Below are 114,465 nucleotides of genomic sequence, written 5' to 3' on the forward strand. Positions count from 1 at the left end.
TTGGAAGCAGCTGCTGTTCTCAAAGATCTAGAGGGTGAGGAGAGGCTTTTGAAAGCTTAGGTATGACAAAACACATATGTTAATTTTGAGCAGCCTTGTATTAGGTGCTGTTGCTGGACTTTGCTTCCAGAGACAGGCAGCACACACAGCACTCCCAAGAAGAATCAATGAAGGCACTGGGACAAAGTGTGCTGCTGCTCAGCACTGGGGTTCCTTTCTGAAAATCCGGATTCCGTAGCAGCACTGCACAACAGCCTCAAATGACAGATCCTAGCTGGACTCCTGGCTGCTCTTCCTCAGCCCTGATTCCCAGCCAGCAGCAGCCTCCTGGACAGAGCAGCTTCCTTTCCCCTGCAGGTGTCTAAGGCACTGTGTACAGCACCCCCCAACAGCTTTAACTGAACTGTATAACCAGGTGATACAGAGTGAAGCTAAAGAGGGTGCTGGCACAAGAATTTACACACAGATATTCAAAAGAAAGTCATGGTGAAAAGTCAATGAGACTCAACTAAAGAGAGACCTAAAAAACAAGTTATCCAGAAGTGCATCTGTGGAGGTAGAAGGGAATAACACACTTTTGCAGAAGCAAATAACAGGAGCCATGAGAGCCACTAACACCCCAGTGGCATTGGAGAACAGGCAGTGAACACAGGGCCAGTGAACAGAGGAGGAAACCTCCAGGTTGTCTTTCACCCTGTACCAGTGCTTCAGAAGAGCAACTCCCATCTCACTGCTGCTCAGAGCCTTCTTGCCAGCTGAGGACCAAGTAGTGAGCCTTAAACACAGAAGACTCCCCAGAGTGGATAAGGAAATTAACTTTATTCCTTTGCTCACCCACCTCCACTTAGCACTGCACATACCCTACACTAAGAATCGTACCAGCCTCCCACACATAGCTTTGCACCAAAAGGCACAGTGTCTGCAGGGGACTCTCTGCAATTCCCACAGGATACACACCCAGAGCTCCCTGCCACTTTGGAATGGTTCAGTCACCCAGCAAAGGGCAGCAGAGGCTTAACTCTCACAGCCCTTTCAGCATCCCCACAGTCATCCGAGCTCTCTAAGCAATTATTTCTGTTTCCCTTACTGGGGCAAAGGAAAGTTCCAGTAGCAAACAGGTGGTGTTTAGGTCTTGGCTTACATGCACACAGTTAAGACCAGTGCCAGAGCACCCTGCCTGGTGCACTGAGGTGTGGTTTATATTACTCCTTTAACTGCCCAGTTAAATAACATTACAGACTGCTACTAAAGACTCGTCATGAGGCACATTATGAGCTGACACTCAGCTTTCCCAGACAGAGCTCCACCTGTACCAAGGTCATTTAGTTTCCAGAAGCCTGTTCCAAAGTAAGAGGCTGTTTGACCTGTCTTCAGATGACGTTTTTTTCCTGCCCGTGATCTCCTTCTCCCTCCCACCATACAACTCGGAACAGTCTTTTCATCTGGTTAGATTTTGAAAGCACACAAGATGAAGATTACTGGTTATCCTGACAGTAGGAGGGAAAAGCATTTCTACCAGAAAAATAAAAACATAAGATTACTCCTGAACTTTCTTGGAATAGGAAAGGAAGTAGAACACAGATCCCACCACTCATTAACATGCTCCAATCACACAGGATCAACAGAAACTAATTAAAAAGAACAACACCTACTGCCTCAAGCAAGTTACTGATCAGTTCTTTTCTTCCATGTATAAGTGCTAATCCTCCCTTTTAAAGGCCCCAAAGCAATACAATTAAGGCTTCTCTCCTGCCCTTAACAGGAAGAATTTCTAATTAAGCCTTAGAGGAAAAAAGGGAAAAGTATTTTTCCTTCCCCTCAAGGACTACCCCATCAGCTATAAGCAGATCTCAGTGTAAGTGCAAGCACCAGAGCTGCCCCAGGCTGGGCAGGAAGGAGGAGGTGGAGCCCCGTTTCCCCTCTACTGCCTGGAGAGCTCTGCTGTACTGTTTTCAGCCAGGACTTCAGAAAGCCAAGAGGGATGCTGCCCAGCTGCTGGGACTGACAACACCACACTGAACCACCCCTGATGTTCAAAAAGGCAAGGCTTTTTTCTCATGTAAAAGAAACAAGTTAAAAATTAAGAAAAGCTGTTGTATGCTAACAGCAATGTCAAATTAGCCTTGATCCAAGACCTTTGAAGACTCCTAATTGCCTGTTGTCACATTAAAGCTTAAGAGTAGCTCTAAGTTAGATATTTTCCCCCTGAATTTCAGACCACCTAGGCCCCCTTTTTTTTTTTTTCCAGTTGATAGGAAGTTTCCATGTTCTCATTCACCAGAAAAATGCCACCCACCTACCCTTTTCTGTTTCTAGGGCAATAAAGGCAAGTTCATGCACAGCATCATTAGCAAGGCCCATTTGTGTAGTGCTTTGGCATCCTTGCATTCCAGTCCTGCCACACCAGCACAGCTGTACCTTACCTAGTGACTTAGGGACAAGTGGGCAAGTCCCAGCTCCTCAGCAGAGTCAAAATAACTGCTCTGCATCTCCAGAGAAGCAGCTGCAGGATCTGCATTGAGTGAGCTTTGGTGTACTTCTGCTCAGTGTTGGAATGGAGCCTAGGTCACTACTTTTGAAAGCAGTGGCTTTCAAAAGTTTCTGTTTCATTAACAGAAATGTCAGCACCACCCAGCAGCAATCCTGCCTCAGTCTGCAGCCCAGGCCTTGACAAGGTCTCCAGTTTGTCTATGGCAGACAAGTAACACCAAACACAGAAGAATTCCAGAGTGAGATGAATTCAGAGCATTTGGAAAGCTTGCACAGCCACTGGGGTAGTTTTTGCCTTGCAAATAAATTCTTACAGCTAGGGTCTCCAGGGGAAGGGGTCCACCAAACAAATTGGTTTGACAGTCACTTTATTGCAATCTATTGATTTCATGCATGGCTGACACCTTCCTTTGCCACAGCACAGAAACCACAAGCACCACACACAGAGCTGTCCCAGTTGCCACAGCAGCAAATCCCAGAGCCCAGGGGGCTGCAGCATGCACAGCTGCTCCTGTGGGGAGAGACACCCCAATGAATGCTCCCAGTGAGCATAGGGATGCCCGAGGGGCTCAGCCTTTCTGCAGAAAAGCCTTAGACCAGGCCCCTTCCCCTGCCCTGCTGCCACACTTACCAAGGCCATCCTTGGCTGCATCCTGTCTTAGCTCATGCTGGAGGAAAATCACAGGGCCTTTGCTGGAGACATGGGAAGGACCTTCCTGAAAAGGAGGCTCTGCACTCCTTTTACCCCCTACAGAGCAATATGAAGGTTGTAGGTAAGAAGAGGTAGAGCCCTGAAGGTCAGCTTCCCAACACACGGAAAGTGCTGAAGCCACAGTTTCCATGTGAGCCCACATAGAGCTAAGAGCCCATGAAGACCTCTGTCTTTTTGGCATAAGAAGAGCCCTTAGTCAGTGGAAAGGAGCAGGAAATGCTTTCTCAAGCTGTCCATGCCTTAAGGGAATTCCTCCATGGGCTACATGACTCCTCCTCCCCAGCTTGGAGACTAGGCTCTTGCTGCCCCTTGGCAAGGGAGCAGAAGGCCAGGACACTTACTGACTCTGGAAGGACAAGAGGGGATGCAGGACTCCTTTACAGACTGGTGGCACACGTAAGCACTGCAGTGCAGGTACACCTAGAGAGAAATGGAACACAGCCTGAAATCCCTCAGGCACTGTCTGGGGCCTGGTGATATCCTAGTGCGCTGCACTGACCCCAGCCAGCAGCTAAGCACCCACACAGCTGCGTACTCACTCCCCATACTCTGCCCCAGCAGGGCAGAAAAAGAATAGGAAGAGCAAAAGCAAGAAAACCTGTAGCTGGAGAGAAAAGACAGTTAAAGAAGTGAAGGAGAGGAGGAGAGGGAAGAAAAGACCTAAAGCACAAGTGATGTAAAAGCAAGTCACCTGCTCTCCTCCTACAGGCAGGTCAGTGCCCAGGCAGTTGGGGCATCAGCTGTCCTGGAAAATGAAATACCCCAGAGTTTACACCGCTGAGCATAAAATCATGCAGCATGGAATAATCCTTTGGCCACTTTGAGTCAGCTCTGCTGCCTCCCAGGTTCTAGCCTGTCCCATGCCTACTCACTTGGGCTTGAGAGACGGCAGAATGAAGAGAAAGTCTTGGTGTTCTGCAAGTGCCATTCAGCAGTCAGCAAGAACATCTGCTTTCAACACTGTTTTAGGGACAAATTCAAAGCCACAGCACCATATGGGCTGCTAAGAGGAGAGGTAGCTCCATACCATGGGCCCGGTCCTTACCGGGGAAAGCAGGAAGGTCTGTTCGGCTTGTTTCACACCCAGCCTGTAGCCGTGGAGCCCTCTGCTGTCCGCTCCGAGGCAGCTTTGAAAGCTTTACACCGCACACTTTCAAGCTCGGGCCAATCTGGCCTTACAGTGCTTCTCCCTGACACCTGGAGGGGCTCAACGAGATTCAGAGCCCAGATGCTTAAAAATGTACTCAAAGTTTATTTCCAAGTAATTTTGGGCAAGAAATGTAGTTTGGAGAATATTGATTAGTGTAGCTAGAGCACACACCCTAAGCTAATTCACCAGACAACACTTGCTTAGGTACACTACTATCCTTCTAGTAGTCACATTTTCTGTCACACTCCAAAAGTGATGTCTCTTACCTCTATCACATTCACTTCAGGGAATGAGGTTTTTGGCATTAACCTCTCCCCTTCTATTTCAGCAGGGGATCTTCCTAGTCTTTGCCCCATTCCCCCAAGGAGACCAAGAGACTCATTGTCATGAAGTGGTTCTTATGTTCACACATTTTACTTCAGTATGAAACTAGGCAGGCAGGACAGGATCTTACCAGTCCAGAGAGTTTCTCATGGGAAGTAGAGTACATAAAGGTGAATGTGTAGAGAGTGAAACGCTGATAATGAGAGGGCAAAAGTAGTCCTGAGGTGAAACTTGGAGGCATCAGCTGTGTCTGATAGTTGTCACCTGCATAAGGGCATCTGAGGAGGAAAGGTAAGCAGTGAAAAAGAGCAAGATTTCCCTCGATCCAAAGTTTTTACAAGTCACTTACCCATCCACCAAAATTGGCCACTGCTGCTGTTGCTGGGGGTTGGTGCTTGGTGTGGCCCAGCAGTGGTGCAGAACTAAAATCAGGTCTGGGTCTGTCCTCTGAAGGATCTTGACCTCTGCATAAACAGGATCTCTCAGAGTCTTCACAACAGGATAGTCACTGTCAATATAGTAGGAAGTATAGCTTCCATCTGGGACAGAAGAAACCCAAGAGCCATTTAAGAGCAGCAAGAAGCAGGAATAGGCATCCTTTAGAGCCATATCAGTAAATTCCCACCATGGCAGGGAAGCAGGGCTGGGTTAACCCATCAATACTCCACTGTTACACATCAGAGACCAGAGCCCTGCTCCGAGAGCCTTGAGCAGGTCCTGCAAACCTGTCCTACCTGAGGCAACATGCAGCTCCAAAGACAGAGGACCTGGCCGAGACACAGCCACAATGTGAAGACCTGAGCACTCAAGGGAATGGAGCTCCCACTGATGAAATAAGTACATCGGACATATAGCCTGGTGGGAAAGGAAAGCTCCAAATCAGGCAAATAAGAAAAGCCACTCTGATATCCCCTTTCTCCAATATAGCAACCTATCATCTACTTTAATTACTTATATCCCCTTTCTTCTGTCACTTCCTTTTAACAAATACTTGAAATTCTCTTTAGTGTTTAGATTTGAGAATCTGCAGATTGTCACTGATCAATTCCAGCTTTATTCCTAATAATTAGAGATACACTGGTCTTTAACCTACTCCAGGGCCCTCATGTGAAATCAGAGGTTGTGACAAGCAGGAATTTCTCTAGCGACATTTAACCCAGGGACACCCAGCAACATCAGCCCCAGGGTAATACCTGAAAATGCTATCCCTAGTGACAGAGCCAAGGCTCCCAGTCTTCACATCCCTGCTTGCCCACCAACTCATTCTCATATATGGCCTGGTCTGCATTCATCAGGAATGACAGACAGGCACCATCACTGTGGTAAAGTCAGGCTGGATCAGCATGAGGCTGGAGAACAGCATTTGGCCTGTGGAAGTCTGTAGAATGACCATTGAGCAGCCAAAGCCATGGCAGGCTGTTCCAGGTCTTCCAGCCTAGCAACAGCTGCAGCTCTTACCTGAAAAGTAGTGCCACAGGCAGAAAGTGGAAACTGGTACACAACAAAGGCATTGTTTGTTAGGACAGGGACACAGCCAGTACTGTGTCCACTGGCCAGTTGCACTGAGCCCAGGGCAACAGGTGGCAGGGTGACATCCTGAGAAACAGCAATGGAAAACTGGCCATCTGGTGTGCAATGAGCTGTCACTCAGAGAAAAAGATAGAATCATTCTTGAGCTCAAAGATAAGAGAGATGGGAAGGACGCCCTAACATCACAACCAAGACAAGACCAGCAAGTCCTGCATGATGTCCTGCCTTTAACCCACAAAACAAGTGCTAAGTATGGCAAGACAAGTGCAGCCAGTTCCAACAACACCACCGATGCTGGGCATAAAACCAGGTGTGTTGCAATAGAGTGGAAAATGCTGGACACTTGACTGGGACATGATATTCTTGGCAGCCAAAAACATAGCCCTGAGCCACCTGCAGGAGTGGTACACACCAAGTGCTGGCTTGCCCTGCCAGTAAAATGAGAAATCCTGTTTTGCGGCAGCTCAGGAGGGAGGGAGAACAGGTGCTCAGGCTTACCTGTGTTACCAAAGTAGCAAGGCTTCATCCTGTCTCTGGGGTCATAGCAGCAGCCTCGTGCTTCACAGTCTCCCTGGCTGATAGGCAGGGAGGCACACAGCAGCCAGTCCTGGCTGGGAACAGCCAGACAGACACTGCTGCTTGGAGCATCCAGGGCTGGAAAAAACAGCAGGTCTTTGCAGATAAAGCACAAGAGCAGGGGGACAAAGACATGAAGGACACTGGTTGAAGGAGTCCTGGTGATTCTGCATACAAATCAAGGGAAGTGAGAGCTAGGTGAGGGTCAGACACATGGCCTGGATCTGGCATGGAAGCCTGCTCAGGAGGGACCTGCATTTCCATGGAGCAGAGACTCCCCGAGGCCATGTACAGGAAACTGGACCTACATTGGATCTGTCAAGATAAAGCTTTCTAGATGGACTCGTGGTAATTAAGGAAATCATTGTACCTAGTCTCTAGTTAATTCATTGACCTTGCTGAACTCATGTAGCCAGAACATGGCTGGGAGAATGATGTACATATTCACCTGCTGACCCTGCAGAGAGGCAAGAGTCCACAGCAAGTTTGTGGCTCCTATGTCCAAACCTTTTTTCATGGAGATTTCTGCACAGCAGTAAGTCCCCTTTCCTAGCCCCCAAATTGACTAGGAGCCATCTGAAAGGAATGGTACTGATTCTGACAGGTGCTTGTATCTTATCAGGAAGGTCCATAGGGCACCTGAGCAGAGTCTCTTCATGAAGAACCTTTTGCCCAGCAGCATCTATTCCTTCAAGCCCAACCAGTATGAGGTAATTGTGATCCTAGGGAAAAGCCATACCAGCCAGGACAGCCAGAGAAGCAGTAGTTACAGTCCCAGGAGAATCCCTAAGGCCACTCACCCACTCAAAGACATAACAGCCTGCATAAGAGACCGATATTTTCCTGGAGCCTTCTGGAGTCCCAGATACCAAGAGCCCACAGCCAGAGTCATTCTGTAGAGCATGTGCCTTCCCTTCAGTATCTAGGGAAAGGGGACACAGCAGCAGGGGCTTCAGAGTCCCACATTGCAGATTAGACCCACTACAAGCCTACCTTTCTGTAGGAAACAGGGACCTAGAAAATATTAGGGTCTGGAACAGCAGTGAGAGAATCCAGCAGCCAAGACATCTAGATCCAGGCACAGCACTTCACCAAGTCCTTGACAGCTGTGTGATATAAACAGCCCCCAGATTATGCAAGATGCACAGAACTTCAGTGAAGTTCAACAGCACTGCACATCAAAACCTGTTCCTTTCCTCTCCTTCCATGCACCTCTGCATTTGGGCAAAGATATGGCTAAAAATGCCTCTTGATATTGCCTCACCCAATGTAGTCAGTACAAATGAAGCATTCCCTTCCCAGCCTGGTGGTAAGGTGAGCTGTAAACTTTTCTGGCCACAAGTCAGCAGGGTAGGATCAGAAAAAACACTGATAGCAGCCCCCAGAACCAAAGCCAGGGGGCCAAGAAACACCCAGAAGAGCATAACTCCTGATGCAGCCCAAGACCACCCTTCAACAACCATCCTGCTCTCTTGCTAGGCTCTTAGCCTAGTCCTTTTAAATTGTGAAGCCAGCTGAGACCAGAAATCCCTGAAGTGCCCAGGTGGACCCAGCCAGCAGTTTAACACCTTCCATTGCCCTCACCTGAACTCAGCAGAGTCTGCTGGTGCTCTTTGAAGAAAACCAAAGGGCAAGAATTGAACTAAGGTCAAGAGACAGGTCTGTATTCATACTGTAGAGCCCCAGGAGGGTCTTCAAAGCTTCTTTCCTACCCTGAGTTCTTCCCACAGCTGAGACACACAGGAAATCTGGTTGCTTCTCCCCATGCACCCTATTGCTGCTCTAATTGCTCAATACATGGCATGAGTGCAAGAAACAGTGACAATGCTCTTTTATTCTTTTAAAGATCATACGGGTTCAAATGCCAGACATAGGGTGCTGACACAAACGCACAGAAAGAGCCCTCCACTTAAAATCTGTGAGAAATCATGGAGCTCAGAAGGCCTTGCACACTTAAACAGTGGTGATTCCCCATAAGCACTCTTGGCTGTGGACTTACAGCCCTGTTTGCAGTGTGTTTGTGTGGGGATAGTTGCAGGACTGGTTCAGACCTGGTTGGTAAGTGGCAGGATGCTCTCTGGGATCCCTACCCCCAAAAAGTGGCAGGTGGCCCCTGAGATGGGCTTGAAACACAGGCAAGGGGAGCTTTTGTTATCCCAGAGAAAACTGCCTGCCAGCAGCCATTGCCTGCCTGTAAGTGCAAGGTGTCATGGAGAGTCTCCTCCCCAGCCACACATCAGGCAGCCACACTAAGCAAATGCCTCATAGTCCATCTTTCCATGCATGTTTCTGCATTCATACCATGAAACTGTAAATGTCTTTACACTTCTGCCTTTTAGCAGATTCTCCAGCTCCTGGATGTCTGCACAGCACCGTACAGCCTCAGTACCCTGGCCCCAGCCAGCCCTCACCACAGGCAAGGTGGGTGGGCAACAGCTGAGTCTGAGGGAGGCATTTCCTTTGCCCTTCCACCTCAGCCCACAGCCCATCTTTGCTGCACAGCTGTGCAAGATGCCATGATCCCAGCTGGTCAAGAAGGTCACTGTGCCTACCTCTGCCAGGATGGCTGCTCCACAAAGTGTAAGACCTTGCCAGCAGCTGTGCACAACAGGAGATGGAGGCAATGGGTCTTGGCATCTTGCCTGCATAGCTGAGGCTTGAGCAGCCCTCATGAACCAACTGTGCTCCCTACAGTGCCTGCCAGGGCACCAGGCAGCAACTGAGGAGAGACACCAGGGAAAACATTTGGACTTTGGCAAGGAGGGAGGCTTCATCTCTTTAGAAGCCTGTATGAACTGTGTATGCCCCAACCACATCATCACTGAATGACAGCCAAGTGCTTCTTTTGGCTGCATTACCTGCTGATAACTGGGTAAAAATCAGTAAAGTACTGGAGCTATAGGGAAGTACTTTTATTATACATTAACCCATCAATACTTTACTTCTGATAATAAAAAAAAAAATGTCTACATGGACTTGAAGAATAATTCTACATGAAAGAACCCCAGAAGTGCTGTAGATCTGCCAAGGAGTACCTATGCTGAGAACAGTTTCAGGCAACTGCCCTTTCCTAGTTCCTACACAGACACCAAATAGCTGTGTTTGATCTTGTAGAGATGGAAGGCTCTTCAGAGGAGCCTGAACTTCAGGGAAATTAAATGCTTTGTTTGAAAGAAGTTGTTATGGAAAATGGAAAGTGGAAACCAGCCTAGCTGAAATGAAACAAGCAGGTCTCTCTTCCTCAGAAATCTTTTCCTCACCCATTTGATCATGCTCATGCATTCCAGTGACCCAGTTTTAAGCACCAGGTTAGACAGCAGCCAAGACCACCACAGACAGGAAGGACATGCAGAGGATGAAGGTAGGTGAAGAAAACCTCTCTGTGGACCACTAGTCTGATCAATGAGTGCCATGGGAAACAGGGAACTTTGTAGACAAGGTGGTACGGTCATGAACGCTGCTAGCTGGCAGCTACCTCATGTCAAAGTGCAAACTCTCATGAACTTTACATTCATTAGATGAAAGTCCATGAACCTACATGAACTTCCATAAACTGCCCTGTCAGCATCTGAGCTGATGCAGGAATTCTGCCCAGCAACTAGCCAAAAGTTGTTGGCACTTTGGTTTTTCCACCAAAGCTCTCGAAGAAGTAAAATAAGATTTAAAATGAACAACTAGAAAATTGTTGCACCCATCCAAGAGAACAAGGATGACTTAGAACTCCCTTCTGTAGAGAAGGTACAAAAACTTTTGCAAGGGATAGAGATCTTCACTAGCTCCTCTGAGTGGAAGGGAAACTCACCTTAACACACTGCTGTGCAGTAAACACAGTATGCCTCAACGAAGCACTCAGCTCAGCCACGCCTCTTGCTAATTCCCACCAAGTCCCACATCTCCTATCCTTGCAACACCTTTTAATCAGTTTTGCCTGCAAATGTGTCACAGTTCAGGAGAGACAGAGGGTTAAGGACAGACTGAACAACATGAGCACAGCCCTGAGGGTTTTCTACCAGCCCCTGCCATTGCTCTTGGGACCCCCCTGGTACGCAGGCCATGGGCAATCTTGGGCAGGAAGCCTCCAGCTCTTTTTTAAGCCCTTGCAACACAGTCGACATGCTCTGCTGTCTCCCAGAGCACCTAGGGAACTTCCAGAGCACTAGTTCCTCATAGTGGAGTTAGACATCAAAAAAACAAGAACCTGTGCATGCCAGCTTCCAGCTGTAGGTTGGGTGAGCTGCTTTGGTAAGTGCAAGGACAAGTTGCCAGGTTGCAATGGCCTATACCCAGCCTCAGACAAGTACATCTCTGTCCCAGTTTTGGAAGCCATTTCCCAGAGACTCTCTCAAGTTCTGGGTTTCTCTCTTCTCTCTACTTTTCTCTTTTTTTCCTCTAGGAGCCCTTGAGGAGGTCAGAGTCTCAAGGTTTTGTCCCCTTTTCTTACATGTTCATTTAATCTCACCCAGCAAGTCCTTTCTTGTCTGTTGTCATGTCTGGAGACCTTTCTAGCCTTGCTGGATAGATATTTTATACTCTCCTCTCTTGTGAGGCCAGACTCACATGAGTCATGGAGAGAGACTGGGGCTATTGCTGAGCAATTGCTGAGGAAAACACAGTGGCTTGTCCTTTAGCAAATAACATACAGTATGAAGTTTACTAATAACATCAGGAAGATTTCAGGAACAATGAAGGATGGCTCACAGCACTGACGGCTTGCACAATCAATACGGAAGAACAGAAGACCCAAATGTCACTGAACTACTCGGAAGATGTTCTTGTGACAGTGAATATCTGTGAGTGCCTCAGAAGGACATTGTCCCCCTACCATGATTTCTTTAACAATTAAGTCTAGATAAAAGAAAACAAGTTTTGTGAGCACATTACAGATTTCCTAATCTCTGTTGGCTTCTGCAGTTGTTTGAGATAAGGTGTGACTTAAAAGAATAATTAATACCAATAAAAGTCTTAGTTTCATAACACAGGGCAATCTGACAAATGATTGACTAGTAAACATTGACTGACTCAATCATGTGACCCAAAACCTGCTCTTGAACTAACATAGACCTTTGGGATATAAACTCAGATTCTGACAGCCAGAGTCACTCCCTCCTGAGCCACAGACGAAAATGGAGCTCCTGGGAGGAGCCACTGTTGTCATCCTGGTTTGCATTGCCTGCCTGCTCTCCTTTGCAGCATGGAAAGGGAGGTCTGGGAAGGGGAAGATGCCTCCAGGACCAGCTCCCCTTCCCATTCTAGGCAACCTGCTGCAGGTGAAACCAAGTAACTTGGCCAAAACCCTGCAGAAGGTAAGGCCACTTCTTTTTCTGTCATTCTGCTTTGGGTGAGAAATCTGTGGGACTTGTGTGTGGGGTCAGCCTGTGGCTATGGCTCAATGACTTGCAATTCCAGAGGAGCAGAAAAGTCATGGGGATTGCAGCTGCTTTCCCTCATTGCTGTTGCCATGTTGTTTAGGGCCTGATAGGTGGGACCCATCTGCATAGCCACATTTATCATGAGAGACCCAAATCTTGATGTTACCAATGTGTGAGGCTAACTGCCTGCTGTGGGAGGAAGCAGCAAGGAGATTTCCCCACTCTTCCTCACTATTTGCTCCATGGCCATGTTCTCTCTTGCATTTTTACAGCTCAGTGAAGAGTATGGACCCGTGTTCACAGTGCACCTGGGCTCTGACCCAGTGGTGGTGCTGCATGGATACGATGTGGTGAAAGAAGCCTTGGTCGATCGCGCAGACGAGTTTGCTTCCAGGGGACACATGCCAATTGGAGACAGGGCTAACAATGGATTAGGTATGTTTGCTGGCTGAGCTTCTGAAGGAGAAGGGAAGGGCTGAGCATGTGATCAGCAGATTAGAGCTGGAGTGTACCTTGCACGAGGGAAAACTGCATGGGGTGGGTGCAATCCACCTGGAGAGGGGAAGCCAGAGAAGGCTACTGCCACTCAGAGGGTGGGAGGTGGCAGAGAAGGGGAGCCAGATTGCTCTCAAAGATGGGCAGGGAAATGGCAAGGGGCAGCAGCCTGCAGCTGCAGCAAGGGAAATTGTGTATGGGTGAGTATGAATTATTCACGAGGATGTTGGGCATGTAGTGGAGAAGACCAAAAGCAGGCAGTTGGACTACAGAACCTCTAAACCATAGTATGCTGTGACGCTGCCATGTCAGTGCTCTCCAGGGACAGGATTCACTGTCACCATGAGCCACTGTTCATCTCACAGCCAGCATGCCCAAGACATGTCTTTCCTCTTCTTTCTTCTTCTGCAGGGATTATTTTTAGCAACAATGAGCTATGGTTACAAGTCCGGCGGTTTTCTCTCACCACTCTGCGGAACTTTGGAATGGGGAAGAGGAGCATTGAAGAGAGGATACAGGAGGAATCTGACTACTTGCTTGAAGAGATCAACAAAACAAAGGGTACAATCCATTTTTAATATATCTTATGTTTGAAAAAATAGGCTCTATTAAGGGAGCTCACTTCTTTAGCATGGAATGAAGTTCCTATGGATTTGGTCCATGCACCAGCTACTCCTCTTTATGAAGCTGAAATAATTTTGTGATCATGTCCTGTTCTGTTTGGAGGACCCTTCTGTGTCACTCAGAGACTGATCTGATATTTCCACTAACAACCAGAGTTCAGATTACACACAGTAGCCATAAGTAGACAAACAACATTTCATGGGGTTTTTTTTAATAGTCTGTAATGTTTCTGAAATCACAGGAAGAGCTTTTGACCCAACCTTCATGCTGAGCTGTTCTGTCTCCAATGTCATATGCTCCATTGTCTTTGGGAAACGATATGATTATAAAGACAAGAAGTTCCTGGCTCTGATGGACAACATGAACAACATCTTTGAGATGATGAACTCCCGCTGGGGACAGGTACGTTCAGTAGGCATTTCACAGTGGCAACATTCTCCTAGGGGAGCAGGAGGCCTCCTTCCCAATGAAGTTCCATTTCAGTCTTCTAAGTAGGACCCCATCAATGAGAGCATTGATGGGGTCCTACTTCAGTGCAGAGGCTGCACTGAAGGCATTTCATTCAAGAGCAAGAAACTCCCTCACCAAAGCTGGAATTGGCTTTGCCAGCTACGTGCAATAGTTCCTAATAGCCCTGGACAACTTTCTTCTCCACTTCTAAGGTTACTACTACTACTACTACTATGCAAGTCCTGCCAGACTGCTCAGCCTCATAGTCCTTCTGCTTGGCTCAGTTGACAGGGTTGTGGCTTTTCTGGGCATTTGGTTAGTATCAAAGGATGGGGCAAATGTCATACAAGGGATCTTCCTGTTTCTTTCCTTCCAGCTCTACCAGATGTTCTCAAATATCATGGATTACCTGCCTGGCCCACACAACAATATATTTGGAGAATTTGATGCTCTAAAAGCCTTTGTAGCAGAGGAGGTAAAGCTGCACCAAGCCTCCCTAGATCCCAACTCCCCTCAGGATTTCATCGATTGTTTCCTCAGCAAAATGCAGGAGGTAAGGAGAAGATGGTGCCAGCTTGTCCCCAAACCTCAAACATACCTATGCTGAGTCCTTCCCTCTCATAAGTAACACAGACATGGGGATGACCCCTTCCAACTCAGCTGTGAAATAGGAAAACAGCAACAATACCCCACATACTGCCTCTGTTAGAGCTTATAGTTCTGGGTCTGCGTGCTCACCAGCCACCACTACTGTTTGGAGAGGGAGAGCTTCCTCTGCTTTCACCAAAACACAGGGACTTTTTCAGTCTGGTCTTGCAATTCTTTCACTGGAAAGCATTAGACACAGCAAACAAGCAGTAGAGTGCCATTCAGTGCACAGCTTAAAAGGAGGCTAGTATTGAGTTTACTGCTAAAGGCTGCATTGCAATGCCCCAGATGGCTGCTGCCCCTTAGCAGAGACATGCCACAGCTCTAGGAGAAAAGGAAGGTCTGGGATGACATGTGAAAGGGCCACTTTCTCTCATCTCAGCCAGAGGAAAAACAAAGCCTTTTCCTTAGGAGAAAGATCGTCCCAATTCCAGTTTCCACATGAAGAACCTGATAACAAGTGCTTTCGACTTGTTCATTGCTGGAACTGAGACAACAAGCACCACTGTACGATATGGGCTTCTGCTTCTTCTCAAATATCCAAAGATACAAGGTACCAGTTTGTGACCTCTTCCTCTCTAGCTGTTCCCCTGGGCTGGGCACATGACTAACACCACATCCTCCTCCCAGATTTTCCCTTCATATCTCTCTCTCTCTTTTTCTCTCTGGGACCTGACTGGGTCCACATTTTTATTTAGCCAAATCAATACAAGTTTCTTTGCATGGGCAGAAGTGTTAGCTGTGTTCCAGTCAACATCAAAATCAACTTAATGCTCCTGCCATCTGAGATTTGTTACTAGTTTACAGCAACCTATTTAGATGGGTTTGGTTTTATTTACCCATTTGATGATTTGTGCTTCTCATGACAGAGAAAATTCAAGAAGAGATTGACCAGGTAGTAGGACGATCAAGAAAACCCTGTGTGGCTGACCGGTCCCAGATGCCCTACACAGATGCCGTGGTCCATGAAATCCAGCGCTTCATCTCTCTTATCCCCCTGGCTCTCCCTCACACTGTGACCAAAGATACCAGCTTCAGAGACTACGTCATTCCTAAGGTGAGCTCCCTCCAGTTCAGCAGTTCTTAGGCTGTCAGTTACAAGCCACAAGTTAGAACTGTTGTGGCATGATTTTGTTTTCACCCAGTCCATTGTGAGTGTTTTATCCTCAGGCAGCTGGAGCTGACTTGCACTCCCTTCTTGATGCTCTGTGGGCCAACACTAAAACAGTAGCTCTGACCAACACTTTTGTTCCCTTGCTCTGAAGCTTTACATATTTGCAGAAGCGCATTAGGTTCACAAACTAGAGCGGTGATTCTGCACACAAAAGACTCCTCACACAAAGTTGAGGAGCAGCTCACCACCATCCAGGACAGCTTGGGCACATGCTTGGGAGCAAAGTCAGTTGCTGGTTATTGAGCACAGAAAGATTTTGAGCCACAAAATACTGTAGGTGATATTTGCATTGAATGGAACAAGCCAAACCTGTTGGTTCTGTTCTAGCACACTTCCTGAGGCAGTCTCTGCTGGCCACTGCCAGAGGCAGGCTGGTGGGCCAGAGAAGCCCGTGGCTTGGCCTGGCTCACTGCAGCAGTGCTTGTTGCTCTTCTGGGTGACTGTGGGCAGCTGGGAAACAACAGTACATGGGCTGCTGGTGGAGTGATTTCCAGCTCTCTGTGCAAAATCATCAGGCAGGACCCAGAGAACTGCTTAGCCATCAGCAGAGAACTCTTGTGTCATCGCTGCTGAATACTCCAGCCCCTGTCAACGGCTGGCCAGGAAGTGGGAAGTAGAGGATTGTGGCAGGAGAAATTTGTGAGGACGGGGGAATTCCACAGGAACTTCTTTTCCACAACCTTGTGTGCTTTTGATATTTTGGACTCGTAGAATAGAAAGGTCATGGTGCATCTACAAAGTCATTATTGTGAAACACCATGAAAGAGAAGAATTAGGTAGGGTGTCCCCTGATGACCAGCACAAGGTCAGAATGAATACCCTGGAGAATTCAGGGAGAATTCAGGAAGAGCAGCCAACAACTGCTGTGACATTCAGCAGGGTCTCCCTAAATCTGTCTCCTCTAAAGAAGGGTCTCTAAAGAGAAACCAAAGGCACATGTAGGGTTATACAGGAATGCACAGTCTCAACTTGGCAGGCTGTCAGATTAAGTAACCTCATTTGCCAGCCTTTCATGTTCTGCTCCTCTTGTGTTACTCCAGGGCACTACAATTTTTCCAGTTCTCACTTCTGTCCTCCATGACAGTAAAGCGTTTCCAAACCCACATGAGTTCAATCCTGAACATTTCTTGAATAAGAATGGCAGCTTTAAGAAGAGTGAATTCTTCATGCCCTTCTCAGCAGGTAAGGCACAGGTTTGCTCTTTTCCTCTCTCTGTCAGCCTCCTTCTCTGGTGATAACCCTGTCTTTCCCTGCTGTTCTTCCTTCACACACCCATCCAAACTGTCAGGGGTCTTTTGCCAACAAATTCTTCTCTTGAAAATGTCCACGGTAACTTTGACAGCTGTCTCACTGCTATGACTGTGTGTAGTAAACAAAGCTGTGCAACACAGCTGCTAAGCACAAACTCTGGTCTACTCAGAAACTCCCATTGAGTTCTATTTGCTGCTTTCACTTTCAGGAAAACGAATATGCCCAGGAGAGGGCCTGGCACGAATGGAGATATTCTTACTCATAGCCACCATCTTGCAGAACTTTACTTTGAAGTCTGTTGTCAACCCCCAGGAGCTCAACATTACCCCGACTCTGAGTGGGACAGGCAATGTACCTCCTGCCTACCAGCTCTGTGCTGTCCCCCGCTGAAAAGCACTGAACCACTCTCCAGTGTCCTAAAACTGGCTATTCCTTTACATGTTCTTTACTAAAATCAACAGCAGGAGCACTGGCCTACCTTTCCCAAGCCTTCAGGAAGGCAGTCCAAACACAAGGCACAGAGCAGAGACCTCTGAAGCCTCCCAGAACTCCACCACGCAGGAGGCCCTGGGTGACATTGCAGCCTCTTGCACAGATGCCCTGTCACAGGATCACTGAGTGCAGTGGCTGCATCAAACAGCCACTGTTGGTTTTCTCACCAGCACAGCTCCCCTGGCTCTCCCACAGCATGTGTCCCTCCAAGACCTGGCTTTGCAGATGGATAGTGCTGCATGTGTGTACGTTCATGATCCAATAAACAAACATCTGTTTATGACGATTTGAGCTGTTATTTAATTTGGGTTGGGGCAGTGCCCACATCGGCTGCTGCACTGCAGAGTAGGTCTGCAGAGCCTGTGGGCAGCACCCTGTGGGAAGGGCTGTCCCTCCTGGGCAAGGATCCTGCCTTTGTCACCCACTGTGCTCACTGCTGCTGCCTGCAGGGAGCTCCAGAGCAGCCACAGCACACCACAAGTCAGGAAGGCTCACGGTGCTGGAGGGGAAGGGTGTCCTGCAGCCTGTCTGCCTAATGAAAAGAACGCATTCATGCTTTTTGCAGCCTGTTGCAAGGAGGTCACTTACCTGAGCATTGGAGACTGTAACCAACTCTCTGGCACTTGTTTTCTACCATCAGTATCACTGCAGGGATTTAGATGCTCTTTATTAAAATGAATTCATTTAGGAAAAGGGTAGTGTCTCTTATTTCTGCCTCCAGCTACAATTTGGTGCCATTCTTTCAGTAAGAGGCCAGATGGTTTTAATAAAAATATTCCACCACAGATTACTTTCTCCTGGGCTTCTTTGTTCCTGTGGCCTTTGGTTGTGTCTGGATGTTCAGTTTGTTGTGTTTGTCTTGATCTTCATTTACATAGATACTTCTTGTCCCCTGCATCATGGTCATACAAAAGTCATAGTGGCAAAATATAATTTCTGTGCTTGGTTCTCACAAGGCACTCAGAGACCATGTGAATACTGCAGAGAAAACAGTGTGCAAGAATTCCCACTGTGGCAGAAGCTCTCTGGCCCCATTCCCACCTCCTTTTGGAAATGTTTAGAATTACTTTGATAGAGATATCACATTTGCCCTTAGCTCAGGTCCATCCCTCCTTGTCCCTCAAGTTTTTCCCATGAGGATGCAGCTCTATTGCTTGTCTACTCTAAAACAACGGCAAACCATTGCTGACTGCTCATCTGGGATTGCATCTAATGGACAGGTGTGCAAGCAGAAACAGCAGTCACGTATGAGACCCAGGCACGTGGGGAGGAGATTACCTTGAGGTTTCCATTAGTCTAAGGCTGCCTGCTTAACTTGTTTGGTCAGAACAAGTTAAAAACAGCTTACATCTGGAGATCTTGGAGGGGATGATTCATATTCATGTCCTTCCTGCCCACTGGTATGCTAATTCATCTGAGGCAACGAACAAAACTATGACAAACAACATCTTTCAACAATTCACCAACAACTGCATAAGAAGCACAGGGCAGTGAGAAAATGTTCTCTTCCTAAAGAGCTCCAGAACACAGAACGTGCTCAGGGGATAACCAATCACACAGAGGATAATATTTGGGATAATATTCAACATATCCTAAGCTGGATGCAATAGTGCTGTGTCATTTGGAACAATGACAGCATCCTCTTGACACCTGCTCACGAGAATGACCTTGCAGAGGTCTGCTTCATAATCTAGGGCACCAACCTCCTCTTTGCTCCAACTTCCCTAAGACCCAACAATAGCTCCAGGACAGAAAGGCTGAGGGCAGATGCTAAAATCCAAGCAGGTATTTGAAACCATCTCTTGCACGGTAAGGAAAGGCAGAGCTAATGAAGCAGTGAATTTGATTGCTGTGGTTGGGGCAGAGAACGGGAGGTTAAACACTCCCATGGAGCTTTCCAACCAATAGATAGGTGGTCCAGTGCCTCACCTCTCCTCCTTTCTGACCTCTCCCTGTTACTCCCATCCAAAGACCCAACTTCCACTCACCATTTCATACTTCTCCATGGAAAATCCCTGCATGCAGTAACAGCAGACTGCCCAATGTCAGGGTTAGTGCTCCTTTTAGGATAAACTTCTTTTCCTGCTAACACATGCAGGACCTGCAAAGTGGAAAAGATGGCATTTTTCTTGGGCTGATTCAGACAAACTGGCTAGGTCCAGAACATCCAGGCTCTGGCACACACCTGGGAAGCTGGGCTTCAGGGGACTGGAGCCTCCATATCTTCTCTACCAGCAAGCATGGCAAATCAGGTAGCTTCTTGCTCTAAGACTGCACTTACAAGGCACAGAGAGGAATCCTGCTTTTGCTTTCTAAGGCTACTACCTCCTCTGCCAGAGCATTTGCTGGAAATGCCAGGACAAAGTGGAAGATTTCTCCTGGCTTGATGCTGGGACCAATGAGCCTGTCTGGACTGAGGTATGATTCTTTGTTTGAAGTAAGTTGTGCCCCTGGGCCATGCTGTGCCATGGTACTTGGCTGCAGAAGGCTACATGGGGATCCTTATTCCTTACTTCATCTCCTGCTTTGCCTTTGGGAACAGCTGAGAGGAAATTCAGATACCATGAAGGTTTGAGTAGCTGTGACACACCACAGCACTGTTCTGGGTAGTGGAACATTAATCAGTTAGGTGTGTGCTGGGGAAAGAACTCAGACATGGTCCTTAGCAAGCAGGGTAGACATCAAGCAGTGGACAGAAAGAGGAAGAAAAGCATTTTAGGTGCTGCCTTAGCAGCATTTTGCTGCCACTGATTGTGGACTAAAACTTTGCAGTAAGGAATATCTACCTCACCCTCTGGTCCTGCACACAGGAATTTCAAGTCTCTGGGTCTTTGGCACCTGCTGCTGAAGGCCATGGATTGTAGTGTAGCGAATGAGCTGATCCTTTAAAAAACGCTTTCAGACTAATTCTCTGATCCCTGATATTTATCACTGCAGACCGGCATCTAGGCCCCCTAAAGTGTGAGCAACACATGGGACAATGTAGCCCTTTGGCTGGCCAACTTGTTTCTCTGCCCCACTTTCTAAATGCTCCCTTGATTGCAATAGCCAATACAAACCTAAAGGACCACAGCCAAGTTCCTTCCGGGTATTACCTGCAGACCCAAACAACAGCTGGCAAAACAAGGAATGCAGTAAGAGAGTTCCTCCCCTTGAGGAAGTGGAAAATGTATGCATACAACAGAATGCACAACTGAATCCACAGTCTTTAATGAATGCAGAGATTTGTTCCGGACACAGGTACTTTTGTGATTGACCCCACACCCTCTTCTTCTCCCCCTCTAAAAATTATTCTAGTTAGTGAAATGTAAAACCACACAAAGACCAGAATACATATTCACACATCAGAGGATTTGATATTGTTTTTCTTAAGAAAATTTCACTCATTTAGTATTATTGACTGTAAAGTCCAGTCAGTACAGCAGAAATATTCTACATAGATCATTGGTTGGAATGCACAGTACAGTATTTGTGAACACACTGTCACAAAAGACATCTGGATGAACACTAACAAGTGTCGTAGATCTGTCAAACCACATTGCAAGCATCTGCATCAAACCAGTCTGGGTTGTATGGGAAATTACCAGAACATGGAAAAAAAGATGTTAAAGTACATGGGAACCTGCTACAGTCACTTTCCTCTAGAGTCACTGCTGCCACTAAAAGGTCAGGAAACTTGAACTGCTGCTTGTCACCTGAAACTTTGCTTCTGTTTCACAGGGATTGATGTCACACCTTTATTTCCAGACCTGAGTTATTGTAATTTTGCTTGAACTGGAGCAAAGAAGAGAAGGACAAACGCACACCCCATCTAGCAGAGCTTACTTCTCCAGACCTGCATGGTCAAACAGCTTGAGATCAGAGGTCTTGCCTGTAAAAAGGCCACGAAATTTGAAAAAATAAACAAAGCAGAGCTGAAATAAAGCAAACGAAAAAAACCAAAACAGAGATAACATGATTTTATACAGCCTGCAATAAAGCTATAGTCCATGGTACAGTTTTGTTCACATTACACTTATTAAGGCTTTGACTACTGGTCTTCTACATGCACATTTTATATACAAATAATCCTCTGTGTGTAGGCATAAATTACTTTACTTTTCTTGATCTAAGCAAGAAAATATTTTCATGCATTTGCTTCTCCTAGTATTCACAATACTTGGCCCATATTCTATTCAAGGATTTCTGAAGAGGGCTGGCTCTATTTATTATCCATCTGAAAATGCCCTTATCTCCAGGAATGTTGTTTGTGCCAGACAGTGGCACTGGTCCCACACTTCTCCACAGTCATACACCAGAGAGGAGGTGCCACTCCAAAGCCTGACAGCACAATGGTTATGTAAACATAGCAATTCTTGGATTATAAATACTTTATTAAAGCTAACATACCTCAGCTTTTAGCTCATAATTGCCCGTGAGTGCCTTAATGAAACATTCAGAATGAAGTATTTTTTTTCCTCCCATGTCAACTGCTCAGTTACAGTGGTTCCCCCAAAACATACTTTTCCTTTTTTTTTTTTTCTGAAAGAAGCACCAAGCTACCTGTTAATTCTTCAAGCCTGTGGCTGCGTAGTTCTCATAGGCAAACAAGAACATGTCTGAGCCTTATAACTCTTAAGTGCTCTAAGTCAAAGTCACCATCTCACTTGCACCCTTGCCGTGAAGTTAAGAGACTGGGCCAGCACCAGTGACAAATGGGGAGGAAGCAGAAACCAGAAGAACTCTTCCATTTCTAGCCCCATGCCTGCAGCTTGCAAGTTTGACAGGTTCCCAGAGATCACCAAAGCTGACCTTAGCATGGCCTGTGTCCCTCTGCCTCAGGGACACCATGACTTCCCCTGCCCCAGTGTTTTCTTCAGCAAGATGTTCTGGCCAGCTGAAGTTGCAGAGCACCTCTAGGTTGTGGGAGGGAGCCCTGGGGAGAGCAGCTCCACTATGAAAAGGAAGGGCTCACAGGGAAGTGGTGCTACAGAAAGGAAGCAGTGTAAAGAAGGCTGAGAAAGCAGGCATGGGTGGAGTGAGAAGGAGAGATTCCTTATAAAGACAGGGCCTGGACTGCTGCCACAGCCCTCTGAGCTGCCATGCATGGTGATATAACTGGGGCAGGCTGTCAACACTGAGCTTTGCCACCATCATACAGCTTTACCTTGCATCTCACCACATTTCCCTGTCAGCCACCCCGCCCTTGCCTTGAACACTGCATTGAAGTATTTCCATTCAACATATACCATGACAATTACTACAAACCAAATACTGTGTCCTCCTCATTCCCTGGAATCCAAGTAGCTAGAAGAGACTGTCCCTGTCCCCTGCCTTGCTCTCCACTCAACAATAAGCAAGACAATAATAGAGAGGACAGAAAGAGTGATGCAGGCACAGCCATCTGGTTGGTCTCTTATTGCACAGAGTAGTTGGGGCAGGAAGGGTGTGGCTCACAAAGTCCTTTGAAAAAATCCTACTGCATGTCTGTCCAAAACACTTGCTCCAGAAAACATGTTCAGACAGCTCATGTGGATGCTTGGGAAATGTCACCTAGAAACAAGATATGCAAGAGATGAAGGCTATTCTCAATTCAAGTTCAGTCTTCATTCAGCCCCATGGCAAGTTGTGCAAAATACAATGTTTATGCCCTGGCAGGTATGATTAAAACACAATTTTTTGGTCCTGGGTAGGTTAACAAGAAAGGGTCATGCTAATAATTGCAGAGGAAAACCTTTGAGGCTGGATTTAGTTTTAGTTACAGAAAATAATGTACACTGCTTTTGGCCAAGTGCACAGAAGCTTTAAAAATAAAAGACAAAGATCACAGTTAAATGTCTCAATCTTCAGATGGGGTATATCTGTGAGGAGCAGTCAAACTATTTTTTCATGTGCAATGCATCCTGAAATTTGGTACTTATGTATCGGGCATGAAATCCTTTCTTGTTGATGGTGTCATCTGTATGGAATCGAATCATAATGGAATCCCCTGCAGAATAGATTTCTTCCAGAGGCTGCAGAAAAGGAAAGAAGACAGTACACAGTAGTCAAATATGGAGACTAAATAACTGTCTGCACCATGACACTAGAGTTTAAGCCCACAGTGAAGACAGATTGGCCAGTAAACATGGAGACTTGAATGCTCAGTACCTCCTGCCCTTATCTGCCTTCCTAAGCACATTCCTTTGTTCTTAATGTTTGAAGACTGATGTCAGTCCACTCTACAACCCCAGTCCTTCCAGCTGCTTTTTTCACAGACCTCCCTGAATATTCTCATTCCAGTCTTCAGGTTTACTCAAATTTGTCATTGTCTTTTCAGGAGAAAACTGGAAACTGTTTTGCAGCTGAGGCTCTCCTGGGGTTCAGATAACTCAGGTACTTATCTTACATGACCTTTCTGGTTATGTCCCACACTATTGTGACCTGCTGCAATCTCCTTGTGCTTCCCTTTCCCAGCCATCTTCATTCCACACACCTGGTCCCTGACTGTCTCTCTTTAAATTCAATAAGAGACATCTCCATTTCATTGCTGAAGGCCTAGACAAATCAAACACAGACCCTCTGATTTCAAAAACCACACACCATTACTCATGTTAGAATCACTTCTAGTAATGGGGATGCAGGTGACAGTTCAGGGGACAGCATGCCATCCTAAAGGCAGCAAGCATCACACAGCTCTAAGTCTCTCCACCGTTCACCCTTGCACGGCCACAAGACAACTTGGCTTGAGCCAGAAAACAACACAGGATGAAACTGGCCTTTGGAAGCCATTTCCCACATTTACACAAGACTGATGGCAGGTCTGGGGCACAGCAACATGGCAGTCTCATCCTGCTGTACATGGCCCTGGGCTACAAAGGACAGTCAGGAAGAATTTTCCAGCCGACACTGTGTAACAGAAAATGGTCGTGATCTCCTGAGGAAGGGAAAGAAGCAAAACCCAGCCACAAAGCATTCTCAGTACGAGTTATGACAGCTGCCCCTCCCCAAAAACAGTATGAGGGTACTTCCTTGGCCCCCTCAGTGACCCCTCTGAAATCCCTGCTCTCATGGCTTACCCCCGAGCCACAGAAGCGTCCCAGACGGGGTGCAGTGCTGTCGTAACCATCGTAAATCTCCATGTAGTCGTACCCACAGTCAGCCTCCTCCTCTATCTCAAACATCTGGAATATTAGCTCCACCCCATAACCATCTTCTGCTACAATCACCCATTCACAGTTGGCTTGACCTGGGTAGTTGTTGTCCCCATACTGAGCATGGGAATACAGATCCTTAGCTTGTACTTCAGCCTTTAAGATCCCACCACACTCTGAAGGGAGAAAAGGACACAAAACAGTCTTTCAATGTTCTTAGTCACAACAAAGACTCATCCCACTTTTGGGTCAGTCATAAGCAGAGAAGACTTCCAGCTTGAAGTGCAATAGGAAAGGTACTTAAACACTGCACCAAACTACAATAAACCAGTGAATTCTACAGACACCCATGAATCCAAAGACCCACAGAGCTTAGAGGAACTTTGTTTTTTTGGTACAGAACACACATGGAAAGAGGTAATCAGTTTAGACTGTAGGACAGGGTTTTTTTGACACATACTCTGGGAAATTTTATTGTATTAGAAAAAAATCACTTTGGCTCTTTGCATTTGTCCTGTAGATGAAATTCTGACCCCAAGTATTTTGTCAGCAGGAAGCAGAAGCACATCAGAAAACTGGTGACCAAAACAATCCTTTTCTGTCCACACAATGCACAAAAGTAGCCCTTTGTTTGTGTAGAACGTGTGTGCTTTAGCAGAGCTTTCCTGCAGCCAATGAGGAAGACACTTCTTCACCAGTGTCACGTGCACGGCTACTTCGAGCATGTTTCATCTATTTACAGTGGCAGGGATTTCAAAGAAATGAATGTTGGCACAACACACCCACCTCTGGGCTGCACAGATAGGAGAATCAAGCTGTGTCTGTCCACAGCACAGCTCTGCTTCTACTACAATCAATCTAATGTGGGCCTGTTCTGAGGGTGGGCCAGTACATGGGCTAAATTGCATCACCTCCTTATCCAATGGTTGATGTGGAACAAAAGGGATTATTGCTCAACCAAATACCTCAAATTTAACAAAAGAGCCTGAACAGGAATGTCCAATACCAAGAGAATTTGGAGCTGTTATGGGTGCTGGTATTTATGGTATGACACTGGCAGCAGTCTGGGAACTGAATGTACACCACTTAAAACCTAGCTTATTTAGGAGCAAGGTATGTCTGTTTTTACCTAGTAAAAAATGTAGTGAGACTTGATGACATCTTTGGCACTGGGGTATTGGCAGGCAACCAGCTTACCTGTGCTGTGCTTTGCCTGGAAACCTCTCCTTTGCACAGAAGCATCAGAGTAAAACCTGAGGAACATCTTGTTGGTAGAAGCCACTACAGGGTCTGGTTTCTTGCTGCCACAGAAGCGCCCAAGGACAGGTGACTTGCTGTTGGGCCCATCATACACTTCTAAGTGGTCATAGGCACATTCTTGGTGCTGCTCAATCTCAAACTCATTGAAGGTCTAGAGCAAGAATATGGAGAATTAAGACAGTTAATATGGAGAATTAAGACAGTAAATCTGACTATTTAGCATACAGTGAAATGCCAAGTGAGAAACAGATCAAATGGTACATGTGTCCCACTCTCCCCATACACTAAAACAGAATAATTTGCTTTCAGAGAAGAGTGATTTCAAGGTGGCAAAGATCAGAATTCCATATCAGTGTGCTGTGTTGCCTCAGCCTTGCTGCCTCACATGGGTGCATGACAACAGTTATCAACTCCAAGCCTTATAACACTTATTTTTCTGGCTGGAAATTCTGCCCAGCACACCAGAAGGGCAGTTCTGTAACATCACTTCCACTCAGCACAGGGATTATTTCCCCCAACATATGGGCCATCTGCACAGCTTTGGGCATGTCCTACCATTTGCATCAGGGCATGATGTAAAATGGGCCTGACACCTCTCCCTCAGAGGGGCTGGGGGCTGGCTCAGCCACCACCTTATATAGAAATGGCCCCAAGAGAGTGGCTCACAAGGAGGGGTAGGGGTGGGAGGGCATTTATGCCATCTGTTCATGGAGGGAAATCCTCTACAGCTGTCATCTGCTGGAGCCTCCTCCAAGCTGCCTCTCCTCTGCCTTGTGTCCCTCTGAGATCTGCCCTTCTGCAAGCCAGGGCAGCCTCCCAGAAAACTCTCCTCCAAGAGCCTCAAACAGGACCTGAGGGCATCAGCCTCCCACTCACACAGTGGTGGTGGGGAGTCACTTCAGCTGCTCACAACCCAGTCTGCTTCTTGCCTCACACGCCCGCTCTCTGGCTACTCACTACTTTCACTCGGTGGCCAGGTGTTGCAGAGATGTCCCAGGTGCACTCTTTCCGGCTGGGATACTTGTCAGGCCAGTTGGGACTGCTCATCATTCCCTCTGCACCACTCAGCTTGTGCTCACAACCAGCTTGGGAGAGAGAAATTGCATTGGGGCAAGTCTCACATGGCAACCCTGCAGTGTCCCACATGGTCCTCTCTGCCCACTGAGACCCTCTGCAGGGCAGAGATATGGAAGACTTCAGTCACCAAACAAGACCTTTTACTATTACTCCATAGTTCTGGTGGGGTTGTCCTGTACTTATTCCCTGGTGATGGGGAAAGGGACCATCTCACTCTCCTGGGCCTCATTAACCTAACCTATGTCCTCACACCCTAATCTACTCTCCTGCTCCTTCACCTCATCTGCCCTGTTGCCAGGGCCATAATGTCAACCCCTCCACAGTGCTGGCTCCGGTGCTATCTAGCCTTGCCTTGTTTTGCCAATTTGGAGAGCTTTATCAGCTCATGGAGAGGTCAGACAAGGACCCTAAACCATATACAGGAAAGCCATGGGAGCACACAGCAGGGACAGTGGTGCAGGAAGAAAGGTAGTTTTGGCACCAGCAAGTGGTTAGATCAGCCCATCCTTTCTCTTTTGACTCAAACACAATAATTAAATGAAGCAGCAGTGACCAGTCTAATGATGATGTCCCACAACTGCTCCTTTCACAAGTCAAATTTCTCTCTCCACCCTGTCTGTTCCCTGTGGGCATATAGAGAGCAAGACTGGGGAATGGGAATGGTCCTATTTCTAGACAGTTTTGCAGCTAGCTAGGGCTTTTTCACTGCCCTTGCCTGGTAAGCTGTACAAACTTCCTTTCAGCACAGGTAAACCAAACAGTGTTTGGAGTACCTTGGCATTCCTGAGGGCGGGAGTGGGGACTTTACCTTCTTTACAGTCATGGCCGTTTTCATGCAGCACGAAGCCATTTCTGCACTGGCACATATAGCTCCCAAAGGTGTTGATACATTCGTGCTGGCAACCACCATTGTCTTTGGAGCATTCATCCTTGTCTGGGCAGGATCAAACCAACAAATACTGAGTTAACAGTGACACAACCTACCACAGTCACCAGCTGAGAGCCCCATACCCAGGCTGGTAGATAGCAATGCAAACCTCCAACTATACTGCTGGATTAGTCCAGTCAGCTTTTCAGCCCAGATCCTATTCTCTTCAACTGCCTCACATTCCATAAGATGTATCACAAATGTGTTCTATTCTATAATATAAGTTATTGGTAAAACACTCCTGTCTAAAAGAAACCTAGAGCAGCATCTCATTCCTTAACAACAGAGCCCAGGAAAATCATCAAACAAATTCACTAGCTGAGATAAAAATCTACTTCATATTTTCACATTCTTATGTGCTCTAGTGAGCCACCATTTCTAAATAGCTCTGTCTGAGCACAAACAGCCAGCTGATGAAGAAGATCTAAAGTATGAGCTGCTCCCTAAAGCTGAAATATGTCCCAGTGGATCTTGACTCCTGTGTGTTCAGGACTATGCTTTCCTCAGTCTCACTTTCTGAGCATAGGATCTGCTCATGGTTTCCAGTCCACTTTAATGCATGAGAAGTTTATCTCTACTTTTTCTTGGGATAATGCTCTCCCTAGATCTCATTAAATTAATCTGTCTCCTCACTCCCAAACGTATTTCTAGATGAATCATACCCACCTCATCCTTCCTCCTGTACAATTTATTAAGTCAAACCCTTAGTCCTGATTCTACTCTGCACCTGTCCTAATTCAAGGCTGTTTTTTCTGATCATTCTCCTCAAAAGCATTAATACTCCTAGGCCTCTGCTGGAGAGACGCAACGAAATTGAATTTCTGCTTCCAAATGACATACAGGTAACCTCCAGAACTGCCTGCCAACAAGGTACATCACTGACAAAGGACTGAGAACAGGATGAAAAACTTCCACTAGTACATGCTGCTTTCACGGGAATGATTGCTATATAGAACACAACTGGAAATTTTCGAAATCTTCTAGTTTCAGAGGAAAAAGCTTTCCTCTAATCTTCTAGGGACAGAAACAATTTCCAGGGTTAGGTTCCACATTGCTTCCTGCTGTTGAAGGACTGGAGGCATTGATGGAACTCATCCATCTTGCTGAAACCACACTACGAAACTGGACCATACACTGCACTGAGAACCCAAGATGAAGGTAACACAGAACAGAGCAACCACACTTTTAGATTTAATGAACCAGGTCAGGCTCTGACAGGATGTCGAAGAAAATTCACCAAAACCATGAGGTTCAGTCAGAGGAGACAGGTAAGCAAATGAAAGAATACAGCCACATACCAGAGAAGTAGTGAACTTTAAAGCCTTTCTTGGAGACCGTGTTGTCAGATTTGAACTCCAGTCTCATGTTGTTGCCATATGATGTGATTACTTCAGGCTTCTCTGAGCCACAGAATTTGCCATGTAGCTTGGAATCAGAAGCCAGCTCACTACGAACCTCAACATAGTCATATTTACAGACCTGCCAAGAGAGGAAGAGATTTCTTAGATCTGTGGCCTTGGAACAGAGCATTTCAGAGGAAGGGGACAGAGAAGGAACAGAAACAGCCTTGTACTCAAATACATTCCTAACTTGCCAAAAATCTCCTCTGTCAGTTTTCTCACCCCTTCACTTGCTGCCCTGAACTTAAATGATGGGTGCCTTTTTCAAAAGAGGAAAGGTTCAGTGAATTTAGCAAAAGTAATTATTTCCACTTTATCCAAGAACCTGACAGAGTTGAATGAACTTTAGCAGCCTCTTGAATTATGGAAGTGCCCCATTTACAGCAGGGAAATGCAGACCTGAGTGCTTTGCTCAAACTTTACCGTGCATGGCAGAGAACACACTCTTTTGCTGTTACTTCCTTTAGCATTGAAGAACTCATTGTTTATTTCCAACTATTTTCCTGCAAAAGCAGCAAAGGAGAGGTGGGAGGCGGGATACCTATTAGGGATGGAAAATACCTACAATTATGCAAAACTAGTAGAGAAAATAAGCCCATTGTGCTGGTTTTGGCCGGGCTAGATTAAATTTTCTTCACGGTGACTGGCACTGGGCTGTGTTTTGGATTTGTGCTGAGAAGAGGCTTGATAATATCAAGACATTTTGTTACTGCTGAGCAGGAGTTGCATGGAGTCAAGACCTTTTTTTGCTTCTTGTACTGCTCCACCAGTGAGGAGGCTGGGGGTGCTCAGGGAGCTGGGAGGGGACATGGCCAGGACAGCTGATCCTCACTGAACAAATGGATATTGCATACCACAAGAGATCATACCTAGTATATAAAGTGGGGGTGAGTAGAGAGAAGAAGCAGGAAGGGGAGACATTTGGAGTGACATTGTCTGTATTCCCCAGTAACTACTATGTGTGATGGAGCCTGGATCTCCTGAAGATGGCTGAACACCTGCCTGCCCATGGGAAGTAGTGAACTAATTCCTCATTTTTCTTTGCTTGCATGAGTGGCTTTTGCTTTATCTATTAAACTCAACTCATGAGTTTCTCTCACTTTTACCTTTCTGATTCTCTCCCCCATTCCTCTCCATGGAGGAAAGAGAGTGAGCAGTTGTGTGGTGCTTAGTTGCCAGATTGGGTTAAACCATTGCACCCACTTATAATAGAACAGCTTTAATCCTTCCACTCCATAGAGAAAGCAAATCCAGACTTCAAGGAGAAGAGTCACTGTTATTGTTATATTTACATTGAGGGTGGGAAAACAACCAGGAGCTCCACCAGTAAGACAGAGCCTCCTCCTCCTTGTACCCCAAGGGTTTATCCAGTTCTGATTTAGCCAGTAGTCCCACCTCTGAGATGCAGGGACTGGTTACGTACATCATTGCCTTCCAGCTCAAACACTTCGAACTGCAGAGAGATCCGGTACTGGGCTGGAGCTACCACCTGCCAGACGCAGTTTTTGTTAGTAGGATATTCCTTGGGCCATCCAGGGCTAGTAATGGTCCCATTGAGCTTGGTGATGAAGCCCCCACAGGCAGCTGGAGAGGCAATAAATGAACACAAGTTTTACTTGGTTCTGTTCACACACACAGATTGGGCCACAGTGCTAACTAGCAAATGAACCAGATCCTGGCGGGTGGCACATTTCAAACCCCAGCCTCCAGAACAGGCTTAAAATGCTGGGAAGTGTGAAGAAGACAGAAACTTCACCTGCAGTAAATCACCTCCCAGTGAGGCTATGGCCCTGAGAGCCAACAGGTAAGACTTAATTTCCTTTTTAATCTCCCTCCTTGGGTTTTCTGTGAATCAGTTGACTTGACATGCACAACATGGCTGTAAAGCCCAGCTTGGTAAATTCACCCACACTCAGTGCTACAAACCTTACTATTTTAAGCTTATTAGTAATGGAACAATTACAAGATAATGGAATCATAGGGAAGACATTTCTGTCAACTCTTCAGTGGTTTATTATATTTGGATTGCATCTTCTCTAGGGAAAGTTGAAGGCAAAGTCAAGACTTAGCTGTATTATCCCACAGCCTTTAAAAATTTAAGACATCTCAACTTCATCCTCTTGTGGGAGGGCAGGACTATTACCTCAAAGGAGTAAATCTCAATTTGCTGCAAAATTCTATTTGCAACAAAGCATTTTTTTACCTTGCTGTTTCTTGAGAATAATGAGATATAGCCACATCATCAAAACCCACAGGGATAAAAGCTTTCTGTGTCTTGTTCCCAGCATCATTTTGCATTAAGAGGACTAACCCTAACCCAAGGGAGCAGCTTCAATACTAATAGAGTAGCAAGCAAGTGGTTTTGGAGAAAAAAAAAGCAATTTACTCTGATGTATATTGCTACGATTTCAAAGACTATCCCTTCTGTTTTGCCCACAAATGAAGTTTAAAATAGGAGGTTAAGAATGAAGTTCAGAAAAAACCCTCCCAAGTTATAGCAATTTAGCAACTGGCTTGCTAAAATTGTGAGGGATTATGGAGAAAAAAAAAAGCTTTCAGAAGCCTTTTGCACACACCTGACTGCCCTCACCAAGTCAACAGCACTCTTACCCAAACAGTTTGACCAAAGCAGAAGGCAGGGCAAACCAGGTGATGTTGAGAGCACACTGATAGCATGTGGAGCTCCCCAAATGTCCCTACAGACAGAGTTTTGAGACAAGAACAGTGGATGGATTTTCAGCACACCAACAACTATATTGTTGGTAGAAGCAACACTTGTTGCATGAGATTAACTCTCTAGAAAGCTGACACAAACACCTTCTATTATAGACATGGAGGTTTTTTCTTCATAAAAGAGGAAGGGAGGAAAATTCTCTTCAGTGTGGAAAAGCATGATTTGCATGCAGACACAACATTGATATTTTATTATATGAAGTAAATTCCTTTATGAAAAACAAATAAATTCAGTGTTTGATTTAAACACTTTTGGGCCACTCAATGGTAAGGTTGTAATGCCTGCCTCCATCATGTTGCACTGTGGGAGATCTCGTCTGAACAGCAATCTCTGGCCATGAAGGTCAACTGGCTTTAGGGATGATTAGCAGTATAAATCAAAGCATTTTCAGGGTTTTTTGAACCCTGAACAAAACTTGTTTCTTAATGTAAGATTTTAACAAAACCAAAAATATCTATTGGGGCAAAATAAAGTGAAACAAAGAGGATGGAGGGGTAAGGAAAATCACACCAACACTGTTAAATTCCATTTATAGCTGTAGTACTTCTCCTAGAGTCAGGTGGCTCAATCTGTGGGTTACTTACCTTCACAGCTCTTTTTATCAGCTGTCAACTCATAGCCAGGCTCACAGGTGCATTTGTAACTGCCCAGTGTGTTCTCACAGTGCTGCTCACACCCACCATTGTCCGGCAGAGAACACTCATCCATCTCTGTCAGGAGAAAACCAGAGCAAGTAGCACTTTCCTGACCACCCAAACACCCTGATATTCCTCATGCAACCCTTCTGGACAGAAGGAACAGAGTCCTGACTGCTGAGCCAAGGCTGTGGAGCAGGCACTGCAGCAGAGCTCACAAGTGCTGAAATACTTCTAACACCAGAACCATTAAGGACTGCCATTACTGCTACTTGCCAACAGTGCTTTTGCTAGACACAAGCAGGAAAACACTGTAAAGACTTCACTGCCTTTTGTTCTCATATGCCATTTTTTGGCTTTGAATTGTTTGTTTTCAATTCCTCACCCTCTTGAGTAACTTGAGCTACCAGGAAGCAACCCACTATGGCCCACACAGTAATGGAGCTGAGGGAGGTGATACCCCACGGAACAGGGTGCTGCAAAGGAGCTGGCAGGACATGCCAGTATTTGTCTTTTCACAGGCACATGAATCTTGCTGTCCTAGACTCTGAAGTCAGGTTCTTCAATCACATCTCAACAACCTGAACTGACATTTTAATACAAAGATAGGCCCTGGCTTCTCACCCTGACCCCTGATTCCACATGCATCCCTTAATAGACGGTTTTATTAACATAGCTGTGGTGGGTTAACCTCAGCTAGCAGCCAAACTCCCATCTTGCTGTTGGATCATTCCCTGGCCTGCCACTCCCATGGAATGAGGAAGAAAACAGGAAGAATAAGAGCAAAAAAGTTCTGGGTCCACCAATTACTGTTCTGTTCAAACAGACTCAATTCTGGGGAATTTAACATAATTTACTGCCAATTAATATAAATATTTGAGTGCTGATTTAGGTATGAGGAAACCAAAACTGAAAACAAATATGTTAAAACACTTAGAGAAAACATCTTTCTGCTTCCCTTTGTTGGCTCAGCTTCACTCCAAGCCCTTCTCCCCCTGCCTTGTACCCCTACAAGTTACACTCAGCCCCTTCAGCAAAGCCATGGGTATGCAAAGGCAGGAGGGGATGGGGAGCCAAAGCAGTACATGACCCTGCTGCTTCTTCTCATTCTTCTCCCCTGCTCCAGGTAGATGAACTAACACTTCAACCATATAAAAATAGGCTTCAATGATACAAACAATTTGTTGCCTAAATGACGACAACTAACAAGAATAACCCTGAAGGTATCCAGGATTACCTGACTGGGTGGGCACGAGCTAATTGCTGTCCATATCTTCCTGGCAATGCATCTTGGGTGTGACCAATGGCTTACCCTCTGATTGCAGCTTTATTTTCTCTGAAAACTTAGACATTACCATTGCATGGTCTCACAAAGCATAGCATTCAATTCCATCCTTAACTCTGATTTTTTAGGCTAAGTTATTTTCTTTCAGTGTTGTAAGACATTTAATTGAAGCTCTATTCCTTTCCTTATTCATTAAGGCAAAGCTTACCCATTGCTCAATCAGTTGTGAGAAGCAGTCTGAAGAGTGCCTGCAGAGCCATCTAATTTGGTCTCTTTGCTCACAGAGTGTCTCTCAATCCCCCTGGATATGGAGGTAGAGACTGCAGACTTCAGATTCCAGCTTGAAGCTCCACATGCAGCCTGTACATGTGTCTACACAGCTTTTGCACACAGATATCAGCTCTGCCCACGATACAAGCTGGCTAGAAATTGTGCAGCTATGACTACCGTGATGGTTGGTTCAGGCAAAACCACTTTGCTCCTCAGCTGAATTTACTGGCATGGACTTAAAAATGCTCTAATCAAAAATGCTGTAACCACAAGCTACATGGTTTCTGATTCAAATATGAACAATTCAAGCAGACACTGAAAAATCTAGTCCGCCAGCAAAAACTCCACAGAAAATACCTGTGTCTCCAATTGCATAAATGTACAAGTTCACACATTTTTACATTAAAAAAAAAAAAAAAGAAACTAATTTATTTCTGCCTATCTGCATTGCAGAGAAAGCACTTCAGGTTCAGGTGTTTAACTTTCTTCCCCTACAAAATTGTAGGTGAAACTCAGATTTTAGAGAAGGATGTGCTGTGTCTCCATGTAGTGCTACTCTTGAAAGACATCTCTGCCACACTCAGCCTGCACTGTTCACTCCAGAAAGGGCCAAAATATCTTTAGAAAGAAATATTCTCTGAGCCTTTATGCAACCTGAGAAACTTAAACAAGGAAATCTAGGTACTGTGAGACCTGTCCAGGGACTGAGATCAAGTGTGACAGTATTTGCCAGTGATCTTGCAATCACTCTTTGTCACAGTCCATTAAGACCTCTCAAATTTACGGGTGAATATAATCTGTGAATTAAACTTTATTTACCTTTTTTTTTTTCACTTAAGTGCATGGTTTAAGAATTATGGGTTACAAATGATGACATTTTATGCCTTGAATGGTGAATAAGTGAATTCATAGGACGGACTAGTCTGAGCCAAGGGGATTGAGCCCTGACATGTTTGTTTGTTTTAAGTCTTAAGTTCATGAAATAAAGTTTTACAGAGTTTCACAGAGTATATTCTCTGAAAATTTGAGAAACCTAAATGGACCATGATACTCTTAATACAAGACAAAAGTTAAGGTAGAAATAAATAAAGAACTTATGCAATCCAAATATTGGCATTGCAACTATTATTTCTGTACAAGTGCTACTGAACCTAAGACAAACATGACCGTCTGATCCCCAGCAGCTCCACAGGTATTTTCTCAAGCAGTTAGATATTTCTTGCCTCTATTAAGCATCCTGGTAAAGGACCATTTCTAGGGTCTAGCTCTTAAAAAAAACTTAAAGTCTTAGTCTTACATCTTCCTGAAGAGAATCTCAGTTTGGAAATACATTCATCTCCTAATCTCCTAAAGGTCTCAGTATTCTTTTACAAGGACTCTACTTGCACTTACATTCGTCTTCTCTCCAGAGGCTTCTTTTGGAATAGAACTTAAGCAGAGACTGTTTTTAACACGTCTTGTGCAGTATTAGTACTTGTTTGAAAATGTCAGTGTCCTCTGCTATGGCTAAATGGAGGTGACATTCCATCCAGCTGTGCAACATTTATGCTGACACCAGCCCAGCAGAGTTTATTTCTGACCTAATCAGGGACGAGGTGTTTCTGCCTAAGCATCAACCCCCTCTACAGTCTCAAAGCAATTTGTACATAAATTCAATATTTGCAAACAAATTGTTCAAAAAAATACTAAGTACAAGTGGATGGAATGATAACGTATGAACTGATAGATGGAATGAATTGATTTGTGGATGGCAGTAGCTTAAGGGATTAATTATCCCCAGCTTTGACTGTGAGAGTCATTAGATCACATACCTTTAAAGAAATTTGCTGCAAAGCCTGCTTTATTGATGGTTGCATCAGATGCAAACTTCATCCATACTTTGTTTGAGCTGGATTTGATGTCTTCTGGCTTCTCGTAGCCACAGAAGTGGCCAAGGAGGGGGCTCTGCTCAGTGAGGCCGTCTCGGATCTCCAGGTAGTCGTAGGAGCAGGCATCGTGCCACTCAACCTGCAGTGGGAAAAGTGTCTGTCTGTACCTCACAGTGAGATTTCCTCAGCCAGGCTACTGACACAGTTAGACTTTGCCCACAGACCAGCTCCCCAAACAACTGGCTACAGTCAAGTACTTGCTGTGGCTGCCACGGAGCTCTTCTGCAGCTCAAATTGCGTTTGAACCTAGGCACATCTCAGTTCTGCCACTGCTTCATGGCTACCCTGCAGTGAAACCCAGTCCCTGACCATCTACAAACTGCTTCTGCAAGAGAAGCTGTAAGAAACAGAGCAGAACAACTGCAAACCAAAAGGCTCAAGGAATAGCCATGGTGAGGCTGTAGTGTCAGCCCTTTACAGGACAAGCATGGTGAGTGTACACAAGCCACAGCAGCCTGTGGGATGGATGACATTTAGGCACCAACCAAGGTCCTGCTCACTCCTGTCTGTGACTTAACATCAGCAATCAGAGACTGATCACCGGCATGTAGCTAAGAGTGTAAGATATCCTATAACCAGCAGAAGAAAACTTTGTGTGACTTCTTCAAAGTCTGTCTGCCATCTGGGAACACAATGTTCCTTTGGGGAGTCACATCCTGCAATCTGACAATTCCCAGTGACACCAACTAGAGGTTTTTTTGATTGTGACCATTTGACCAGAGTGAAAATTTAAGGACTCATGAGTCCCTAATATCATCAACACTTTTGAGTTCCTTCTAATTCCTTCTGTCTAGAGTAACATTTTTTGAAAACTCAGCATATTTTAAACTTCAAAAATCAAAATCTCTGAGCAAATGTCTGGTAAGGTAGACGGTACTCTGAAGTAGTCAAACAATTTTTTTATTATTGCTATTATTATTGTTGTTATTATTACTTTCTTCTTCATTTTAAAGGGTTTGTAGAGGCAAAATAATACCTGTAATATAATATGCAATGATATTTCTCACCTCAAAGGCTTGGAATGTGATTCCTATGTGAAAACCCTCAGAAACTGTGATCTTCCAGATACACTCTTTGGAAGGTCTGTAGTCATCTGGGTAATTGGGAGATTGGATCTGGCCAGCATCTTTGTGTATTTCTCCACCGCAAATAGCTTCATAAAAAACAAACAGCAAACCCATGAGATTGCAAGTTTGTCTCCAGGTAAAGCCCACTCCATACACACCTTTCTCATCAAATCTGTTTCAGTATTGCTTGCTATACAAAGGCATCACACAAGTCATAGATGTTTTCAATATTTTGTCTCATAACAGTGTCTCCTACTTTGCTGTCCTAATGTCCTCAGAAGGCGAGCTCACTGGGACAGAGAATTTTTATACATTTGTGTTATTCATACTCCTGCTCACCTTCAAATCTCCTTAAAACCTGCTACCAGCACTAAGAACCAAGAAAAGCTGGGGGTGAGGGTGTGGGAGAGGAGAGAAATTGCAAATCTAATCCAGCCACACGATGGCAATATTAACAAGCACAACTTGAGCTGTTCACCGCCAGACCATCAGGCTGACTGCTGTGCATGAAAAATAAAGTTTTACTGCCAAATATAAGATTAAGTTTAAATAACAAAATAGAAAATTTAATGGAAATCTAGTTTAATAGAAAACTAGTGAATATCTTGAAGACAGCAGCTCAGCAAAATTGTCTGCAAGACTATGTAAGAAATGAAAGCAAGATCAAGATCACAGGCTAAAACCTGTGTTACCCATGATGCACAACACACATCTACAAAACACATGAATGTTTTGGCTGTGCCTAAAGTCAAGGAAACAAAAAGCACCAGCAGAAAGTACAAGAGAGATGCTACTGCAATCACACCTGCCAGATGTCAACCATCCTCACCTCTGGCTTCTCCCCACAAGGCACTGCATTGCAACTCAGATATGGGTCTCCACGCAGTGTCCTGCATTGGGTAACACTGTCTTGGTCTTGCACTGTAAGCTGCTAATGTAACCCAGTTAAAAGCAGTGTTTCATTAGTGCAGCTAACCTCCGTCTTACAGAATCAGTACTGAAGCACCACCAAAAAGTTGCACCCAAAAATCCAGCTGCAGAGCACAATTGAGAGTTCAATTTGAGCTCATCTATTCATTGCTACCAGCGGTGCTTGAGAAAACCTCTGAAGGACCCTTTAAATAACTCTCCCCCACCCAACAGAAAGAGGCCGTCAAGAGCAGAGGACTTTTTTTTCTAAGAGCCATGAAATTGACAGCCAACAAATAATATTTTCTCTATCCACTGCTGAAGTTCACACTGACATACAGCTGAGTGTCAACTATACTTGGAAGAGCCTTACTGCAGAATGGAAAGAAAGAACATCCATGGAGAAGATGGTAATGATGGCACATTCAGGGCTGTCAGCAGTGCTGCAGGGCAAATCCACGAACATCTTCCCTTCTTAAATCTCATGAAAGAAAGGGAACAGACTGAACTAAGAGGACACTTTCACTACATAAACTGTCATTTAGGATCAAGTAACTCTACCGTCATGTGGCTGCATGCTTCTGCCTCTTTCCTCCCATCCTCTGAAAACTTTAGGGCCAAGACTTGGAGGAATCCAAGCCCAAAAGTCCGTCCTCACCCACAGTTTCCAGAAAAGTTAGATGCATGAGCATTCATATACACTGTCACTAAAGCAGGAGATAGAGAAGTAGTGCTAAATTTGAGGGAGGAGGTCAAAAGAAAAAGAAGAACTTACAGCATCAGAGAAAGATTTTCGACAAAAATTGATAGAAAATTAAACAATTATATGCTATCCCCCCTGGAAATAAAAGCTATATTTATTGCCTAAGCACAGAAGTCACAAAACACCTGAGCAAGCCACTTTGCAAAGGGCAAAAGAAACCAGACATTATCAGAACTTGCCTAAGAGGGAAATAGGGATTAAAGAAGACTTTTGGAAAATCTCCTATTTCAGCAAATAAATTATGGAGAGACATGTAGATAATCTCTCTACCTGCTGTTCTGACAAGAGGAGGCTGAGATATCCAGTGCGTAAGCATTCCCTTCATCATCCAGAGATAAGAATGAACCTGTGCAATGAGCCATCACTGTGTCTGCAGTACAAGCTGGTTTACCCCAGTCATACTCTGTGCTTGCTCTCAGGCAAAGCCATGGATTTGGCAGCCTTACAATGGGAAATTTCTTGCAGGAAAGGGTTATGTAAAAAGCCATTCCTGAAGAGGCAGGAAAACATGAACTTGGAGTTTGTTTGACCACTAGATGCACATTCTACCTTCAGTTGCTCTATTCAAAAATCAAGTGAAGTAAGCTCATATTTACTGAATCTTTAGGGAACACTTATTAATCAACAGGAAATATGGGAAATTGTGAAGGGAAAACAAAGTCACTTTGCAAAGTGATTTTGGAATGCAGCCAATGTAAATTTTTTTTCTTCCAATACCATTTAGCAATATGAAGGATGATGCCATACACATTAATTTGATCACTTCCGATTCCAACAAACTACCATAAAAGGGGTGTTACAAACCACATGCTCCAGGCAACAGCTGCTTTTCAGGAGAGATGTTTAAAAAAACCCAACATCAGGCAAGCTACTTCTGTCTCTGGGGCAACAATTCCTGCAGAAACCAGATATTTCTCCTGTGAAACAGATTGTTAGCCCCAAACTGCTGTGAAATCCTCATATGCTTTATTTGCACTTCCCCAACAGTCCCATGTTTGTTTCACTTCCCTCTGTTAGCATCATTATTCATGAGTTTATGGGACACTTGGGCACTGGGCTTCCAGCACTATGCTTGTTCCTGTGGCTGAAGAAAGATGATGCAATGTTGGTATCAATACAGTCAACCTCAACACTGTTGACAACACTGGTATTTCTAAAAAAAATGCCTGCTGCCCAGAAAACAATGAGAGCTTTTAAAACATTTTAGAATCATTACTGCAAAAAAAACCCAAGCATATATGGAAAAGGGTAGTTATTGATTTTTAATGACTGTGGTAGTATTGTTCCTCCACTGAAGTGGTTTCATCATCTCAGTGCTATGCAAGTTTCTAAAATACCTGACCTGTAGAAGATCTGAAATGCTAATTTCCAATTTTCCAGAAGTAAAACATACAAAGGAGAAACAAAAGACTAATCTTTGAATTTGAGAAAAAAAATCACAACCAAACAAACAAAACCACCCCAAGACAATCTATATTAAGTGATATAAAATGTATGATCCCAAACAGAACTTTGCCTGTTAAAATACTGAAATAAACTCTTGCTCCATACACTGCTGCTTGCAGGGGCTGGTTAGATCAAACAGAACCTAGCCTAAATATGGAAGCTATTGCTTTGTGTTTCTATCTTGTTGTGCACCTCAAAATGTGATAATACAGTTGGAAAATTCATGCCTTGTCTACTGAAACAAGCCACAAAATCTGGCAATTCCCATGAAAACAAAGGCATAGCTGTATCTAACCACACATTGCAGCAGAACTTCTGCTGATCCCATAAAGCCCTGCATCATGTTCCATCTGCTCCCTACGATGCAGACTTGTGTCTAAGGGTTGCACCTTCATAGAGCACAAAGAAGCCTTTGCCCAGGATGTTACTGCTGCTCCGGAACTCGATCCACAGCCTGCTGTCCGTGGAGATTACTGGTTCAGGAATCTTGTCACCACAAAATCTACCTAGAAGGCAAGAAAGTGACAATAAAGATCTCTACAATCTCCTGAGGGACAGCACAGCATAATGGGCACCTGTGACCCTGGCAAGCAAAGAGTCTTTGGTAAAGGAGTGTGCTTGTGTAAATACCTTTCACTCCCATTAGCTGTGCTATTGAAAAAGTTTCTGTGTCCCCCCTTCATTAATTCATATTCTTTTTCATTATTAAGTGAAATAAAGTTCTCTTCAGCTGGAAGCAGAATCCAGTTACGGATGAAGTCTCTATTGCCCTGGTAAATTCAAATTGTCTTGATCACGTAATTGAGCACTACCATGGTGGGGAAGCATCCCCCTGTCCTTCTAGAGATGTGGCATTAGGGAATGTCCTTTCCACCTGCTAAGTCTTGAAAACTCCTTCAGCACTTTGCACCCAGGAGCAAGTACTCCAAGTCAAACCAAGGGCAGGACATGGCCATGCTGATGAGAATAATCACTTATTTCATTCTCTGTTCAACAAATCCCAGTTAAGCTTCAGCAGTCATTTAATTTCTTTCAAGAGAAAGACACCAGGAGCCATTTTGCTCCATGACTGCCCTAGCTTTGAGCTTTCTGGCATGTACCAGCTCTGGTAAACTCCCAAATTTTGCCAGTAGGAATGAATCCTGAAACAGAACAACTGCAGATGGCATCTGCAGCCTGGACAACCTCAACAACCCAAATTTGGTGCTCCTATTTTGAAGCCAGAAGTTCCTCACAGAAACAGAACAAGCACCAAGTTTGCACTGATAGGCAGGGACGTGCACTTGGGTCAGGGGCTTGCACAGAGCAAACATGGTTTTTCACTTCAGCTCACACCAGCAGGGCTATACACTGAATTCAACATGGTCTTGGCGCCCTGTCTAACTGAATTCCAGTCGGAATCTGACAGAGGCAAAGAGCAATTCTTCAGGTTGAATTCAGTCAGGACAGCAGTGATAGGGATCCTGGCCTCCCAACACCAAGCAAAGGCATGTTTGAGCAACTTCCTGTGGGTACAAACCTGGTTAGTGCCTCACCTTCAAGACAGCATCATATTTCCCATTAACTGGCTGGGAATAGCAGTTTCACCACCAGTTTTTTTTCCTTGCAGAGTCACCCATCCAAATATTATCTTGGACCCAGCTTCACTCAGCTATAATTGTGCCCCAAACCTGCCCAGTGCTGTTGGAGCAGTGTGACAGCCCTGAAGCATATCAACAGCATCCCCCAGCTCCACTCCCAAAGGGGATGCTAAAAACAGCATCAGCACTGCAAAGCTTCTTCCTCTAGGGTCACTGAGCAACTTCCTCCTGGATTTAGGCTTCGAGTTTAACAAGGGTGTCAAGAAGAGGAAACACAGATGAGGAACGAGAATGAGCAAGCTCCTCAGAGTGTGATAAAGGGCCCATTCATAAAAAGTTATACACCATTTAAAGGCTGGGTTTTCACACACTTCCCTGGGAAAATATGCAGCACACATGTATTTTTTCTCTCCACAAGAAGCCTGTGCTTTCACAATTCACAGTAATCCCCCTCCTCACCCCCTGCTGAATTGCCGTCTGTCTGCCTCTCTGACCTAATTTCATGGGCTCAGCCCCATGCGGGAACCACGGCCACTCACGCAGCGTCTCCTTCCAGATGGAAACACTCCCAAGTCCACCTGCACTAGGGGGACAGGGAGGTGCTCGGCTTCTGAAGTACATTTAAATTACTCAGCAGAAAAAAAACAACAAATGAGGAGCTAAGTTGCAGCTGCTGGAGCAATGTTACCTGACACATATGCAGCAGAGAACAGCAGTATGTGCTGCCAACCCCAAAATAGGCAGTAAAGAGTAAAACCAGCTGCCAACTGCCCTGAAAGGGAGGCCCACTGAAACCTGGGAAGCAGCATGGCTTCAGCCTCAGCACCTCACCTGGTACAAGAACTAGGATGTCCAGTAGGGCCAAGAAGAGCACCCAAAACTCCCTAAAGCCTCTGACCCAATGCTCACTAGCCCAGTCGTGTGCTGCAGCACCTCTAACAGAGCAGGGGATGATGCCCAACTTGATTGCTTCTTTCCCTTTAGGCAGAAAGGGCTGTCATAGTGCCATGTTTCATGTTTGGGACACTGAGCTTAGAGGATGAGGTCAGGATCAGAGGCAGTGGCAAACCAGGTGGGACTCTTGAACCAATCAGGGTGACAGCAGACTTGCAGTTATGACAGCAGGAGGCAGAGAAACAGGGAGGACACAGAAGAGCTGCACTTCGTAGAGATCTCTGGGAGCAAAAGCAGAGCGGAGTCCTTGCACAACTTGGCATGGCATGGTCTAGCAAGTTCCCTGCTAGGACTACAGAGGCTCAAAGTACAAATACTGTGTATTTGTAAACACAGATTCATGAGAAATAATGGCAGGAGCGTGGGTCAGGAGCTGTGCAGCTGCTTCATTCTCACTGCCTGACAGTTCTTCCCTGGACTTAAGAAAGAGCAATAACAAAACTCCAGAGACTACATTTTTAGTCCCAGCCAGGGCCCTGGCTCACTTCCCTCCCTGCCTCATTTCTCAAGCTGGAAAAGGAAGGAATAAAGTCTTTGTGACCACAGGGCTTGGAGCATGGATCACTGGGAGTGAATACAGCACACCGACATCTCTGGATGGAGACACTGTGGGATGGCCAGCGCACAAGCAGGACCTAGGATCCTTCCAAGTAAAGGAAAGTTTGTTTCTGTTTGTTTTCCCCACCCACTCTCCAAAGCATCAAGCAGAATACACAAAATGCAATTAAAATGAGACAGCTACTCACCCAGTAACGGAGCCTTCCTCCAGTAGCCATCGCGCACCTCCACATAATCATACCAGCAAAGGCGACTTTTAAATAAGTCCATCGATGTGAAATTTAACATGATCTGAAAGGAGAGAGTGCACATTTTCCTTTGGGGAGGGAGTTACTTTAAAGAGAAGACTCTACAGGTTGCTTTATGTTTCATTTTCACTACAGCGCTGCCTAAGTGAGTATGCACGGCAAGACAACTGGGCTGTTTGCAGGATTTGTACACCACCTTTTCTCAAAGAAAGGCTTCTCAAGGTGTTTCAATGAAATCATGACAGTATACGACAGCAGAGAGCCCCTTACTATCAATTCTGTAATTCAAATTCAATACTTTTCAGTTACTAAAATGTTACTTTAAAAAAAGCCCAGTTCAGATTTTTAAAATTAAACCTTTTGGTTTTGAGTAATGTGAAAATCATAGAGAAAGACATTGTCACAAACCACACATATTTGGGGTCTATACCTGAATATAAATGATATGTGTAAGAAGTATCAAATTTTGCTAATTAGGTTCCACATTCTGACCATCAAACTCACATCATCACTGTGATGCAATCACATTCAGTGGCTTTAACAAACAGAACTTGGCATTAAAATGTTATTTTAATTTCCTTCCTCTCTAAGATGGATCACTGGTCCTGGTCTGGGAGGTCACCATTAGCATGTACTTGTCTTTTTTTTCTGGCGAGATTTGACCCATGTAATTAATTTACATCCAGAATCTGAACATAGTCACAGAAATGTCTTTACGTTAAAATGGATGTTCTCCTCCAAAGCACTGGTTGGGTGTGCAGAGTGCAGTTGTAATGATGTCACTCACTTTTTTTTCAGAGTTTTGCATTATTCTGACTTTAGACAGCAAAAGGAGATTAATCTCTTTCTATGCAGATGAATGCTATAAGCCCAGTATCTGTTCTGAGCTAACACCTAAGTGCAATAATTTGCACCAACCACTGCATTGAATTGAACAGGTAAATTGAAGCATTTAATCTGAAATCAATTCTTTATTTCCTTTTTCAACACTAGTGGTTCAGCATTAATTAGACGCTGGGTCCTTCCTGACACAACTCTGAAGAGGCTGAGAAGCAAAGGGAGCGTTTACAGTAGATTGACACCAGGAAACTCTCAGTGCTACGGTTGTCAAACCTGGACAGCTCTTGGCCCTCCTGCCCCAGCGATGCTCTCCCTGCAGCTGGTGGCAGGAGCTCAGCATGGCATGGGACTGGGCTTGCAGGTGACAGAAACAGGTCCTGGAGCCCGGCAGCTGCTGCAAAACAAACGAGCTCTGCGCGTCTCGGTCCGAGCGTGAGCCTTAAGCGTGTCTGCAGGGTGATCCTCAGCAAAGTCACTCTGCCAAGGAGGGGGCTGCTCATTCCTGCAGCCTGCCATGGCGTGACAGGCCTGAAGGGCTGGTGTTGCTGGATTAAGGAAAGATTTCATTTCTACAGCAAGATCAATAAAACAAAAGGAGCTGGGAGGAAGGTGGACAGGGTGGGTGATTGATGTGCAGCGGGGCTTGGCATTTCCAGGCGGGAAGTGGGAGTGCCCTGACAGGGACATTATGCCTGCATGACAGGGGCAGGCCACGGATGTCACTCACGGCTCCTCAGCTCCCTTCAGGACCCCAGATTGCAGCACATTTTATCTAACTCATCTGACTGGCTTTGGAATGTGTGCTTGCCAAATCTAACAGGTGGCAGGAAATGTCCATGCAGGGTTTAGTCTCAAACTGAGAGGGAGGATCAGAGATCAACACACAGCCCAGATATGTGAGGGGCTCTGCTCCAGCATCACCACTTCTCAAAATCACATATTCCTGACTCCAGCTCTCTCCTGAGTGGTGCTCAGGAGCCTTTCCAGGCTCCATTCCTGCACACCAGACATGCAGAGATCTGGCAGGTTCTAACACTGTCATCACAGGCAAAATCTCACAAGAGGGAAGTGCAGAGTATACCTTGCGCTGCTGTGGCACCTACCTTCTCTCCTGGGGTCACCGAGATCCTCCAGACACAGTGGGAATAGGAGGGGTAGCCATTTGGAAAGCCAGGGGCTGAGAAATTACCTGTTGAATCTTGCAAGGTCTCTCCACAAGCTGCAGGAGAGGGGAAAAAATCCTATCAAAAAGGAGTGACTCTGAAAGACATCAGGGTCTACCAAACTGACTGCTCATGGCTGCTGCGTGCAGGCTGGTGGCTGGCACTCCAACAGGGCTCATTCATGGTACTGGCCAGAGGTCACTGACCACCTGAAGCCTTGCCAAAGGGTGGTGTGAAATTTGTCAGAATTTCTGGGATAGAAGGTGATCAGTGCCAGGACATATGAAACAGCTACTAAAGAAGAACCCTTCTTCCTTCATCACCCTTCCACATGCCAGCACTTTCACGTTTCAGTTGAGGAATATCTCATTCACTAATCAAATGCAAAGTATTAACCCCATCCCACTTCACAACCCCATACTGCTGCTAGCAAATCTGTTTTCACTTCATTACAAGCTGCTCAATGAAATTCTCCTTAGTTACCATTGTAAATTTTCTTTTTTGGGCTTAAAACATCCAACACAAAAGCAGGACAAGTCCCATCACCTTCATGTTTCAGCTGCCCAGCACCTTCCTGACCACCACACTGCACAGAACAAAATATGAGCACAGCAGTCCACTGCTCTTCAACTTCCTGTTCTGTGGCCTGCTGCAGTTGATGAAATGTAGATCCCAGAGTGACTTTTGGGAAGCAAAGAATATGCACATGCATATGATCCTTTAGGGAACTGCAGCTTCCAACATCTGGAAAAGCTGTGACTACTGTAGTTCTGCTCTCTGAGACAGGATGGCTGAGCTGGAACAAGGACCATCCACACCTGCAGAGCACCTGGCTGGCTGGGTGGGAGGACCACAAATATCAAGGCTCCCATTCCCTTGACAGTGCCCACCAGACACATCCAAATGCCAATTGCAAGGAGCAGGGACCGTGGCTTGTCTGCTTCCCAGTTGTTTTTCCAGTTTCACAACCTAAAGCTCCACTGGACCTGGAACTCTGTTTCCTCAGAGATGGCAAGGCAGCCCCCAAAAATCCCTGACTGAGCAGCAGTGCTTTGAAAGATCCACAAGGCCTTCCCTTTCTCATGGAAATGCCAGGGGTTGTTCCTCTGCTTGATGCTATCACAGGGTAATTTTGCAGCCATGATTACATTTAGATGGGCGGGGTGCGCAGTTGGAGGTGAAAAGAGACAGGTTCCATTGAAAAAAGTGTAATATGTTCAAGCAGGGGAGAAGGAGTTACCTAATCTGCAATTTCTTAATTTCCCTAAGGAAGTTTGGTCCACAGCTTAGCAGATCAGACTAGATGAAGGAATGTGGGGACACAGAAAGGAGCTTTTTATTTTTTTTTAAATAAATAGGAGATTCCAATCCACAACTCACCAGGATAAATAAATGTTCTTTTTTTCTGCTCAAAAATCTATTTAAACAAATATGAAACTATAAAGGTAGCTCAAAATCAGAGGAAACGTGCACAACATGAGCATAGTGATAGGAGATTATTACCCTCAGATGAGCCAAAGTGAAGGTTCCCAACAGGCCAGATTTTATTCTCCCAGAGTGTAATTACACAATGACTGGCAAGACCCTATAATTATGAACAGGTACTATTGTGTCTACTTGCAAAGACTATATTGCTGAAATATGAAAGCATACCTATCTAACTCTCTGCCTCCCCAGCCCCTGTGCCAGGCTGGCCTTGCAGCATGGAGTAAAGTGCAGAGCAGGGGAAGCACACCAGTGAGCAATGCATCTTTGTGGAGAGACCACAACCTCTTGCAGAGCACCCTAAAAAGCAATATAACTGTACTCCACTTAGTAGCAAAGAAGACAAGAAGTCCAAGAAAGAACTGTTCAGCACTTCTGGGATCTGAGAAACTGAGCAGGTAGAAAGGAACAGAGGTGAAAAGCAAAGCAGTAAGGTGAATGCTTCAGAACTCATTTGTAAATGAAGCAGTTGGGTGACAGGCACTTACAGCTCATCAGCTGGCTACTGGTACACTGTATCCTTTTGAAAATGCCCAGAGAACTGGAGAAAATTATATAATGCAAGACCATTCTCAATTTACTGTTTAACCATTCCTGCACAATTAGCACAGCTACACAAGCCTCCTTTAGCACAGCATTAGACAGCAGGATGAGCTGTTTTAAAGCTTTTGTAGTCACTGTAGTCATCAAATCCTCAACTGTGCAGCCATAGCAAATCTAGCATTAACTACTCTGTAGCAGACTGAGATTGCCTTCCAGAAATTCCTTCAGTGAATTTCATTTCATTTCACCTAGCTTGGCACCAACTTTAACCCAGCAGGTATAAGCTTTGAGGAATTAAGAGCAATTTAGACCAGCAGGGTTTTAGAATGGACAAGCTAAGCAAGCCCTAAGTGCAGCAGGCACATGAGCTCCAGTCTAATGAGCTGGAGAGCCCAGTTTCTCACAACAGACACAGCAGTTGTTCTGGCTGATTCCAGTGCATGCCTGTAACTCATCCTCCACCATACTAGCACTTTTTTTGGGAGATATTATTAGGTATTCTCAGACGGAGACTCTCTTTGTAAAAGGGAAGCCATCTGCCACTCAACTTCTGAATTATGTTGCTGCATTTTACCCTAAAATCCTCAGCTTGCCTGCTGAACAAAGTGTCTTCATCCTCAAGTCTCATTCAGACCCTGCTGGAACACACAGATGAAGTCCTTTGGTTTTGAACCCCTTTGCTTTGTATTTTGCAGAGGAAGAAAACTTTCCAAAACTTTACAGATTCAAACAGCAGAAGAAGATGTCACAGTCATTAAATATATTGCACCTCTTCTCCTAAGATGCAACTTGTGTAAAAATCTTAAGGAAAAAGAAAAAGCAGAACAACAGGTATTTGAAAAAAAAAAGTTTAGTAGGCTTAAATCTCTAATTAGTTTCCTGCCTAATATGTTCTGAACTGCAATAACCTCTGGTAAAGCTTTGTGAAAAAAAAAAAAAAAAAAGTAGGAAAAGTTCTACTTCACAAATTGAAAACTTGAGACTCACAGAAGAGTCCTCATTTTAAAGAAAGTTGCTTTGTAGCTTTTAGTTAGTACCTCAGGCCAAAGTGGCTTTTCAGCTTGCCTTGAGAAATCTAAATCTGTAATTGATTCTTCTAGCTATGGGAATGAAAAGCCTGGTTGGATTAAGTTTGACTCCAACAAAAAAACATAGTGCAAAACAAATGAACCCCTAGAGTAATCCATGAGATAATTTTGCAAGAACAACATTTTATTCAACCAAAATCAATTTAGAGATAATGATGAGTGTAAAAAGAAAAATGTAATTATGAGGTAAAAAGAAAAAAAATTAATTAGAACTAACAGACCTACAAGTTATACCACCCATTATAAGATAAAAGCAGTAATCTTCAAACATATAGACCCCGAAGCCCTCAGAATTCATTCTAGACCCTTACGGACTCATACTTTCTGACCTCTAGTTGGATACAGAAAAACCGTGGATTTGCACACCAACTATCCGCCACTTTCCAGGGCCTCAGTCTACCAGACATCTTTCCACCATTTTGCTAACTTCTAGTCTCCACTCTGTCCATAGCCTTGTACATCAGTTCAATTTTCTACAAATAGAGTCTACACTGGAGCAATCTGAAGCCCTAAACCCAACAAGAATCCTGGCAAAGTACCAACAGGAGACACATCTTAGGCATGTTCTCTTCTCCCCCACGGCTCCAGCCCAAAGCATTTGATAGCCTGTGTTTCCCAAGTCTCTTTCCTCAAAGGCTGGGCTCTTGAACTCCAATGCTCTGCACATAAGCCGTGTGTCTGTGGTGAAGCAGGCTCCACCTGCCAGGCCATATTTACCTGGGCACTTGTACAGCTTCCTTGCCTGGGCGATGTCCCCCTGGCTCAGGCGCACACGCTGACCGATGGTAGGCCGCACCCCGTTGTCGTCTCGACGGGGAAGGATGGTGTCGAGGAAAACCCCTCTGAAGGGAAGAGCAGATACACACAGAGCAGCGAAGGAGGGAAAGTGACACAGTGAACAGAAAGCAGAGCTGGCAGGCCTCCCACACCCATCCCCCATACCATATATCCCGTGCTAACAAGCAGTAGTGGTTCAGCTTCTAATAACTGCTAACTATCTCAAGACAGCCTGCTCACTATAGCAGACAGCTTCCAAATGTACAAGCAAGTCTGCCAAGCCAAATTCCTCTTGGATATCTCAAAATTGCTGCTGCCTCTGTTTGAGGTAGCACATTCCTTGCCATAAATCACAAAAAGCAATGAAATATTGCTGCAGACAGTTCATGGCACATCTGGCTCAGCTGGAGTACAGATCTGGCGTTTAAGCCAAAGAAGCAGAGGAAGGGGAGTTTTCCCAGTAGTAGATGGGGTTGGGCTGGCAGTGTCTGTGGCTGCCACAGACAAGAGGAAAAGATCATGTGCTCTACCTTTGTTCTGTATGAGTTTCCAAGCTAGTAACTCCACTTGTCTCTACCTCTTTTCACTTGCTACTATTTCTTCCATGTGCTTCACACTCAGGAGCTCTTCACTGCACTTCTGATCTCAGTCCAGTGAAGGATTTAAGCTCAGGCCTCACTTCTATCAAAATGCAGTCCATGTAGCCAAGCAAGAGCTTGCACACAAAAAGAGACCCCAAGGGAGCATTAGGACTGTAGGGAAGGAGGGAGGGAATCAGAAACCTCAGCTCCAGGTTGGCAAAATCCAAGCTCTTGCAGCCAGGCCGTCCAGTCCACAGGAACCTTTCACTGCACCCCTGAATGCCAAACAGGCTTGGGAATGCCAAGGCTAACACTGAGCTTTACCTTCAGCATCAGCTCAGTGAGGCAGACTGCTCTTTCTGAAGGACAGGATACAACTGTCCAGAGAGCCCAATGGGAAATCAGGGCAGAAGCAATAATTTTAGTGCTGCCCAGGTCAGAGGTGGGGAGGGAAGGGGGAAATTGTTTTGTAAATATTCAAACTGAAGAAAGAAATAGAGGGAAAGGAATTTAATCTGTTTTGAAAACTGGAATCAGCTGTTGCATGGGAGACGTTGGCATTTTTTCAGCAGTAGAAAAATTCCTGATCAGCACCAAAACCAATACTTACAAGATCTGAGGTGAGTCCCGCAAATTTCAATTTATAAAGTCAGTTTGTTATTCTAAATGCCAATTGCATGCCTTGGGCTGAATTTATTTAAGTTTATGTATTGAAAATAAATTCTCCAATTCCAGAAACACCACAAGCATAGAAACAGATCAATTTGCTCACAGTAAATTTTCAAGCCTCCTCAGGAGTTCATAGAAGAACCCAGCATTTGGCAGGGACATACTTCTGTGGCCTCTGAAATGCTTTCTGCAGATCTCCAAGCTCAACCAGGGAAGAATGACAGAGTTTAATAGAAAAACCACCACTTGCACATGCAAAGTTTTGATTCTTTTTCCCATTCCAGCCCTCGCAACTGTGCACTCACAGCCCTCAGCTTTCTGCACGTAGTATGTACCTCAGGCACTGCTCAGACAACACAAACAACCCACACAACTTCAAATTACCCTTGCTACCTGCCAAACACATTTTCTTCTAGAAGGCTGTACTCTGTGCTGAGGCAGTAAGATTTTTGGTTTTGCTTTTTCCTCCAATTGAATTTTTTCTCCTTTCATGTGAATTGCTGAACATGACTCTCAACTACAGAGCAGTAAGTACAGTTTCTCTCATTTTACCATCAAAGGAAGCAAGAATAGGAGAATCTGTCTGGCCCAAGCCACACAAGTCCCAGAAGTCTCATACTGTCCACTTAAACCTCATCTGCTTAGAAACATTTGGTACGTAAAGTTGCACATTTGGTGAGTGTCTCTAAAAGTGCAAATACTTAGACTCAAAAGTTAATAAACAACAGACATCATTAAACAGAGCAGCTCAGGAAGTATAACACCAGAATAAATGCTTGAATAAATGCTTGAATAAAACATCTAAACTCCCCTCCCAGAGGTAGGAGAAGAACCCATGAATCCTGGATGCCCCATTCTCTTGCTGTCCAGGCACAGGCAGAACACGCATTAGTTGCCCAATGCAGCGTAAGCCAAGCAAACACCCCACCATTCCTACCAGCTAAGAACAACAGAGTCTGACAGGAGACTCACACAAGTCAGTAGCATCTGCACAGCACCCTGACCATGCAAAGTGCCAGGCCAATGCTATGAAATTATCAACTGACCTCAACAGATGCTAAACATTCATGTCCCAGGAGACAGGGTAATAAATAGAGGTGCCTAAGCAGCACTCAAGGAAGGAGATATTCAAGGCAGGTTAAGGAGCCAGCTGCAGGCGCCCACCTTATATCTCCACGTGCAGAAGAGAGACAGCATGACTCTTCATGCAGTAAAACCTGTGGAGGATCCATGTATATCTTGTGCAGGATTAGGACAGTGCATTGCAAACACAAGATGTGCCTCCTGGGCATGGAGGCAGTGCTACCTACACCCTCATTTAAACAGGAGCTTCGCAGAGGTCATGTTTTGTAACTCCAGACTCTGCTGTCATGTCTACTAGCAAGCCACTCACTGAATTAAGGTAACCAGCTACTTGCTTAGGGCTTTGTAAAGGTTTAGACTTTCTTCTTGTTAAGTTGCCTTTTTTACATCTTGACAGCTGTAAAAGAAATTGTTTCATGATACAGCAACATTTAGTTTAGATTGCTGCTATGTGTTGTAAGGAATGCACCAGGAAATAAAAGCCTGCAGCCACACTCTGCACAACAGGCAAATTTCTGACCTAGATGAGAACAAAAGTTCCAATGGTAAAAACTTGGTCCTGATGTCATTACAGCCTCTTGTGCCATACTCCTATTTCTATTAGCCACAGACAAAAATGAGAGGCATTGCTACGAAATGGAAACTCTACACCAATCCTCAAAAGTATCACTGGAAACTGCTAGGACTCATCAAATATCAGAAAGGCTATAGCTTTCTGTCCCAGGTAAAAAGTTTAGAATAAAAAGGGCCCAGCATCTATAGCAGCATTTGACCATGGCAAGCACCATATGATTTACTATCATCAATATTGACTGTTAAAAGTTAAAAATAATATTGACTGTTAAAAGTTAAAAACAAGGTTATACTAAGTGCCAAGTAAGAATTGCTACAAGAGAGCAAGTCACAGACATGGCTGTGTGTCTTTCCCCTGCTCACTCACACATCCCATCTCCACTGGTCAGGTGCTCACACCATCTTACATTGACTTTTGGTGTCTGCTACTGCATTAACATACTCAATGCAGCCCTTCCCTTGCAGGCCCAAGCAGGAACTCTCACCCTTTCCTAGCCACTGATCTTAATGAAACCTGCTGGAACTTAAAACCTCCATCGACTCTGTGCTTGTGTCAGTTTGGGTTGCAATTGGCCAGCAAACCTCAGTGAGGTGGGAAGGTCAGGTGCATGCACCCACCAGTCTCTCTGGCTGGTCAGCGCATTGCTTCCTTAGGGGAGCAGATGTCAAGACAGGTCTTGGCAAAGTAAAAGCCAATTCCAGCCCTGCTTATTTGTGCTAAGAGCACAATCAGCCTACCAGGGCACTCAGTGCTCAGTTCAATTACTGCACAAAGTCCGCAGCTGGGGTAAGGGTGGGTCACAGAGACAAAGAGCTTAAAGAAAACAGACTTAAAAATCCTATCAAGCACCAATTTAAATCTAGCAGGACTCTTGCCATTTTTACCCATTTTGGCCCAGCAGTGCTCTGAAGGACCCTAGTTTTCAAGAGACACAGACTCAAAGGCATCCACAATATAAATGGCGGTAATAACTTAATCCTGCTTTTGTGCAAGACAATTCAAACCATTAAGAGTTTAGCAAATGCTAGGAGGGTCCAGCAGATGCTTCAAGGGAAGAAAAATTGTTTGCTTTGGATATCTAATGCAAAGAAATCTGCAAAGTCTGCAAAACACCCTTGCTCAGGCACCATCTCCTCCTGCCACAACAAGCAGCATTTCAGCAATTTTCCACTGGTTAGTGTGAAGTTGTCAAAAGAAAAGCACAAACCAACAGGCTTGGCCCTTCAATACAACAGGGAAGTAGGAAAATGTAAAAAGTCACAAAGACATTTTGATTTTTGCAACAAAATTTTTCCAAGAGTGTGAATACTTCCACTGTACCTTCCAACCCCTTTACTAACAGTATGTAATGACAGAAAGCTCTTGGGAAAGAGCAATAGTAGGATTCATGGAAGAAAACTTCTAACAATGCAGCAAAATGAATCTGGTCATCCAGTAACACTCATTCCAAACACAGGACATAACTGTGTTTATGTCACCTCTCCATCCAGTGGAGCAGTCTGATCAGAAAATGGGCTCCATCTGGAGGTATGAGATGGGAGACAAGGACAAACAGCCTGTGCAGAAACTGGCATTAGTTGGGGAAGGACTGATAACTCCTCCATGAAAAAACCCAGTCACACAGAACTACACAGCTGCAGAGGCCATGAGTGAAAGCTCATGCATAAATGGGTAAAAAAACCACCCAAGCAATTAAAGATCATGATCTAGAGTTCAACTCTCCCTCAACACAACCACTAGAGACTCTGATGGCTGTATTGTGACTCCAAAGTATAAGCTGGGCAACCAAGAGATTCAAAGCTTCTTCTAGTATTACCCAAGGTGCCCATGGGCAGATATGCACACAGATACATGTGTGCTGCCTGGGAAGGCTGCAAAGAATGTCAGCAAGGCTTTGGAAGCTCTGAGATTACCAGGACTATTACTGAGTAAATGCAGTGGAAAGGGGAAAACAGGAGTCCACCATACTACACCCACCTTGTCTCTTCAAACATTTTTCAAGCCTTGCAATGCAGCAATAGATCAGAGGTCTCCTTCTAGGCTCTACATATCCCACAGAGTCAACCACAACTACCAAAAATGGTCCTAAGGACATGTAATCTTGAATTATCACCTGGAGAACGTGTTCCTAGCATAGTGCATGATGCTGTCAAAGTCATAGGTCTCTCCAAGTGAGTTCACTTCCCCAGCTTCCATCTTTAAAAAGTTGTACTCCTGACCTGTGATGACAAACAAAAAGGAAAAGAAACAAACCATTCTTAGAGAATAAAAACAAAAAACAACTTTTACCTGTGGGAGCCTAGAATGAAATGGATATGCTCCTCTGTTTCAACAGCTCCAGCCGGACATCCAAAATTTCTATTCATACAGCTATTTTGACCCTTACCCCTCAGCAATATTTCTTCTTCTCTATCCCAACCTTCAGACCATCAGCATTTTCCACAAGTGTAGCAAGAAAGGTTTCTACCCAGCCAAAAGCCAGGTGGAATAACCTGAAGCATGATTTTACCTTGCTGTATGTTCTCTCTGATGATAGTGACATGCTGGTCCCTGTCAGGCCGCGTGTGCTCATGCCAGAAACCCACCACATGACCCAGCTCATGAGCCACGATACCAAACTTGTCACAGTTCTTTCCAATGGAGATTGCCTGAGGGCCCCCGCCTCGGCGACCCACGTAGGAGCAACACCTGGAAAAGAAAACCCACAAACCCATCAGCACATCAGTGACTTGAGGAACTCTAAAACACAGGAACAGAGCATGGCATATGGCAGGGTTCAGGAGAGGCCAGCAGTTGCATACACTATATGTACTTACATGTAAGTACAAAGAAAACATAAAGAAAAAAGTGTGTACCTATAAACAAGCACATGTACACTGAAGTGTTATCTCAGGAAAAAAGAATCCAGAAAGGCTTAGCACCTTCTGAGCAAATACTAAACGATCCTAGCAATCCTCACTGAAAGTGACCAGCTGCATCTCTGTGACAGATAGATTTCCAAGCTAGCCATTGGTGTTTTTTGGGCCAGACTTACAAAGCCAGGTGAAAGTGCTGTTTGCAATAGAGAGCTGCAGGGAATGTGTGCATCACTTACCCACACGTTCTGTACGTGAACACAATGAAGCTCTCTTCATCAGTCCTCTCCACAAAGGTCACACAAGTGTGCTTCTCCCAGTGCCTCATTGCTTGCTTAAAGATAGCTCTCTGAGTTCCTGGAAAGGAAACCAAGAGGAGCAAACAGTGAAGGCCAGGCTTTCAGGAAAATCTCTAATGGATTTCATCTGGATATGGGAGCAGTCAACCTTTCAAACAGCCAACCTTATACTGTAGACATCTCTTGGACCCTGGGGCCAACTTCCAGCTATAGCATTACCTTCCTGTATCTTCTTTTCTCTCCTTATATCTGATGAATTTACTGCTCTAATTAAATAGGTAGAAAACTTTACAGATTAAGTACATCAATATTTGTGAATATAAAACATGTCACCTTTCTAGGTACAGGCCATTCTGGCAGAGCTGCCAAGTGGTCTGATCTGAACACCACACACAAGTGATGTGCCAAATTTGCTCTCATGACATGAATTAATGATCATGCCCATCTTTCAAGACCCAGGAATCTCACGAGTGTTACAGATGCTCTTCAAAACTAAGGCAAAGTTATTGCCAGGACCCCAGAGTACTTCTGCTCCTGCTCTTCCAACAGCAGAGAGAATGCTCTTCTGGAAAAACAGGGGGCAAGCACAGCTCACCAATGGCTAGCTCACAGGTCTGGCCTCTAAAGAAAAGTGACTCAGTCACTCAAGTATTTCTTGGACTCCAAGAGAAGAACCATCTCAGGGCACACCTCAGCTTCAGGCTTCCACAGTGCACAACTCCTCGTGCAATCATTCCCACCCTACCTCAGCAGACAGATTCCCAAGGACCTGAGCCTGTGGGATAACTCTGCTCCAGAGATTTCCTGCACAGTTTGACACACAGACCCATGGCAAAGAGAAAGCAGTGCTTTCACCACTGACCGGTGAAATTTCCTCCGATGACATAGGGGATGACGCCCCCAGGCCAGATCCTCTCGGCCCGGGCCGTGGTGGCCCTGCGCACTCTGGCAGAGGGGTGTGCATCCATCCCGGGCTCATCCGTGCGCTCCTTCCTCCTGGGGCTCCCTGCAAGCGTCCTGTTCTGCCTGCCATCTGCAACACAGAGTGGCAACACTGTTTAAATCCTCTTTAGCTCCACCTGCAGCCCTCAGGCAATACCCCGGAGCTTCAGAAAAAGACCAAAAGAAAAAAGCAAGGTGTTAAACCAAAACAGAAGTCATAACCTGATTTGCCAGTGATTTTTTTGGGACTTTGAGACGGCTAATCTATAGAAAACTGTCCCTTCTTGTTTTGGAGCCTCCATATGCACCATGCCAAAGCTGCTCTCCCATTAGGGTGTCAAAGCACATCCTTCCCTGTCTCTAGCCACTCCTTCTCTGCAACAGCAACTTCACAGATGGGGACACAGTACTCAAGGGGAACAGAAGGTAGAAATCAAGCTTAGATGTCACTGTATATTCTCAACTTGCCCTATCTATCCACTCATCTGCAGAGAATGGTTTGTTCTATTATGAACAGCTTCACAGCAACAACTACTCATTTGAGCTTGCTTGGAAGAAGGTGACAGACTCTTAACTCTGAAATCTGTACTGAAAAGTATTACTTTGGTTTCACATACCAGGTCTTGGGTGGTTTGGAAATCTATAAAGATGGGACAGTCTCTGTTGGAGGAGGATGCTCAGGATGGGAAAAACAGAAGTGCAGATCTCCATCCATGCTGAATCTCTTCATTTTAATGAAAAGGAGCAAAAATACAAAAGGGAAAGCACAACACATTTCTTGTTACAAAGGGTACAGCAGCCCTGCCTGTGTGGTGTTCAGCACTGACCTTGAAATCTGCAAGCAGATTCACACAGGCTTCTAGGCAGACCCTGTCCCTTGCCCTGCATTTGTGCTGCTGCTCACTCTCTGCTCAGATACTGGTTATGCCTACACGAGTTGCACTTTTAATGTGCTGGTATCTTTACTCAAATAATCCTTTACTCAAAGCTTCCTGATTGTTCACCCCCCTAATTGAGGTGCCATGGGCAACTCAAACCCTCAAAGCAGACACAGTCCAGCTGAGCTTTACAGGCCTCTGTGCGCAGACACCACTGCTTAGATAAGCTCCCTGTGCTGCTCAGCCAACTCATCGGCTGGACTAGGGCAAAGGAATAACAGAGTACAGGGGTTGCTATGCCTTCAGCGAGTGCTGGCCTCAAGGGTCACTCCAAGGTGAACATCTTTGTCACTCTGAGGAGCAGCACCACTGACAGTGGCTCACAGCACACTGCCGTGCAGCCCAAGGATGGCAATTTGTATGTAAATCAGCAAGACTGGCCACAGCTTTGCTTTCCAAGTCAGAGACATGGGCTGCTGGGTTATTAAAAAGCAGAGGTCCTGCTAAGACCTTCCTCTAGTGACCAGGGGGGCTGCTGAGAGCCTCTTCCCCTATTCATCCCTCCAGCTGAAGCACCAGTAAGCAAACCACTACTGTCAAGGCTGAGGGGATCGATACAATGGGAAGGAAATCCAGGCAGTGTAAGGGAATGAAAAGAATGAACTTTAAACCCTCCCTCCTGCTTCACCAGGTCAAGCCCTTCCTGCTGAAGACCTTGCTCTGAGCTGCAGGACAAAAACGGGAATTTGCCTTTTGTTCCTCTTACTCCTAAGCACCTTCCTGCCATTTCAGAAGCTGCCCCATCCCCAGGCCAGCTGCTGGATCCTGGAAGGCAGATGCTCTGAGGTTCGGGGTTCTCCCAAAAAAGGAAGAACCACCCTCCTGCCTACACCTGGTACTGCTGGTACCAGGCACCAGCACAAACATCGGCATTGAAATGGCCACAGCTAGAAGAAGTGATAGGGTCTCAGGATAGAAGTAGTCTTGTCTTCTATCCACAAACTGCTCCTGTGCCTGCTCAAAATCTCTGTGGATTTGCACATGGGCAGCTCCTGACAGCAACCCAAGTGAGGAGGTGTCTGCCCTGGGCTCTCCTGTGCCTGGTGCAGCAGCAGCTCTGCACAGGGGACTCTGGGTCCTCACTTCTGTGCGTCAACGCTTCCATTCCTTGCCAGTAACACACACTCTTGGGCAAGTTCTCCTCACCAACAGCTCTTGACTGCTCCTTAGTAGGTACTTTTCTGCCTTTAACAACTGAAATTTATTAAATTCTCCTCCCTGGAGAGGCCTGACGCATTCTTCTAGCAGGGCCTGCTTGTGGGTAAGAGTGAGCTGTTGCCTCTGTATCACTTTGGTTATTTTTCCCCTTTCATTCACTTATTAAATTATCTTTATCTCGACCAATGGGTTTTCTCACTCTTGCTTTCTCACCTCTCCTGCTAGAGGACGGGGAATAGTGACTTCGCTTGGCTTCTGGCTGGGGTCAACCCATCACATTATACAAGGCAAACCCACCCCTTCAGAGAGTTCACCAACAGCAAAGAACGTATGGGCAGGGCTGATCTCCCAGGCATGGAGGCACACACATGTACAAAACAGTACAAAATATCTTTTTACAGAGGGTAAAAAAAGTAAATAAAAGATACCCAAAGGTCTGGGTGGGGTAACACATTACCCTTTTTAACTGCTTTGTCACTGTTGTCGGTTGAAGTGGCATTTTCACTCGACACCTCTTCTCCCAGGCCTCCTGCAAAAGAAAAAAGAGCAGAGACTCATCTCTGGTGAGCTGGCTGGCAGAGCTCTGATGTGGAAAGGACAGCAGCTATCAGTAATGCCAGCTGGGGGTCTGCTGGCCACAGAAACTGTCTGCTTTCCCTGTTCAGGGAGCAGGGACTAAACCCTTGATAGAGCTAGGCACTTTTCCTAGATTTATTCCTAGCTTACAGTGACACTTTGCAACTCATTACTATACCATGCCTAAGTTTCTCCATATGCTGAACAAGCAGAAAGTCTCTTCTAGGGAAGGCTAATTTCATGGAGATTTAATGAGAGCAGGAGTTGAATGAGCTGATCTCTGTAGAGGTATTGCAAGAGCAAATTTCTGTAGTCTTGGTGGCAAGATAAAGCATGAAGAGCATGGTGAACCACCACATGCAGAAAAGAATACACTGTTGGTCATACAGCGCTGCTGGATGCAGTGTGGACACTTCCAAGACAGCTGGACATCTTCCAGTCACTGAAACAGTCCTGCTTTGCCAGCTGGAAAACTCTCCTTTGCTCTGGAGCTGGCTTCTAGCAAATCCTTCTCCAGCCTGTCCAACAGGGCAAGGACAGGGGAAAAGGGATATCTCTGGCAGCTTGGAGAAGGACTAAGAGGATGGTAACAAATCTCCAACATTATATACTATAAACGATATGAGTATCAGGAAAATGATGATGAAAGATAGCTACAAAACAATTCAGAAGAAAATAAAATACCCAGCCTTTCAGCTGGCTATAGGTTAGAGCTTCCTAGTCCAAGAGACACAGTAAATCAGGGTTTGTCTCCCAAAGGAAGTGCCATAGTTTAACAGAGCTTGGCTGGACAAAAGCCATTAGATGTGTGAACAGGAACAAGCCTGATTCAACAAGATGGATTGCTCTGAACTCTATCACTCTTTTCCAGCTTCAATGTCCCATCCCAAGATTTCCCTTTGTTTTCTTTCATGCCCGGTCCTCGTCACTTCCTTAAGCCCAAGCTCAACAAAAGTTCCTCTCCTCAGTTTTACATCCCCAGGACTTCTCCCACCCCCACCCCTGCAAAGTATGCTATTCTTCACACAGTATCTCATTCCATTTAAAGGAAACCCCAACTAGCCATTCATCACCAGAATTATTAAGGCATGCAGTCTTTGCTGAGGCAAAGGATAATTTTGTATTTCTAAATAAATGCAGCTTGCTTCCAGTCACAAACAGATTGCTTCTTAATTGAACTTAGGAGGTGAATTATATGGTGAATTAGGGAAAAAGAACAACTCTGTATTTAGTGAATTGTTCTCCTAAGAGGGAGCTGCATGGGATTGAATTGCAAATGATGGCACCAACCCCTGGAGCCGGCCCCTGTGCGCTGCCCGAGCCGCTGACCTCTGCCGCCGGAGCGCGCGGCTGCTCCGAGCCCTGAGCGCATTCTTTCCCAGAGATCAGCACAGGCCCTGGTTTCTTATGCAAAGAGGAGGTTTGAATAAACTAGCATGACTAATGAAATCTACAACATCTTTGCATATTTTGTCTTATAGCAGCCCGTGAAAAGGGAGAGTGCTGCACAAAAGCCAGATATGGGGGTGCATATATACCAGATATTTTCAAACTCTAATCTCACTCATACAGACAGGAAGCATCCACAGCCTTGTGTCACATAAAGGTGTTTGGAAACAAACATGAACATTTTAGAAGACCCTTTTCTGATTCACTTGAGTTTTTAGACATTTCCTATCACCATGATGCCTAAAGATATCCCAAAAATTAAAGTCACTGGACAGACATTTAGTCCTCTTCTGATTCTTTCCAAGAGAGGGCTAATGTAGGACCCCAGAAGAAGTGATTGGTCATTAACAATAAATAAGAAAGCCAAGAAATGCACCTTGTATCTGGAGGCAGTTGCACATAGATTGCAGATAATATGTAGGTCCTGCCATCCCCTCAACACATTCCTGAAGTGGTACCTATCTGTCAGACTACTCTGTCACAGCCAGAAGCAGAACATACTCCAGTGTTACTGCTCCAGAGCATGAAATACCCAGATTTGTACTGAAGCCCATTATCACTGGAAGCACTGAAGAGGAGAAGGGAGATTTCCAGTTTGACATTGTGCTCTGTAGAAAGCCAATAAAAGCAGGCTGGGTATCCCACAAAGACATGACATTGACTTTAATGGATTTCCAGCAGTTAACAAGCCCCCAAGATCACTTTCATCCTCACTACTTTCCACCCACCGCTGTGCTAGACCAGCACCCATCCTTCTTCAGCTTGAGTTTTGTATGCTTCTCCCACAATCAGTTGAAAATACAGAATTTGTTGGGTCATGTCTCCATGCACAGAGCTGTACTAGATCTCCTAAACCCTCTTAACCTCCACATTTTTGTAATTCAATTCTTCCTAATAATTCATCCTATTTAACAGGTGCAACCCCAGCAGAACACTGCTGGAGTCCCTGACCAGGCAACTTACTTCTGTGCATGACCTGGCAGAGACACAGAAGAGATTCTCTACCCAGGCTGGGGAATATTCCACCTTCTACCTACAGTGCACTTGTACAACAACTTGTTTTTGTGTTTCTCACAGACCAGCACTGCCAAGGGAGCTTGGCTAACTGAAGGAAATGTCCAGTAGCTTGAATGAACCACAAATCTGAGATAAACACACCATGTCTGCAAGCATGGCTGAAGAACAGGTGTATAAATTGTTTTCAGGAGCTAGAAGCAGCCTGAGGTGGTAAGTAAGGGTCCAGTAAAGCAGAAAGCAGCAGGCTGGGGCACTGCTGTGAAGAAAGCAGTTTCTCTCACTCTCCCAGGAGAGGAAAATGAAAATCCAATTTTGTTAAATGAAGTCCAAGTTGTTCAGCTGAAACCAAAGTAAAGGACAACATATTAAGAGAGAGTGCACAAAGCATGCCAGCAAAGCTATGCTGTTGGTAGTTCCCTTGCACCACTAGCACAGGCAAAGATGTGCAGCCTGAAGGAAGAGCAGGGAACAGATTCCATTCAGAACCCTCACTTCCAGTAAAAGAGGGTGGGACTTGGAGAAGTGGCAATATATCAGACCTGAAAACGTGCCTTCTACAAGATGCAATTTAGGATTGAAGGCATTTATTGCTGTGCATGTTCTGGTTTGGCTTTTTTTGGTTAAGCCCAGGTAATCTGAATCACCAAAAAGGGGACAACCAGATCTCTGATCAACTAAAGCTTCTGTGCTTCTTCCACTTGTTTATGGACCATGAAAGGCTTCTTGTCTGAAAAAGGAAGAGGAAAGCCAGGCAAAGCAGTGAAGCAGCCTGCTGGTGAATCAGAATGCATATAATTGGCCCAGAAATACCTACCACCCTCCTATTGGGCCCATTTAAGATCTCAAAGCTGCTTGAGGAGCTGCTGACTTCCAAAACATTTTAGCACCATCTGTCTTTTAGCTTGCATTGGAAAATGCTACTCTGAGGCAAGATGAGTTACCCACCTGAAAGCAAGGGAGAAACATCAGTCTACCCTGAGTCAAACTTCATTTTCAAATGATGCCTATCTATAATGTTAGTCTAAAACCCAACAAGTGACAATAGGAATTGTAGTTGTCTGAAAAACTGCAGGTTGAGAACACACAATATTCTTACACAGGAAATTGGATGGGATGAAGCTTGCAACACCACCTTTTTCCAAATTGTAAAAGTTGCCATTAAAATCAAAACCTGTGTCAGAACAGGACCAAGCCAGGATACTTTTTCCTCTCCAGACCAATAAAGAATCTTTTCATGTTCACAGAGTTTTCTTTTCCCTTTCCTGGTTGCTGTCCACACAGGGAAAGGGTTCCACAGCTGAACTTTGAAGACAGCTACCACCCATATGCTCATCACCTCTGCTGAGGACAAAGGAGCCCACAGTGAGCACTGAGGACTTTGACAGATTTTCCAATTTTTCTGATTTAGCAGAGAGTAACTTGGCTGTGCACATAATTATTTGCTCTCAGGTGAATCAAACCACATCAAGACTTTTTCGAATACATCTTACTGTGGAGAAAAGGCCATTTCAGAGCTGGACTACAACACAGTGATAAAAAAATGCTTTTGAAAAATTATTAATTACTTCATCTCCCCTATCTTATATGTTAGAACACCCTGCTTTCATAGTCTCACTCAATATACGGGCTGTTCACATACCATGGCTTAGAGACTGGATTTCAAACAGAGAATGAAGCACCAACAAAACCAAGTAGTGTAGTTAACATTAAACACTAGGCATTCTTTAGAGTTTCAGTTCTTGTCAGTGCTGTCATATTATGACCATCAGAGAAGCTCCTGGAAAAGCAGGATAAGTCAGACAATGCAAACATGCAATTTTTAACTTCATTAACCAGTGGTCAAGAACTGTTTAGCATAGGAAAAAACTTTATTTCACTGGGTTTTCTAAGCACAGAAAAAGTGATGATTTTATTAAAACAATTTCTGCTGGGAAAATGCATTCAGAATACAGAACAGATGTTTCCCAGAGCTGGTGGAGAGTCTATAGCAAAAACCTTTCATAAACCCCTGTACCCTGGAGATCTGAGCAAATGATTTGAGATATATCCTTCAGCATTTCCTGTCAGTGGAATAGCTGAAGCTCCCTCAATTTACTTAAAGAAAAAGAAATTAAAGAAAGGAAGAATTCTGAGCCCCAAATTCCCTGCAGGAATCTGTTTTTCCTATTCAGAGTAAGCTGACTAGCTGCAATAACTCAGGAGAGTCCCAAGGTCCAGAGGCTTGACAGGCAGATGTGTCATCTCCCCATCAGCTGTGAATGCTGGTGTAGGGAAGGAGGACAGTGGCCTCACAGGGAAGTTCACGAGAGGAGGAAGGTGAGTGAGCTAAGCAAACCCAGGGCTGCCATAGACATGAGCTGCAAAGCACTTCATGGACCAAAATCTTCTGCTGGCCAGCTGTACTTGGAGTGGGATGGCAGGCAGAGCAGAAGTGCAGGCAGCACCATTCCCAAACACCCTGTATTTTCCCTGGATACTGCCTGCTCTTCTGGAAGTGGCAACATTGCTTTTATACTGTGATGCATCCGGTTTTTAAAGAAGGCATTGGAAGAAAGGGGACAGTCTGACCCAACCTCTCCACTGAGAGTTAATGCTTAAGGGGACCAACACTCTCTGGGTAAAAGGAAGGACTGAAGACTGAAAGAGGTGTTTTCTTGTGGGCTGCAACAATCACTTCTGTTTCCTCAGGTAAAAAGACAGATAAATGAGAGATAAATGATACCTACAACCTGTGTCATTTCACTAGTTCCTTCCAGTGACAAAGAGCCCTGCAAGCACAGTGCTTTTACTGAGGCAAGTGAAAATGAAATACTGAAGTGGGCACATGAGTATCCTGGCCATGTGGGTGTCTCTGTTATGCAGCCAGGTCCCCACACATGGTGTAAGACTTCTCCTCTCCCAGCATATAAACTGAGTAATGCATAGTACCAACTGTCCCCATCCCCTTGCACTTGATTTCTTGTCAATCTGATGGATCAATATCTACTCCTAACAGGTGTCTGCTTCACTATTACATTCCTCTCAATTCACAAAACCCACCTTCCCCAAAAGACATTTGTCTGTCTTTTGGAAGGAAACAGAAAGGAAAAGGAAGAAGGAAAGTGAACTTGCAGGCAATAAGGAAACTGTAAGAGCTGGCTTGGGTTCACCCATTGCTGTCCCAGTGGACAGTACCAACCTCACAGTCCCCCTCTGGCTGACATTCCTTTCCTTCTCACCTGCAGAGTCTGATTTCTTCAGCCTCAGTGCAGCCCAGGCTGCTCCAGACAGGGCCATGCACTATTCCCTGTGCTGCCCTGCTCCAGCTGGGGCTCCAGGGAGAGCCTGCTGCTCCCAGCAACCCAGCCAGGCCACTCCTTCCCTTCAACCTTCCTAATCCCCTTGTTTTCCCCCCACCTTGTTTATGCAGGATAAAAATTCACTCAAAATGAAAGCACTTACATGGGAAGCTAAATTATGTTTGAATGGAATTAAAACTCTTTCCATGAAGAATGTTTTGTGCCACTAAAGAGACCTTTCCTCCTGCCTAGACATTCGGACACTCAGAGTCCTGGAGCTTCTTGGAGAGTTTTTGGTACCTTCTTATGCCCTGGGAGCCTGAACCATGTTTAACAGGCAGCTGAGCAGCCTAAGCACATAGAGCTGAGACACTTCATCTGCTTGTTTCCTACCAGCTCCACCACAGCCCATTTAAACAGCACCTGAAACCAACTGCCAAGCCAGGGAAACTGAGGCAGGAGCCATTACTGCAGCCAGACAAGTGGGACTTAAAACACTCTGGGAGCACAAGCCAAATGTAGCCACTCTTAGGTAACCTCAGACCATCTCCTTCCACAAGGTCTCCCTGCCTCCCTGGTGGAAGAGGTGTCCAAATCCCTTGCTGTCATTGGAAGAGCTGTGGGGGAATTGAGGACTGAGGCACTTTCCTCCTGCCCCATGGGTGCTGGGGGAGCTTCCCTGTCCCTCCCAGGGCCAGCTGTGCTTTGCAGGGGGAGTGGGGTGTCAAACCCACCCACCACAAACTGACTCCAGGATTGAGCAACAACCGAAGAAAAGGAGTGGCTAATCCCCTCCCTAACACAGCCTGATGCATCTCACACTCCCTTTCCCTCTCTAGGAAGTGGAACTGCAACATAATCTGAATATTTCCTTTTGCTTCTGATCTTTGCCCTGGAGAAACTTGTTACCCATTCCCTGCGGCTGTCCAAGTTACCATCTGGCCTCAGAAATACAACAGCAAACACAGTCCAGTGTTCCAGCCTAAAACTAATTTGCTTTCTTTCCCCACTTGACAGCTGAATAAATACTTTGTCCTCACCATTTGAAAACGGGGGCTGCAGCAAAGGGGTTTTGTCCACTGCAGCTACAAGCATCAGCCTTGTCTCCAAATTAAGCCCGAACAAGTGGCTCAAAGCGAACACATTTATTCCACAAATGTAACCCCTTTCTGCATAGAATCAACCACGAGCAGTTTACAACTTCTAATTTATTTGTTGCTTGCTATTGTCCAACAAGCCATTTTGGCAATTGATTGTTCCCTGGACCTTCCAGACATTTTTCTGATCAGTGTAAGCAACTTTTATTTTGTGGACACAGATTCCTGTTTGAAAGTAGAGAGTCTGAGAGTCAAGACAGCCCAGCCAGTCTTTCAGAGTGATCATCCTGCAATGACTGCTCTCAGAGCTTATTAGACTCTACTCTTTCATGGGCTGGCTCTGCCCCCAGACTCATCTGCCTAAAACACTCTCAGAAATGATGAGGCAGTTTATGCAATTGAGGCAAATACAATTTTTCATTTGAGCAAATATTCAAGGAAATTAGGCATTTGCCCAGCTCTGAACCACAAATGCATGATTTAGCCAATGCCACAGTTATTGGCTAAGCACTGTCGAATTTTACAATTAGGGTAATGGATTTAACTTTCAATGTAATTTCCATATGGATAAACTGATCTCCTCAAGTACATTCGCCCATGTGCTCCCTTCATCACAGTTAATTAATATAAAACTATTTAATAACGTCCACTCAAATACAAAAGACCATTCAGACTCTTCTGGCGTCAGTAAAAGCAACAGCCTCCAAATGTGATACACCAGCTGTAGACGAGAGCAAAAGAAAATTTAATTAAGAGCGATCAAGAGCACGACAGTTGCAAACAGAAATCAGATTTTATAAATGTTCTACACTGTGATTATCCCAGCTCCTGAAAGGGTTAATTGTGCCAACCAGTACCAACTTCCAGGTGCTTTAGATGTGCCCAAGAGACCTTTGAGATGAGGAAAGTAGTGGGGCTGGGAGCCAAAACCTGGCATAGCTAAGCATGGAGCAGCAGGGATTTGGCATCATGTGTGCAGGAGCACTGCAGCAGCCTTGCCCAGAGCTGCAGCCCTGCCCAGAGCTGGTGGTGGCACCACACTCAACAGGAAGAAACTACTGAAACACTGTTTGGAAGCAGCTTCAGCCATAGCATCAATGGATAGCTTCTGCAGATGTTTTTGGGTGCTTAAATAATGTTAATTGCTCATTAACAAAATCCATGCTATTTCATTTCTGAAGTGAAGCATTTGACAAGAGTGATACTGAGTTACTTGCCTTCCTGGATGATTTCTGAAAGAAGCATATGAATTGTGACTCACAAGATAAGCACAACTGAAGCTTCCACTAAGAATGAGTAAGTGGCAGTGTTTGAAATAGCTGGGGATTTTTGTTACAATGGAGAAAGCTTTATTGCTTGGATGGATTCATTTGTGCAATATTGCAGCACTCATAAAACCACTAAAATAAAACTGTGTAAGGCTCAACATTGACTGCACAGCAGAAATCAAACCACTTATTTTGACAGGTGGAAGGCCACCATCCAGAAAACTTGATTTCAGGGAACAGTGCATTTACAAAACAAACTCTGTTGAGCATGTGACCAGCTGCCACTGGGAACTTAGACAGGAAGAAAAAGAACATCTTAGTCCACAGGAAATGTGGGGCAAGTAACAGGGCCGTGCCATTCAGGTTGTGCTCTGCTCATTCAGGTGTGCTCAGCACCTATTGCTTGGGACTGTCTTTACCCTGCCCTGCACAACCTTTACCACAAACAAAGGGGAAAAAGGAGATAGATTTCATTTCTCTGTTTGTCACAAGTCTGGAACACCACAGCCAAGTGTGTAAAGGAATACTGCAAGCCCACTAGCCCCGCCTGGTTTCAAAGCAACACGCAATACTGGAAAGACCCTAGCTGAAAGAAAATCAGAGCCTGCCTATCTGTTGGTGGGACAGGTGGAGTAAAGACTCTAGCACCTCTTGTTACTTGCTACTCAGGCAGGTCTCGAGCAGCACCCACTGCACAGGAAGGCACTGGACAGCCCCTGAGAACAGGCAGATGTGGCCAACATCCTGATTGCCATGCTGTCCTGACTCAGGGCTTCTTCTCCAGCCTTACCAGGGAGATCTGTCCCCTTTGCACATAATACACCTCCACACTTTGGCATCTTCACTTGATGACCTTCTCTCCTACCACCAAGCACCAGACTGGCAGATTCTAGTCCTGTGACTAGAAAAAGTGCATCCCTAAGATGAGAAAAATCCCTCTCAATAATTTCCAGAAAAGACTTCAAGCTGGCACTCAGAAACCCACAAAGAAAAGCACTTGGTGTGAAAATATCAAACCTAAGATAGGCATTTTCTAGCAGAAGAGTCTTAACTAGAGAGGGAATCAGAAGGTCTACCAGCTAATGGTACGGGATTTATGCTTAGTTATCCCTATGCTAGAGAAAATCAGGCAAGTCTGAGAAGGTTGCAATAGGAATGTAAGACTCTGGGCTGGGAGAAAAAAGCACAGTATCTGCTTTTCTTTAAAGAGAAGATCAGTGGCTTATTGCATGGAAGGGTAGATTTGGGACAGGGGATAACTCTGAAAAGCAGAGGGAACAAGAACACTCTCAGTCCTAGAGGACTTACTCAGCTCCTCCAAAGGGGAGCTCCTGCTTTGCCTTAGCAAACCACAGAACTGTGGGAAATGCATTTCATGGCTGTCTGCTCTGGTAAAACCCCTGAGTGAATCAACTCACAGAGGTAAACATTTGGACTAGTCATAGGAAAATCATCTGGCACAGCTAACCAAACCTCAGCATCAGGCCAGCTGTAGGCACCTACCTTTCCACTCCTGAGGCTCCTCTTCCTGTTAAAAATGTGCCTGGACTGCAAAGAGACATCCCCAGCATTCATGTCACGTGTTGGGGAAAACTGAAAGGAGGTATGCAGACAGCTGGACAGAGCCCTCAGACAGGTCTGCTGGAACAAAGATGCTCCTCTACTCACACAGGAGGAAGCAACCTTCACTAAAGATTTCCCACTAGGGATTTCCCAGGGAAAGAGCAGACCCCTGCAGAGAGTTCACAGATGTGGGTTATGTTACAGCACGTACACACTTACTTGCATTGCTCCTGGCCAATTGTGATGAATACAGCTCAGGTTAAGTTAGCACATACCAGAGACTTGCTCCAAGCCTAAATAAATTAAAAGCTGGGCTCCAAGAAGCCCTAAATGCTATGATTCTGTGGTTCTGTGAAACCTAGCAATGCTGAAGTCTACTCCTCCTACCCTGAACTGAGTGACATTACAGTAGAACACCAAATATGAGTTACAGTGGGAAAACCAGCTGAGGTGGCAAGCATGTGTCAAATCAGCTGAATTTAACAGTTTTGCTTTCAAATCCATAAATCAGATCATCCCTGGAATCTCAGTCACGGTCTAAATCCCTGGATTTTGCAGTCTTCTAGAAGTATATTTTGCGCTAAGTTAAATTTCACTAGAAACACATGAGTAGCATTCAAAAGGACTCTGATGCAATGTGCAGCACTGCTACTGGCCACAGCCCCTCCACTGAGGAAGCTCTCACAAAGTGAGACAGCAGAAACCCTGCTGGTACTGCCACCAGTACCTTAAGCATTCCACTGGAGAATTCCTGCTCTCCAGCCTGAAGTTAACTAGCACAACTCTCAGCAGGAGAGCTGCACTCCAGCAACCTGTCCAGCAAGTAAATCCAGCTTACACAGGAATCAATGCCTTTCCTCAAGAATGCAACCAGAGACAGACGAGCACCTTAAAACAAGAACAAGCAAAGCATCCTGTTGCAGGTGGGCCCATGTGCAGATGTGGTGAGGCAGCAGAGCAGCTGAGTGTATTTTCACAGCACACTCAAGAACAGCAGAGCTGCTGCCAATGAACCAGGTCCCTGCCCTTAGGACAAGGTCTAATGTCAGAGCCTCCAGTCACTGACAGCAGCCTCTGTGTCCCCTGATTTCAGCAGAGAGCCTGGGCTCAAATACATCCCTCTCCCAGCTGCACTGTGATCTGAAGCATTACTCTAGCTAGAAAAGATGTTCTCTGAATTTCTTCTGCCAGTCATTTGTAGCAGTGTGAAAGGCACATCTGCGCCTTCAAGCCATGAGCCTCAAAACCTCTCAGGATGAGAGGTAAAGAAAACTTGTTTGGACTGTTCTTGAAAAGCATTCTTGGCCACAGTGGGATGTGGAGTCAGCTTCTTAGCAGCAAGCCCAGCACAGCATGGCATCAGTGAGGGCAGCCAGATGCCCTCAGCTTCTGATCTGCTGCTGCCAAATCCTGAAGAGACAAACTTGCCCTTCTTATTTACAGAGGTGCCTTTCAGGACTAGAAACAGTATCTATGATACAAAAGTCAGGTAAAGGGGTAGCGTATCAGAAAAGTCCTCATAATCCCCAAAATGCCCATAAAAACTTAAATCAAGCCAGTTATAAAACAGGCATATACTACTAAGAGGCATGGCAAGAAATAAGGTCATCTTCCTCTGTGCCTAATGCTTCAGCAGGTAATCACCTTGCACCGCTGGACTCATTTGGGCCCAAAAGAGAGGTGACACTGTGCAATTTCCCAGCCTGCCTCTAGATTCTCTTTTTCCCACTGCAGCAGATGAAGCCTCAAAGTTTTCAGTCATATTTCTTCTAAACTAAATTATATCGTAAAAGCAAATATTTTCACTAGAGTTTAAAAAAAACCAAGAAACTTTTCAGAACTGCAAACTTTTTGAAAAATCTTTCATCAAAGTGATTAGGGGTTGGTGATGCATGGGCTTGCTGAGATAGCACTCACTGGCAGATCTCCAGGTAACAGATTCATTTCATTATGTTCTGAACCATTACTGTCTCTCTACCAAATCCTAAGGGGATACATTTCAACACCACTGCATGAGAACACCTGATTTTCATAGTAAACATAACATCTAAACTTGATCCCACAGAAACAGAGATAGGGAGGCAGCTAAGACCTGCATTTTAACAATATGCCTCATTGTTTGTGCCTTCTTCTAGCAGGAAAACATCTTTAAGGAAGAGGAGAAATTCCTTGTTAGGCAGATTTTATATGGTGTTACACATGGTGATAGCAGGATGAGCAGGTGATGTGGTGGACATAGTTTGCTCTGCAAAATTTCTTATATTATAAAGCAACAAACAAAAAAATCACAAGCAAGTCTCAGAGTTTAGGACTTAGGTCCAAAGGAGAACGGCCAATGAGGGGGAAAAAAAATTCTGGCTTAGAAAATTAGAAAAATCTTAACTCAAAGAAAGGTCAAATGTTCAACTTTAAACAGCTCTTTCGCCAGATCACTGATTAGAATAAAACTAGGTTTCAGGTGAAACAGAGCTGAGGTGAGAGACCTGTGGAAAGGAGCCCAGAAGTCATGTAATGATCACAATTAAAATTGGGTTGGAGGACAGTACTTTGGGAAAAACCTTCAGGGATGTCATGGAAGGGTCATAACAAGAAATGAACTAGTTGGTAGCTCTTGTTAGAGCACATCTCCTGGCATCCACTCACAGTTAATCTGCACTGCATGCAAACAGCCTCACACAGCTCAGAGCTGTACCCAAGTCACTGCAGATCAACATGCAGACTTTAACAGCTGCTTAGATTAACTGGGTTCCACTCAGCCACAGACTACCACCATGCCTGCCTTTCCCTCAACAGGCCTGAAGGAAACTCCACTTGTACAATGTGATCTAATGCGGGATGCTTGCACACAAGATGCTATTGAAAACCTACTGCAGTTTTAGATGCTTGACCTGTACTCTTCCTGGTAAATTTTTAGGAAGGAAGCTCCTTTGGAGCAAATAAGACTGCTCACATGAATAAGGACTATCAGGTCATAAACTGCACTCCAGAAGGCTTTAAGTACATAACACAAGTGATGCAATTCTCTGTGTAATGTCAATTCCCAATGTGACCACTAACACAAAAGAATCTGAGTGTAATGGACAAAGTCAAAGATGACCATCATTGCTGGAGCACTGAGGTAAGGTGTCAAGGAGACAGCCACCCCTAAAATCCACATGAGCAGTTTTTGAGGGGATTGCCAAAGAGCTCTGAGCCAGCATTGCTCAGAGGGAAGGAACCATGGTCCTGCTCTGTGACTTTACCAAGGAGACAATGCTATTTGGTCCATTGCTTTCAGATGCTAGGAATAAAACACCAACTCCAATATTTGCTGAGAAAATGCTTGGAAACACTGAACTTTAAGGCATTTCATTCTCAAACAGGCTCACAAATATTTAGTTTCTGAAAAATTACCATCGCATTTCTGCAAGCAGGAAATTATTGGAGAAAACATGCCTGAAGCACACTCACACTGTGAAATTAAGCTGAGGACAGAGATCCATGACAGAGACCCATGGCAAAATCCAAAGATTTCTCTGATTCCCTTCCCGTCTCTCTCAAGGACCCAGAGAAGTACCTAGCTATTTACTAGACAATGACTGGGAGAGGGTGAAGAAGGGGAAAACTTGAAACATCTGACAGTCTGTGTCTTTACCAGCCAAGGCAAAACTTTCCCCCAAGCAGTACAATGCTGGATCCAGAGGACCATGTGTCCAATGACTTCTGAGCACATGGGAACCTCAATCCTCTGGCAGAGCCTGACAGCTGCAGATGCTCCATACCACCTATCAGGGTGCACACCTACAAACAAGCCCAGCAGTGTCAAACTGCACAATTTTCCATTCTCCTTCCAGCTGAACAGCATTTTCTGGGAACAAGGGAACAACAGTGGGCCAGAAGAATGCCTGGATGCTGAACAGCATGGTGAGAAGGGCAGCTCCCTGCAGGAAGAGCCTGGGTGTCTGTGTATAGGTACCAAGGACTTCCTCCACTATACCACTAATCCGATTAACAGCTTTAGGCAACTCTGAAATGTTATCATTCAAGGGCTTCCATTCATAAAGGGTCTTAGGCTGTTTCTGCACAGAGGTTGCATTCTTCCCACTAGAAATAAAGCAGGGAGTAGCATTTTCTCCCAGGGAAGAATGGAGCCCAATCCCCCACCATGCTGAAGTAGGCCACCCTCTTACAATTCACAAGAGTGTCAAACAAGCCTCACAAGAGAAAAATCAACCCTTCCTGCCCATGCCAAGAGCCCCTCACAGGGCAGGTGACCACAGAGATGCCTCTGTGTGTGCCCTGCAGAAAGCATCCCAGTCCCAGGGGCGGCCCATTTGTCAGCTGCACTCCCAGGGGTACAAATGAAACCTGCTAGAGATGAGGACAAGGGAAAGTGAGTGAGGCGACATCTCCGTTCACCCAAGGCAAAGCACTGTGTGATGCATCAGTAAAAAGTGCAAAGAAGAGACTGGTCCAAACACACCACACGAGCCATGGCTGTAAGAGACCCGTGGCAGCATTAAATGATACAGATGTGAGTTATAAAACCCAGTTCATTTTCCAGATGGCACAGGTCTGGCACCAGTGCCAAGTGAAAGAAATGTGCTAGACATGACAACTAAAAAAGCTACCAGAGAAAACGGATACATTCAAACATATCTGACTTTACTTTCCCAGTAATGTCCTCATCTAACTTCAGGAATCAACAAAGGGATGTGAAAGAGATTAATGCTACCTGTCCCACCTAGTCCTCATTTTCTGATATATCTTCTGCTCCTAACAACCTACCACCTAAGAATGTGTGACAGCCAAAAACATGATGGGCTAAGTGACACAGCAATACAGGACAATGGCATTTCCAGGGAGCTAGCCATCATCTGAAGAACTGGACAGCCCTTCTCTACCCAGAATTTCAGGTACATTGACAAATAAATATGCCTGTGTTGGATGTGTCATGTTTCACACTCATCCCAACAGGAAGGTGGACCACTCATCCCCAGAACCAGACCTACATGGTACTGAGATGCTCTGAAGCCACAGCTAGGCAGTTACAAGGAAAGAGAACCAGCCACCAGTGCTTTCAAATGACAGATGAGCTGAGTTGCACAGGGGTCAGGTGAACATACAGTTTCAGTGATTTTTGCCTTTACCCACCCTGTCACCCTACTTGCCTAGAGGCAGAACAGCAAAGAAAAACAGAAATTTGTTCCGACCCTCTTTGTCTCCAGTCCCTCTGGTACATCTCAGAGCTCAGACTTCCAGCAATTTCTCTCTTGCAGCATAAAGTGAACTAGAGGGAAAAACACTGTGGGGAGCCCTCTGAATCAGATGCAGTGTTTCAGAGACTGTTAGAGCTGGAGTCCAGTCGGAGTCCTGAGTCAAGAAACACCTTTGGTCCTGCATGAGACCGAGCACACATTAGAGTTGCACAGAGGACAAACTGAGCACATGCTTTACAGAAAATCAACACCATTGTTAACCTATTTTGATTAGAATATCACTTCTAGGGCAGTCTGGATGCACGATTGCAATGAGTTTCACTAGGCAGACAGCTGAGAAAATATGTTATTCCATTAAGATCATATAGGGAAAGAAAAAGGGGCACAATACGAGTCAGAACTCCTGACAAACTGAGTGGCTCAACTTCAAACATATCTCCTTCCAAATTAGCAAAAAAGCTATTTCCTCATAGAAAGAGACCAGTGCTATAAATCTGAAAATATCCCTCAGACAAGATAGGATTTGGCTATATCAATCTGTGACTTGATTTTTATTTAACAAAGCTCAGAGCTGGATCTCACCCTTGGTGCCATAGCTGAGCTCTGCACACACCACCCTGGCTGTGGGAACAGCACCAGCAGGGAAATGGAAGCGCTCCTTCCCTAAGGACAAAAGCAGGTGAGAGAAGGCATCCCCACGCCAGGGCTGCCCTTACCTGAAGTGTGTCTTGCGTGGCCATCTGAGTGCTTTGTTAAGTCAGCAGTTCTGTCTATTTGAAACAACTTCAGATCATCTTCATCTAAAGCGATATCTCCCCAAAAGGCAGCTGGAGAGAAACAAAGTGCAATTAGTTCAGTTTTTATTTTGGAAGGAAGGCACAGTTCCCAGCTGGCTTGTATCACACATAAAAGGCAATGACTTCATGGACCAGAAAAAGGCCAAAGGTTGCTGCAGTTCTAGAAGTACCAACAGGGGATGGACATGAGTGGAGGCCAAGTGACAGCACTTCCATTAAATCCCAGCATAGATGCACCAAAATGAGATGATTACCTGGAATCCCTTGTGCCACTCACTCACTCAGGTGTGACTCCCAACAAGGTGGTGTTCACTCCCCATTAAAGCCTGCAGGAGGCAAGCACCAGCACTGTCCTATTTCCTGTGAAGGAGCCAGGTAAGTCACAGCTCAGATCCTCACTGAGACACTGCACCATCCCCAGGTGAACAGTGTGTGTAAGACTGGAGAAGAGCAGTGAAGCACTCCAGCCCAGCAGTGGATACCTAAAGGCTACAGGATCAGGATCTCACACACCCAGACACACTGCACTGGTCCCAGTCCAACCTGAGAGCCAGCCTACCATTTCCACTTAGCTGGAGAAACACCAGTTATTTGTCCCCTTGTGGATTAGTTCCCTAGATTTAAGTTTGCAGAATTTTCAGTTCTGTAAAAATCTTTGCATTTCAGTCAGAAGGCAGGAAAATAAGGTAAACAAACGGATCACTTGACATTCACAGCTCAGAGAAACAGACTAGAAATCATTTGAGTGGAAAAAATTACACCCCTAGAGTATCCTGGCTGAGTTGATGCTGCACAATACCAATAGGTACCATTTTGAGAATTTGAACAAAATAAACACAGGCAAGGAGGCTGTTGACCAAGCCTAGCAGATCTTTCAGAGACAAACATTACAGAGCTCTTAAAACTCATACAAGAAGCCTGTATAGGCTGATGAAAAATTAGAAAAAACAGAGTTAATTAATCAATGATGCAGTTGAAGAGAACTCAGTCAGACAGATGAGGAACAATACTAAGGCACTGTCCGCAACAATGACCAGATTTGATGAAATTTCTTTTTACTTCTCTTGTTAAGTCAACATTTACATTACTTGAGGGGAAAAAACATCCCATTGCTGCACTAGGAACATAACTGATCAGAGCATGTTAGACCTGAAAAACCAATGTGCTTTACCAATCATCTCACTTTTACTGCCAAGACCAAATGGAACACGGACCTTTGCCTGAATATCAGAAACTTGCAATCAGATCTATGGCAATTGAATTAAGAAGGGTTAACTCAGAGTTCTCTGACACAACATGGTACTGGTTCTGATACAGGACTTCATTCCTGTATTCTGCACCTCAGTCAGTACAATAGTGTTTGCCAATGTCACTGGTCTGGGATGTGGGCATGGAAAGACATCTTTGCTTGCTGCTGCCTGCTACAAGCAGCAGAGCCCTGGCATGAGCAGAGGGAGACTCCACTGCTTCTCCCTTTCCCTGGGACAAAGCTGTCTCCCCTGTTTACCTGGCTGTGGCAGCCTTAAGAGAAGCTGGTTCCAGCTTTTTAACTGGGTCTCCTCAAAATTGCTACCAAAACCCAGGTCCAGAAGAGGACAGAGCTAATCCAGACAAATCTATAACAGACTAACATCATCAATAACTAGGGTAGACCCTCCATTTGCTACACAAACACAGAACTAAGGCTCAATTCTGGGCAATCCAAGCCACGACTCAGAACAGAGAACGCAAAACACTGGCAGATCCCCCCCAGGTAACAAGTCTACCAGTACAGCCAAACATCCCAAGATGATTGGGGTGGAAGTGGAAGAAAGCAGTGACATAGGTTCCTGTGACTGCAGTTTGAAGAGAAGGCGTTTTATCCATCCACAGAAATGACTTGCCCAGAGCAATGTGGCAGTGAAGAGGCAGAGATGCAAATGGGATCCCAATGCCATCCCATCACCTCCCCAGCCACGTCTGGGGAGTCATTGCTGTAGTGGCCACCTGCCACCAGCGTTCCCTTCCCTCTTGTCCAACTCATAGCCACCACCCTGGGCTCTCAGTGGCTCTTTCCCTAGCACCACACAGTCTGTCTCAGCTAAGGCAGCCCATGCCAGAACACAGCTCTCAGGGCAAGCCTGCAGTGTGGATTTACACCAATGGAATTGTTATGTTTTCCTTCCCAATGAAAGGCAGCAGTTTACTCCCAGTTCTAGCAAAGAGATCTCTTTCTCTTACAAAGTAATACATCATCCTGAAAGACAGCCCACTACAAAAGCAGAATTTCCCCAGCATTTTTTTCCAGCTCTCAGCAGTCCCAGCGTGCTCCAGGGTAACCATGATTTATCCCAGTCCCCAACCAGCTGAACAATTTTCCTTGCTGGAAGTCCCAGCTGAGAATGCTACACTGCAACTTCTCCTGTGCCATCAAAGGCCCCTTCCCAAAGGCTGCAAGCCTGAAAGGCTGCCTGCACCCAGAGGGAGCTGTCCCACAGGAAAGCCCAAGCACTTTATTTTAAAGGGTCACAAGTTCAGAGAATGCTGGCAAACGAAACATCTGAAACCATCCCCTCTGGATTCTTTTACTGAGTTCTCCATTTTAATTTAATGTGGGAAGATTTCCAATTAAAAAAAAAAAAAAAAAAAAAACAACAGAAACAAACAAAAATATAAATCTCCAAACAGCAGGCTAACAAGCTTGGAAAGCAGAGTTTCTCTTGGCAGAGCTCTGCAGTGTACACCCAGGTGCAAACTCTTAACACAGTGCAAGAGCATGCCAGCTTTTCTTTTAGAAAATGCATTAATCCCTCTGGATAGCAGGAACAGAGCAGCTCTTATTGAGCTTGATGGAGCCAAATATGAGAGACTTTGCTCCTCTACTGGACTGGGAACCTGCACCAACCACCTGAATGCTGAACCTCACCACCCCCAGCACATGCAACGGAGAGCAGTTCTTTCCTGGGCAAAGGGGAAGGATGACTAAACAAACAAATTCAGCACCAAAATGAAAAAAGCAGCCTGGCAAGCTGTCTGCATTCTCAGCACATTTCTCCCACATGAAAACAGTCCACATGCTGACATCTGAATGTGTGCTGAGCACAGGGTGCCATGACAGCAGGAGCTAAGGCAGGTGGCACCGGGAAGGAGAACACTTCCTCTGGGCACAGGACAGGCTCAACAGTTTTCCAGAGCCCAAAACCATAAATGTCTTCACAGTCCTCATTTTCCACAGTAACATTTTGGGGAATCCCCAGCAATGTGACAGCACAGTGTCTTCTTTCTAAAAAGTTCATCACTCTCCCCTGTGATTCACCTCCACCCTGCTTTTTCCCCCCTAACACCACCCTTCTCCTATTCCCACTTGCATTTTCTCCTTTCCCTGGTTCTGAGTAGCACAATCTTATTTCAGGGGAGAAAAATAATTGTGCTGTCTCTCATGAGAATTCAATTCAGAAATGTTCATAACAGTTTAAAACTTTCATTTTCCATGAAACATGTGTTTCATCCAGGTTTTTTAAAAATAATCTCATACTTTGTGGGTTTCTTTCTCTCCTTCAAAGGCACATAAGGAAAAGAATAAATCATCAAAAGAAGCCTATGGTATTCAGACAGATAACAAATAATATGGTTCCTAAAAATATATCTCAACCCAAAATGTACTGTTGCAATTAATTAAAACCAGGCTTATCTTGCAGATGGGTATCCTTCACCCCTAACCACAGTTAGCTACAAGCTTCTACATGAACACCAGCCACTTGAGCTGCCAGAAGAAAAATATAACTCCATCCTTGCAAAACATCAGCCAGTGTCTGTGTTTGAACTGATCTTCAGCCACCAAGTTGGAGCACACCTTTAATCCATTTGCCTGTCACAAACTCTTGCCAGGAAGCCCCTATTCCAGTACAGGTTTATCCTGGTGGCAGGGAGCAGCAGGGCAGTGCCCCTCTGCACACTGTGGAAGAGCACTGCAATGTTCCCTCTAGCACTGGCCAGAACCAGCTGTGACAGAGAGTGACAAAGAGAGACTTTGGAAACATGCATACCCTGCCTGCCAGGAAAGCACCTCCATCCCCCTCCACCTCAAATACAGACTCACCATCTGAAGCTGTTATTAAAAAATGGCAGGTTCTAAGTGCTGAATGGGATCTGAACCTAGATTGAAGACCATGTCTTAGTCACAGGGGCCTCTTGCTTTGGGGTCACACCAAGCTGTGTCACCAGCTCAAGGATCTTCTCTGCATTTGCAGCTATCTGGCACAGCTCACGCCAACAGATTTCCTTTCACTCCTTCTAGCACAGTTCTAACACAGTTTTGCTGCTCTTCTTGAGCAGGTGTCCCACAGGGTAATGCAGGAATGGGCAGGTTAAACAAAGAGCAATGTGAACCCAAGTAGGTGCCTCAGATTTGTTTTACCAATACTGACCACCCAAACTCAGTTTTCATGAGCATTCCCAGCCCCTGTGTGTAGATAATAGCTGGGTTCCCAAGCACAGGTACCTCATGACTTGTGCCAGTACAAAATATACAGGGAAGAAGTGCCTGCACAACAAACCTTGACATCTCCAGCTCTGTGAGCATCACAGGCAGGCAGCTGACAGAGCCTGCCTGGCACAGACCCAGCTGTGTCACCCCAGTGATGAGCCAGGCACACCCTCTGTTGGTGCCTCAGTGCAAACCCAGGATGTGCTCTGAACCCATCCATGAGATCAGTCACACCTGCATTCCTAAGGCACAATCTCTATCCCACCACATCTCTGCTGTCCATCATGCACCTTATGGAAGGTCCTGGGGCACCAATTAGCTCCTTTTGTTCTAGAGCTGACTGTACCACATCCAAATAATAGAAGAGAAAACCGATGTCCCTCCCACCTGAGCCACAGGAGCACCTGGCAAGGGGTGCTGGCCATATGTGGACATGGTAACACATCCCACCTCCTGGCAAACAGGAGCTCCTCAGGCACTGGCAAAACCATGCCAAGTTATTTCTGAGCATTTGCAGAATGCTTCCCAACCTGACAGGTCTGGGTGGTGGGAGATTTCATTTTCAGGGCTGGCCAGGCTCTCGTTCAGGCTAACACTGTGCAGTCTAACAATAAGAAAATAAATCAACAGATCAAAGCAGGTTCCCAGCACCTCCATATTTCTTTTCTCACAGGCAGACAGGTCTGTTGCTGAACCTCCTGCTGGCACAGGAACCAGCAGAACAATATTCTGAGCTACGTTAAGATTTATACCTTAGAGAAAAAACTCAATGCATTCCTCAGGGCAAAGTAACAGCTGGGTCAGAGGGAAAAGCAAAGTCTCAAAAGGCAGAAACCAGTGAAAGAGGACAGAGAAAAAATCCCACACCAGCAATCCGGAAATAGAGCCAGATCATGAGCATCAAACACTCAAACCAAAGGAAGATGGGAAACAAGCAGCTAGTTAACAAAAAGCATTAATACTGCCACATTCAGCCACTGTGTTTTCATCCAGATCAATTTGTTTCTCCCCACTGGCCAGCTTTGGGGCTGAGCTGCCATGGAGGCTCTGGGGGTAACCAGCTCCACTCAGCAAGGCTGTCTGGAGTCTGAGCTGGTGTCTGGCATCACTGGGGCCTCCTGGCAACAGGGACTTGGTGCTTCTGTCTTCACTGGGAAGTTCCCTTGCCCAGGGAGCCCATTTTGTTTCAGAAATTGCTCTCAGTTAGTGTAGGAATGCCTATGAACATGGTCTGCTTCTGAATGGCAACAAATATTTCAAAAACATCAAAATCTCCTGGGAATCAGAGTCCAAACCCCTATTCAGATATCTGCAGAAACCTAAACTGCTAAATTATCATGTGTAGTGCTCCCAAAGCACCCTCTCTTGGGAAGTGATCTGCCAGAAATCCTGATTCATATTCAATGGATTTCCTTTCCTAGAGGGTGACAATGCAGGAACAACGAAATACTTTGGGCTTGAGCTTGTTCAAAACTGCAAACATACATGTGAGCCTACACAATGCCCAGCTTTGCTGTCCCTGGACTGAATATCATGTTATTTTAACCAAGAACCAAGGAATAGAGCTTGCCATAATCACGCTAGCACAAAGGCATTTTCATTTTAAAATTCACATCTCTTTTGCTGCTGTGACTTCCTCACTCAAGGTCTTCATTTTTTCCACTTCAGCATGGTATTGTCAAACCAATCCAGTAATCCTAATCTACAAACCCATTCCATGTAAAATGAGCAGGGCAGGAGGGCATGTGTGCGCACACAGAGCTGGAAAGCCGGGCCACCGGCGGCTGGAAAGCCGGGCCACGGGCGGCTGGAAAGCCGGGCCACGGGCGGCTGGAAAGCCGGGCCACGGGCGGCTGGAAAGCCGGGCCACGGGCGGCTGGAAAGCCGGGCCACGGGCGGCAGAGCAGCTCCCTCTATGGGCCCTGAAATGGTTAAACACCGGCGCCTTCAGAGGCGAGCCCGCCCGGGGTGGGCGGCTGTGCCAGCGCCCAGAGCACCTCACGGCTTTGGGATCTGCTCCCCTCTAATGGGGGCAAACCCAAGCACCTGGCTTAGCCCCTCATGCTTCCACAGGATGTAAATTAAGCTGTGGGAGCCTCATAACACTGTTTTCTGCTCCAGGTGATGGTGCCAGTTCCATGGCAATGCTGACATGAGGCAGGGATCTGGCTGTGCATCTCTGAATTTTTCTCCCTGAAAGCTGTACACACTCTGCAGAGTGCCTCTTGGCCACAATTTTGGTGTAGGCAGGAAATAGCCTTTAGGGAGAAGCTGTCATGGACTCATGAACACATGCAGTTTGAGCTCTGCCCCAACACAGACAGACAAACATCCTCAAGGCCACCCCAAAGCAGGTAAATTCACCTGGAGACCTCACTCCCTTTCAAGTGAAACCAACTCAGCAACTCACTTGGTTTTCCTGACCAGGCAAGTCCGGCCCCCTCCTGCTACCTGATGGACACAGGTATCCTTCCTGGATTCTGTCCATTCCACCACAGCCATGATTCTCCAACAGCTTCTGTCATACCCTGCTCAAAGTTATTTTAGTTGAATGAAGGCAGCAGACAGAGACAGGAGACCAAGAATCAGCTGTCTCCACCCCTGCCAAGGCCTGCACCCCACAGGGCATACAGAAATGGGAACCAGGAAACAAAACCATAACCAGATAAAAGGATTTTGTGGTCTGATCCTAAACGATGAGACCCATAAATAACACAGGGGCACTATTTGACAGAAGCAGCCCTTTCTCCAGGTGCCTATGGAGTGACCCTTGTTAGCTCAACATGCAAAGCAGCAATGCTGCCTTGGAAACCCAGCATAGCTTCAGCTGCCCTTTAAGAGCAGGAAATGGCAAGGTTCTGGGTAATGAAATCCAAGAATGCTTTTGTCAATTAATTATGGAGAAAGCTGAACTACACAAGCCCCATCTCACCCCCTTCATCATTTTTGCTGCTCAATATAACTTTAATTAATCTTTCCTTTGGCAATTTGAAGGAAGGGTGAGCACGATGCAAACACCCACTGAGTATTAAATTGATTTTCTGTTTTATAGTCCTCTTTCCCTCCCTATTGGCCATGCTGTGATTTGTGCCCCTTCCCTTGGAGGCATTTTTTCCATGCTAATATAATCCAAAGCCCCAAGCAACAATAGCATCCAGAAAAGTAACACTTTGCACAGCCCATTGCTTCAGCACAGCCTCTGCCAGCACAGAGAAGATTCGCTCTTGCCCCCTTTTCCCCCACGCCACAAAAATTCAAAGCAACCACCTCATTTCCATATCTTCATCATTTTTGCCTAAAAAACTGACAGTGTCTTTGTCCTAAGTAACTAACACATCAGGTCCCTGTGGTTTCCTGCTGCCATTTGTAGCTGTGCATCTCAATTACCCCAGCACTAATGGAAAGCCTGTTCTGCAGGCAAACACGACCTCCCAGCTGAGCTACCAGGCTGCTTTGGTACTGCAGGTATCTGGACCTAAAACCAGAAGGGAGGAAAACAGCTCAGCTGAGGCCCCTAATAACTTGACTTGGTCCCTAATAATCCCACCTCAGGCTGTGGGGCTGCAATCAGGATCTTTAGCAGCAAGCACACCCCAGTCACCAAGTGCAGCCCAGCTGTGCAGCAATGGAACAAACTCTTTTCATTGGACTTCTCCTCTGCCTTGTAGGGACCCAGGCCCTGACTATCACCAGTCAACCATTTAAGGATGAGAGCAGTCAGGGATCACCTTCTTACCCCAGCACACCTCAAGGACAGGCATGGAGACTGGCTGCCAGCAGTTTCTGTCTCAGGAATTCAGGCTTTTTTCCATCACCACTGGTTTTGGTACCATCAGTTAGGAGACCTTGACCTAAAATATTCCATGTCCCTTAGCAGCTGTCCCATAAGACTTTCTGAGTCTTATGGCCACCAGTTCCATTCTGCTGGGAGGAGACATCCAGGTCAGACCTTTTCCTCAGATAATTCCCACACCATGGGACTTGTCCTGGATTTATTCTTCAAAATTCAGACAAGAAACATAACCTTAGAGATGACAATAAAAATTTGAGACTAAAACTCTTCTAATTTCATTTAGAATGGTTCAGTGGCTAAGCACTGTCCCCCTCACCCCCACCCTGAGCACATTTCATTTCAAATTGCATCATTTGGGGAGGGATGTTTTTCCTTCAGGTGGCCAGACACACACAGAGGTGTCAAAACCTCACTGTTCTCACCCCAAGCACTGCAAGAGGGGAATGGGTGACCCCAAACAGACAGAAAATTCCCTGTCACCTGCCCAGCCATGGAAGAAATTGGCTCATGGCAAAAATGAACAGAAGAGGAGCCATGAACTGAGCTGCATCCTCAAAAAAGGAAGGTGGCAAAGCAGGCCTGATTGGAGCAAACTTTGAGGCAGGCTGACAGTTTAAAACCACATGGTCCTGGATGAAAGGAGGCAGTTCATGATAGATCACATCTATTCAAGGGCCAGACAAGGAAAGCAAACATAGGCTCATTTTACTCATTGTTCTTTATCCACCAACACCAGGAGAGGAGTGCTGCAGCACCGTTGGAAGAGAAAAAAGAAACGGACAGCAGGCAGTGAAGAAATGGGAGCTATTTATGGAGGATAGCTAATTTGAGCTGTTGACAGACTTTCCTCCTGAAAGCTCGGGGATGGGAGGGTGGGCAGGGAGGTGGTTTCAGCCATTAAAAATACAACGTGAGAATCCATTAATTTTCCATAGAAACAATGTCGTCACAGAAGCGAGACAAATCCGATCAGTCATGCAAATGTGCTGATGTTAAATTCTCAGGCCTGGGTGGGGAATTTGGGTTGCCAAAAACACCACAATGAAGAGATCAGAATGAGATTAGAAGCCAGAGTGGCTGCAGCATTGACAGCATAGTGGGGGCATGGGATGTAACCAAAGGCACCCCAGATTACAGAGGAGTTTGTGCCTTAAGCCAGGCACAGGTGCCCCAGCAAAAAAGACAAGAAAAAGTCATCCTGGCATGAGATCTCAGGGACCAGGCAAATGCCACATTCCTACTCTGCAAACCAGAAAGGACCACAGCTTGCTCCAGGGAATGAAGGACCCAGAAACCCACAGAACTGGGGGCCACACAAGCTGCAAAGTCACAGCACCAGCAAAAAGCAAGAGGTGATAGCAGAGGAAATGGGTGAGCACAGCCCAGCAAAGCACTAAGCAATTCCAGTTTTAGAGAAAACTGTCCCAAGTAAGCATCAGCACTGTCCCAGGCACATGCTGAACTGTGATGAAGTCTTAAACATTGCATTTATGTTGTGTTAATAAGGGGGCGAAAAAAGTTTATTTCTCCTCCAATGAAACAGACCAAAAAAACCCTCTAAACAAACAACCAAAGGCCCTTTCTTCCCTCTTCTCTATAAAAATCAAACTTTCCAAATGCTCCCTGGAAGGAGATGCTACATGTGAAAAACTACAGTGGCACTCTCAGCAGGAGGAGTGGAAATCACTCACCCTGGGCAAGGAACACACCCCTTCCTTGCTGTCACCATCCTGGACTGGCCTCACCACAAACATTTAGAGGATAAAAATAACCTTGCAAAATGAAGTGTTGCACCCCCAGTAATACACAAAACATTCCAGAGTAACACCTGGGACAAGAATGCTTCCCAGAGAGTCCCACCACCGGCAAAAACAAAGAACCACATGAATAAAAAGAAACAAGAGGTCAAAACACATCACAAGAGGTGCTCTACCCAGGTTCATCCATCAGTCAAAGCATCAGTGTTTGTCCTCACAAACAGCTGCTTGGTTCACCTGTTCATTTTGAAGATGCATTGGTTTTACATTTGAAACCTTTGGTGCTACAGCCATGGGAACCCCTCCACACAAGGGCAGCTCCTGCTCATCAGGTGGCTGCTGGTGTCCACAAGCCCAGGAGAGGGATCAGCCCTCCAGTGCCTGAGAAAGGGCACTCACATCACACTGTGCGCCTCAGCAAACCCCCTGCACCACCAACTTGCAGCAAAACAGACATTTACCAAGTAACTCACCTTGGGTACTGAAACCTGCCTCTAGTGCCATGGATTAAAGACATGGCTCCCCCAGGAGGGGACAATCCTGGAAGGGTGCCCCAGATGGGTACTGTGCTGGACAGCACAAACTGCTCTTGGTTCAGAGAGACACTTGGTTCTAGAACCCCTGAAGTGCCCCATGCCCCTCTGGCCATTCACTGTCCATTTTAAACTCCTACAAGAAGCCTGAAAAAAAAAAAGGGGGGAATTGCCTCATCATTTATACAGAATAAACAGGATCTCCTGCATCCCCTTCTGTGGCTAATGAGGCTCACCACCAGCCTGCTCAAATGCCTCTCTGGAGCTGCACCTGTGGGCACAGAGCAGAGGATGGAGCCGGCCTGCTCTGGCAGGCACTCCTCCGGTCTGCTCCGCAATGGCAAGCCCGGCAAATCTGGCAGCAGCACCCCCTCTATAAATACTGCCCTGTGCAGACATGCCTTGCAGCGCACAAAACCACATGCTGCCCTAACAGGAGAGGTCTGCATCCTGCCATGGCTTTCCTTCAGATGGTTCTGATGTCCCAGAATGTTCCCGAGCCCTCCCCCTTTCGTGAACATCCCTGCCATAAATGTTCTGCTCTTGTATTTCGGTACTACTGTTCCACATCAGCTAAACTCAGCCACCCAAACATCTACAGCAACAATCACTGACTTCTCACTGACTCCCACCTTGGTCTATCCCATCACAGCTGGCATGCATAAAGTCAAAGTTCTCAATATTCAAGGGCATTTTTACAGTCACAGCCATGCACACTGCAGTGAGCATCGAGGACTGTAGCAACACAGCCCTGCCTCTGTGCAGAGCTCCACACAGCTTCAGAGGCTGCTGCAGCTCCCCTTACAGAACAACAGCCTTGGGTGCCACTTCTCACCATACAAAACTGCTCTCAAGATTCACACCCAAAAGTCACAGCAGCCAGTTTTCTGTTTTGTTCAGCAAGACCTCATTACACTCTATTTACTAAGATTGCTTAGAAAGGTGTAGAACTGTGCTCTGGTCACACCATGGAGTTTTAAAGTAGGTTAGATAGACTAGCATACAAGTGAAAGATGCTATAGCAAGGAAGTCATGCACCTTGTCTTCTTCTGACACATCTGATCCTGCTCCAGCTGTGAGCAGCCATGAAAGCAGTGAAAGGTTAAGTGTCATTACCTCCATTCACATTATTTATGCAGTAGGTACCCATAGGAAGTTGGTCTTTATTGATACATTCTTTAACATGCCAGTTCTGTTTCACTTCAAGCACTTAAGTACATCTGGGTGAGGACACGTTCTCACTTCCCAAGCAAGCCAGCTGCACCCTTCACTCGCTCAGACACCAGCGATGAAAGCCTGCTCAAGAACATGCATCTGTTTCACGCATGGCTCATATGGCTAATTTAAACACTTTCCATATGTTGCCAAAGAGCTGTGACCAAATGCCACTTGCAAATAAATGAGAAGATTGTCTGGCATCCACAGAGAAAAGTTTCATCTTGGAGCAACAGCTCCTTTGTTCCCTGGTCTGCCTGGGCATCCCCAGCCCCTTTCACAGTCAGATGTTGCTGACCAGTCCAAACACTGCCTCCTCCTGGGATCATGCCCCTGCAGCAAAAAACTCCACACATCAGGGTGGCAATCTTAGGGAAAGACCTGTGATGAACACCTCAACACGTGGAAATCATAGAAGGGTTTGGGTTGGAAAGAACCTGTAAAGGTCTTGTTCTAACCACATGCAATGAAAAGGGACACTCTGAACTAGACCTTGTTGCTCAGAGCCCCATCCCACCTGAGCTTGAGTGCTTTCAGGGATGGGGCAGCTGCCACCTCTTTGGACAATCTGTTCCAGTGTTACATTAATCTCTATCAGGGTATCTTGTTCCAGAAAAAGTTACTTACGCATAGAACAGCCATGATTTTTCCTCAGTCCTTATCCAGACATTTCCATTGGGCACCAGGCTGTAACTGCTGGAAATGTTCAATGTATAAATGAAGCTGCATATAAGCAATAATTTCATGTTTCCATATGTTGCTGTGATACTAGAAGCTACCATTTCACTTCTAAAGTACACACAGTGGCTTTCCTCTCTATTCCAGCCTGCCAAGAGGTCACTTGCCATGTTATAGCTAGACCACATCAAACTAATGGTCTGTAGATGTGTAGTGGGAGGACTGTCAGTAAGGCCTTCACCCAGGGTTACTGCTCTCCAAGAGGTAGATCCAGTCAGAAAGCATATAATAAATATCTCTGTTTGGAAACAGACAGGAAGCTAATAGAAGGATTTAAAAATTCAAAGGGGAAGGGAAATGGATGCCACTATTTTCCTTGTCAACAATGGCACGTTGTACTTGCACCCAGGGAAGTGCAGTGCAGAGCCCGTGCCTGCTGGACCTGGCCATGTACAGTAAAACCCACATTGTCTCTTCAGGCAGAGCTTGCTGAAGAGGCACCAAACAGGTGCCTCAAAGAGCCATCCAAAGACACACTTCTCAGCCTGTCCTGAAGAAGTGATTATTTTATGGTTACAGAACCCAGGATAGAGCTGGATGTCCCTGATCTCCACCTCAGTGCTCCACTATTAGACAGACCATCCACTGCAGACCAGCACCAATGTGCTGGAGCTCCCCTCCCTTTCTTGAGGGTGGAGGGTGTCCATTCCTTGGCACTTCACAGGCAGAAAGGGCAGTCAGACCAAGTGGAGTGTGAGATAATCGAGCTCCACTCTGCCTTGGACTGGGGGCTGTCTCCCAGTGCTCAAGGGCAGGAGATCCACACTCACCAAAGCTATCCTACTCCTACATCTAGTGGCCACCTTGCAGCATCTCCTCGCTATTTGGGGAAGTTGTTGGGGACCACAGACACAGTTAACAGAAAATCTCCCTCAAATCTGATATTGGGTGAAGCACATGAAAAATTACTGATGCAATTGATTCACATGGCTTCTGTCATTCAGAAATTCCTGTGCATCAAGGGGAGGTGTGGGATTTGCACATAACCGACTCAGACAGCTGCAGATTTCCATAGGCACTAAATGTCTGCAGGCAGAAGCCACTCCTCATGTAATCCCATTAAACAGCTGGAATGAATGAAAATGCTGTGCAATTCAGCATACTAGCAGCAGCCACCCCTGCTTCCTCCACCATTAGTGCAGGGTCCTCTCCAGTTCAGCCTCTTCCCATGGGTCCAAATTACATGAGTTATTTCATGCCCTAAACTTTGCAGGAAGCCTGGAGCACACGTGAGCCTACAAGAATGGAAGACTGGTGTCAGAAAGTGCTCAGAACACATCCAGGCTCCTCATCGGAGTCTTCTTCACTTTTGGGGATATCACTGCAGAAAATACAAGTCTTCTCATGAACAGAAATCAGTACACTGGAGATTGGGAATAAAATTAAAATCCACACACCACCATCTCCAAAGGCAACAAGGTGGAACTCACACAAAAAATAATTGCTTGTAGATTGCAGGTCCAGATCAGAATCAGGCTCTGGAATCAGGAGGATCTCAGGTGGAAGCTGTTTGCCATTTAAAGGCCTTTCATGACATCACTGTATCACACCACAGCAGAGTGGTGAGCCATGTGAAGAGCCATAGAAAGCTAATGTTCAGCAATTTGAAGGAGGCATCATTAATCCTTCACCTCCCAGAGAAGGCCAGAGCTGAGCTCTGCTCCCTGAGGCATCCAGAAGAAGATGATATACAACAAGGCTTACACTTCATGCATATGCAAATTTCCTCTACCTGTCACACTGTCATTAACTGTTAACTCATCCTCAGTGCTTTCCAGTCATACGTGATGGTCAATACATGAAATCTCCTGCAACCTCATGGAAACTGTAGGGTCTCTCAAGGAAGGTTAACTACAGCCAGGACTCTCCAGACAAGCAAGCAGGATGAGACAGGCACATGCACAACAGAAGCACCAACAACTGTAGATGGTATGCAGCTTGCAGAATTGTTCATTTACTCTCCCAGAGGCAGCTGGGTTTATCTCTTTGTATCCCATTTTCCTTTCCAATCACTTGTTCCTCTGAACTTGCCTGTGCTACCAGGAGCATTCAGAGGACTGGAAAGTAAAAAAATCTTGGGTTCTGAGCAAAAACCAGATCAGTGCCTCTTGGTACTCCATTCCTATAGCTCACTGATACTGGGAGAAGGAGGATGAGAAAGGAAGACCATCTTCCTCAACAGCAGCCCAGCTTTAAATTGGAATAAAGTGGCCATGACTGCAGCATCAGTGGACATGGCTGGGCCAGAGAGCAGTTGTGTTGGACCCTTAGGCAGTGGGTGAGCTTCTGCCTCAGTGTGCCCACCTCTTTCTTTCCAGCTTTGTCCTGAATACAAAGCATCAGCCAGAGATACTCATCCCAGGCCTTCACAAACATTCATAAGCTTACATTGTAAATATTCAACTAGGTAAAGATTTAAATCATAAACATTTCTGCTGGCCATCCCCCTCTGGAACACCTCAGCTGCACCCTGTGCATTAGCCCAGTCTTTGCCAAAGTTCTGCTCCCCACTTTGTGACAGCAAGTACTTGGCACTTTTGCAAGTGATCCATCTGCTCCTATGCACAAACACCCAGTAAAGCACAAGGCTAGCAAGGATCTTCTTTCATCCTTGCTCTGTGTGTACTGCCCTGACTCTGCAAGAGAAGAGAAAGGATGTTTGTCCAAACCAGTGCCCTCTGCCCCACCACTGGATCTATTCCTGAAGCAGTGCCATGCAATCACACAACTGGCAACTATCACAACATGTAGGGTAGGGCAGGAGGTATTAAAGCAAACTTCAATTTTGATCTTTCTCAGCTTTAATAAAATATCATTACACAGACAAGTTATTCCCTGACAAGCTGTTTGCGCCCTCTGGATAGCAAAGTCTTGTGTCAGGAGTGTGCCTGTCTTTGAAGTGGGAGGCTGCAGTTTGACAAAGGCAGGGAGCAAAGGCGAGAGGGACCAGAGCTGCTGTGAGGCAGTTGCCAGAATTCAGCAGTGCCAGTACAGCTCTGTGCTAGCCTTGCTTTGAGACAACGAAGCCCTTTTTTGACTCAGGCTCTAAAAACAGTCCCCAGCCACAGGCAGACTAGTCAGGGAAAATTCCAATCCCAAAACCAGCAAAGTAGCATCTAATTCCTGTCCCACAGCTTTAACCCTGAGCATCAGCAGCAGGCAGGGTCACCAGCCTTGCTGGGAAAAAAAAGGAAGGCACCAAAATAGAAAGTGGCTCATTTACTGCTTGTCCTGGGTAAAAAAGAAGAGGTGGTGCTCAGGCATTTGCTCCAGTGGCTGCTGGTTTTCAATCCCTCCTGCTCCTCCAGAAGATGCCAAGGACAGGGGATTAGCTCAGCAGGAGAGCATGAGGAAGCAGCAGCAAAACCTTTCTCTGCCACCATAAGCACAAAGGATGAGGACAGAGATTTGCCTCTGGCTCACCCTCTCAGAGCCAGCTCTGGATTAGTGGAAAGCAAAACGCAGGCACTTTCCAGAAGGGTTGCCCCCATCAAAAAACATTTCCATCCATTCTGCTATTCTAACAACCTAGCAGCAGATCTGCTCCCCCTCCTGTCAGTCACCCTGTGCAGCCACATCAACACCCATCGAATGCCAGTGCTCCCTGCATGGCACACACCTTGCATAAGATCAAAAAACACCATAAAGCAGCATGGCCTAACATGGAGGTTTTCAAGCTGTGCTTTTCTTATTCCCCTCCAGATTTTGCACAGACCTGCAGCACTGTGGGGAGCAAACCTTCAAACATCTAGGTGCAAGAGAGGACAGAACTCTCTCACCATAAGACACTGAAGAGCTGAAAGCAGGCAAATCCACTGGCAAGAAGGGTTATTACCAGAGTCCAACAGTATGAGGATGTTGAGAAAAGTAATATTCAAGGCAGCTCAGAAAAAATAATTCCATTTCCAACGGAGCATATTCATCAAACAAAGCAACTAACATGTTGCTTAGGCAGGAGAAGCTCACAGTGTACTTTAACACCAAAAGTGTCCCTGCTGCAGGACATGGCATACCTGTCACACAGGAACTGGGTGTCACTGGATGGGGAACCATTATTTCCATGGCTGGTGATGGCTTCACATGCCTGGCTTTGTTTCCCTGCCAGGTCTGACTGCACAGCAAAGATTACAAGTGTGCTACAATGGGAGAGAGAGCGAGGGAAAGGGGGAACACATCAGTGTATTTCTCTGGGCCAGTTACTAATACATCCTGTTACCCCCACACACCTGATGATGAAAATCTGTCATGACTCATGTGAAACCTCATCAGCTCCACCAGTCCTACAGAGGACAACCAGCCAAGTTTGGGGCAGAAAACCCAAGGAACTTCACAGATCTGAAGCAATAAATAAACCCCAAAATATTCCCCTGAAGAGGGAAGCCAATGCACTACACTAAGTGCACTTGCTTCTGCCATCAGCAGGGAATACTGAGCATGAGCTGCCCAAAGGACTGGCACTGCCACTTCATGCTCACCAGGAGCCAACAGAATGAGGACAGGCTGTGAACTTCCACAAGCTAGGAAGTGTCCCTATCCACTGCTCTTTAAAACTGCTCTTCCTGGGTCACCCCTGGCTCCTAAGTAGAATCCCAGAGCAGCTGAAAGCCAGTTATAAGCTTGTATGATCTGGGTGCTGCAGAGAGGCACTAAGCAGCTCCCACAAGGTGTGGAGCACAGCTGTCTGCTGCTGCCCTCAATGCTTCCCCTCCTTCTCCACAGCCCGTGTGATTTCAGACTTCTTAAAGAAAGGAATTTTCCTTCAATAGCAAAGGGTGAGCATTTTCTGCTATTAAAACCAGCTGAGTTCCTCTGAATCTCCCCAAGACAGGAGCCAACACATGGGAAGCTTTGGTGTAAAAGGAAACAAGGATGGAAACAGGTAGGCAACACTAACTAAACCTCTGAGACACCAGATGCTCTGACTGCTTCACAGGTGAGCAAGAAAAGAGCACAGGGATGCTGCAGTTAAGCTCTGGCACTTTTTATTCCAGCAGGCTATGGATGCTAAAAGCTTACACAGGTTCAAAAGAAAGCAGGTGGAAGACAAAGCTACCAAACAACATTAAAGGCAATGAGCCATCCCTGGACAGGGATTGTGGAGTCTGCAGCAGCTAGGGATACTTCTGGATGTGCCACTCTGTCTTACCCTGCTTTTCTCCATCTCCTTTGGCATTTGCTGCTGCCACACTGAAACAGGTTACAGAGTTTGTTTTGAGGCAGATCAGTCATTTTTAACAGTACATTTCTATGGGATCATTTTAGCTTTAGCAAAGCTCCAAATATAAAAGAACAGATTAATAAAGGCCTAGAGAAAGTATTTTCCAAGTGCCTTTCGGCTCCCAACTAGCTTTAAAATTCTGGTCTGAACGGTCTTGGTGAAAAAGGATAATTTTCATAGAGTGTCTTTAGCAAAATGGCAGGATGCAATCATCTCTCTAGGGTGACACTCCTCTTAGAGAGAAGTCACAGTAAAACATGCGCTATGTTGGACACTGAATGACAGGGCAAATTTTGTAAGCAGAAAAGAATACCATGGTCACCAGGTGGGAAACTACTGAAGACGCAGAGTCACAGACTTCATGGTTGGAAAGCCCCATTCCCACCACTTACAGTTTTATTCTAGCCCAGCTCAGAGAGCACTAACGGGCTGAATAATTCCTGCTGGCCCCAGAGCATCACCAATGGTTTCACAAGTGGGAAGGTGTTCGAGGCAAAGACCTTGCTTTGAGGGTCCAACTTCCAGGCAGCAAGAGAGAGAAAGGGAAAATGCAAGGCTGAAATCAGCTCAGACATTCAGCTGGGCCCAAGCCTCCAGCAGTGGGATTTATTCAGAGCTTAAAGCATTTCTCTGGGACTCTTTGTCACAGGAGTGTAGGTACAAACAAACAGTAGCTGGGACAAAGGGAGGCAACACACATTTTATTAGTAAAAAGTTAATCGGCTTAAAGTGTGCAACTAAATAAGCAAAGCTTACATTAAAGTGACCCAGCAATAAAAGATGCCATGGAAATAAAGTTATAGGAAATACAATATAGTCTCTATGTTCTTTTGTAATCCATCACGATAAATATTCATGATTCTGGGTTAATGGGGTATGCAGCTCTCAGCCACCACAATAGTTTTTTGTTTATTCTCAAGACCATGAACTTTGGAACCATGAACCTGAATTTCAGGACTCTGTATTCATGCATGTTAGCAAAATTCAGGGCAAGGCAGGGTGATGGAGACAAGGCCAGGACCTTGGCTTGTGACAACGTAACAGAGTTTGCTGCAGTTTTTGACAATGAGTAACAAGAGCCCCAGGATGCACAGAACTTCCTGTGGATCTGTCATCCCCCCTGCCTCCAGGCCAGCAAAAGGAGGAGAGAAGAGGCACAAGCCTGTCCCTCACTTCCAGTCCATGGCTCATTCCAGTCTCCCTGCTCAGAAGACAATGGCAGCCTCAGACCAGCCCTCGAGGAGGCAGAAGCTGCTGGCACCACACAGCAGAGCACAGCCCACTCCTCACACAGGGGAAGGAAAATCTGCACACCCCTGCACACAACCCTTTGAGCCTTCAGGACACTTCTGCTATCTGAGAACGGTCCTGAAGGAAGAGGACACCAAGCTCCAGTCCTGCATTCACCAGACAGAACACACCATTCCAAAGTGTGTTTTAAAGAGTCCCAAGCCTCCCCAGCCAGGCCCACATCCAGTTGTCCTCTGATGGTGCCACCCTCTGCAGCACGACCAACCTTCCCTCCAACCTCTCTACTCCAACTTGCATTGATGTGGACAGACTACAGAGCCCCTTTGGGGTTAGTGAAGGACATCTAGAAACTTAAATAAAACCAACAAAAAACCAACCACCACAGACTCGAAGTTCAAAACCTTGAAACCAGTAAGAGGAAAACAATGTTTGATCAAAGGCATTTTAAGACATTTTATTTTGTTGTTGTTTTTATCTCTCAGCTGCTTACAACTACAGGAAAAACTATGGTCCAGTAAGGTCTCCGGCAGATTTCTAGTGTATTCCAATGAAGCATACACCCCCTTTCCCAGTAAAAACTTCCAATTACCTTTTTCCTCTTTCCCCACATAATGTAGTGACCCATGAAAGCAAGGCCTCCAACAGCCTGGCACCAGAGCCAGGCCCTGTTTTGCTGGGAGCACAGCTCTCCACTCTGCACCCCCCCGGATCAGTCTGCAAACAGAACCCATCCCTTCACTGACCCTTGGGCTCAATTGCCTCTTTTAGGGAAAGCACAGCCTAAGACTCATAAATAAATAGGACCTTTTCTTCATGCACCTTTCCTCAGGACAATCTAGATGACAATCCTTGCCACCCAGAGCTCTGCTCCTCTATCTAGGCAAAGCTGATCACTGAGATCAGCTGAACGTGAGCAGCACTAGGACCAGCCATGGCTTCAGAATGCCCTGTCCTGTAATAGTGAACAACTCCCTTCCATTTTAAGCCTTTGATGCTTCAATTGCAATAGTTAAACAAAGGACAAGCACAGAACATTTATACATAAGGAAGAAGAATTTAGCAAGAACCATGGAAGTTGAGAAATTAACACAAAAGATGAAAGTGTACTTTTGGAAAGAAAACTATTTCTCCAACTACTGAAATATCTGCCTTGAATCACAGAAAGGCTCTGCCTAAAATCAAGTACATCAAAAAACAACAGCCTTCTCAAAACCAAGGTTTCTTGCTGAGACTGCATGTATTTAGCATTGTAATACTTGGAATATTTTATCTTTACCTGCAATAGCATAGAGATGGCTGCTCAGAGGGAGAAATACACAGATGTGCACAGGAGGAGGGGAACTGGCTGGGAAGCAAACACTTTGCCCATGCCCTGTGTGGAATTTGGCACCGAATGGCATCCTTCTGAAACAGGGGACACCCCAAGCCCAAATCCCACTCAGATCCAAGGAGAAACCTCTTCCCTGCACACTTCCCACTACCAACCTCTGTAACAACAAACCTCTGGGACAAGCCCAAACCTGGCAGCTCCTTCCATTTCACCACAAAGCACCAGGATCCAGGCACTGCCACTACCCAGAAGGACACAAAGAGCAGGCACAGGTGATGGTTTGAGGTCTCCATTTCATACATGCTTGCAAACCCCATGGCAAATGTGTCACACTTCTGCCAAGAGATGAGGGATCGTACAATGGGCAAAGAGAGAAAAATATGCTCTTTTCAACATCAAAACAAAAGAGGGCAGCCAGGAAGTTTTACTCCTCATGTCAACATCCTATTACCAACCAGCAGCTTGCCTTGACAACAAAGCTTTCCAAGAAAAGGCAGAGACATGGGCACTTGAGCAGCGGCCTCAGGAGATCTCAGCTCTTTGCCCAGGAAACAGAAAAAAAAAAAAAACCCAAACCAGCATATCACATATCACCTTCCTACTGAAGCATGAAAAAAAGGAGAATATATGGCAGAAGAGGCCAACAAGGGGAAAAGCAGAAATCAATGGGATCTAACAGAGCGTGACGGAAAATCACTTCCCTCATAAAAAGAGGTTACTTACCAGGTTAATGAATCTTTTCTGTTCTGTACTTAGACACCCAGGAAATGGAAGGGGTCACAGGAGCAGTGTGGGTGGGAATGAAATCCCTAGAACATGCTTTCAAGAACAATCAAAGGTTAGAGATTAAATCCAGATGGCAGTCAACTGCACAGCACATCAGCAGCATGGCACAGGCACCAGCTGCAGCTCGGTGTCACCAAGCACAACACCCTTCCACCATCAACAGCACAGCAAAAACCAGACTCCTCTTCCAGGGCAAAACCAGCCAGACAGGCCACCCCTGCCCCAAGGGTCAGCCCCAAGAGCCAGAGCATCTCTGCCTGCTTGGGTCAGCAGTACCAGCATGGTCAAAACAAAATGGTCTCTGATGGGAGTAACTGCAATAGAGCCATGAAAAGCAGACTCCAGAAATCACACTGTGCAAATCACATAGACAGCTCTTGGTCCTCCAAAACATCTCAAAACTCACTTTTATACAAAAGTTCTGTTCCTTACCTTTGTTGGAAATGCACAGGGGGAAAAAAACCCAAAACAAAACACAGAAGAATCTGGGCAATGGCAGGGTATGAGATCTGGTGATAACAGAAGACTGAATTAGACCTCTGGAATATCAAACACATCTGATGCCCTATGGCACAGCCACAAATAAAGCACGGAGCCTTGCTGCTTTATCACTCCCCTGCCCACATCCAGTTTGAGCTACTGACAACAAGGGACCCAAGGAATAGATCTGCTTAGGTCCAAGGCACTCCGTGAGGGAAATGCAGGCACAGAGTTCCATCTTTTTTCAATGCCACTGAACTTGTAGGTCTCTATGCTGGGTTCCCCCACTGCCTGCAAGAATCATTTACCAATGGATGTTTCTCAGTTTGGCCATCTTTACTCTGGTACAGTTCAAACACCTCTGCCAGCAGCTGTACAAGCTTCTCCTGCAGCAGCTGCCTTGTTTACTACCCAATTTCTGCAGCAAAGACATGGATAATGCAGCCAGAAATCCCCTTTATTATTTGTATTAATGCAGTCTCAGGTTAGATTTGTTGCACAGGATGGGTGTTCAAGTCAGAGTTCCATGTCACATCAGCTGCCTTCATGCCCAAGGAGCCACACCACAAGCTCCAAAGCAGACCTAACACTGGCATTTCTGTGAGCTTGGACTTGGCAAGCCTAGTCAGTTCAAGGATTTTTATATCTGAGGAATTGCAAAGCAAAACCGATGCCTTACCGAACCAATACCTTCATCACACCCGTGCTGCTGACACACAGCAGCGTGGACAATCCCTCACAGCAGATGTCTGTCCCTGGAGCTGGGACAAGCCCTTCTGTCAGGTTAGTGGGAGCCAGGCACAGTTTGTAATTACAGCTGTCTCTTTCAAAGCCTGCTCTTTGAAATTAACAGCCTCCAGCAGATCCCACCTAAACTCGGCATGTAAAATGCCAAACAAGCCAGCCAATTTTGCCAAAGTTCTGAGCAAATGGAAGTGCTGCTGATTAGGCACTGCTGTTTGCAGCAATGCTGAGTTCAGTCACACTGATGGAGGAGTGTGAGACTGGCAACACCCACGGTGACATGGAAAGGGGAGAAAGGCAATTCTCAGCACCCAGTACTGTATCAATCATCTCTTCTAACAAGGAGGCAGAGGGACCCCACTGTACTCCCAACAGCAACTCTCAGGAAGAGAAGATAAAGCACTTAGCAGGCTTAAATCTCCATCTTGTATCATTGAGGTATGGTTTGCTCTGTCAATAGCACTGAGGTTTGTGGATGGAAAATTAAACAGATGCTTTTTACTTGAGTGCTGACGTTTACATGAACACAAAATGACTTGAGAGGACATGAATTTCCATTCAGGTCTAAAGTTGGGCTGATTCATGGACCAGCAGCAGCTGTGGGTCTCTATTTGTACCACTCAAACCAGAGGCTTGAGAAACCAGGATTTACCAGTTGCTGAGATTTCCTGGGGGCTTCCTTCTCAACATGCAATTAGAGATTTCTCTCCATTGCAAGCTAGGCTGACACAAACTGGCCAAGAAGGGGCAATCAGTCATTGAGAGTTGTTTAATAAAGGGCTTCCTTGCACATTTTAGCAGTTTCTATTGACAGGGAACCTTCCCGTTGAGGAAGTGCTAGAATGGGAACATCAAAGAATGCCTGGAGATCAGCATTTCTGGAAGCTCAGCTGCAACAAAGGAGAAAAAAACCCCAAAACCAAACAAACCCAGAAGTCCTAGCAGCTGAATCAAAACAACAGCCAGTTTCTGCTTAGTCATCTATCTCTTCTGAGTACTGAAATCACATTTCAGCACGAGTTGAAAGTGGTTTTGTTACAGCTTAATACCTGCAATACTTGTGATCCAGCACAACAGAGCCATTCAGTGTCAGAGGTGCCTCCTCCCTGCCAAGCCTGCCCATCTCCAACCAGCCCACAGACTGCCCTGGCAGGTCAGTGCCCCCCCAGGGCCATCACCACCCTCTCAGCACAGACAGCTCTGCACTCTGGGTCACAGAAGGCAGCCCTGCATTCCCCCCCTGCTCCTCAAGGGAAGGGGAGCTGGGCAGAGCAGCCCATTCCTTACAGCCCACAGGCTGCTGCTCAGAGCTGGCTGGGCACAGCAGCAGCAGCACCCACAGCAGGGCTGTGCTGGGAGAACAAGCACAGGAGAACCTGCTGACCCCTGGGAGCCACTGCCAGGATGGGAGAGGAGATGACGGGAGAAGCCTGGGGGAGAGGGCATTGCAGAACACCTGGGGCAGGAAGCAGAGAAGGATCTGAGCAACTCTCCAGGGAGGGTTTGGAGAAGGCTTCAGCAAAAGGAGATGAGGGAACATCTGAAATGAATCTGTAGGAAACACAGAGGGAAGCAGGCAGAGAGCACAAAGGTCTCTGCAGTGAAGGCCGGGGAGAAAGGAAGGAAATGAAAGTGTCAGAGGAAGCAGGTTAGAATGTTTCAGATACACAGCACTGCCAATTTCCCAAGGAACCCACTAAGCAGGCTGCAGGGGTTACCCACAGCCACACAGCTCCTCCCCAGGCTGGGCTGGAGGCCACTCACCTGGGAGACACCCACAGACACAGTGTTAGCAGCAAGAAACAGGTGGGGCACCAGTAAATGCAGCAACTTCTTGTGTTAACCACTGGCAACACACACTGCACAGGTTAGAGCAGGAGGAGAACAAAATCTCCAAGCACAACTGCAGAGGTATAATGTAATTACACAAATGCAAAGTGCCTCCAACCAAAATCCCCAGCTTTGTGCACTTTTAAATCCTGGAAGACTTAAAGCACAGTTTCTAAATGCCTTTTTCTGGGACTCTGTGACTTTACTAATCTTATGCTACCGAACAGCTGAAGAACAAGCAGCATTCCTTGATCCCACCTGTGCAGGCTGTGATTGAGGGCAGACACCCCGTGATTGTGAACTGCACCCAGACTAGGAAGCTCAATAAAAGCTCTGGAGAAGTATCCATGACAACTGCAAGCACCTCTTCCCCACCCTACCAGGCTTTTTTAAGGGGGAAAAAAGTTCTGTCCCAAATTTGCCCATTTTTGTCCCGTCCGTTGCTAAATCCCAATGCGTAGGTGTAGACCAGAGGATTACATCTCCTACAGCCAAGCAGATCCAACACACCCCAAGAAGTGCCAAAGATCAGGCATGATTTAGTCAGATCCCAAGAAGACAGGTAAACACTGGAAGGACTTCAGACCCAGATCTCAGGTTGCAGTGATCACAAGGTTTTGCTCTCCAGCTCCCCAGGCCATTGACTTCCCTACTGAGGAATCTCAGGTGCAATAAAAGGGTTGCTGTTTATTATTTCTTTAAGCCAGAGCCATTAGCTTGTGCTCAGATAGGATTATAATCAAAGTCACCTTAAACCATCCCTTTGAGGAGGAAACTTCTGCTGCAGCTCTACCTTGCTGCAAAACACTTCCCCAGTGGCAAACAGCTGCATCACTGAGGAGTGACCCCGGTAGTTTTCACCCACCTGCTTTCCGGTCTGTAAGTGCTGTCATCTCCCCAAAGCAGGTAAATTAAAGACTGAACAGTCTGGTCTCATTCTTTCCCAGACCACCCAAAAAGAGTCAATTTCCTCCTTGAGTATTTAACCCTTCCTGCAATGAACCAGGGGAAAAATGCAGAGGGAATGATTGCCAGTGAGAGTTCTCTCCTTCCTCAGTAGAAGTTTCCATCAGCTCAACACTGAAGATTCCACAGACTGGGTCATGTCCCAGACCCTTCTCTCAAAGCCCTCCTATAAGCACTGGGAGCAAAAGAAGGAATTTCCCTTTTCTGGAAGGCCATATACCTTCTAAAGCCAGGAGAGCAGGACTCAGCCCTGCCACCACCCCAGGGACTGTCCCTGGGAAGGACACAGCTCCCACTGTCTTCTACAACTCAGACCCCACACCAGAGCTCTGGTACCTTCACCACAGCTGCACTGCCACCTTCCACACAAGCCCAGAGGCTTCAAAGCTGTACAGAAAACCTGTAAGGTGGAAATGAGATTTTTTCATAAGATTCTGTGATTCCCAAGCAAAGGGCAGGTTGGCACACACTCTGCCAGTGCTCCCACCACTGCCAAACTAAACAAGACCACCTGCAAGATTGCAGGAAAGCTCTTGTCAAGAAGTGAGTGGGCTGGATCCCTAGCACAGCCTGCAAAGAGCTTTCTGGTTGCCCTGCTAACATGGTGGGTCTGCGCTTCCAGCCAGGAAAACAGCATCTGCATCCCACTCAAAACCCAAGCAACATTCAAATGACCCAGGCTTTACAGATGCTGTCTCCCCTTTCTCATTTGATTATCCCCTCAAGGCTTTCAGTTCCTAAGAGCAAATTCCTCAGCTGCCCACAGAAATGTCTGCACCTGACTTCAGATGTTTGCACCACAGCCCGAATGAAATGTGCAGTCTCCAGAACAAAAGGCACTGTGCCTTTACAGAGGAAGAGCTGTGAGGAACAGAACAACAATGAAGCACAATTTACAGCTCTCATGACAGCACTGGGAGTGAGAACTCTAAATCATGGGGCATTTAGAAGTTAGTGGATCAAATAGCAAGTGGAGCAGGAACAAGGATGCACAGCAGCATCCTGTGATAGACAAGCAGCATCCACACTTGAAGGAGCCTTGGGTTGCAGGAAAAAATGATCTATCATTGCCAAACTGCTTCTCTAATAACTTTTGTAGTGATAAAGAAACAGGAGATACGGAATTGCTGCTCAGCTGATGCCCCTTCACACCTCTTGCCCCAGTTCTTCCCCTTTTGAGCTCATATCCTGAAACTCCACAAAATCCATGGAAACTAATTCACTTTCTAGGTGCTATCTCCCTGCGAGAGCCCTGCTCTGTTTTGCAGCCTCCCCAGGCCAGGCTCTGCTTGGAGCACTGCAAGCAATGGCCCAGAGCAAAAGCCATGGAGAGATCTGAGTCTCATGGAAAGAAGCTGAGCTTGGATGCAAGGCTCATCTGTACCTACAGGCAGCTGCTCCTTGGTCCAGCTCTCCTCAGCCACACAAACCCCCCTGAAGGACTCCTGAGACACAGGAGGCAGCAGGAGCTCAGGAGCACATGGCTGGGCAGGCAGCTCTGCCAATCCCTCATGGAGACACCTGCACTGAGGAACTGCCTTGGGCCTGGAGGCCAGCCCTGGCCAGCCTGGAGCCAGGACATGTCACACCAGGGTGAGCTGCGCAGGGCAGAGAGAAACAGGGCTCCAGCACAGAACACCCTCCCTGGAGGATGAACTATTGCACCTGCAACTCACCAAAGGCAGGGAGTACCATGTTAGGAGTTCAAGTACCCAGGAATCAAGATGGTGAAACCAAACTGCAGCTTTTTCTCCCCACCTGGCAAGTGGAAAAGAGCCTCATGGCAGGCTTGAGCTAGAAGAAAGGGATCATCAAGCCTGTAAACATCCAGAGGACAAATTATTCAGTGCCCAGCTCTCCCTCCCTATTTACATCCACCTCCCCTTGTTGACATAAGTTGGATTATCCCCAGAGGTCACTTTGAACCTCACAGATTCTGCTCTTCACCTCAAATTAAGGTTTGTACAAGCTTGCACCCAAATAACCACCAGAACAAATCACAGGCTATTTAATTCCTTTGGTTCCAGTTTGTCTGAGGAGTCTCAGAAGGACATGCTCGTTTTGTTTAGAAGGCATCCACGGTTCCTCCTGCTGCCTGCCTGTCATACAGCCTCACTCACAGCACACTGGCCTGGGTGTCCTTAACTGCATCCTCTGAGCAGCAGATCCATCCAAAGCACACGTGAGGCTCATGACATTGTCCCATCTATTACAGAGCAGTTCTGGGCAGGAACCTTTGTACTATCCCCTTTGAAAGGCTCCAGTGAGCTGCTACAACACTCAGCAAAATCCATCCCACAGAGGAGCACTGCCACCTTCCCTGGCAGCTCACCCTGACAGTGCAGGGCTGCCTCAGCTGCCCCTGGATCAGCCACTCAGGCAGCTCCTTGTTTCCTTCTGCCTTACAAAGAGGCAGGAGAGCAGCCCCATTAGGAAAAGAAAATCCTGGATGGTGAAGTTAAGAGCAGAGTTCTGGCCCATCATCTGAGCCCATCATGTGCTGGCACCAGTAGCTCAGTAGTTGCAGTGCTCTGGGATGTTACTGCCCTGTGCTGTCCCTCCTGCCTTGCTGCAGGAGATTATTACATCCTCCACTAATGCAACAGACAGGAGCCTGTGCCAGGAGCATGTTTCCACTCCCAGTCCAGCAGAACAACCATGGACAGCCTGCACTCAACCTCAGGGCATGAGCTGCAGGGGTGAGGAGCTGCCAAGCTTTACATTCTAACCTGCCAGCTTTAAATCCATAACAGCTTCTGGGCCACAGCCATTAGCCCACAGGAAATTAGAAAAAATAAAAGAAGATAATAAATAAAAAGAAATAAGTAAAGCACTGTAGTTCTAGCAGCTTTGTAAATCATGCAAGAGGAGCAGCAGCTTGTCTTCACCGCAGGCTAAGAGCCTGCACACAATCTGCAGCCACAAGAGCGTGCACAGGAGCCTGTGCCTGCAGCAGTGATGGAAGCATCACCACAAGTCTCAGAGCGCTCACAGTCTCTGTTTCCCCTTGCAAAACATACCAGACACCTGAGCACTTCACAGCAGCCACTGCCCTCTCCAGTCATGCTTCCTGACAGATCCCAACACTGTCCCACGAGCGGAGGAGCTCAGGCCTGAGGAACTTAAGGAGATTTGTCACTGCTGTAGTTCATCAGGAACAGAGTGGGATACACTTCCCATACAGGCATTAGCCCAGACAGGCCCTATTAGACAGACAACCCTATTAATGGTGCCTTCACCTTATTTCACTAATAGAAATAGATCACTTATCACTCTCAGCTCAGCTAACCCTTTGAGAGGGTGTCTGCAGCAGAGAACACCTGCCCAGCTCCACAAGGTGCTGATGTCCAGGCCAGGAATAGGAGGAAGGCTGTGAATGCAAGGCAGGGTCGAACACAGATCCTTGTGGTACAAACCTTGTTTGGTTTGTCTTGGGGCTAACTTTAAAAACTGGAACTATCCAGCACACAGAGAGGTACACAGCATGAAAGGAGTGTCCTGCTCCTGCTCTCTAAGTGCTCTGCACTTTATGTGGACACAGCCACATGAAGAGAAACTGGATCAGAGAACCTGGAAATACAGCCAGCCAGGACACACTGAAAGAACCAGTCTCTTTCTTCTACAGAACACAAGAGTGAAACTTGAGAAAGCCAGAGATGGTGCTCACCAGAGCAGGAGGCTGCAGCACAGCAGAAGGCACTGTACTGCCCTCCACACATGCACACACTGGTGAGCAAGGCAAACTCAAGCTGCAGCCTCGGGTCAGGAAGCCAGAGCAGAGCTGGGCCAGCCCCCAGCACAGGCAGCTGTGTGCCAGCACCACCAGAAACACCAGCCTGCCCTGGGAGGAAAAGGAACCACCTGCGTGACCTCCACAGGCCTCGTTCACTCCTCCCTTTCTATTGGAAAGAAGACATTGGAAAAGCATAAAAGGCAAACATTGAGAAGTCAGAAAATAAAGATAATTTCTGTGATTGATCCTGCCTGAATTGAATTAACAGGAATAACACACACAAAGTTTTTCTGACCACCACAAGAAGAGATGGTGATGTAAACGAAGGCAGGCTGTCCTTGGCAGCCCAAGCTCTTTTCTGTGTACATGCAGAAGTGAGAGGGGGAGAACTTGGGAAATCAGGGAACTGCAAGAGGAAAAACTAAAAGGTCCTGCAATGCAGGCAGGCAAAAGGAAGGCTGCAAAAATATTTTTTTCTCTCTTTTCTGCCATAGGTTCCCTGTTAGATGTAGAGAAGTCAAAGTAAATGTTCTCTGTGTGGTCCTTAAAGGAGCATTCGTCATCCTCCACGTACTTGATCTGACATCAGCACCCGGCAGTCACAAGGGCAGCTGAGGCAGCAGAGATGATGGTATAGTTTTGAGGACAAAGCAAGATTGATACATTTTCAGATGGGAAGGCTGAAGCACTGCACCTGTAGCTCTCCAAGTCTAAACCATAGCTGTGTCACTCACAACTAGTTTCAGTAGCGAGAGAGATCAATTCATTACCATTTAGAAGCAGACACAAATACAGTAAAGCATATTTGGGCTGGATCCCATATTCATTACAAAGAATTAACCTCCACACACACACCAAACTATATATCAAATGACAGATGACTTGCTGATCAAGGGAGTGTTTTGTGCAAAAAATACTCTCTGGAGAGGACTGAGCTGAATTTTGGAAGGAAACCCACCACACTCAGCCTACATACAAAGCCAGCTAAACTTGCTGTACCCGGCAGAGAAGCTCTGGAAGACATTACACTGACAGAGCTGGTCTATGTGAGCAGATACGGCTGCAAGCAGCACAACAGCAGGCAGGAGAGAGCTGATAACAGGAGAAGCTATCACCGAGGGACACTGAGTAACAGCCAGGAGCACATTCAGGGCAAAGCCCCGACTCAAGAGAGCAAGAACGCCACCCACGAAGAAACACCTTTCTTTTTTCAACTCCTACAGTATTAAGAAAACAGAACTTCACACAAAATTATCTGTAAATGTAACACAACTAACGAGGTATCAGTTGTCAATTTCTCAGCAGGGAAGCAATTCACAAGACTACAACATTCTCTAATAGACAGAACCAAAACGAACTACGCTCACATCAAGAGTACCTCCTAGTTTTCCAAAGAGAAAATCTAGGTCCATATTCTCTTTGAATTAAGGCAATGCAACATTAGGGACAACAGCAGCTCTTTTAGAACTCAAATAGATTAAAAGCAATGAGCTCAGAACCAGCAGAGTGCAGTCTGTCAAGGGAACGAACAACTCCAAGAAAGGGACGGAGGGAGCAGCTGGAGGCTGCCTGGAGAGGCACCCAGGCAGCTGCGGAGTACGTGGCTGCCCCGGCGGGCCGGGCTGGGGGCGAGGCGGGGCGCGCCGGCTCCGCTCCGCACCGCCCCGGGAGCCCCCGCCAAGCGCCGCCGGCCCCGCACCGCCCCGGGAGCCCCCGCCAAGCGCCGCCGGCCCCGCACCGCCCCGGGGAGCCCCCGCCGGCCCCGCACTGCCGGCCCCGCACCGCAACTTCGGGCCGGACAGAGCTCGGGGCGAGTTCGAACAGCGGCCAAAAGGCAATGGAAATGCACGGGAAAAGCCAAAACGGTTGAGGGCGCGGGGAGAGAACCCCCCACCCCAAAACGCGAAGCACGGGCGGGTTTCCCTGGCTTTGCAGAGGGAATCTGTCGCGGGAGGGAGCGGCACAGGTGGGGCAGCGGTGCGGGTCTGTGAGGCGATTTACAAAAACAGCCCGGCATAGCCTCCCACCGGGGTACAGCCCCCGGGCAGCGGGGCGCAGGCGGGAGGCAGCCCGAACCCTCCCGCGGCGGCGGCCGGGGACAGCGGGGCAGCCCGCGGGCTCCGGGAAGGCACCGGGATGCCGGGGACGCTCCCGGCCGGCCCGGGGGGCTCCCGCCGCCAGGTGAGCCTGGGCACGGTTCGGCCGGGCGGAGCCGGGGCACCGCGGAGCGCCTCGCAGGGACACCTGTCCGCCGCCGCCGCGCTTCCAAACTTCTCCCAGAGTTGCAGCCAGACCGCTTCCCTACCGGCTTTGCAAGGGTCGCGGTACTCCATCAGCTCCTCCGCCGTCTCCGGTTCCCCCAGCGTTAAGGAGGCTGCGGGTGCGCCCGTGCCCGCGGCAGGCAGCAGCAGCAGGGAGAGCAGCAGGCGGCGGAGCGGGGCGGCCCCGCGGCCCATGGCGGCGGAGCGGGCGGCGCGGCTGCCCGGGGTGCGGGCACTGCGCGGCCACAGCGGGCCCGCGGCCGCGGGGGGCGCCGCCGCTGCCACTCACCGCGCCAGCAGCCAATCAGCGCCGCGCCCGCGCCTCGGCCCCGCCCCCTCCCGCCGCGCTCGGAGCCGGAGCCCGACGGTGGCGATAACGCGCTCCAAACACCGGGAATTACCAACAGTGCCCTCAGATACTACTAGCGTTATCTCGCATTACTTTCCCTCAGTCGGTAACTTCAGGGGCAGCCAAAGAGAATTAGCCCGTCCGCCGCCGGGAGAATCAACGTTTCACATGGCAGCCTTGTAACCCCCGTGTAAGTGGAGTCGTTACACCGTGGATGGAGAACGGTGGGAAAGAAAAAAAAAATCACTCCAAACCAAAGAATGGGAGAAATTAAGAAAGATAGGACTAAACATCAAGATGTGCATTTACCCCTCTCACCTGCTTTTCACAGCTGTTTTCAGAGGCAATTAGGCTGTTACACTATTAATTTGGGCTTTGGGATAATCCATATACTACAAAGCCTGGGAAATCAGGAAGATGGATCACGTGCAAGATGCTCAATTGCTTCAAAATCTACACCTTGATATCTGATCTAGTGGCTGTCTGAGCCTGTACAGTATCTTGGACAGCTCTAACAGCAGAACATGGGATAACACACTGGAAAGCATCATACTTTTAGGGCTGCTGGCTTGTGATGGAGGTAGATCACACAGGCACGGTGACTCTGCATAGTGACAGGGAAAGGGCAGAGACCCAAAGCCCAGCCATCTCACTGAGTGCTGAATCATCTTACAGATAATCTCACAAAGGCCAGCCAGGGGGTTCCACGTTAATTCAACGCTGCCTAGCACAGCCTCTAGGCTGGCAAGATGCTAGGCTGAGGCTGCAGCAATATTTCCAGGTGGTCCCCTGTGCTCGTGCTGCTGAGCAGACACAGCATTAGGCAGAGAGGGCTCAGCTGGCATCCCGGTGAGCAGGGGACAGCTCACAAGGGTACAAGTTCAGTGGGGTGAACGTGTATACACAGTCTCCTGGTGCCAAAACTGCGCCTTCAGCTGTGTACTTCCCAGCTCCCACTGCAGGATTGTCAAGCAGCATTTCCCAATACAGCACGGGCTCCAAGACCTCCCTTCACTCAGACAGATAATCATTTGCCATCCATAAATTTGTCCCTTCTCTCTTGCAGCCTACAGAAATGAATGATAACTCAGCACAAAAGGGCACAACGTGATTCTGGCATCTCCTCAGCAGCAACGCAGTCTACTGCAAACTGCTCCCGCCACTCATTTAATACTTAAAATTGTCTTCAAACCTTCACAGAAGCCAAAAAGGCTGCATCAAACTCTAACATGAGTGGTGAACAGCTCTGCTACTCAAACATACAGCAGTTTCTTACAGCTAGTGTTCAACGAACCAAGGATATTATAGGTTTCAGGCAAGCTTTCTAGCAGTGAAACAGGGAAGTTCTGGAGCAGATTGCCATCAAGAACTGTTGTCATCATATTGAAAAGCTCCATACCTTCTCAGTGACTTCTCATGGACAGCTCCTCACAGCACAGCCAACAAACTCCAGCTCTCTCCTCACCCAGCTATCCCACTCTTTTGTAGCACTCGTCTTCTTATTGGACACAGCTGTGGCTTATTAAGGGCAGGGCTGTTCCTAATCTTTGGTGATTGGTACAGCTGCAACTCCTCAGGTGTGAGACTGCCTTCTGCACTATTTTCTTACATTCTATCCCTCCACAAAGAACCAGGGAGTTTCCATCATTGTAGGTTTTTGAAGAGTGTAGACTAACAGCCATCAAGACTAAACTTAGTAAGGTAACTTTATCCATTTCCTGAGTTTTATACTGCCCATTTACACACTATCTACTTTTTCTTTTTCTGTATTAGGTTGCTACTTTCTCTGATTTTGTCAGGTGGAAGAGCAGTCTAATGGTTATTTTTAAGAAAAATTCTTTAAAAGAAAAGCTGATCACCTCTCAGTGTTTCAGAACTCCCAGTGGGATGAGCACTAGCTGCTCTTTTCTCTCGGCACAAAGCCTGGCAATATACCTTTCTGAGGCTATGGGAAGCCAGAAAACGAAAGCTTGAACCTTGTAAGGGTGGTCAACAGCTTCACTGATCAGGATCATGGATCCTTGTCATCCCTGTGGAAAGCTGGGCTGTCACCCACTAAGAACAGTCATTTTACCACATGGAAACTGCTTGTTAAGCTCTTCCAGCATGACAGTTTACACTGGGGAGCCTGACCCCTTCTGCACACAGAACCTCCATGATGGATGGATGGATGGAATGGATGGATGGATGGATGGATGGATGGATGGATGGATGGATGGATGGATGGATGGATGGATGGATGGATGGATGGATGGATGGATGGAGAAGAGGACATCCTACAGCTTTGAAGGAGGAAGAGAGCAAATTAAAGTATGGATCCTTAATTGTGCAATTAGAGTGAGTCTGTGAGGGAGTTCAGAGGAGTCTATCACTATTATCCACACACAAAAAGTAGCATTGCCCTACTACAAGGAACTCTGGAAGTCTCTAACATGAGAACTGTTCAAACCTTCCAGAAATAGTTCTCAGTAACAATCCTGGCACTTTGCAACTGGCAGCCAAGGCAGTGTACCCAGAGCAATGACTGCTACCAGGTGTTTAGGAGATCAGCTCATGTCATCTTGATTGGCAGGGCCACATCAGTGCAACTAAGGAACACAGCCCTGTGAAAGGATCTTTCTCATCTGAGCTGTTAAAAGTCAGTGAAGTCTCACAGCAGCAGAGCAACTTGTGACACCAATAGTTAATTATCTGGAAAGAAAACAATCCATATCCATTTCTGTCAAAGGCAGTCTTTTTCTCTGTATGTGTGCCCAACACACACATACAAAATCCACTGTCCTTTCAAGCCTCACCGAGCAAGAATGCACACAGCTCTTTCTGAATAGCACCCATGAGCAAAGCTATGTGTGAGCTACTTAGTGCTAATGGAATATCCCTGCACACAATATGTCCTGAGGCCAAAACACACACAAAGTTTGCTAGGTCTTCCACAAGACCTGCTTCTTCCCTCTTGCCAGCACTTGAGGTCCACCAATTCTTCTAACAAAGTGTCTGAGGCACCACTCCCTTGGAGTCTGTCCCACTGCTGATCCCACAGCTGCTGCCGAGTCTACCAAAAAACAAACACACCAAGGTGTTTGCATCACCAATGCAAGGGCAGATAGAGTCCTGGAGAGACGGAGCAGGACTCTGAACCCAGAACTCTTTCTTCTTCCCTCTGCATTTTTAGTGCGCCTCACTTCTCCTTTATATTCTTTCATTGCTTCTCTTCATGGTAGGAAAGAACTCCTGCTGCAGGTGTAGCCCAGTGAGCTGCACCATGGGGCCCGCTACAGAACCATCACCCTCCCTTTGCTTCACCCCTTCTAGCAGAGGCTCATTTACTCCTAGAACCATTGCAGGCTTCCTACCCTGACAAAACCTCATTTCTCCATCTCCCTTTTCCTCTGACTGTTTATATCTAGCAGTGTATTGCTCTCATGCTCCTTATAAATCCTAGAGCTGACCACTCTTGGGACATCCCTTCTTCCCTGAGCAGTCACAGACAAATCCAGGTGATAAAGTAAGGGTCAACCCCTGCTCTCTCTTCCTTCCATCACCCATTTTAGTTTCTTGTGCAGTTGATTGGGGGTGGGTAAATGTTTTATCAAGTTCATTGCCTTACCACCCAGGAAATACCTGCATAAGGTTAAATTATTTGCTGCCTAAAAGGAATCTTTCAAGATGCTGACACATACATGCTTAAATGTCCCAGGGGTTCTGAAATCCACTGTAGAGAGATCACTGCAGTCACAGGCACATTCACCTGTGCATTAACAACTCAAAGTATAATTAACAACAGCCTTGTCATAACAGGCAGTGACACTTAGAGAAACTAGAAGTAAGCCATGGTTGGAAAATTCCTTTTTGTTCACCAAAGTAGCAGCAGGAAGGATTTGAAGTCACCCCACATAAAAAAGCACTAAACATTTTTCCCATCATTAATGCAATCCTTGAACTATGTGAGAAAAACCAAGATGCTTATGGGGTAATTTTGAGTTGTATAGGGACAAGCTGTGGGAGGCAGGGAGAGAAATCTGTCTTATATGGAAGCATGAATTTTGGCTTGACCACTGTCTCCCAAACTGAGGCATGTCAAACTGATGTTTCATTACTTCACTTAAAATCCATTTTCAGGGTTCACACGGAAGTCAGTTATGCTTGGGAAGCATTGAGCAAGGCTGGTGGTTTTGGTGATCTCTGCTGCAAGGTTAAGAAGAAGGGCATGGGAACATCTTTGGAAAAGCATCTGCTGTTAAAAAATTTGAAGAGCTGAATCCATTGGTTTTTCCAAAGTGCTTTTTGCCATAGGAAAAGTTCTTTCTTTTTTTCCCCTCCTCTTTATGCAGATGAATAAATCTGGGAAAGTATAAACATATCTCCAATCCTCTGTTACATGATGGGATAATTGCATTTCCCTGCTCACAGGCAGGCATCCTTTACAGAGGCTGGACCATATGCTACCTGAGTTAAGGCTATTTGACAAGTGGGTAGAATTTAGTGAATCTCTCAGAAAAGATGTTGCTCCATCAAAAATTGCCTTAGAGAATTTTCCCAGTTACAGCTTCTGCACAGGGTTTCTGTACAGAGAATAACTATAGTAACATCTTCATCCAAACCACAGACAGAGACCATGCAGGTATTCATCTTCTTAGGTAAGCAACACCTTAAAATAGGTTCATCTTACAAGTCACTCTTTGGATCACTAAAACCAGGAACAGTCATTTCCTTTTTCATTATTTATTTTGCTATACACATAATTAAAAATTATAGTAATTTCCGCTTCAGACAAAGATGGGTGTTTGATCACTTTCTGGTAGTGAGATGAACAGAAAAAAAATTCTTAACAAAAAATCACCTTTTATCTTGCCAATTAAAATAACTAAATGATTCTGCAGAATCCAAATGCAGAACTTAACCTAACAGTATTTCTTCAACATTTTATTATACAGGTCTCCAATTCTTGCAGGTAAATGGGTGCCTGACTCTAAAACTGTCACATCTTTTTAAAGCAAACAGTAGGTAATGTTCACTATTCACCTGCTAATGTCTGGTCAGGCATTAACAAAATAAGGTGAATATTTCCACCCCAGTCTTGTAGTTACTCCTGTGTAGCAGAGCAAGAGAAGCCTCACACTAAGTTAATTACATAACCCACTTTTCTCAGCCCAATAAAGTGATAAGACAAATTATTCAGAATGAAAAAACAGTATAAATTGAAATCCAAAGAATTACATATCTAGCAGCAGAGAAAACCACTGTACCTTGCTTAGTGCTCTAAATCTGAATTTCCTGATACAAACCTTTCAAAAATGAGAGCGAGCAGCCACAAAAGCTTCCTTGAATTCAGCCTCATATGATGTTCTCAGCCCTGTTTCGAAGCCGCTCAGAAAAAGTTACTACAGCTCTCAAAACATTTCAGAAACCAAATAAAAGCTTGTGACACACAGAGTTCAGGAAAAAAATAAATTCACTGTGTGGTGTCTAACTGTAGCGCATTTTTCTAGGTTGAGCAGTTTGCTACACAGAACTGCTGGAGACTGGCCTTTCTCACCCAGACCCAGCATTTCCAGTTTATGGGACTCAGGTCTAAGCTGGAATCTATCTAGGTAATCATTGCATCATATGGGTAAGCACACCTCACAGTATTAGGAGAATCCTAAAATAACAGTTTAGTAAAAATAGGTATTTTGTTAATTGTACATAAACTCCCAATCCTACAAATACATGTGTCTTCTGGAATGCTGTAGTCATCCAATGCCAGCTGAAGGATAAGCACAAGCTTGTGAAGGAATGCTTTGGAATGCTCCAAGCCCATGGTCCTGAAGGAGATCTGTGTAGAAGGTAAAGAAAGTTCAAATGGGTTTGGTTTTCACAACCAAACAAGCCTCAGCATGGTAGGACCTCAAGAGAAATTTGACAAGTTGTTCTGTACTGTATTATTAAGAGCTGGTGAGAAAATCAATACATCAATGAGGCAAAAATGCTGGTACCAGGCAATATCACCCCCTTGTACACAGCAGATGACTCCTTGTGTTTTTGCAAAAGCATTGCACTGTTGGCAAATAGACTGATGAAAATAAGAACATTCTAACTGGTACAGGGCTGGGGGCAATGACATTGTTAACAGCATATCTGTTTCAAGGTCTGCCTTTAAAGTAGGTTACTCCACCAGATAAAAAAGCCATTTTCTTATCATTTTCCTAAATGAATTTCTGCCCTTTAAAGTGATTCTCTCCAAGAACTACACAAAGCCTTCCAGATTCATGGGTCCTCCCATCATCTTTACAGTTTCCCCCCACAACCCAAACTCCCAAAATTGGAAGAAAAATTTCAGAACCACTGAATGAAAATACTGAAAGTAAGGAAGAACCCCTTTCCTGAACTGAAAACACACTCTTGGATAAAAGCACACTACTTGCAGAATGCACATGCAGATGTCTCCTCTACAAGTTTTGAGAATTTTCTCACTGATGCCATTTAGCAGAATGAAAATATTCCCTTGAAAGGCTTTGGAAAACAAATGGCACCAAAACTTTATTTTTAAAATGAGCTATGATGCTCCCAAAGAATGCAAGCCATAAACTGTTCCAACACTTTCAAGTGTGGCTTTATTCCAACAGTCCAACAAGAGCAGGGGCTTTTGTTCAGGGCTAACCCTGGTATGAGACCCTGACCTTGGATGGCAGCAGTGCTAACAGCTATTGCAGGGCTACTCTGCCATAGAGCATTAACCTGGAAAAGATCCAAGGGATCCCAAACTGGAATTCTTCATCAATCTACAGTTCCAACAGACTTGAAATGAATCATAAGCTGCAGAGTCAAGAATTCATTCAAGAAAACAGGAGCCCTAAACTCCAGCTCCAACCATTCAGTTTACTTGTCCACAGACTGGAGGAGACTTCTCTTCTCCTGAGCTGATGCCTTCCGGACATACTGCAGTGGAGAAATTCCTGAAGCACTCACAGTTGCAGAATTTTGCTGTCTTCAGTGAAACTGTGTATATACACTCCCTTGGGCAAATCTGGCTGGATACTGGTGATGTTCAAGTTAGAGCAAAACTTAACTTTCTCATTCGTGTTAGCTCTGCAGTAATGATAGTGATAAGAATGTGCTATCACTTCTACTGTTTTAGTGTTTTGGGTTTGTTTTTTAACTGAAACTTGTTAAAGAAATACACCTAGGACTATCCTACAAAAAACAATTTTTGTGCCCTTTATACACTTTGGAATGTAATTTTGGAGAGGAATTAATAGACACTGTGGCTTCAAAACATTCAGACATCAAAAAGAGCGTAATGTAATGATTATTTACAGTGTCCATCCCCTCCAATCCAGCATTCATATATTTTCAATATGAATTACAAGAGGCACTTTCTATGTTGCACTCTGCCTCACCCGAAAATATTTCCAATTATATTTACCTAAAACATTTGGTCAAGACTGGCTATTGCTTACGCAACTATTTACCCAAATCCCTGGCACCTGTACCAAGAAATGGGAAGAAAAGCACTGAGCAGCCAACTCAAGAGTTATCAAAAAGCCTGAATTCAAGGACCAGAAACTCTTAAGAAACAACCATGGTAAGAGGAGTATTGTCTGTAAGATCTTTATTTCTTCCATAAAAGAGGAAGGACTACATCATCTAAGCAGAGAGCTTCCAATTTCTATTAAGCAAGATGGTTCAAGCTATACCCACATTTTTGGGGAGGAGGGCAAGGAGGGGGAAGGGGAACCAACAGCCTTGCCCCAAACAGCAACCATAAAGACAAGCTGTTGAAAACCGGTCACATTTTGCACTCCTTCAGAAACCAAAAGGGAGAAAACAAAGCAAACTCCCAACTTACGTGCTAGGGTGGCTGTATAAAAATGTCAATTATTTAAACACAGTACTTCTTGAGGAACCTGCTTGAGGAAACAAAAGCAATGCCTGTGCAGTAAGTATCTTTCCAATGTCACTTTAGAAGACATACAATCCTGTCTGGATATGCAAAAGCCAGTAATACCAGAGGATAGGAAAAGCAAGTAGGCAACCCACCATCCTGTGGCATTAAAAAGTGATTAAATGAAATTCACAAATGGTTTAGTGAAGTTTCTGATAGACTAATCACATAGCGGGGCTCTAAACAGAGAACCAGACCCATTATCATAACATTCACTTTAAAATAACTTTTATCTTGGCAGAGTACTTAATGTATTTATTATATGGAGAAAATGGCTTCTCACTTCAGATTTAGAAGGAAAAGAGGGCTTCCCACAGCTAGTACTACTACAAAATCCATTCTTTGCTTTAAGTCTCCATGTTTTGGAAGAAAGTTGAACTAACTGTTGACCCAGGTTATAAGCTCATTTTAAAAC

General features: G+C 45.9%; 3 protein-coding genes across 6 annotated transcripts; 1 reads left to right on the plus strand and 2 right to left on the minus strand.

Annotated features, from left to right (window-relative positions):
- Nucleotides 1-2,858: 2,858 nt before the first annotated feature.
- Nucleotides 2,859-8,245, minus strand: LOC131086592 (zona pellucida sperm-binding protein 4-like). The gene is given in 14 exon segments (XM_058029678.1): nucleotides 2,859-3,001; nucleotides 3,122-3,238; nucleotides 3,544-3,622; nucleotides 4,807-4,954; nucleotides 5,026-5,215; nucleotides 5,411-5,461; nucleotides 5,464-5,531; nucleotides 5,870-5,928; nucleotides 5,930-5,953; nucleotides 6,120-6,322; nucleotides 6,705-6,866; nucleotides 7,408-7,504; nucleotides 7,583-7,704; nucleotides 8,047-8,245. Coding segments are annotated over 14 exon segments (1,662 nt in total).
- Nucleotides 8,246-11,885: 3,640 nt separating this feature from the next.
- Nucleotides 11,886-17,548, plus strand: LOC131086052 (cytochrome P450 2C19). 3 transcript variants are annotated; one of them, XM_058028786.1, is made up of 9 exons: nucleotides 11,886-12,085; nucleotides 12,424-12,586; nucleotides 13,058-13,207; nucleotides 13,512-13,681; nucleotides 14,106-14,273; nucleotides 14,780-14,921; nucleotides 15,238-15,425; nucleotides 16,583-16,724; nucleotides 17,002-17,548. In XM_058028786.1, exons 1-9 carry the CDS (start codon nucleotides 11,906-11,908, stop codon nucleotides 17,181-17,183), a joined length of 1,485 nt encoding a protein of 494 aa, XP_057884769.1. In that variant the 5' UTR covers nucleotides 11,886-11,905; the 3' UTR covers nucleotides 17,184-17,548. The 3 variants fall into 3 exon arrangements, with proteins under 3 accessions (XP_057884769.1, XP_057884768.1, XP_057884770.1); XM_058028785.1 differs by having other exon boundaries at nucleotides 13,512-13,672; nucleotides 14,097-14,273; XM_058028787.1 differs by lacking the exon at nucleotides 14,106-14,273 and having other exon boundaries at nucleotides 13,512-13,672.
- Nucleotides 17,549-20,520: 2,972 nt separating this feature from the next.
- TLL2 (tolloid like 2) lies at nucleotides 20,521-105,972 on the minus strand. 2 transcript variants are annotated; one of them, XM_058028858.1, is made up of 21 exons: nucleotides 105,822-105,972; nucleotides 74,597-74,707; nucleotides 58,892-58,963; nucleotides 56,259-56,429; nucleotides 55,337-55,454; nucleotides 54,752-54,930; nucleotides 54,356-54,461; nucleotides 49,276-49,400; nucleotides 45,383-45,498; nucleotides 43,380-43,482; nucleotides 40,489-40,605; nucleotides 36,922-37,067; nucleotides 35,798-35,993; nucleotides 32,381-32,506; nucleotides 30,486-30,646; nucleotides 28,961-29,141; nucleotides 27,543-27,668; nucleotides 26,615-26,742; nucleotides 25,595-25,808; nucleotides 24,323-24,573; nucleotides 20,521-23,278 (listed from the first exon to the last, which is right to left on the minus strand). In XM_058028858.1, exons 1-21 carry the CDS (start codon nucleotides 105,970-105,972, stop codon nucleotides 23,144-23,146), a joined length of 3,033 nt encoding a protein of 1,010 aa, XP_057884841.1. In that variant the 3' UTR covers nucleotides 20,521-23,143. The 2 variants fall into 2 exon arrangements, with proteins under 2 accessions (XP_057884841.1, XP_057884842.1); XM_058028859.1 differs by lacking the exon at nucleotides 74,597-74,707 and having other exon boundaries at nucleotides 105,822-105,922.
- Between the last annotated feature and the right edge of the window lie 8,493 nt (nucleotides 105,973-114,465).

This window comes from Melospiza georgiana, chromosome 8 (assembly GCF_028018845.1).
Source record: "Melospiza georgiana isolate bMelGeo1 chromosome 8, bMelGeo1.pri, whole genome shotgun sequence".
In the NCBI taxonomy this organism is placed as follows: domain Eukaryota; kingdom Metazoa; phylum Chordata; class Aves; order Passeriformes; family Passerellidae; genus Melospiza; species Melospiza georgiana.

Excerpts from the sequence above, each read along its gene's own strand:
- LOC131086052 (XM_058028786.1), top strand. The coding sequence starts at position 11,906 with ATGGAGCTCCTGGGAGGAGCCACTGTTGTCATCCTGGTTTGCATTGCC. Across the intron at positions 12,587-13,057 it reads CAGGGCTAACAATGGATTAG|GGATTATTTTTAGCAACAAT; the intron begins GTATGTTTGCTG and ends CTTCTTCTGCAG. Across the intron at positions 14,922-15,237 it reads CAAATATCCAAAGATACAAG|AGAAAATTCAAGAAGAGATT; the intron begins GTACCAGTTTGT and ends TTCTCATGACAG.
- TLL2 (XM_058028858.1), bottom strand. The coding sequence starts at position 105,972 with ATGGGCCGCGGGGCCGCCCCGCTCCGCCGCCTGCTGCTCTCCCTGCTG. Across the intron at positions 27,669-28,960 it reads TAAAGTTCACTACTTCTCTG|ACAAGGATGAATGCTCCAAA; the intron begins GTATGTGGCTGT and ends GATCCTGCCCAG. Across the intron at positions 25,809-26,614 it reads CTGGCCACCGAGTGAAAGTA|ACCTTCAATGAGTTTGAGAT; the intron begins GTGAGTAGCCAG and ends TTCTTGCTCTAG.